The sequence below is a fragment of the Microcebus murinus genome, unplaced genomic scaffold, assembly GCF_040939455.1.
Source record: "Microcebus murinus isolate Inina unplaced genomic scaffold, M.murinus_Inina_mat1.0 scaf017_hap2_Mmur4.0, whole genome shotgun sequence".
In the NCBI taxonomy this organism is placed as follows: domain Eukaryota; kingdom Metazoa; phylum Chordata; class Mammalia; order Primates; family Cheirogaleidae; genus Microcebus; species Microcebus murinus.
Genome location: NW_027438963.1, coordinates 282,079 through 419,849, shown reverse-complemented (window position 1 = coordinate 419,849; position 137,771 = coordinate 282,079). Strand labels below are relative to the sequence as shown.

Sequence of the window (137,771 nt, the reverse complement as noted above, 5' to 3'; positions counted from 1 at the left end):
GAATCCGGCCGGGCGCTGTGGCTCACGCCTGTAATCCTAGCTCTTGGGAGGCCGAGGCGGGCGGATTGCTCAAGGTCAGGAGTTCAAAACCAGCCTGAGCAAGAGCGAGACCCCGTCTCTACTATAAATAGAAAGGAATTCATTGGCCAACTGATATATATATATAAAAAATTAGCGGGGCATGGTGGCGCATGCCTGCAGTCCCAGCTACCCGGGAGGCTGAGGCAGAAGGATCACTGGAGCCCAGGAGTTTGAAGTTGCTGTGAGCTAGGCTGACGCCACGGCACTCACTCTAGCCTGGGCAACAAACCGAGACTCTGTCTCAAAAAAAAAAAAAAAAAAATGAATCCGAAGAGAAAAGTAAAAGGAGGCCTGTGGAGCAGGTCTGGGTGTGACTCCGGATCCCCCAACATCAGGTGCCACCACCAAAGATTCCTACGTGTAGCCCATAGAACCCCAAAAGCAACGGGAGGAGTTCTGGTCACATACTCCCTCAAAATGACATCCTGGCCTTCTTCTGGAACTCCCTCCCCTCTCAGACTCTCAAGGTTTCCTCCAGCGTGTCGGCTCCCACAGAGCAGACCTTTGGTCTGAGACCTGACTGTCCAGAAGCCACGCATGCTGCCGCGTGGCGGCGGTGTCGCGGCTCGGGACAAGAGGAGGCCCCACGGTGCGGGCTGGGGCGCCAGGCACCGCGGCGGGCGCTGAGGGTGGGGGTCACCCCCACCCCGGGCCGCCCCCGCACTCCCAGAAACGCGACAGAACCAGAGGCAAAAAAAAAAAGAAGAAGCCTACGGCACCCGGTATTCCCGGGCGGTCTCCCATCCAAGTTCTAACCAGGCCCGAGCCTGCTTAGCTTCCGAGACCAGACGGGATCGGGCGCGTTCGGGGTGGTGTGGCCGTGGACGGCGGAGGGCGCCCCTGCCCCGCTCAAGAAGCCGAGCCTCTCTGCGCTTCCCCGCCGCCTCCTCCCCCCGCCCCAGGCCCCGCGCCGGGTCGGGCCTGTTGAGTTCGCCGGCCGGGTCCCGCGGGCTCCGAGGGACGGGGGTGACAGGCGGGGCGGGCTGGGGTTGGGGGCTGTCTCTGTATACACACACACTCACACTCACACTCACTCACTCACTCACACTCACACAAGATGCGCCTCCACGGCTGGACCCGCCAAGGTGGAGACCTTCAAGCCCCCTTCCTCTCCTTGCCTGGCCTCCTTCACCTCCCCGCCCCCCACCCCAAGCGCACGGGCGGGAGGGGCGGGGCGCTCGCCCTTTGACCCCAGCCAGGGGCGGCCCTCCCCCACAACCCCTTTCAGCTGCGCCCCCCACCCTGTGGCCCTGCGGCCGCCTATTCCCCCGGGCCAGGGCTGGGGCACAGCGCACGGGGGAGGGGAGCCAGTGTATGGGGCGTCTCTCTCTCTCTCTCTCTCTCTCTCTCTCTCTCTCTCTCTCTCTCTCTCTCTCTCTCTCTCTCTCTCGGGATGTGTCCCATGGGTGGGGTGGGGTGGCGTGGTTTGTGGGGCGCTGAAGAAATCAGTCCCCTCCATCTCCTCCCTCTGGAAAACACCCAAGCCCTTGGAGAACTGCCCGCACCTCTACCTACCGTGGGGGCCGGGACCCTCCTCTGTGTCCTCCTGTGGCCCAGTCCAAGGGGCCTGGGCCTGGCCGGGGCTGCACTGGACCCCAACCACCCTGGCGTGTGGACTCGCTAAAAATCGGCGATTAGATATTGGATTCCAGCGTCATTGAGGTCATTTCACTAATGAGTGCACCGCAAAGAGTTTCCTAATCCATCTGTGAGGGTGGCAACCGAAAGAGAATTTTAGAGCTGACAGAATAGGCGAGGAAAGGCATAGGAGATTTCCACACCCAGTAAGGAAGCCTTTCCCAAAGTGGAAGAAAGAAAGGAGCAAACAGAGACACCGGTAGCCCGCCCGGATCAGAGTCTGCCCCTGAGAGAAAGTACCCTGACCAGGTTCACCCGTGGGTGGGTCGCGAGCTAGCGGCATTCAGAAGAGCGAGGCCCCAGTCTGTGCAGAAGACACCTGCACTCGGGTGTGTGTGGCGGCACAATTCACAAGCAGCTCCAGATGTTAAACCAAGGAGAAGCCAGGGAGTTCCCAACGCCCCAGGTGTCCTCAGCCCACGACTGGCTGCTGTGGGAATGCGAAGCCCGGCTCCTTGTCTCAGAGCGGGGCAACCAGGAGGTGTGATGTCCACCCCGGGGTTCCCAGGAGGATCAGACTGAAGCTGGGACTTGGCCTGAAAGTGTCCCCTCGCATGGCCACCCCCTTCCCCTTCCTGCTCCTCTACTCCTGGTGCCCCTCCATCCAGGGGCCAGACCTTAAAGAGTCACCCGCAAGAGAATCCTGGTCCCAAAGGAGCCTTCTGGGGGACCCCTGCTGAGAGAGGTTGTGGGCATGGCCCGCTGGGGCTCTGCCCGACCCAGGGCTGAGAGATGCAACCTCCCAGCTCTGGGTCCCTGCAGGAAGTGTTGGCAAGCACAGGGCCAGTCCTCCAAAGGCCCAGGTGCAGGGAGCCCAGGCCAAGCAGCCTGTGGAAGAAGCCACATGCTGTGCCACCCCGGGGAACACGACTGCAGGCCCCGGCCCTTCCCACCTCCTCCTCCTCCTCCTCCTCCTCCTCCTCCTCCTCCTCCTCCCACCCCGCCCCCGCCCCCGCCCCCACATGGCACAGGGCCCAGAGACACCTCAGACACTTGCTACCCAAAGTGCAAAGGGCATCAGTTGCTCCTCCAAACCCCCCCCAGCCCAGCAGACCGCATTGTCCAGCCAGCGCCCGGGCCTCCCTGGGGTGCCCAGCACAAAAGTGCAGACACCCACCGGACCCTCCATCTCAGTTTTCGGATGTTTTTGCCACTCTAAGGACCCGCAGGCCAGCTGGGCCTTCTGGCAGGACAGAGAGCCCCGGAATCCGACGTGGAGAGCTGGGTGTACGTCCCCATGAGGAGGCGGTCCCCACCTCCGCGGCTATCCCCTTGCGGGGAGCGGCAGCCGCGGGGCCTCAGAGAAGACACCAGGCTGGGCCCCCACGGCACAGCGGGAGCACGTCCCCCGCAGGCCACTTAGCGATGGCGGCCAGCCGGCGGACGGTTGGGTTGCGCGAGACGCTGCGGCCGCCCTGCTACCGGGTTCCTGGGAGGGCGTCCTGGAACCAGCGTCCACACCAAGCCCTTGGAAGGCCCAGGCGACGGAGGAGCCCCGTCAGGCAGGGGCCGAGGACGGTGACAGGTGATAGGCCGGGCGGGAAGGAGTCAGTCAGGCAGGGGCCGTGGAGGAGACGGGCTGGGTAAGGGTTAGGGTTCGTGTCAGGGCACAAGTCACAATCGCAAAGACCTGGAAGCCACCCGAGTGCCCATCGACCCACGAGTGGGTAAATAAAATGTGGCGCGTGGACACCACGGAGTGCTATTCGGCTATGAGGAGCAGCGGTGAGGGGGCACCTCTCGTGGTTCTCCTGGCCAGAGCTGGAACCCGTTCCAGTAAGCCAAGTATCCCAAGAATGGACACACGAGCACCACGTGCTCGCGCTCACCAGCAAATGGGTACGAACCGATGGACACCTAAGTGGACACAGAGGAATCACCTTCTTCGGGTGGGTGTCGGGCGGGTGGGGGGAGGGGATGGGCATACACATCCATTAGGAATGGGGTGGGTACGCACCGACTGGGGGATGGGCGCACTTGAAGCTCTGACCCGAGGGGGGAGGCTGGGAGAGGGCAACGCACCCGACCTTAACATTGGTGCCCCCACAATATGCTGGAACAACATGAGAGGTAAATGAATAAGAACACGGGGGGGGGGGAGGGGGGCACGGGCAACACATGTCACCTTAATACTTGGACTCCCATCATCTGCTTGAAAAGAGAGAGAAAAGAAAATGCAATAATAGAGATAAGAGACACTTTTTAAAAATAATGAATCCGGCCGGGCGCTGTGGCTCACGCCTGTAATCCTAGCTCTTGGGAGGCCGAGGCGGGCGGATTGCTCAAGGTCAGGAGTTCAAAACCAGCCTGAGCAAGAGCGAGACCCCGTCTCTACTATAAATAGAAAGGAATTAATTGGCCAACTGATATATATATATAAAAAATTAGCGGGGCATGGTGGCGCATGCCTGCAGTCCCAGCTACCCGGGAGGCTGAGGCAGAAGGATCACTGGAGCCCAGGAGTTTGAAGTTGCTGTGAGCTAGGCTGACGCCACGGCACTCACTCTAGCCTGGGCAACAAACCGAGACTCTGTCTCAAAAAAAAAAAAAAAAATGAATCCGAAGAGAAAAGTAAAAGGAGGCCTGTGGAGCAGGTCTGGGTGTGACTCCGGATCCCCCAACATCAGGTGCCACCACCAAAGATTCCTACGTGTAGCCCATAGAACCCCAAAAGCAACGGGAGGAGTTCTGGTCACATACTCCCTCAAAATGACATCCTGGCCTTCTTCTGGAACTCCCTCCCCTCTCAGACTCTCAAGGTTTCCTCCAGCGTGTCGGCTCCCACAGAGCAGACCTTTGGTCTGAGACCTGACTGTCCAGAAGCCACGCATGCTGCCGCGTGGCGGCGGTGTCGCGGCTCGGGACAAGAGGAGGCCCCACGGTGCGGGCTGGGGCGCCAGGCACCGCGGCGGGCGCTGAGGGTGGGGGTCACCCCCACCCCGGGCCGCCCCCGCACTCCCAGAAACGCGACAGAACCAGAGGCAAAAAAAAAAAGAAGAAGCCTACGGCACCCGGTATTCCCGGGCGGTCTCCCATCCAAGTTCTAACCAGGCCCGAGCCTGCTTAGCTTCCGAGACCAGACGGGATCGGGCGCGTTCGGGGTGGTGTGGCCGTGGACGGCGGAGGGCGCCCCTGCCCCGCTCAAGAAGCCGAGCCTCTCTGCGCTTCCCCGCCGCCTCCTCCCCCCGCCCCAGGCCCCGCGCCGGGTCGGGCCTGTTGAGTTCGCCGGCCGGGTCCCGCGGGCTCCGAGGGACGGGGGTGACAGGCGGGGCGGGCTGGGGTTGGGGGCTGTCTCTGTATACACACACACTCACACTCACACTCACTCACTCACTCACACTCACACAAGATGCGCCTCCACGGCTGGACCCGCCAAGGTGGAGACCTTCAAGCCCCCTTCCTCTCCTTGCCTGGCCTCCTTCACCTCCCCGCCCCCCACCCCAAGCGCACGGGCGGGAGGGGCGGGGCGCTCGCCCTTTGACCCCAGCCAGGGGCGGCCCTCCCCCACAACCCCTTTCAGCTGCGCCCCCCACCCTGTGGCCCTGCGGCCGCCTATTCCCCCGGGCCAGGGCTGGGGCACAACAGCGCACGGGGGAGGGGAGCCAGTGTATGGGGCGTCTCTCTCTCTCTCTCTCTCTCTCTCTCTCTCTCTCTCTCTCTCTCTCTCTCTCTCTCTCTCTCTCGGGATGTGTCCCATGGGTGGGGTGGGGTGGCGTGGTTTGTGGGGCGCTGAAGAAATCAGTCCCCTCCATCTCCTCCCTCTGGAAAACACCCAAGCCCTTGGAGAACTGCCCGCACCTCTACCTACCGTGGGGGCCGGGACCCTCCTCTGTGTCCTCCTGTGGCCCAGTCCAAGGGGCCTGGGCCTGGCCGGGGCTGCACTGGACCCCAACCACCCTGGCGTGTGGACTCGCTAAAAATCGGCGATTAGATATTGGATTCCAGCGTCATTGAGGTCATTTCACTAATGAGTGCACCGCAAAGAGTTTCCTAATCCATCTGTGAGGGTGGCAACCGAAAGAGAATTTTAGAGCTGACAGAATAGGCGAGGAAAGGCATAGGAGATTTCCACACCCAGTAAGGAAGCCTTTCCCAAAGTGGAAGAAAGAAAGGAGCAAACAGAGACACCGGTAGCCCGCCCGGATCAGAGTCTGCCCCTGAGAGAAAGTACCCTGACCAGGTTCACCCGTGGGTGGGTCGCGAGCTAGCGGCATTCAGAAGAGCGAGGCCCCAGTCTGTGCAGAAGACACCTGCACTCGGGTGTGTGTGGCGGCACAATTCACAAGCAGCTCCAGATGTTAAACCAAGGAGAAGCCAGGGAGTTCCCAACGCCCCAGGTGTCCTCAGCCCACGACTGGCTGCTGTGGGAATGCGAAGCCCGGCTCCTTGTCTCAGAGCGGGGCAACCAGGAGGTGTGATGTCCACCCCGGGGTTCCCAGGAGGATCAGACTGAAGCTGGGACTTGGCCTGAAAGTGTCCCCTCGCATGGCCACCCCCTTCCCCTTCCTGCTCCTCTACTCCTGGTGCCCCTCCATCCAGGGGCCAGACCTTAAAGAGTCACCCGCAAGAGAATCCTGGTCCCAAAGGAGCCTTCTGGGGGACCCCTGCTGAGAGAGGTTGTGGGCATGGCCCGCTGGGGCTCTGCCCGACCCAGGGCTGAGAGATGCAACCTCCCAGCTCTGGGTCCCTGCAGGAAGTGTTGGCAAGCACAGGGCCAGTCCTCCAAAGGCCCAGGTGCAGGGAGCCCAGGCCAAGCAGCCTGTGGAAGAAGCCACATGCTGTGCCACCCCGGGGAACACGACTGCAGGCCCCGGCCCTTCCCACCTCCTCCTCCTCCTCCTCCTCCTCCTCCTCCTCCTCCTCCCACCCCGCCCCCGCCCCCGCCCCCACATGGCACAGGGCCCAGAGACACCTCAGACACTTGCTACCCAAAGTGCAAAGGGCATCAGTTGCTCCTCCAAACCCCCCCCAGCCCAGCAGACCGCATTGTCCAGCCAGCCCCCGGGCCTCCCTGGGGTGCCCAGCACAAAAGTGCAGACACCCACCGGACCCTCCATCTCAGTTTTCGGATGTTTTTGCCACTCTAAGGACCCGCAGGCCAGCTGGGCCTTCTGGCAGGACAGAGAGCCCCGGAATCCGACGTGGAGAGCTGGGTGTACGTCCCCATGAGGAGGCGGTCCCCACCTCCGCGGCTATCCCCTTGCGGGGAGCGGCAGCCGCGGGGCCTCAGAGAAGACACCAGGCTGGGCCCCCACGGCACAGCGGGAGCACGTCCCCCGCAGGCCACTTAGCGATGGCGGCCAGCCGGCGGACGGTTGGGTTGCGCGAGACGCTGCGGCCGCCCTGCTACCGGGTTCCTGGGAGGGCGTCCTGGAACCAGCGTCCACACCAAGCCCTTGGAAGGCCCAGGCGACGGAGGAGCCCCGTCAGGCAGGGGCCGAGGACGGTGACGGCCCGGGCGGGGAGGAGCGTGTCAGGCAGGGGCAGAGGACGGTGACAGGTGATAGGCCGGGCGGGAAGGAGTCAGTCAGGCAGGGGCCGTGGAGGAGACGGGCTGGGTAAGGGTTAGGGTTCGTGTCAGGGCACAAGTCACAATCGCAAAGACCTGGAAGCCACCCGAGTGCCCATCGACCCACGAGTGGGTAAATAAAATGTGGCGCGTGGACACCACGGAGTGCTATTCGGCTATGAGGAGCAGCGGTGAGGGGGCACCTCTCGTGGTTCTCCTGGCCAGAGCTGGAACCCGTTCCAGTAAGCCAAGTATCCCAAGAATGGACACACGAGCACCACGTGCTCGCGCTCACCAGCAAATGGGTACGAACCGATGGACACCTAAGTGGACACAGAGGAATCACCTTCTTCGGGTGGGTGTCGGGCGGGTGGGGGGAGGGGATGGGCATACACATCCATTAGGAATGGGGTGGGTACGCACCGACTGGGGGATGGGCGCACTTGAAGCTCTGACCCGAGGGGGGAGGCTGGGAGAGGGCAACGCACCCGACCTTAACATTGGTGCCCCCACAATATGCTGGAACAACATGAGAGGTAAATGAATAAGAACACGGGGGGGGGGGGAGGGGGGCACGGGCAACACATGTCACCTTAATACTTGGACTCCCATCATCTGCTTGAAAAGAGAGAGAAAAGAAAATGCAATAATAGAGATAAGAGACACTTTTTAAAAATAATGAATCCGGCCGGGCGCTGTGGCTCACGCCTGTAATCCTAGCTCTTGGGAGGCCGAGGCGGGCGGATTGCTCAAGGTCAGGAGTTCAAAACCAGCCTGAGCAAGAGCGAGACCCCGTCTCTACTATAAATAGAAAGGAATTAATTGGCCAACTGATATATATATATAAAAAATTAGCGGGGCATGGTGGCGCATGCCTGCAGTCCCAGCTACCCGGGAGGCTGAGGCAGAAGGATCACTGGAGCCCAGGAGTTTGAAGTTGCTGTGAGCTAGGCTGACGCCACGGCACTCACTCTAGCCTGGGCAACAAACCGAGACTCTGTCTCAAAAAAAAAAAAAAAAAATGAATCCGAAGAGAAAAGTAAAAGGAGGCCTGTGGAGCAGGTCTGGGTGTGACTCCGGATCCCCCAACATCAGGTGCCACCACCAAAGATTCCTACGTGTAGCCCATAGAACCCCAAAAGCAACGGGAGGAGTTCTGGTCACATACTCCCTCAAAATGACATCCTGGCCTTCTTCTGGAACTCCCTCCCCTCTCAGACTCTCAAGGTTTCCTCCAGCGTGTCGGCTCCCACAGAGCAGACCTTTGGTCTGAGACCTGACTGTCCAGAAGCCACGCATGCTGCCGCGTGGCGGCGGTGTCGCGGCTCGGGACAAGAGGAGGCCCCACGGTGCGGGCTGGGGCGCCAGGCACCGCGGCGGGCGCTGAGGGTGGGGGTCACCCCCACCCCGGGCCGCCCCCGCACTCCCAGAAACGCGACAGAACCAGAGGCAAAAAAAAAAAGAAGAAGCCTACGGCACCCGGTATTCCCGGGCGGTCTCCCATCCAAGTTCTAACCAGGCCCGAGCCTGCTTAGCTTCCGAGACCAGACGGGATCGGGCGCGTTCGGGGTGGTGTGGCCGTGGACGGCGGAGGGCGCCCCTGCCCCGCTCAAGAAGCCGAGCCTCTCTGCGCTTCCCCGCCGCCTCCTCCCCCCGCCCCAGGCCCCGCGCCGGGTCGGGCCTGTTGAGTTCGCCGGCCGGGTCCCGCGGGCTCCGAGGGACGGGGGTGACAGGCGGGGCGGGCTGGGGTTGGGGGCTGTCTCTGTATACACACACACTCACACTCACACTCACTCACTCACTCACTCACACTCACACAAGATGCGCCTCCACGGCTGGACCCGCCAAGGTGGAGACCTTCAAGCCCCCTTCCTCTCCTTGCCTGGCCTCCTTCACCTCCCCGCCCCCCACCCCCAGCGCACGGGCGGGAGGGGCGGGGCGCTCGCCCTTTGACCCCAGCCAGGGGCGGCCCTCCCCCACAACCCCTTTCAGCTGCGCCCCCCACCCTGTGGCCCTGCGGCCGCCTATTCCCCCGGGCCAGGGCTGGGGCACAGCGCACGGGGGAGGGGAGCCAGTGTATGGGGCGTCTCTCTCTCTCTCTCTCTCTCTCTCTCTCTCTCTCTCTCTCTCTCTCTCTCTCTCTCTCTCTCTCTCGGGATGTGTCCCATGGGTGGGGTGGGGTGGCGTGGTTTGTGGGGCGCTGAAGAAATCAGTCCCCTCCATCTCCTCCCTCTGGAAAACACCCAAGCCCTTGGAGAACTGCCCGCACCTCTACCTACCGTGGGGGCCGGGACCCTCCTCTGTGTCCTCCTGTGGCCCAGTCCAAGGGGCCTGGGCCTGGCCGGGGCTGCACTGGACCCCAACCACCCTGGCGTGTGGACTCGCTAAAAATCGGCGATTAGATATTGGATTCCAGCGTCATTGAGGTCATTTCACTAATGAGTGCACCGCAAAGAGTTTCCTAATCCATCTGTGAGGGTGGCAACCGAAAGAGAATTTTAGAGCTGACAGAATAGGCGAGGAAAGGCATAGGAGATTTCCACACCCAGTAAGGAAGCCTTTCCCAAAGTGGAAGAAAGAAAGGAGCAAACAGAGACACCGGTAGCCCGCCCGGATCAGAGTCTGCCCCTGAGAGAAAGTACCCTGACCAGGTTCACCCGTGGGTGGGTCGCGAGCTAGCGGCATTCAGAAGAGCGAGGCCCCAGTCTGTGCAGAAGACACCTGCACTCGGGTGTGTGTGGCGGCACAATTCACAAGCAGCTCCAGATGTTAAACCAAGGAGAAGCCAGGGAGTTCCCAACGCCCCAGGTGTCCTCAGCCCACGACTGGCTGCTGTGGGAATGCGAAGCCCGGCTCCTTGTCTCAGAGCGGGGCAACCAGGAGGTGTGATGTCCACCCCGGGGTTCCCAGGAGGATCAGACTGAAGCTGGGACTTGGCCTGAAAGTGTCCCCTCGCATGGCCACCCCCTTCCCCTTCCTGCTCCTCTACTCCTGGTGCCCCTCCATCCAGGGGCCAGACCTTAAAGAGTCACCCGCAAGAGAATCCTGGTCCCAAAGGAGCCTTCTGGGGGACCCCTGCTGAGAGAGGTTGTGGGCATGGCCCGCTGGGGCTCTGCCCGACCCAGGGCTGAGAGATGCAACCTCCCAGCTCTGGGTCCCTGCAGGAAGTGTTGGCAAGCACAGGGCCAGTCCTCCAAAGGCCCAGGTGCAGGGAGCCCAGGCCAAGCAGCCTGTGGAAGAAGCCACATGCTGTGCCACCCCGGGGAACACGACTGCAGGCCCCGGCCCTTCCCACCTCCTCCTCCTCCTCCTCCTCCTCCTCCTCCTCCTCCTCCTCCCACCCCGCCCCCGCCCCCGCCCCCACATGGCACAGGGCCCAGAGACACCTCAGACACTTGCTACCCAAAGTGCAAAGGGCATCAGTTGCTCCTCCAAACCCCCCCCAGCCCAGCAGACCGCATTGTCCAGCCAGCGCCCGGGCCTCCCTGGGGTGCCCAGCACAAAAGTGCAGACACCCACCGGACCCTCCATCTCAGTTTTCGGATGTTTTTGCCACTCTAAGGACCCGCAGGCCAGCTGGGCCTTCTGGCAGGACAGAGAGCCCCGGAATCCGACGTGGAGAGCTGGGTGTACGTCCCCATGAGGAGGCGGTCCCCACCTCCGCGGCTATCCCCTTGCGGGGAGCGGCAGCCGCGGGGCCTCAGAGAAGACACCAGGCTGGGCCCCCACGGCACAGCGGGAGCACGTCCCCCGCAGGCCACTTAGCGATGGCGGCCAGCCGGCGGACGGTTGGGTTGCGCGAGACGCTGCGGCCGCCCTGCTACCGGGTTCCTGGGAGGGCGTCCTGGAACCAGCGTCCACACCAAGCCCTTGGAAGGCCCAGGCGACGGAGGAGCCCCGTCAGGCAGGGGCCGAGGACGGTGACAGGTGATAGGCCGGGCGGGAAGGAGTCAGTCAGGCAGGGGCCGTGGAGGAGACGGGCTGGGTAAGGGTTAGGGTTCGTGTCAGGGCACAAGTCACAATCGCAAAGACCTGGAAGCCACCCGAGTGCCCATCGACCCACGAGTGGGTAAATAAAATGTGGCGCGTGGACACCACGGAGTGCTATTCGGCTATGAGGAGCAGCGGTGAGGGGGCACCTCTCGTGGTTCTCCTGGCCAGAGCTGGAACCCGTTCCAGTAAGCCAAGTATCCCAAGAATGGACACACGAGCACCACGTGCTCGCGCTCACCAGCAAATGGGTACGAACCGATGGACACCTAAGTGGACACAGAGGAATCACCTTCTTCGGGTGGGTGTCGGGCGGGTGGGGGGAGGGGATGGGCATACACATCCATTAGGAATGGGGTGGGTACGCACCGACTGGGGGATGGGCGCACTTGAAGCTCTGACCCGAGGGGGGAGGCTGGGAGAGGGCAACGCACCCGACCTTAACATTGGTGCCCCCACAATATGCTGGAACAACATGAGAGGTAAATGAATAAGAACACGGGGGGGGGAGGGGGGCACGGGCAACACATGTCACCTTAATACTTGGACTCCCATCATCTGCTTGAAAAGAGAGAGAAAAGAAAATGCAATAATAGAGATAAGAGACACTTTTTAAAAATAATGAATCCGGCCGGGCGCTGTGGCTCACGCCTGTAATCCTAGCTCTTGGGAGGCCGAGGCGGGCGGATTGCTCAAGGTCAGGAGTTCAAAACCAGCCTGAGCAAGAGCGAGACCCCGTCTCTACTATAAATAGAAAGGGGGGGGCGGAGCAAGATGGCGGACGAATAACACCGCCAGACAGAGGGTCTCTACAGAAAAGACCAATTCTAGCAGAAACTAGAGGAAAGAAGCAAGAAGACGAGCATACAGCGGACAAGGGCCGGAAGGAGGGGTACCTGAGACCCCGGGAGACTCCACGGGAGGAGGCTGCGGAGGAGAACTGGAGGCTGAGACCACCGGAGCAGCCCGGAGACCAGCTGCAAGGGTAGGTGGAATTGCTGTTTCCCCTCCCCTGCATTCGGGACTGCTGGCGGGCTCCCCAGTGGGTGGAGAGACCTGCGGACATCAGCCCAGAGACTGCCGCCGCTTGCCAACGGTGAGCCTGTAGCAGACGTGGCACCAGGTTCCCAACTTCCTCCGGGCACCTCCGTGTGCACGGACCCGAGCCGCGCGGCAGGCGCCATATTGCCTCCTCCTCCCCTCCGCCGACCCTACCCGCGGCTGCCCAGAGAGACAATACAGCCACCAGCCGGAGGCACCTCCAGGGAACGGGACCTTCCCGTTTGGGACCCCGCCCGCCCTCCCAGGTGCTGCTGGCACCGTGTTCCCAGGAAAACGGTGCCGACTCAGAGGCTGAGAGACATAGACCCAGCTTGGGCTCCCTGTGGGTGAATTAGGACCGGAAATCCTCTCCCTGGTGGGAATACAGTTTGAACTCTGGGACCCAGAGGTCGGACCTGCAGACCAAATCCCCTGCACCGAGGGCTAGCATTGCCCCGAGCACAGAAGGATTATACGCGAACAGCCTACTGAGGGCTGTGTGCCTCCAGGGGCGGATCGGCGTCCTAGAGGGCAACCCTCCTCCCAGGAGGAGGCCGTGCGCCCAACCCAGGTGGCGTTCCTGTGCAGGGAACCTCCCCGCCGGCACCACAGTCCGGGGAGGCCTGGTGGCTTGTGGTCTGGCCTGCTGGCAGAGGCCCAGGAGTAGCTGCAGAGTTGGGGAGGGTGGAAAGAAGCGAGGCCTGCTGCAGACTGCGGGTCTCAGACAGCCCCACCCCCACCTCCAGACTTTCTGGCTGAGCGGGACCATTCCAGCCCTGCCCTGACAGCTTTCCCTGTAAGCTGAGAACAGAACTTTGACCCCTGCTAACGGCCTGAGGGCAGGCTTACCCAACCCAGCTCCGCCCAGAACGAGAGCTGATAACAGGACTCAAAATCAACACCATAGCCTGTTCCTCCAAGCAAACGCCACCTACTGACAGGGGCGGCATCTTGCACAGCCTTTCCACGGCATCCACTGACTCAATATACAGGGAGTGGTCCAATTTCACCCACAGGCACCACCTAACGCCTCAGAAACTAAACAAGGTGTGTGAATACCCAAACAATAACCTAAGGAAAGAAACAACAACTGATCGACATGGGAAGAAATCAGCGAAAGAACTCAGGAAATATGAAGAACCAAACGGAAAACACACCCCCAAGGAGGAGCACCAGCCCCCTAGAAACGGACACCGACCAAAATCAGGCAACCAATATGACAGAAAAGGAATTTCGTAAGTGGATCATAAGAACACTCACCCAGCTGCAACAACAACTCAATAACCAACACCAAGAAAACACAAAAAACCTCCAAGAAATGGAACAAAGGTTCAACAAAGAGATTGACACAGTGAAGAAAACTTTAACCGAAGTCCTGGAGATGAAGAATCAACTCAGAGAACTACAAAATACTGTGGAAAGTCTCAAGAACAGGGTAGATCAAGCAGAAGAAAGAATCTCAGAGCTTGAAGATAACACCTTCCAATTAAATAAATCAGTCACAGAAATACAGCAGAGAAACAAGAGAAAAGACCAAAGCCTACAAGAGCTGTGGGATTATGTGAAAAAACCTAACGTGAGGGTCATAGGTTTAGCCGAAGGGGAGGAAGACAACACTCAAGGGCTGGACAAGCTTTTTGAAGATATAATAGAGGAAAATTTCCCAGGCCTTGCTCAAAATCTCGATATACAAGTTCAAGAAGCCCAGAGGACCCCTGGGAGATTCAATGCAAACAGGAAGACGTCACGTCATGCAGTCATCAGACTGACCAAAGTATCAACTAAAGAGGCCCTTCTAAGAGCTGTAAGACAAAAGAAGCAAGTGACATACAAGGGAAAGCCAATTCGAATAACATCAGACTTCTCTAATGAGACTTTACAAGCAAGGAGAGACTGGGGCCCCATTCTCACTCTTTTGAAACAAAACAATGCCCAGCCTAGAATATTATTCCCTGCAAAACTAAGCTTCATATATGAAGGAGAAATAAAAACATTCTCAGACAAGCAAAGGCTCAGAGAATTCACCAAGACAAGACCAGCCCTACAAGAAGTACTTAAAACAGCGTTACGCACGGAACATCATAATAATAATCCACGGATATAAAAACAACCAAAACCCAAAGATATTAAAGGCCAGATATTACAATGGCTCAAGACAGAAACCATAGCAACAACATCCAACCCAACAGAATGATCAGTAATCTACCTTACCTATCAGTTCTCTCAATAAATGTGAATGGCTTAAACTCTCCACTCAAGAGACATAGGCTGGCTGAATGGATAAGAAAATACAGGCCAAGTATATGCTGTCTTCAGGAAACACATTTAACCTGCAAGGATGCACATAGACTAAAAATAAAAGGGTGGAGATCAATATTCCAAGCAAATAGAAACCAAAAGAAGGCTGGTGTGGCAGTTCTAATTTCAGACGATTTAGTTTTTAAACCAACAAAAGTAGTAAAAGACAAAGAGGGTCATTATATAATGGTGAAGGGCACAGTCCAACAAGAGGAGATAACAATTTTAAATATATATGCACCCAACTTAGGTGCACCCAGATTCATAAAGCAAACCTTACTGGAGCTAAGCAAATGGATTAATAGCAACTCCATAATCGCCGGAGATTTCAACACCCCACTGACGGCACGAGACAGATCCTCCAAACAGAAAATTAATAAAGAAATAATGGACTTAAACAAAACTCTAGAACAATTGGGTCTGACAGACATCTACAGAACATTCTACCCAAAATCCACTGAATATACGTTCTTCTCATCAGCTCACGGGACATTCTCTAAGATTGACCATATCCTAGGACACAAAGAAAATCTCAAGAAATTTAAAAAAATAGAAATCATACCATGTACTTTCTCAGATCACAGTGGAATAAAACTAGAAATCAACCCTAACAGAAACTCACATTTCTACACAAAAACGTGGAAATTAAACAACCTCCTACTAAATGATTACTTCGTAAATGAAGAAATCAAGACGGAAATAAAAAACTTCTATGAAGAAAACGACAATGGAGAGACAAGTTATCAACTCCTCTGGGACACAGCTAAAGCAGTTCTGAGAGGAAAGTTTATCTCCATAAATGCCTATAACCAAAAGGCAAGAAGATCACAAATAGACAATCTAATGAAACGACTCAAAGAGCTGGAAAAAGAAGAACAGACCAACCCCAAACCCAGCAGAAGAAGTGAAATCAACAAGATCAAATCAGAACTAAACGAAATTGAAAACAGGAAAGCTATTCAGGAGATTAATAAAACAAAAAGTTGGTTCTTTGAAAAAATAAACAAAATTGACACGCCATTGGCTAAGCTAACGAAAAGCAGAAAAGAGAAATCTCTAATAAGCTCCATCAGGAATGAAAAAGGAGATATCACAACTGATCCCAAAGAGATACAAGATACAATTTATGAATACTACAAAAATCTTTATGCACACAAACTGGAAAATGTGGAGGAAATGGACAAATTTCTAGAAACACACAGCCTCCCTAGGCTCAACCAGGAAGAAATAGATTCCCTGAACAGACCAATCTCAACAGCTGAAATAGAAACAGCAATTAAAAATCTCCCTAAAAAGAAAAGTCCCGGTCCAGATGGCTTCACACCTGAATTTTACCATACTTACAAAGAAGAACTAGTACCTATCTTGCAGAAACTATTCCACAACATCGAGAAGAACGGAAACCTCCCCGACACCTTTTATGAAGCGAATATTACTCTGATACCAAAACCAGGAAAAGATGCAACAAAAAAAGAAAACTACAGACCAATATCCCTAATGAATATAGATGCAAAAATTTTCAACAAAATCTTAGCTAACCGAATCCAGACACTTATCAAAAAATTAATCCACCACGACCAAGTGGGCTTCATCCCAGGGATGCAGGGATGGTTCAACATACGTAAATCTATAAATGCAATTCACCACATCAACAGAAGCAAAAACAAAGACCACATGATTCTTTCAATAGATGCAGAAAAAGCTTTTGACAAAATTCAACACCCTTTCATGATACGAACACTTAAGAAAATAGGCATAGAAGGGACATACCTAAAAATGATACAAGCCATATATGACAGACCCGTAGCCAACATCATACTGAATGGGGAAAGACTGAAATCATTCCCACTTAGAACTGGAACCAGACAAGGCTGCCCACTATCTCCACTTCTATTCAACATAGTGCTGGAAGTCTTGGCTACAGCAATCAGACAGGAAAATGGAATCAAAGGTATCCAAATAGGGGCAGAAGAGATCAAACTTTCACTGTTTGCTGATGATATGATATTGTATCTAGAAAACCCCAAGGATTCAACCAAGAAACTCCTGGAACTGATCAATGAATTTAGTAAAGTCTCAGGATACAAAATTAATACACAGAAATCAGAGGCATTCATATACGCCAACAACAATCTAATTGAGAACCAAATCAAAGACTCAATTCCCTTCACAATAGCAACAAAGAAATTAAAGTACCTAGGAATATATTTAACCAAAGAGGTAAAAGACCTCTACAGGGAGAACTATGAAACACTGAGGAAGGAAATAGCAGAGGATGTAAACAGATGGAAATCCATACCATGCTCATGGATCGGCAGACTCAATATCGTCAAAATGTCTATACTACCCAAACTGATCTACAGATTCAATGCAATACCTATTAAAATCCCATCAGCATTCTTCACAGATATAGAAAAAATAATTTTACGCTTCGTATGGAACCAAAGAAGACCCCGAATATCAAGAGCAATTCTAGGCAACAAAAACAAAATGGGAGGCATTAATATGCCAGATATCAAACTATACTACAAAGCTGTAGTAATTAAAACAATATGGTATTGGCACAAAAACAGGAATATTGACCAGTGGAACAGATGTGAGAATCCTGATATAAAACCATCCTCATATAGCCGTCTCATCTTTGACAAAGCAGACAAAAACATACGCTGGGGAAAAGAATCCCTCTTCAATAAATGGTGCTGGGAAAACTGGATAGCCACCTGTAGAAGGCTAAAACAGGACCCACACCTTTCACCTCTCACAAAAACCAACTCACGCTGGATAACAGACTTAAACCTAAGATATGAAACTATTAGAACTCTAGAGGAAAAAGTTGGAAACACTCTCCTAGACATCGGCCTGGGCAAAGAGTTTATGAAGAAGTCCCCAAAGGCAATCACAGCAGCAACAAAAATAAATAAATGGGACATGATCAAACTACAAAGCTTCTGCACAGCCAAAGAAATAGTCATGAAAGTAAACAGACAACCTACAGAATGGGAGAAAATTTTTGCATCCTATGCATCCGATAAGGGACTGATAACTAGAATATACTTAGAACTCACGAAAATTAGGAAGAAAAAATCAAATAACCCCATTAAAAAGTGGGCAAAGGACTTGAACAGAAATTTTTCTAAAGAAGACAGAAGAATGGCCAACAAACATATGAAGAAATGCTCAACATCTCTAATCATCAGGGAAATGCAAATCAAAACCACAATGAGATATCACTTAACCCCAGTGAGAATGGCCTTTATCAAAAAATCTCCAAACAATAAATGCTGGCGTGGTTGCGGAGAGAGAGGAACACTCCTACACTGCTGGTGGGACTGCAAACTAGTTCAACCTCTGTGGAAAGCAATATGGAGATACCTTAAAGCGATACAAGTGAATCTACCATTTGATCCAGCAATCCCATTGCTGGGCATCTACCCAAATGATCCAGTGACACTCTACAAAAAAGACACCTGCACTCGAATGTTTATAGCAGCACAATTCATAATTGCAAGGCTGTGGAAACAGCCCAAGTGCCCATCAATCAAAGAATGGATTAATAAAATGTGGTATATGTACACCATGGAGTACTATTCAGCTCTAAGAAACAATGGTGATATAGCACACCTTATATTTTCCTGGTTAGAGCTGGAACCCATACTACTAAGTGAAGTATCCCAAGAATGGAAAAACAAGCACCAGATATATTCTCCAGCAAACTGGTATTAAGTGAGTAGCACCTAAGTGGACACATAGGTGCTACAGTAATAGGGTATTGGGCGGGTGGGAGGGGGGAGGGGGGCGGGTATATACATACATAGTGAGTGAGATGTGCACCATCTGGGGGATGGTCATGATGGAGACTCAGACTTTTGGGGGGAGGGGGGGAAATGGGCATTTATTGAAACCTTAAAATCTGTACCCCCATAATATGCCAAAATAAAAAAAAATAATTATAAAAAAAAAAAAAAAAAAAAAAATAAATAGAAAGGAATTAATTGGCCAACTGATATATATATATAAAAAATTAGCGGGGCATGGTGGCGCATGCCTGCAGTCCCAGCTACCCGGGAGGCTGAGGCAGAAGGATCACTGGAGCCCAGGAGTTTGAAGTTGCTGTGAGCTAGGCTGACGCCACGGCACTCACTCTAGCCTGGGCAACAAACCGAGAGTCTGTCTCAAAAAAAAAAAAAAAAAATGAATCCGAAGAGAAAAGTAAAAGGAGGCCTGTGGAGCAGGTCTGGGTGTGACTCCGGATCCCCCAACATCAGGTGCCACCACCAAAGATTCCTACGTGTAGCCCATAGAACCCCAAAAGCAACGGGAGGAGTTCTGGTCACATACTCCCTCAAAATGACATCCTGGCCTTCTTCTGGAACTCCCTCCCCTCTCAGACTCTCAAGGTTTCCTCCAGCGTGTCGGCTCCCACAGAGCAGACCTTTGGTCTGAGACCTGACTGTCCAGAAGCCACGCATGCTGCCGCGTGGCGGCGGTGTCGCGGCTCGGGACAAGAGGAGGCCCCACGGTGCGGGCTGGGGCGCCAGGCACCGCGGCGGGCGCTGAGGGTGGGGGTCACCCCCACCCCGGGCCGCCCCCACACTCCCAGAAACGCGACAGAACCAGAGGCAAAAAAAAAAAGAAGAAGCCTACGGCACCCGGTATTCCCGGGCGGTCTCCCATCCAAGTTCTAACCAGGCCCGAGCCTGCTTAGCTTCCGAGACCAGACGGGATCGGGCGCGTTCGGGGTGGTGTGGCCGTGGACGGCGGAGGGCGCCCCTGCCCCGCTCAAGAAGCCGAGCCTCTCTGCGCTTCCCCGCCGCCTCCTCCCCCCGCCCCAGGCCCCGCGCCGGGTCGGGCCTGTTGAGTTCGCCGGCCGGGTCCCGCGGGCTCCGAGGGACGGGGGTGACAGGCGGGGCGGGCCGGGGTTGGGGGCTGTCTCTGTATACACACACACTCACACTCACTCACTCACTCACACTCACACAAGATGCGCCTCCACGGCTGGACCCGCCAAGGTGGAGACCTTCAAGCCCCCTTCCTCTCCTTGCCTGGCCTCCTTCACCTCCCCGCCCCCCACCCCCAGCGCACGGGCGGGAGGGGCGGGGCGCTCGCCCTTTGACCCCAGCCAGGGGCGGCCCTCCCCCACAACGCCTTTCACCTGCGCCCCCCACCCTGTGGCCCTGCGGCCGCCTATTCCCCCGGGCCAGGGCTGGGGCACAGCGCACGGGGGAGGGGAGCCAGTGTATGGGGCGTCTCTCTCTCTCTCTCTCTCTCTCTCTCTCTCTCTCTCTCTCTCTCTCTCTCTCTCTCTCTCGATGTGTCCCATGGGTGGGGTGGGGTGGCGTGGTTTGTGGGGCGCTGAAGAAATCAGTCCCCTCCATCTCCTCCCTCTGGAAAACACCCAAGCCCTTGGAGAACTGCCCGCACCTCTACCTACCGTGGGGGCCGGGACCCTCCTCTGTGTCCTCCTGTGGCCCAGTCCAAGGGGCCTGGGCCTGGCCGGGGCTGCACTGGACCCCAACCACCCTGGCGTGTGGACTCGCTAAAAATCGGCGATTAGATATTGGATTCCAGCGTCATTGAGGTCATTTCACTAATGAGTGCACCGCAAAGAGTTTCCTAATCCATCTGTGAGGGTGGCAACCGAAAGAGAATTTTAGAGCTGACAGAATAGGCGAGGAAAGGCATAGGAGATTTCCACACCCAGTAAGGAAGCCTTTCCCAAAGTGGAAGAAAGAAAGGAGCAAACAGAGACACCGGTAGCCCGCCCGGATCAGAGTCTGCCCCTGAGAGAAAGTACCCTGACCAGGTTCACCCGTGGGTGGGTCGCGAGCTAGCGGCATTCAGAAGAGCGAGGCCCCAGTCTGTGCAGAAGACACCTGCACTCGGGTGTGTGTGGCGGCACAATTCACAAGCAGCTCCAGATGTTAAACCAAGGAGAAGCCAGGGAGTTCCCAACGCCCCAGGTGTCCTCAGCCCACGACTGGCTGCTGTGGGAATGCGAAGCCCGGCTCCTTGTCTCAGAGCGGGGCAACCAGGAGGTGTGATGTCCACCCCGGGGTTCCCAGGAGGATCAGACTGAAGCTGGGACTTGGCCTGAAAGTGTCCCCTCGCATGGCCACCCCCTTCCCCTTCCTGCTCCTCTACTCCTGGTGCCCCTCCATCCAGGGGCCAGACCTTAAAGAGTCACCCGCAAGAGAATCCTGGTCCCAAAGGAGCCTTCTGGGGGACCCCTGCTGAGAGAGGTTGTGGGCATGGCCCGCTGGGGCTCTGCCCGACCCAGGGCTGAGAGATGCAACCTCCCAGCTCTGGGTCCCTGCAGGAAGTGTTGGCAAGCACAGGGCCAGTCCTCCAAAGGCCCAGGTGCAGGGAGCCCAGGCCAAGCAGCCTGTGGAAGAAGCCACATGCTGTGCCACCCCGGGGAACACGACTGCAGGCCCCGGCCCTTCCCACCTCCTCCTCCTCCTCCTCCTCCTCCTCCTCCTCCTCCTCCTCCCACCCCGCCCCCGCCCCCGCCCCCACATGGCACAGGGCCCAGAGACACCTCAGACACTTGCTACCCAAAGTGCAAAGGGCATCAGTTGCTCCTCCAAACCCCCCCCAGCCCAGCAGACCGCATTGTCCAGCCAGCCCCCGGGCCTCCCTGGGGTGCCCAGCACAAAAGTGCAGACACCCACCGGACCCTCCATCTCAGTTTTCGGATGTTTTTGCCACTCTAAGGACCCGCAGGCCAGCTGGGCCTTCTGGCAGGACAGAGAGCCCCGGAATCCGACGTGGAGAGCTGGGTGTACGTCCCCATGAGGAGGCGGTCCCCACCTCCGCGGCTATCCCCTTGCGGGGAGCGGCAGCCGCGGGGCCTCAGAGAAGACACCAGGCTGGGCCCCCACGGCACAGCGGGAGCACGTCCCCCGCAGGCCACTTAGCGATGGCGGCCAGCCGGCGGACGGTTGGGTTGCGCGAGACGCTGCGGCCGCCCTGCTACCGGGTTCCTGGGAGGGCGTCCTGGAACCAGCGTCCACACCAAGCCCTTGGAAGGCCCAGGCGACGGAGGAGCCCCGTCAGGCAGGGGCCGAGGACGGTGACGGCCCGGGCGGGGAGGAGCGTGTCAGGCAGGGGCAGAGGACGGTGACAGGTGATAGGCCGGGCGGGAAGGAGTCAGTCAGGCAGGGGCCGTGGAGGAGACGGGCTGGGTAAGGGTTAGGGTTCGTGTCAGGGCACAAGTCACAATCGCAAAGACCTGGAAGCCACCCGAGTGCCCATCGACCCACGAGTGGGTAAATAAAATGTGGCGCGTGGACACCACGGAGTGCTATTCGGCTATGAGGAGCAGCGGTGAGGGGGCACCTCTCGTGGTTCTCCTGGCCAGAGCTGGAACCCGTTCCAGTAAGCCAAGTATCCCAAGAATGGACACACGAGCACCACGTGCTCGCGCTCACCAGCAAATGGGTACGAACCGATGGACACCTAAGTGGACACAGAGGAATCACCTTCTTCGGGTGGGTGTCGGGCGGGTGGGGGGAGGGGATGGGCATACACATCCATTAGGAATGGGGTGGGTACGCACCGACTGGGGGATGGGCGCACTTGAAGCTCTGACCCGAGGGGGGAGGCTGGGAGAGGGCAACGCACCCGACCTTAACATTGGTGCCCCCACAATATGCTGGAACAACATGAGAGGTAAATGAATAAGAACACGGGGGGGGGGGGGAGGGGGGCACGGGCAACACATGTCACCTTAATACTTGGACTCCCATCATCTGCTTGAAAAGAGAGAGAAAAGAAAATGCAATAATAGAGATAAGAGACACTTTTTAAAAATAATGAATCCGGCCGGGCGCTGTGGCTCACGCCTGTAATCCTAGCTCTTGGGAGGCCGAGGCGGGCGGATTGCTCAAGGTCAGGAGTTCAAAACCAGCCTGAGCAAGAGCGAGACCCCGTCTCTACTATAAATAGAAAGGAATTAATTGGCCAACTGATATATATATATAAAAAATTAGCGGGGCATGGTGGCGCATGCCTGCAGTCCCAGCTACCCGGGAGGCTGAGGCAGAAGGATCACTGGAGCCCAGGAGTTTGAAGTTGCTGTGAGCTAGGCTGACGCCACGGCACTCACTCTAGCCTGGGCAACAAACCGAGACTCTGTCTCAAAAAAAAAAAAAAAAAATGAATCCGAAGAGAAAAGTAAAAGGAGGCCTGTGGAGCAGGTCTGGGTGTGACTCCGGATCCCCCAACATCAGGTGCCACCACCAAAGATTCCTACGTGTAGCCCATAGAACCCCAAAAGCAACGGGAGGAGTTCTGGTCACATACTCCCTCAAAATGACATCCTGGCCTTCTTCTGGAACTCCCTCCCCTCTCAGACTCTCAAGGTTTCCTCCAGCGTGTCGGCTCCCACAGAGCAGACCTTTGGTCTGAGACCTGACTGTCCAGAAGCCACGCATGCTGCCGCGTGGCGGCGGTGTCGCGGCTCGGGACAAGAGGAGGCCCCACGGTGCGGGCTGGGGCGCCAGGCACCGCGGCGGGCGCTGAGGGTGGGGGTCACCCCCACCCCGGGCCGCCCCCGCACTCCCAGAAACGCGACAGAACCAGAGGCAAAAAAAAAAAGAAGAAGCCTACGGCACCCGGTATTCCCGGGCGGTCTCCCATCCAAGTTCTAACCAGGCCCGAGCCTGCTTAGCTTCCGAGACCAGACGGGATCGGGCGCGTTCGGGGTGGTGTGGCCGTGGACGGCGGAGGGCGCCCCTGCCCCGCTCAAGAAGCCGAGCCTCTCTGCGCTTCCCCGCCGCCTCCTCCCCCCGCCCCAGGCCCCGCGCCGGGTCGGGCCTGTTGAGTTCGCCGGCCGGGTCCCGCGGGCTCCGAGGGACGGGGGTGACAGGCGGGGCGGGCTGGGGTTGGGGGCTGTCTCTGTATACACACACACTCACACTCACACTCACTCACTCACTCACTCACACTCACACAAGATGCGCCTCCACGGCTGGACCCGCCAAGGTGGAGACCTTCAAGCCCCCTTCCTCTCCTTGCCTGGCCTCCTTCACCTCCCCGCCCCCCACCCCCAGCGCACGGGCGGGAGGGGCGGGGCGCTCGCCCTTTGACCCCAGCCAGGGGCGGCCCTCCCCCACAACCCCTTTCAGCTGCGCCCCCCACCCTGTGGCCCTGCGGCCGCCTATTCCCCCGGGCCAGGGCTGGGGCACAGCGCACGGGGGAGGGGAGCCAGTGTATGGGGCGTCTCTCTCTCTCTCTCTCTCTCTCTCTCTCTCTCTCTCTCTCTCTCTCTCTCTCTCTCTCTCTCTCTCTCTCTCTCTCTCTCGATGTGTCCCATGGGTGGGGTGGGGTGGCGTGGTTTGTGGGGCGCTGAAGAAATCAGTCCCCTCCATCTCCTCCCTCTGGAAAACACCCAAGCCCTTGGAGAACTGCCCGCACCTCTACCTACCGTGGGGGCCGGGACCCTCCTCTGTGTCCTCCTGTGGCCCAGTCCAAGGGGCCTGGGCCTGGCCGGGGCTGCACTGGACCCCAACCACCCTGGCGTGTGGACTCGCTAAAAATCGGCGATTAGATATTGGATTCCAGCGTCATTGAGGTCATTTCACTAATGAGTGCACCGCAAAGAGTTTCCTAATCCATCTGTGAGGGTGGCAACCGAAAGAGAATTTTAGAGCTGACAGAATAGGCGAGGAAAGGCATAGGAGATTTCCACACCCAGTAAGGAAGCCTTTCCCAAAGTGGAAGAAAGAAAGGAGCAAACAGAGACACCGGTAGCCCGCCCGGATCAGAGTCTGCCCCTGAGAGAAAGTACCCTGACCAGGTTCACCCGTGGGTGGGTCGCGAGCTAGCGGCATTCAGAAGAGCGAGGCCCCAGTCTGTGCAGAAGACACCTGCACTCGGGTGTGTGTGGCGGCACAATTCACAAGCAGCTCCAGATGTTAAACCAAGGAGAAGCCAGGGAGTTCCCAACGCCCCAGGTGTCCTCAGCCCACGACTGGCTGCTGTGGGAATGCGAAGCCCGGCTCCTTGTCTCAGAGCGGGGCAACCAGGAGGTGTGATGTCCACCCCGGGGTTCCCAGGAGGATCAGACTGAAGCTGGGACTTGGCCTGAAAGTGTCCCCTCGCATGGCCACCCCCTTCCCCTTCCTGCTCCTCTACTCCTGGTGCCCCTCCATCCAGGGGCCAGACCTTAAAGAGTCACCCGCAAGAGAATCCTGGTCCCAAAGGAGCCTTCTGGGGGACCCCTGCTGAGAGAGGTTGTGGGCATGGCCCGCTGGGGCTCTGCCCGACCCAGGGCTGAGAGATGCAACCTCCCAGCTCTGGGTCCCTGCAGGAAGTGTTGGCAAGCACAGGGCCAGTCCTCCAAAGGCCCAGGTGCAGGGAGCCCAGGCCAAGCAGCCTGTGGAAGAAGCCACATGCTGTGCCACCCCGGGGAACACGACTGCAGGCCCCGGCCCTTCCCACCTCCTCCTCCTCCTCCTCCTCCTCCTCCTCCTCCTCCTCCTCCTCCTCCCACCCCGCCCCCGCCCCCGCCCCCACATGGCACAGGGCCCAGAGACACCTCAGACACTTGCTACCCAAAGTGCAAAGGGCATCAGTTGCTCCTCCAAACCCCCCCCAGCCCAGCAGACCGCATTGTCCAGCCAGCCCCCGGGCCTCCCTGGGGTGCCCAGCACAAAAGTGCAGACACCCACCGGACCCTCCATCTCAGTTTTCGGATGTTTTTGCCACTCTAAGGACCCGCAGGCCAGCTGGGCCTTCTGGCAGGACAGAGAGCCCCGGAATCCGACGTGGAGAGCTGGGTGTACGTCCCCATGAGGAGGCGGTCCCCACCTCCGCGGCTATCCCCTTGCGGGGAGCGGCAGCCGCGGGGCCTCAGAGAAGACACCAGGCTGGGCCCCCACGGCACAGCGGGAGCACGTCCCCCGCAGGCCACTTAGCGATGGCGGCCAGCCGGCGGACGGTTGGGTTGCGCGAGACGCTGCGGCCGCCCTGCTACCGGGTTCCTGGGAGGGCGTCCTGGAACCAGCGTCCACACCAAGCCCTTGGAAGGCCCAGGCGACGGAGGAGCCCCGTCAGGCAGGGGCCGAGGACGGTGACGGCCCGGGCGGGGAGGAGCGTGTCAGGCAGGGGCAGAGGACGGTGACAGGTGATAGGCCGGGCGGGAAGGAGTCAGTCAGGCAGGGGCCGTGGAGGAGACGGGCTGGGTAAGGGTTAGGGTTCGTGTCAGGGCACAAGTCACAATCGCAAAGACCTGGAAGCCACCCGAGTGCCCATCGACCCACGAGTGGGTAAATAAAATGTGGCGCGTGGACACCACGGAGTGCTATTCGGCTATGAGGAGCAGCGGTGAGGGGGCACCTCTCGTGGTTCTCCTGGCCAGAGCTGGAACCCGTTCCAGTAAGCCAAGTATCCCAAGAATGGACACACGAGCACCACGTGCTCGCGCTCACCAGCAAATGGGTACGAACCGATGGACACCTAAGTGGACACAGAGGAATCACCTTCTTCGGGTGGGTGTCGGGCGGGTGGGGGGAGGGGATGGGCATACACATCCATTAGGAATGGGGTGGGTACGCACCGACTGGGGGATGGGCGCACTTGAAGCTCTGACCCGAGGGGGGAGGCTGGGAGAGGGCAACGCACCCGACCTTAACATTGGTGCCCCCACAATATGCTGGAACAACATGAGAGGTAAATGAATAAGAACACGGGGGGGGGGGGAGGGGGGCACGGGCAACACATGTCACCTTAATACTTGGACTCCCATCATCTGCTTGAAAAGAGAGAGAAAAGAAAATGCAATAATAGAGATAAGAGACACTTTTTAAAAATAATGAATCCGGCCGGGCGCTGTGGCTCACGCCTGTAATCCTAGCTCTTGGGAGGCCGAGGCGGGCGGATTGCTCAAGGTCAGGAGTTCAAAACCAGCCTGAGCAAGAGCGAGACCCCGTCTCTACTATAAATAGAAAGGAATTAATTGGCCAACTGATATATATATAAAAAATTAGCGGGGCATGGTGGCGCATGCCTGCAGTCCCAGCTACCCGGGAGGCTGAGGCAGAAGGATCACTGGAGCCCAGGAGTTTGAAGTTGCTGTGAGCTAGGCTGACGCCACGGCACTCACTCTAGCCTGGGCAACAAACCGAGACTCTGTCTCAAAAAAAAAAAAAAAAATGAATCCGAAGAGAAAAGTAAAAGGAGGCCTGTGGAGCAGGTCTGGGTGTGACTCCGGATCCCCCAACATCAGGTGCCACCACCAAAGATTCCTACGTGTAGCCCATAGAACCCCAAAAGCAACGGGAGGAGTTCTGGTCACATACTCCCTCAAAATGACATCCTGGCCTTCTTCTGGAACTCCCTCCCCTCTCAGACTCTCAAGGTTTCCTCCAGCGTGTCGGCTCCCACAGAGCAGACCTTTGGTCTGAGACCTGACTGTCCAGAAGCCACGCATGCTGCCGCGTGGCGGCGGTGTCGCGGCTCGGGACAAGAGGAGGCCCCACGGTGCGGGCTGGGGCGCCAGGCACCGCGGCGGGCGCTGAGGGTGGGGGTCACCCCCACCCCGGGCCGCCCCCGCACTCCCAGAAACGCGACAGAACCAGAGGCAAAAAAAAAAAGAAGAAGCCTACGGCACCCGGTATTCCCGGGCGGTCTCCCATCCAAGTTCTAACCAGGCCCGAGCCTGCTTAGCTTCCGAGACCAGACGGGATCGGGCGCGTTCGGGGTGGTGTGGCCGTGGACGGCGGAGGGCGCCCCTGCCCCGCTCAAGAAGCCGAGCCTCTCTGCGCTTCCCCGCCGCCTCCTCCCCCCGCCCCAGGCCCCGCGCCGGGTCGGGCCTGTTGAGTTCGCCGGCCGGGTCCCGCGGGCTCCGAGGGACGGGGGTGACAGGCGGGGCGGGCCGGGGTTGGGGGCTGTCTCTGTATACACACACACTCACACTCACTCACTCACTCACACTCACACAAGATGCGCCTCCACGGCTGGACCCGCCAAGGTGGAGACCTTCAAGCCCCCTTCCTCTCCTTGCCTGGCCTCCTTCACCTCCCCGCCCCCCACCCCAAGCGCACGGGCGGGAGGGGCGGGGCGCTCGCCCTTTGACCCCAGCCAGGGGCGGCCCACCCCCACAACGCCTTTCAGCTGCGCCCCCCACCCTGTGGCCCTGCGGCCGCCTATTCCCCCGGGCCAGGGCTGGGGCACAGCGCACGGGGGAGGGGAGCCAGTGTATGGGGCGTCTCTCTCTCTCTCTCTCTCTCTCTCTCTCTCTCTCTCTCTCTCTCTCTCTCTCTCTCGCTCTCTCTCTCTCTCTCTCTCTCTCTCTCTCTCGGGATGTGTCCCATGGGTGGGGTGGGGTGGCGTGGTTTGTGGGGCGCTGAAGAAATCAGTCCCCTCCATCTCCTCCCTCTGGAAAACACCCAAGCCCTTGGAGAACTGCCCGCACCTCTACCTACCGTGGGGGCCGGGACCCTCCTCTGTGTCCTCCTGTGGCCCAGTCCAAGGGGCCTGGGCCTGGCCGGGGCTGCACTGGACCCCAACCACCCTGGCGTGTGGACTCGCTAAAAATCGGCGATTAGATATTGGATTCCAGCGTCATTGAGGTCATTTCACTAATGAGTGCACCGCAAAGAGTTTCCTAATCCATCTGTGAGGGTGGCAACCGAAAGAGAATTTTAGAGCTGACAGAATAGGCGAGGAAAGGCATAGGAGATTTCCACACCCAGTAAGGAAGCCTTTCCCAAAGTGGAAGAAAGAAAGGAGCAAACAGAGACACCGGTAGCCCGCCCGGATCAGAGTCTGCCCCTGAGAGAAAGTACCCTGACCAGGTTCACCCGTGGGTGGGTCGCGAGCTAGCGGCATTCAGAAGAGCGAGGCCCCAGTCTGTGCAGAAGACACCTGCACTCGGGTGTGTGTGGCGGCACAATTCACAAGCAGCTCCAGATGTTAAACCAAGGAGAAGCCAGGGAGTTCCCAACGCCCCAGGTGTCCTCAGCCCACGACTGGCTGCTGTGGGAATGCGAAGCCCGGCTCCTTGTCTCAGAGCGGGGCAACCAGGAGGTGTGATGTCCACCCCGGGGTTCCCAGGAGGATCAGACTGAAGCTGGGACTTGGCCTGAAAGTGTCCCCTCGCATGGCCACCCCCTTCCCCTTCCTGCTCCTCTACTCCTGGTGCCCCTCCATCCAGGGGCCAGACCTTAAAGAGTCACCCGCAAGAGAATCCTGGTCCCAAAGGAGCCTTCTGGGGGACCCCTGCTGAGAGAGGTTGTGGGCATGGCCCGCTGGGGCTCTGCCCGACCCAGGGCTGAGAGATGCAACCTCCCAGCTCTGGGTCCCTGCAGGAAGTGTTGGCAAGCACAGGGCCAGTCCTCCAAAGGCCCAGGTGCAGGGAGCCCAGGCCAAGCAGCCTGTGGAAGAAGCCACATGCTGTGCCACCCCGGGGAACACGACTGCAGGCCCCGGCCCTTCCCACCTCCTCCTCCTCCTCCTCCTCCTCCTCCTCCTCCTCCTCCTCCTCCTCCCACCCCGCCCCCGCCCCCGCCCCCACATGGCACAGGGCCCAGAGACACCTCAGACACTTGCTACCCAAAGTGCAAAGGGCATCAGTTGCTCCTCCAAACCCCCCCCAGCCCAGCAGACCGCATTGTCCAGCCAGCGCCCGGGCCTCCCTGGGGTGCCCAGCACAAAAGTGCAGACACCCACCGGACCCTCCATCTCAGTTTTCGGATGTTTTTGCCACTCTAAGGACCCGCAGGCCAGCTGGGCCTTCTGGCAGGACAGAGAGCCCCGGAATCCGACGTGGAGAGCTGGGTGTACGTCCCCATGAGGAGGCGGTCCCCACCTCCGCGGCTATCCCCTTGCGGGGAGCGGCAGCCGCGGGGCCTCAGAGAAGACACCAGGCTGGGCCCCCACGGCACAGCGGGAGCACGTCCCCCGCAGGCCACTTAGCGATGGCGGCCAGCCGGCGGACGGTTGGGTTGCGCGAGACGCTGCGGCCGCCCTGCTACCGGGTTCCTGGGAGGGCGTCCTGGAACCAGCGTCCACACCAAGCCCTTGGAAGGCCCAGGCGACGGAGGAGCCCCGTCAGGCAGGGGCCGAGGACGGTGACGGCCCGGGCGGGGAGGAGCCTGTCAGGCAGGGGCAGAGGACGGTGACAGGTGATAGGCCGGGCGGGAAGGAGTCAGTCAGGCAGGGGCCGTGGAGGAGACGGGCTGGGTAAGGGTTAGGGTTCGTGTCAGGGCACAAGTCACAATCGCAAAGACCTGGAAGCCACCCGAGTGCCCATCGACCCACGAGTGGGTAAATAAAATGTGGCGCGTGGACACCACGGAGTGCTATTCGGCTATGAGGAGCAGCGGTGAGGGGGCACCTCTCGTGGTTCTCCTGGCCAGAGCTGGAACCCGTTCCAGTAAGCCAAGTATCCCAAGAATGGACACACGAGCACCACGTGCTCGCGCTCACCAGCAAATGGGTACGAACCGATGGACACCTAAGTGGACACAGAGGAATCACCTTCTTCGGGTGGGTGTCGGGCGGGTGGGGGGAGGGGATGGGCATACACATCCATTAGGAATGGGGTGGGTACGCACCGACTGGGGGATGGGCGCACTTGAAGCTCTGACCCGAGGGGGGAGGCTGGGAGAGGGCAACGCACCCGACCTTAACATTGGTGCCCCCACAATATGCTGGAACAACATGAGAGGTAAATGAATAAGAACACGGGGGGGGGGGAGGGGGGCACGGGCAACACATGTCACCTTAATACTTGGACTCCCATCATCTGCTTGAAAAGAGAGAGAAAAGAAAATGCAATAATAGAGATAAGAGACACTTTTTAAAAATAATGAATCCGGCCGGGCGCTGTGGCTCACGCCTGTAATCCTAGCTCTTGGGAGGCCGAGGCGGGCGGATTGCTCAAGGTCAGGAGTTCAAAACCAGCCTGAGCAAGAGCGAGACCCCGTCTCTACTATAAATAGAAAGGAATTAATTGGCCAACTGATATATATATATAAAAAATTAGCGGGGCATGGTGGCGCATGCCTGCAGTCCCAGCTACCCGGGAGGCTGAGGCAGAAGGATCACTGGAGCCCAGGAGTTTGAAGTTGCTGTGAGCTAGGCTGACGCCACGGCACTCACTCTAGCCTGGGCAACAAACCGAGACTCTGTCTCAAAAAAAAAAAAAAAAAATGAATCCGAAGAGAAAAGTAAAAGGAGGCCTGTGGAGCAGGTCTGGGTGTGACTCCGGATCCCCCAACATCAGGTGCCACCACCAAAGATTCCTACGTGTAGCCCATAGAACCCCAAAAGCAACGGGAGGAGTTCTGGTCACATACTCCCTCAAAATGACATCCTGGCCTTCTTCTGGAACTCCCTCCCCTCTCAGACTCTCAAGGTTTCCTCCAGCGTGTCGGCTCCCACAGAGCAGACCTTTGGTCTGAGACCTGACTGTCCAGAAGCCACGCATGCTGCCGCGTGGCGGCGGTGTCGCGGCTCGGGACAAGAGGAGGCCCCACGGTGCGGGCTGGGGCGCCAGGCACCGCGGCGGGCGCTGAGGGTGGGGGTCCCCCCACCCCGGGCCGCCCCCGCACTCCCAGAAACGCGACAGAACCAGAGGCAAAAAAAAAAAGAAGAAGCCTACGGCACCCGGTATTCCCGGGCGGTCTCCCATCCAAGTTCTAACCAGGCCCGAGCCTGCTTAGCTTCCGAGACCAGACGGGATCGGGCGCGTTCGGGGTGGTGTGGCCGTGGACGGCGGAGGGCGCCCCTGCCCCGCTCAAGAAGCCGAGCCTCTCTGCGCTTCCCCGCCGCCTCCTCCCCCCGCCCCAGGCCCCGCGCCGGGTCGGGCCTGTTGAGTTCGCCGGCCGGGTCCCGCGGGCTCCGAGGGACGGGGGTGACAGGCGGGGCGGGCTGGGGTTGGGGGCTGTCTCTGTATACACACACACTCACACTCACACTCACTCACTCACTCACACTCACACAAGATGCGCCTCCACGGCTGGACCCGCCAAGGTGGAGACCTTCAAGCCCCCTTCCTCTCCTTGCCTGGCCTCCTTCACCTCCCCGCCCCCCACCCCAAGCGCACGGGCGGGAGGGGCGGGGCGCTCGCCCTTTGACCCCAGCCAGGGGCGGCCCTCCCCCACAACCCCTTTCAGCTGCGCCCCCCACCCTGTGGCCCTGCGGCCGCCTATTCCCCCGGGCCAGGGCTGGGGCACAGCGCACGGGGGAGGGGAGCCAGTGTATGGGGCGTCTCTCTCTCTCTCTCTCTCTCTCTCTCTCTCTCTCTCTCTCTCTCTCTCTCTCTCTCTCGGGATGTGTCCCATGGGTGGGGTGGGGTGGCGTGGTTTGTGGGGCGCTGAAGAAATCAGTCCCCTCCATCTCCTCCCTCTGGAAAACACCCAAGCCCTTGGAGAACTGCCCGCACCTCTACCTACCGTGGGGGCCGGGACCCTCCTCTGTGTCCTCCTGTGGCCCAGTCCAAGGGGCCTGGGCCTGGCCGGGGCTGCACTGGACCCCAACCACCCTGGCGTGTGGACTCGCTAAAAATCGGCGATTAGATATTGGATTCCAGCGTCATTGAGGTCATTTCACTAATGAGTGCACCGCAAAGAGTTTCCTAATCCATCTGTGAGGGTGGCAACCGAAAGAGAATTTTAGAGCTGACAGAATAGGCGAGGAAAGGCATAGGAGATTTCCACACCCAGTAAGGAAGCCTTTCCCAAAGTGGAAGAAAGAAAGGAGCAAACAGAGACACCGGTAGCCCGCCCGGATCAGAGTCTGCCCCTGAGAGAAAGTACCCTGACCAGGTTCACCCGTGGGTGGGTCGCGAGCTAGCGGCATTCAGAAGAGCGAGGCCCCAGTCTGTGCAGAAGACACCTGCACTCGGGTGTGTGTGGCGGCACAATTCACAAGCAGCTCCAGATGTTAAACCAAGGAGAAGCCAGGGAGTTCCCAACGCCCCAGGTGTCCTCAGCCCACGACTGGCTGCTGTGGGAATGCGAAGCCCGGCTCCTTGTCTCAGAGCGGGGCAACCAGGAGGTGTGATGTCCACCCCGGGGTTCCCAGGAGGATCAGACTGAAGCTGGGACTTGGCCTGAAAGTGTCCCCTCGCATGGCCACCCCCTTCCCCTTCCTGCTCCTCTACTCCTGGTGCCCCTCCATCCAGGGGCCAGACCTTAAAGAGTCACCCGCAAGAGAATCCTGGTCCCAAAGGAGCCTTCTGGGGGACCCCTGCTGAGAGAGGTTGTGGGCATGGCCCGCTGGGGCTCTGCCCGACCCAGGGCTGAGAGATGCAACCTCCCAGCTCTGGGTCCCTGCAGGAAGTGTTGGCAAGCACAGGGCCAGTCCTCCAAAGGCCCAGGTGCAGGGAGCCCAGGCCAAGCAGCCTGTGGAAGAAGCCACATGCTGTGCCACCCCGGGGAACACGACTGCAGGCCCCGGCCCTTCCCACCTCCTCCTCCTCCTCCTCCTCCTCCTCCTCCTCCTCCTCCTCCTCCTCCCACCCCGCCCCCGCCCCCGCCCCCACATGGCACAGGGCCCAGAGACACCTCAGACACTTGCTACCCAAAGTGCAAAGGGCATCAGTTGCTCCTCCAAACCCCCCCCAGCCCAGCAGACCGCATTGTCCAGCCAGCGCCCGGGCCTCCCTGGGGTGCCCAGCACAAAAGTGCAGACACCCACCGGACCCTCCATCTCAGTTTTCGGATGTTTTTGCCACTCTAAGGACCCGCAGGCCAGCTGGGCCTTCTGGCAGGACAGAGAGCCCCGGAATCCGACGTGGAGAGCTGGGTGTACGTCCCCATGAGGAGGCGGTCCCCACCTCCGCGGCTATCCCCTTGCGGGGAGCGGCAGCCGCGGGGCCTCAGAGAAGACACCAGGCTGGGCCCCCACGGCACAGCGGGAGCACGTCCCCCGCAGGCCACTTAGCGATGGCGGCCAGCCGGCGGACGGTTGGGTTGCGCGAGACGCTGCGGCCGCCCTGCTACCGGGTTCCTGGGAGGGCGTCCTGGAACCAGCGTCCACACCAAGCCCTTGGAAGGCCCAGGCGACGGAGGAGCCCCGTCAGGCAGGGGCCGAGGACGGTGACAGGTGATAGGCCGGGCGGGAAGGAGTCAGTCAGGCAGGGGCCGTGGAGGAGACGGGCTGGGTAAGGGTTAGGGTTCGTGTCAGGGCACAAGTCACAATCGCAAAGACCTGGAAGCCACCCGAGTGCCCATCGACCCACGAGTGGGTAAATAAAATGTGGCGCGTGGACACCACGGAGTGCTATTCGGCTATGAGGAGCAGCGGTGAGGGGGCACCTCTCGTGGTTCTCCTGGCCAGAGCTGGAACCCGTTCCAGTAAGCCAAGTATCCCAAGAATGGACACACGAGCACCACGTGCTCGCGCTCACCAGCAAATGGGTACGAACCGATGGACACCTAAGTGGACACAGAGGAATCACCTTCTTCGGGTGGGTGTCGGGCGGGTGGGGGGAGGGGATGGGCATACACATCCATTAGGAATGGGGTGGGTACGCACCGACTGGGGGATGGGCGCACTTGAAGCTCTGACCCGAGGGGGGAGGCTGGGAGAGGGCAACGCACCCGACCTTAACATTGGTGCCCCCACAATATGCTGGAACAACATGAGAGGTAAATGAATAAGAACACGGGGGGGGGGAGGGGGGCACGGGCAACACATGTCACCTTAATACTTGGACTCCCATCATCTGCTTGAAAAGAGAGAGAAAAGAAAATGCAATAATAGAGATAAGAGACACTTTTTAAAAATAATGAATCCGGCCGGGCGCTGTGGCTCACGCCTGTAATCCTAGCTCTTGGGAGGCCGAGGCGGGCGGATTGCTCAAGGTCAGGAGTTCAAAACCAGCCTGAGCAAGAGCGAGACCCCGTCTCTACTATAAATAGAAAGGAATTAATTGGCCAACTGATATATATATATAAAAAATTAGCGGGGCATGGTGGCGCATGCCTGCAGTCCCAGCTACCCGGGAGGCTGAGGCAGAAGGATCACTGGAGCCCAGGAGTTTGAAGTTGCTGTGAGCTAGGCTGACGCCACGGCACTCACTCTAGCCTGGGCAACAAACCGAGACTCTGTCTCAAAAAAAAAAAAAAAAAAATGAATCCGAAGAGAAAAGTAAAAGGAGGCCTGTGGAGCAGGTCTGGGTGTGACTCCGGATCCCCCAACATCAGGTGCCACCACCAAAGATTCCTACGTGTAGCCCATAGAACCCCAAAAGCAACGGGAGGAGTTCTGGTCACATACTCCCTCAAAATGACATCCTGGCCTTCTTCTGGAACTCCCTCCCCTCTCAGACTCTCAAGGTTTCCTCCAGCGTGTCGGCTCCCACAGAGCAGACCTTTGGTCTGAGACCTGACTGTCCAGAAGCCACGCATGCTGCCGCGTGGCGGCGGTGTCGCGGCTCGGGACAAGAGGAGGCCCCACGGTGCGGGCTGGGGCGCCAGGCACCGCGGCGGGCGCTGAGGGTGGGGGTCACCCCCACCCCGGGCCGCCCCCACACTCCCAGAAACGCGACAGAACCAGAGGCAAAAAAAAAAAGAAGAAGCCTACGGCACCCGGTATTCCCGGGCGGTCTCCCATCCAAGTTCTAACCAGGCCCGAGCCTGCTTAGCTTCCGAGACCAGACGGGATCGGGCGCGTTCGGGGTGGTGTGGCCGTGGACGGCGGAGGGCGCCCCTGCCCCGCTCAAGAAGCCGAGCCTCTCTGCGCTTCCCCGCCGCCTCCTCCCCCCGCCCCAGGCCCCGCGCCGGGTCGGGCCTGTTGAGTTCGCCGGCCGGGTCCCGCGGGCTCCGAGGGACGGGGGTGACAGGCGGGGCGGGCTGGGGTTGGGGGCTGTCTCTGTATACACACACACTCACACTCACACTCACTCACTCACTCACACTCACACAAGATGCGCCTCCACGGCTGGACCCGCCAAGGTGGAGACCTTCAAGCCCCCTTCCTCTCCTTGCCTGGCCTCCTTCACCTCCCCGCCCCCCACCCCAAGCGCACGGGCGGGAGGGGCGGGGCGCTCGCCCTTTGACCCCAGCCAGGGGCGGCCCTCCCCCACAACCCCTTTCAGCTGCGCCCCCCACCCTGTGGCCCTGCGGCCGCCTATTCCCCCGGGCCAGGGCTGGGGCACAGCGCACGGGGGAGGGGAGCCAGTGTATGGGGCGTCTCTCTCTCTCTCTCTCTCTCTCTCTCTCTCTCTCTCTCTCTCTCTCTCTCTCTCTCTCTCTCAGGATGTGTCCCATGGGTGGGGTGGGGTGGCGTGGTTTGTGGGGCGCTGAAGAAATCAGTCCCCTCCATCTCCTCCCTCTGGAAAACACCCAAGCCCTTGGAGAACTGCCCGCACCTCTACCTACCGTGGGGGCCGGGACCCTCCTCTGTGTCCTCCTGTGGCCCAGTCCAAGGGGCCTGGGCCTGGCCGGGGCTGCACTGGACCCCAACCACCCTGGCGTGTGGACTCGCTAAAAATCGGCGATTAGATATTGGATTCCAGCGTCATTGAGGTCATTTCACTAATGAGTGCACCGCAAAGAGTTTCCTAATCCATCTGTGAGGGTGGCAACCGAAAGAGAATTTTAGAGCTGACAGAATAGGCGAGGAAAGGCATAGGAGATTTCCACACCCAGTAAGGAAGCCTTTCCCAAAGTGGAAGAAAGAAAGGAGCAAACAGAGACACCGGTAGCCCGCCCGGATCAGAGTCTGCCCCTGAGAGAAAGTACCCTGACCAGGTTCACCCGTGGGTGGGTCGCGAGCTAGCGGCATTCAGAAGAGCGAGGCCCCAGTCTGTGCAGAAGACACCTGCACTCGGGTGTGTGTGGCGGCACAATTCACAAGCAGCTCCAGATGTTAAACCAAGGAGAAGCCAGGGAGTTCCCAACGCCCCAGGTGTCCTCAGCCCACGACTGGCTGCTGTGGGAATGCGAAGCCCGGCTCCTTGTCTCAGAGCGGGGCAACCAGGAGGTGTGATGTCCACCCCGGGGTTCCCAGGAGGATCAGACTGAAGCTGGGACTTGGCCTGAAAGTGTCCCCTCGCATGGCCACCCCCTTCCCCTTCCTGCTCCTCTACTCCTGGTGCCCCTCCATCCAGGGGCCAGACCTTAAAGAGTCACCCGCAAGAGAATCCTGGTCCCAAAGGAGCCTTCTGGGGGACCCCTGCTGAGAGAGGTTGTGGGCATGGCCCGCTGGGGCTCTGCCCGACCCAGGGCTGAGAGATGCAACCTCCCAGCTCTGGGTCCCTGCAGGAAGTGTTGGCAAGCACAGGGCCAGTCCTCCAAAGGCCCAGGTGCAGGGAGCCCAGGCCAAGCAGCCTGTGGAAGAAGCCACATGCTGTGCCACCCCGGGGAACACGACTGCAGGCCCCGGCCCTTCCCACCTCCTCCTCCTCCTCCTCCTCCTCCTCCTCCTCCTCCTCCTCCTCCTCCCACCCCGCCCCCGCCCCCGCCCCCACATGGCACAGGGCCCAGAGACACCTCAGACACTTGCTACCCAAAGTGCAAAGGGCATCAGTTGCTCCTCCAAACCCCCCCCAGCCCAGCAGACCGCATTGTCCAGCCAGCGCCCGGGCCTCCCTGGGGTGCCCAGCACAAAAGTGCAGACACCCACCGGACCCTCCATCTCAGTTTTCGGATGTTTTTGCCACTCTAAGGACCCGCAGGCCAGCTGGGCCTTCTGGCAGGACAGAGAGCCCCGGAATCCGACGTGGAGAGCTGGGTGTACGTCCCCATGAGGAGGCGGTCCCCACCTCCGCGGCTATCCCCTTGCGGGGAGCGGCAGCCGCGGGGCCTCAGAGAAGACACCAGGCTGGGCCCCCACGGCACAGCGGGAGCACGTCCCCCGCAGGCCACTTAGCGATGGCGGCCAGCCGGCGGACGGTTGGGTTGCGCGAGACGCTGCGGCCGCCCTGCTACCGGGTTCCTGGGAGGGCGTCCTGGAACCAGCGTCCACACCAAGCCCTTGGAAGGCCCAGGCGACGGAGGAGCCCCGTCAGGCAGGGGCCGAGGACGGTGACAGGTGATAGGCCGGGCGGGAAGGAGTCAGTCAGGCAGGGGCCGTGGAGGAGACGGGCTGGGTAAGGGTTAGGGTTCGTGTCAGGGCACAAGTCACAATCGCAAAGACCTGGAAGCCACCCGAGTGCCCATCGACCCACGAGTGGGTAAATAAAATGTGGCGCGTGGACACCACGGAGTGCTATTCGGCTATGAGGAGCAGCGGTGAGGGGGCACCTCTCGTGGTTCTCCTGGCCAGAGCTGGAACCCGTTCCAGTAAGCCAAGTATCCCAAGAATGGACACACGAGCACCACGTGCTCGCGCTCACCAGCAAATGGGTACGAACCGATGGACACCTAAGTGGACACAGAGGAATCACCTTCTTCGGGTGGGTGTCGGGCGGGTGGGGGGAGGGGATGGGCATACACATCCATTAGGAATGGGGTGGGTACGCACCGACTGGGGGATGGGCGCACTTGAAGCTCTGACCCGAGGGGGGAGGCTGGGAGAGGGCAACGCACCCGACCTTAACATTGGTGCCCCCACAATATGCTGGAACAACATGAGAGGTAAATGAATAAGAACACGGGGGGGGGGAGGGGGGCACGGGCAACACATGTCACCTTAATACTTGGACTCCCATCATCTGCTTGAAAAGAGAGAGAAAAGAAAATGCAATAATAGAGATAAGAGACACTTTTTAAAAATAATGAATCCGGCCGGGCGCTGTGGCTCACGCCTGTAATCCTAGCTCTTGGGAGGCCGAGGCGGGCGGATTGCTCAAGGTCAGGAGTTCAAAACCAGCCTGAGCAAGAGCGAGACCCCGTCTCTACTATAAATAGAAAGGAATTAATTGGCCAACTGATATATATATATAAAAAATTAGCGGGGCATGGTGGCGCATGCCTGCAGTCCCAGCTACCCGGGAGGCTGAGGCAGAAGGATCACTGGAGCCCAGGAGTTTGAAGTTGCTGTGAGCTAGGCTGACGCCACGGCACTCACTCTAGCCTGGGCAACAAACCGAGACTCTGTCTCAAAAAAAAAAAAAAAAAATGAATCCGAAGAGAAAAGTAAAAGGAGGCCTGTGGAGCAGGTCTGGGTGTGACTCCGGATCCCCCAACATCAGGTGCCACCACCAAAGATTCCTACGTGTAGCCCATAGAACCCCAAAAGCAACGGGAGGAGTTCTGGTCACATACTCCCTCAAAATGACATCCTGGCCTTCTTCTGGAACTCCCTCCCCTCTCAGACTCTCAAGGTTTCCTCCAGCGTGTCGGCTCCCACAGAGCAGACCTTTGGTCTGAGACCTGACTGTCCAGAAGCCACGCATGCTGCCGCGTGGCGGCGGTGTCGCGGCTCGGGACAAGAGGAGGCCCCACGGTGCGGGCTGGGGCGCCAGGCACCGCGGCGGGCGCTGAGGGTGGGGGTCACCCCCACCCCGGGCCGCCCCCACACTCCCAGAAACGCGACAGAACCAGAGGCAAAAAAAAAAAGAAGAAGCCTACGGCACCCGGTATTCCCGGGCGGTCTCCCATCCAAGTTCTAACCAGGCCCGAGCCTGCTTAGCTTCCGAGACCAGACGGGATCGGGCGCGTTCGGGGTGGTGTGGCCGTGGACGGCGGAGGGCGCCCCTGCCCCGCTCAAGAAGCCGAGCCTCTCTGCGCTTCCCCGCCGCCTCCTCCCCCCGCCCCAGGCCCCGCGCCGGGTCGGGCCTGTTGAGTTCGCCGGCCGGGTCCCGCGGGCTCCGAGGGACGGGGGTGACAGGCGGGGCGGGCCGGGGTTGGGGGCTGTCTCTGTATACACACACACTCACACTCACTCACTCACTCACACTCACACAAGATGCGCCTCCACGGCTGGACCCGCCAAGGTGGAGACCTTCAAGCCCCCTTCCTCTCCTTGCCTGGCCTCCTTCACCTCCCCGCCCCCCACCCCCAGCGCACGGGCGGGAGGGGCGGGGCGCTCGCCCTTTGACCCCAGCCAGGGGCGGCCCTCCCCCACAACGCCTTTCACCTGCGCCCCCCACCCTGTGGCCCTGCGGCCGCCTATTCCCCCGGGCCAGGGCTGGGGCACAGCGCACGGGGGAGGGGAGCCAGTGTATGGGGCGTCTCTCTCTCTCTCTCTCTCTCTCTCTCTCTCTCTCTCTCTCTCTCTCTCTCTCTCTCTCTCGATGTGTCCCATGGGTGGGGTGGGGTGGCGTGGTTTGTGGGGCGCTGAAGAAATCAGTCCCCTCCATCTCCTCCCTCTGGAAAACACCCAAGCCCTTGGAGAACTGCCCGCACCTCTACCTACCGTGGGGGCCGGGACCCTCCTCTGTGTCCTCCTGTGGCCCAGTCCAAGGGGCCTGGGCCTGGCCGGGGCTGCACTGGACCCCAACCACCCTGGCGTGTGGACTCGCTAAAAATCGGCGATTAGATATTGGATTCCAGCGTCATTGAGGTCATTTCACTAATGAGTGCACCGCAAAGAGTTTCCTAATCCATCTGTGAGGGTGGCAACCGAAAGAGAATTTTAGAGCTGACAGAATAGGCGAGGAAAGGCATAGGAGATTTCCACACCCAGTAAGGAAGCCTTTCCCGAAGTGGAAGAAAGAAAGGAGCAAACAGAGACACCGGTAGCCCGCCCGGATCAGAGTCTGCCCCTGAGAGAAAGTACCCTGACCAGGTTCACCCGTGGGTGGGTCGCGAGCTAGCGGCATTCAGAAGAGCGAGGCCCCAGTCTGTGCAGAAGACACCTGCACTCGGGTGTGTGTGGCGGCACAATTCACAAGCAGCTCCAGATGTTAAACCAAGGAGAAGCCAGGGAGTTCCCAACGCCCCAGGTGTCCTCAGCCCACGACTGGCTGCTGTGGGAATGCGAAGCCCGGCTCCTTGTCTCAGAGCGGGGCAACCAGGAGGTGTGATGTCCACCCCGGGGTTCCCAGGAGGATCAGACTGAAGCTGGGACTTGGCCTGAAAGTGTCCCCTCGCATGGCCACCCCCTTCCCCTTCCTGCTCCTCTACTCCTGGTGCCCCTCCATCCAGGGGCCAGACCTTAAAGAGTCACCCGCAAGAGAATCCTGGTCCCAAAGGAGCCTTCTGGGGGACCCCTGCTGAGAGAGGTTGTGGGCATGGCCCGCTGGGGCTCTGCCCGACCCAGGGCTGAGAGATGCAACCTCCCAGCTCTGGGTCCCTGCAGGAAGTGTTGGCAAGCACAGGGCCAGTCCTCCAAAGGCCCAGGTGCAGGGAGCCCAGGCCAAGCAGCCTGTGGAAGAAGCCACATGCTGTGCCACCCCGGGGAACACGACTGCAGGCCCCGGCCCTTCCCACCTCCTCCTCCTCCTCCTCCTCCTCCTCCTCCTCCTCCTCCTCCTCCCACCCCGCCCCCGCCCCCGCCCCCACATGGCACAGGGCCCAGAGACACCTCAGACACTTGCTACCCAAAGTGCAAAGGGCATCAGTTGCTCCTCCAAACCCCCCCCAGCCCAGCAGACCGCATTGTCCAGCCAGCGCCCGGGCCTCCCTGGGGTGCCCAGCACAAAAGTGCAGACACCCACCGGACCCTCCATCTCAGTTTTCGGATGTTTTTGCCACTCTAAGGACCCGCAGGCCAGCTGGGCCTTCTGGCAGGACAGAGAGCCCCGGAATCCGACGTGGAGAGCTGGGTGTACGTCCCCATGAGGAGGCGGTCCCCACCTCCGCGGCTATCCCCTTGCGGGGAGCGGCAGCCGCGGGGCCTCAGAGAAGACACCAGGCTGGGCCCCCACGGCACAGCGGGAGCACGTCCCCCGCAGGCCACTTAGCGATGGCGGCCAGCCGGCGGACGGTTGGGTTGCGCGAGACGCTGCGGCCGCCCTGCTACCGGGTTCCTGGGAGGGCGTCCTGGAACCAGCGTCCACACCAAGCCCTTGGAAGGCCCAGGCGACGGAGGAGCCCCGTCAGGCAGGGGCCGAGGACGGTGACGGCCCGGGCGGGGAGGAGCCTGTCAGGCAGGGGCAGAGGACGGTGACAGGTGATAGGCCGGGCGGGAAGGAGTCAGTCAGGCAGGGGCCGTGGAGGAGACGGGCTGGGTAAGGGTTAGGGTTCGTGTCAGGGCACAAGTCACAATCGCAAAGACCTGGAAGCCACCCGAGTGCCCATCGACCCACGAGTGGGTAAATAAAATGTGGCGCGTGGACACCACGGAGTGCTATTCGGCTATGAGGAGCAGCGGTGAGGGGGCACCTCTCGTGGTTCTCCTGGCCAGAGCTGGAACCCGTTCCAGTAAGCCAAGTATCCCAAGAATGGACACACGAGCACCACGTGCTCGCGCTCACCAGCAAATGGGTACGAACCGATGGACACCTAAGTGGACACAGAGGAATCACCTTCTTCGGGTGGGTGTCGGGCGGGTGGGGGGAGGGGATGGGCATACACATCCATTAGGAATGGGGTGGGTACGCACCGACTGGGGGATGGGCGCACTTGAAGCTCTGACCCGAGGGGGGAGGCTGGGAGAGGGCAACGCACCCGACCTTAACATTGGTGCCCCCACAATATGCTGGAACAACATGAGAGGTAAATGAATAAGAACACGGGGGGGGGGAGGGGGGCACGGGCAACACATGTCACCTTAATACTTGGACTCCCATCATCTGCTTGAAAAGAGAGAGAAAAGAAAATGCAATAATAGAGATAAGAGACACTTTTTAAAAATAATGAATCCGGCCGGGCGCTGTGGCTCACGCCTGTAATCCTAGCTCTTGGGAGGCCGAGGCGGGCGGATTGCTCAAGGTCAGGAGTTCAAAACCAGCCTGAGCAAGAGCGAGACCCCGTCTCTACTATAAATAGAAAGGAATTAATTGGCCAACTGATATATATATATAAAAAATTAGCGGGGCATGGTGGCGCATGCCTGCAGTCCCAGCTACCCGGGAGGCTGAGGCAGAAGGATCACTGGAGCCCAGGAGTTTGAAGTTGCTGTGAGCTAGGCTGACGCCACGGCACTCACTCTAGCCTGGGCAACAAACCGAGACTCTGTCTCAAAAAAAAAAAAAAAAAAATGAATCCGAAGAGAAAAGTAAAAGGAGGCCTGTGGAGCAGGTCTGGGTGTGACTCCGGATCCCCCAACATCAGGTGCCACCACCAAAGATTCCTACGTGTAGCCCATAGAACCCCAAAAGCAACGGGAGGAGTTCTGGTCACATACTCCCTCAAAATGACATCCTGGCCTTCTTCTGGAACTCCCTCCCCTCTCAGACTCTCAAGGTTTCCTCCAGCGTGTCGGCTCCCACAGAGCAGACCTTTGGTCTGAGACCTGACTGTCCAGAAGCCACGCATGCTGCCGCGTGGCGGCGGTGTCGCGGCTCGGGACAAGAGGAGGCCCCACGGTGCGGGCTGGGGCGCCAGGCACCGCGGCGGGCGCTGAGGGTGGGGGTCCCCCCACCCCGGGCCGCCCCCGCACTCCCAGAAACGCGACAGAACCAGAGGCAAAAAAAAAAAGAAGAAGCCTACGGCACCCGGTATTCCCGGGCGGTCTCCCATCCAAGTTCTAACCAGGCCCGAGCCTGCTTAGCTTCCGAGACCAGACGGGATCGGGCGCGTTCGGGGTGGTGTGGCCGTGGACGGCGGAGGGCGCCCCTGCCCCGCTCAAGAAGCCGAGCCTCTCTGCGCTTCCCCGCCGCCTCCTCCCCCCGCCCCAGGCCCCGCGCCGGGTCGGGCCTGTTGAGTTCGCCGGCCGGGTCCCGCGGGCTCCGAGGGACGGGGGTGACAGGCGGGGCGGGCTGGGGTTGGGGGCTGTCTCTGTATACACACACACTCACACTCACACTCACTCACTCACTCACACTCACACAAGATGCGCCTCCACGGCTGGACCCGCCAAGGTGGAGACCTTCAAGCCCCCTTCCTCTCCTTGCCTGGCCTCCTTCACCTCCCCGCCCCCCACCCCAAGCGCACGGGCGGGAGGGGCGGGGCGCTCGCCCTTTGACCCCAGCCAGGGGCGGCCCTCCCCCACAACCCCTTTCAGCTGCGCCCCCCACCCTGTGGCCCTGCGGCCGCCTATTCCCCCGGGCCAGGGCTGGGGCACAGCGCACGGGGGAGGGGAGCCAGTGTATGGGGCGTCTCTCTCTCTCTCTCTCTCTCTCTCTCTCTCTCTCTCTCTCGATGTGTCCCATGGGTGGGGTGGGGTGGCGTGGTTTGTGGGGCGCTGAAGAAATCAGTCCCCTCCATCTCCTCCCTCTGGAAAACACCCAAGCCCTTGGAGAACTGCCCGCACCTCTACCTACCGTGGGGGCCGGGACCCTCCTCTGTGTCCTCCTGTGGCCCAGTCCAAGGGGCCTGGGCCTGGCCGGGGCTGCACTGGACCCCAACCACCCTGGCGTGTGGACTCGCTAAAAATCGGCGATTAGATATTGGATTCCAGCGTCATTGAGGTCATTTCACTAATGAGTGCACCGCAAAGAGTTTCCTAATCCATCTGTGAGGGTGGCAACCGAAAGAGAATTTTAGAGCTGACAGAATAGGCGAGGAAAGGCATAGGAGATTTCCACACCCAGTAAGGAAGCCTTTCCCAAAGTGGAAGAAAGAAAGGAGCAAACAGAGACACCGGTAGCCCGCCCGGATCAGAGTCTGCCCCTGAGAGAAAGTACCCTGACCAGGTTCACCCGTGGGTGGGTCGCGAGCTAGCGGCATTCAGAAGAGCGAGGCCCCAGTCTGTGCAGAAGACACCTGCACTCGGGTGTGTGTGGCGGCACAATTCACAAGCAGCTCCAGATGTTAAACCAAGGAGAAGCCAGGGAGTTCCCAACGCCCCAGGTGTCCTCAGCCCACGACTGGCTGCTGTGGGAATGCGAAGCCCGGCTCCTTGTCTCAGAGCGGGGCAACCAGGAGGTGTGATGTCCACCCCGGGGTTCCCAGGAGGATCAGACTGAAGCTGGGACTTGGCCTGAAAGTGTCCCCTCGCATGGCCACCCCCTTCCCCTTCCTGCTCCTCTACTCCTGGTGCCCCTCCATCCAGGGGCCAGACCTTAAAGAGTCACCCGCAAGAGAATCCTGGTCCCAAAGGAGCCTTCTGGGGGACCCCTGCTGAGAGAGGTTGTGGGCATGGCCCGCTGGGGCTCTGCCCGACCCAGGGCTGAGAGATGCAACCTCCCAGCTCTGGGTCCCTGCAGGAAGTGTTGGCAAGCACAGGGCCAGTCCTCCAAAGGCCCAGGTGCAGGGAGCCCAGGCCAAGCAGCCTGTGGAAGAAGCCACATGCTGTGCCACCCCGGGGAACACGACTGCAGGCCCCGGCCCTTCCCACCTCCTCCTCCTCCTCCTCCTCCTCCTCCTCCTCCTCCTCCTCCTCCTCCCACCCCGCCCCCGCCCCCGCCCCCACATGGCACAGGGCCCAGAGACACCTCAGACACTTGCTACCCAAAGTGCAAAGGGCATCAGTTTCTCCTCCAAACCCCCCCCAGCCCAGCAGACCGCATTGTCCAGCCAGCGCCCGGGCCTCCCTGGGGTGCCCAGCACAAAAGTGTAGACACCCACCGGACCCTCCATCTCAGTTTTCGGATGTTTTTGCCACTCTAAGGACCCGCAGGCCAGCTGGGCCTTCTGGCAGGACAGAGAGCCCCGGAATCCGACGTGGAGAGCTGGGTGTACGTCCCCATGAGGAGGCGGTCCCCACCTCCGCGGCTATCCCCTTGCGGGGAGCGGCAGCCGCGGGGCCTCAGAGAAGACACCAGGCTGGGCCCCCACGGCACAGCGGGAGCACGTCCCCCGCAGGCCACTTAGCGATGGCGGCCAGCCGGCGGACGGTTGGGTTGCGCGAGACGCTGCGGCCGCCCTGCTACCGGGTTCCTGGGAGGGCGTCCTGGAACCAGCGTCCACACCAAGCCCTTGGAAGGCCCAGGCGACGGAGGAGCCCCGTCAGGCAGGGGCCGAGGACGGTGACAGGTGATAGGCCGGGCGGGAAGGAGTCAGTCAGGCAGGGGCCGTGGAGGAGACGGGCTGGGTAAGGGTTAGGGTTCGTGTCAGGGCACAAGTCACAATCGCAAAGACCTGGAAGCCACCCGAGTGCCCATCGACCCACGAGTGGGTAAATAAAATGTGGCGCGTGGACACCACGGAGTGCTATTCGGCTATGAGGAGCAGCGGTGAGGGGGCACCTCTCGTGGTTCTCCTGGCCAGAGCTGGAACCCGTTCCAGTAAGCCAAGTATCCCAAGAATGGACACACGAGCACCACGTGCTCGCGCTCACCAGCAAATGGGTACGAACCGATGGACACCTAAGTGGACACAGAGGAATCACCTTCTTCGGGTGGGTGTCGGGCGGGTGGGGGGAGGGGATGGGCATACACATCCATTAGGAATGGGGTGGGTACGCACCGACTGGGGGATGGGCGCACTTGAAGCTCTGACCCGAGGGGGGAGGCTGGGAGAGGGCAACGCACCCGACCTTAACATTGGTGCCCCCACAATATGCTGGAACAACATGAGAGGTAAATGAATAAGAACACGGGGGGGGGGAGGGGGGCACGGGCAACACATGTCACCTTAATACTTGGACTCCCATCATCTGCTTGAAAAGAGAGAGAAAAGAAAATGCAATAATAGAGATAAGAGACACTTTTTAAAAATAATGAATCCGGCCGGGCGCTGTGGCTCACGCCTGTAATCCTAGCTCTTGGGAGGCCGAGGCGGGCGGATTGCTCAAGGTCAGGAGTTCAAAACCAGCCTGAGCAAGAGCGAGACCCCGTCTCTACTATAAATAGAAAGGAATTAATTGGCCAACTGATATATATATATAAAAAATTAGCGGGGCATGGTGGCGCATGCCTGCAGTCCCAGCTACCCGGGAGGCTGAGGCAGAAGGATCACTGGAGCCCAGGAGTTTGAAGTTGCTGTGAGCTAGGCTGACGCCACGGCACTCACTCTAGCCTGGGCAACAAACCGAGACTCTGTCTCAAAAAAAAAAAAAAAAAATGAATCCGAAGAGAAAAGTAAAAGGAGGCCTGTGGAGCAGGTCTGGGTGTGACTCCGGATCCCCCAACATCAGGTGCCACCACCAAAGATTCCTACGTGTAGCCCATAGAACCCCAAAAGCAACGGGAGGAGTTCTGGTCACATACTCCCTCAAAATGACATCCTGGCCTTCTTCTGGAACTCCCTCCCCTCTCAGACTCTCAAGGTTTCCTCCAGCGTGTCGGCTCCCACAGAGCAGACCTTTGGTCTGAGACCTGACTGTCCAGAAGCCACGCATGCTGCCGCGTGGCGGCGGTGTCGCGGCTCGGGACAAGAGGAGGCCCCACGGTGCGGGCTGGGGCGCCAGGCACCGCGGCGGGCGCTGAGGGTGGGGGTCACCCCCACCCCGGGCCGCCCCCACACTCCCAGAAACGCGACAGAACCAGAGGCAAAAAAAAAAAGAAGAAGCCTACGGCACCCGGTATTCCCGGGCGGTCTCCCATCCAAGTTCTAACCAGGCCCGAGCCTGCTTAGCTTCCGAGACCAGACGGGATCGGGCGCGTTCGGGGTGGTGTGGCCGTGGACGGCGGAGGGCGCCCCTGCCCCGCTCAAGAAGCCGAGCCTCTCTGCGCTTCCCCGCCGCCTCCTCCCCCCGCCCCAGGCCCCGCGCCGGGTCGGGCCTGTTGAGTTCGCCGGCCGGGTCCCGCGGGCTCCGAGGGACGGGGGTGACAGGCGGGGCGGGCTGGGGTTGGGGGCTGTCTCTGTATACACACACACTCACACTCACACTCACTCACTCACTCACACTCACACAAGATGCGCCTCCACGGCTGGACCCGCCAAGGTGGAGACCTTCAAGCCCCCTTCCTCTCCTTGCCTGGCCTCCTTCACCTCCCCGCCCCCCACCCCAAGCGCACGGGCGGGAGGGGCGGGGCGCTCGCCCTTTGACCCCAGCCAGGGGCGGCCCTCCCCCACAACCCCTTTCAGCTGCGCCCCCCACCCTGTGGCCCTGCGGCCGCCTATTCCCCCGGGCCAGGGCTGGGGCACAGCGCACGGGGGAGGGGAGCCAGTGTATGGGGCGTCTCTCTCTCTCTCTCTCTCTCTCTCTCTCTCTCTCTCTCTCTCTCTCTCTCTCTCTCTCTCTCTCTCTCGGGATGTGTCCCATGGGTGGGGTGGGGTGGCGTGGTTTGTGGGGCGCTGAAGAAATCAGTCCCCTCCATCTCCTCCCTCTGGAAAACACCCAAGCCCTTGGAGAACTGCCCGCACCTCTACCTACCGTGGGGGCCGGGACCCTCCTCTGTGTCCTCCTGTGGCCCAGTCCAAGGGGCCTGGGCCTGGCCGGGGCTGCACTGGACCCCAACCACCCTGGCGTGTGGACTCGCTAAAAATCGGCGATTAGATATTGGATTCCAGCGTCATTGAGGTCATTTCACTAATGAGTGCACCGCAAAGAGTTTCCTAATCCATCTGTGAGGGTGGCAACCGAAAGAGAATTTTAGAGCTGACAGAATAGGCGAGGAAAGGCATAGGAGATTTCCACACCCAGTAAGGAAGCCTTTCCCAAAGTGGAAGAAAGAAAGGAGCAAACAGAGACACCGGTAGCCCGCCCGGATCAGAGTCTGCCCCTGAGAGAAAGTACCCTGACCAGGTTCACCCGTGGGTGGGTCGCGAGCTAGCGGCATTCAGAAGAGCGAGGCCCCAGTCTGTGCAGAAGACACCTGCACTCGGGTGTGTGTGGCGGCACAATTCACAAGCAGCTCCAGATGTTAAACCAAGGAGAAGCCAGGGAGTTCCCAACGCCCCAGGTGTCCTCAGCCCACGACTGGCTGCTGTGGGAATGCGAAGCCCGGCTCCTTGTCTCAGAGCGGGGCAACCAGGAGGTGTGATGTCCACCCCGGGGTTCCCAGGAGGATCAGACTGAAGCTGGGACTTGGCCTGAAAGTGTCCCCTCGCATGGCCACCCCCTTCCCCTTCCTGCTCCTCTACTCCTGGTGCCCCTCCATCCAGGGGCCAGACCTTAAAGAGTCACCCGCAAGAGAATCCTGGTCCCAAAGGAGCCTTCTGGGGGACCCCTGCTGAGAGAGGTTGTGGGCATGGCCCGCTGGGGCTCTGCCCGACCCAGGGCTGAGAGATGCAACCTCCCAGCTCTGGGTCCCTGCAGGAAGTGTTGGCAAGCACAGGGCCAGTCCTCCAAAGGCCCAGGTGCAGGGAGCCCAGGCCAAGCAGCCTGTGGAAGAAGCCACATGCTGTGCCACCCCGGGGAACACGACTGCAGGCCCCGGCCCTTCCCACCTCCTCCTCCTCCTCCTCCTCCTCCTCCTCCTCCTCCTCCTCCTCCTCCCACCCCGCCCCCGCCCCCGCCCCCACATGGCACAGGGCCCAGAGACACCTCAGACACTTGCTACCCAAAGTGCAAAGGGCATCAGTTGCTCCTCCAAACCCCCCCCAGCCCAGCAGACCGCATTGTCCAGCCAGCGCCCGGGCCTCCCTGGGGTGCCCAGCACAAAAGTGCAGACACCCACCGGACCCTCCATCTCAGTTTTCGGATGTTTTTGCCACTCTAAGGACCCGCAGGCCAGCTGGGCCTTCTGGCAGGACAGAGAGCCCCGGAATCCGACGTGGAGAGCTGGGTGTACGTCCCCATGAGGAGGCGGTCCCCACCTCCGCGGCTATCCCCTTGCGGGGAGCGGCAGCCGCGGGGCCTCAGAGAAGACACCAGGCTGGGCCCCCACGGCACAGCGGGAGCACGTCCCCCGCAGGCCACTTAGCGATGGCGGCCAGCCGGCGGACGGTTGGGTTGCGCGAGACGCTGCGGCCGCCCTGCTACCGGGTTCCTGGGAGGGCGTCCTGGAACCAGCGTCCACACCAAGCCCTTGGAAGGCCCAGGCGACGGAGGAGCCCCGTCAGGCAGGGGCCGAGGACGGTGACAGGTGATAGGCCGGGCGGGAAGGAGTCAGTCAGGCAGGGGCCGTGGAGGAGACGGGCTGGGTAAGGGTTAGGGTTCGTGTCAGGGCACAAGTCACAATCGCAAAGACCTGGAAGCCACCCGAGTGCCCATCGACCCACGAGTGGGTAAATAAAATGTGGCGCGTGGACACCACGGAGTGCTATTCGGCTATGAGGAGCAGCGGTGAGGGGGCACCTCTCGTGGTTCTCCTGGCCAGAGCTGGAACCCGTTCCAGTAAGCCAAGTATCCCAAGAATGGACACACGAGCACCACGTGCTCGCGCTCACCAGCAAATGGGTACGAACCGATGGACACCTAAGTGGACACAGAGGAATCACCTTCTTCGGGTGGGTGTCGGGCGGGTGGGGGGAGGGGATGGGCATACACATCCATTAGGAATGGGGTGGGTACGCACCGACTGGGGGATGGGCGCACTTGAAGCTCTGACCCGAGGGGGGAGGCTGGGAGAGGGCAACGCACCCGACCTTAACATTGGTGCCCCCACAATATGCTGGAACAACATGAGAGGTAAATGAATAAGAACACGGGGGGGGGGAGGGGGGCACGGGCAACACATGTCACCTTAATACTTGGACTCCCATCATCTGCTTGAAAAGAGAGAGAAAAGAAAATGCAATAATAGAGATAAGAGACACTTTTTAAAAATAATGAATCCGGCCGGGCGCTGTGGCTCACGCCTGTAATCCTAGCTCTTGGGAGGCCGAGGCGGGCGGATTGCTCAAGGTCAGGAGTTCAAAACCAGCCTGAGCAAGAGCGAGACCCCGTCTCTACTATAAATAGAAAGGAATTAATTGGCCAACTGATATATATATATAAAAAATTAGCGGGGCATGGTGGCGCATGCCTGCAGTCCCAGCTACCCGGGAGGCTGAGGCAGAAGGATCACTGGAGCCCAGGAGTTTGAAGTTGCTGTGAGCTAGGCTGACGCCACGGCACTCACTCTAGCCTGGGCAACAAACCGAGACTCTGTCTCAAAAAAAAAAAAAAAAAATGAATCCGAAGAGAAAAGTAAAAGGAGGCCTGTGGAGCAGGTCTGGGTGTGACTCCGGATCCCCCAACATCAGGTGCCACCACCAAAGATTCCTACGTGTAGCCCATAGAACCCCAAAAGCAACGGGAGGAGTTCTGGTCACATACTCCCTCAAAATGACATCCTGGCCTTCTTCTGGAACTCCCTCCCCTCTCAGACTCTCAAGGTTTCCTCCAGCGTGTCGGCTCCCACAGAGCAGACCTTTGGTCTGAGACCTGACTGTCCAGAAGCCACGCATGCTGCCGCGTGGCGGCGGTGTCGCGGCTCGGGACAAGAGGAGGCCCCACGGTGCGGGCTGGGGCGCCAGGCACCGCGGCGGGCGCTGAGGGTGGGGGTCACCCCCACCCCGGGCCGCCCCCACACTCCCAGAAACGCGACAGAACCAGAGGCAAAAAAAAAAAGAAGAAGCCTACGGCACCCGGTATTCCCGGGCGGTCTCCCATCCAAGTTCTAACCAGGCCCGAGCCTGCTTAGCTTCCGAGACCAGACGGGATCGGGCGCGTTCGGGGTGGTGTGGCCGTGGACGGCGGAGGGCGCCCCTGCCCCGCTCAAGAAGCCGAGCCTCTCTGCGCTTCCCCGCCGCCTCCTCCCCCCGCCCCAGGCCCCGCGCCGGGTCGGGCCTGTTGAGTTCGCCGGCCGGGTCCCGCGGGCTCCGAGGGACGGGGGTGACAGGCGGGGCGGGCCGGGGTTGGGGGCTGTCTCTGTATACACACACACTCACACTCACTCACTCACTCACACTCACACAAGATGCGCCTCCACGGCTGGACCCGCCAAGGTGGAGACCTTCAAGCCCCCTTCCTCTCCTTGCCTGGCCTCCTTCACCTCCCCGCCCCCCACCCCCAGCGCACGGGCGGGAGGGGCGGGGCGCTCGCCCTTTGACCCCAGCCAGGGGCGGCCCTCCCCCACAACGCCTTTCACCTGCGCCCCCCACCCTGTGGCCCTGCGGCCGCCTATTCCCCCGGGCCAGGGCTGGGGCACAGCGCACGGGGGAGGGGAGCCAGTGTATGGGGCGTCTCTCTCTCTCTCTCTCTCTCTCTCTCTCTCTCTCTCTCTCTCTCTCTCTCTCTCTCTCGATGTGTCCCATGGGTGGGGTGGGGTGGCGTGGTTTGTGGGGCGCTGAAGAAATCAGTCCCCTCCATCTCCTCCCTCTGGAAAACACCCAAGCCCTTGGAGAACTGCCCGCACCTCTACCTACCGTGGGGGCCGGGACCCTCCTCTGTGTCCTCCTGTGGCCCAGTCCAAGGGGCCTGGGCCTGGCCGGGGCTGCACTGGACCCCAACCACCCTGGCGTGTGGACTCGCTAAAAATCGGCGATTAGATATTGGATTCCAGCGTCATTGAGGTCATTTCACTAATGAGTGCACCGCAAAGAGTTTCCTAATCCATCTGTGAGGGTGGCAACCGAAAGAGAATTTTAGAGCTGACAGAATAGGCGAGGAAAGGCATAGGAGATTTCCACACCCAGTAAGGAAGCCTTTCCCAAAGTGGAAGAAAGAAAGGAGCAAACAGAGACACCGGTAGCCCGCCCGGATCAGAGTCTGCCCCTGAGAGAAAGTACCCTGACCAGGTTCACCCGTGGGTGGGTCGCGAGCTAGCGGCATTCAGAAGAGCGAGGCCCCAGTCTGTGCAGAAGACACCTGCACTCGGGTGTGTGTGGCGGCACAATTCACAAGCAGCTCCAGATGTTAAACCAAGGAGAAGCCAGGGAGTTCCCAACGCCCCAGGTGTCCTCAGCCCACGACTGGCTGCTGTGGGAATGCGAAGCCCGGCTCCTTGTCTCAGAGCGGGGCAACCAGGAGGTGTGATGTCCACCCCGGGGTTCCCAGGAGGATCAGACTGAAGCTGGGACTTGGCCTGAAAGTGTCCCCTCGCATGGCCACCCCCTTCCCCTTCCTGCTCCTCTACTCCTGGTGCCCCTCCATCCAGGGGCCAGACCTTAAAGAGTCACCCGCAAGAGAATCCTGGTCCCAAAGGAGCCTTCTGGGGGACCCCTGCTGAGAGAGGTTGTGGGCATGGCCCGCTGGGGCTCTGCCCGACCCAGGGCTGAGAGATGCAACCTCCCAGCTCTGGGTCCCTGCAGGAAGTGTTGGCAAGCACAGGGCCAGTCCTCCAAAGGCCCAGGTGCAGGGAGCCCAGGCCAAGCAGCCTGTGGAAGAAGCCACATGCTGTGCCACCCCGGGGAACACGACTGCAGGCCCCGGCCCTTCCCACCTCCTCCTCCTCCTCCTCCTCCTCCTCCTCCTCCTCCTCCTCCTCCTCCCACCCCGCCCCCGCCCCCGCCCCCACATGGCACAGGGCCCAGAGACACCTCAGACACTTGCTACCCAAAGTGCAAAGGGCATCAGTTGCTCCTCCAAACCCCCCCCAGCCCAGCAGACCGCATTGTCCAGCCAGCGCCCGGGCCTCCCTGGGGTGCCCAGCACAAAAGTGCAGACACCCACCGGACCCTCCATCTCAGTTTTCGGATGTTTTTGCCACTCTAAGGACCCGCAGGCCAGCTGGGCCTTCTGGCAGGACAGAGAGCCCCGGAATCCGACGTGGAGAGCTGGGTGTACGTCCCCATGAGGAGGCGGTCCCCACCTCCGCGGCTATCCCCTTGCGGGGAGCGGCAGCCGCGGGGCCTCAGAGAAGACACCAGGCTGGGCCCCCACGGCACAGCGGGAGCACGTCCCCCGCAGGCCACTTAGCGATGGCGGCCAGCCGGCGGACGGTTGGGTTGCGCGAGACGCTGCGGCCGCCCTGCTACCGGGTTCCTGGGAGGGCGTCCTGGAACCAGCGTCCACACCAAGCCCTTGGAAGGCCCAGGCGACGGAGGAGCCCCGTCAGGCAGGGGCCGAGGACGGTGACAGGTGATAGGCCGGGCGGGAAGGAGTCAGTCAGGCAGGGGCCGTGGAGGAGACGGGCTGGGTAAGGGTTAGGGTTCGTGTCAGGGCACAAGTCACAATCGCAAAGACCTGGAAGCCACCCGAGTGCCCATCGACCCACGAGTGGGTAAATAAAATGTGGCGCGTGGACACCACGGAGTGCTATTCGGCTATGAGGAGCAGCGGTGAGGGGGCACCTCTCGTGGTTCTCCTGGCCAGAGCTGGAACCCGTTCCAGTAAGCCAAGTATCCCAAGAATGGACACACGAGCACCACGTGCTCGCGCTCACCAGCAAATGGGTACGAACCGATGGACACCTAAGTGGACACAGAGGAATCACCTTCTTCGGGTGGGTGTCGGGCGGGTGGGGGGAGGGGATGGGCATACACATCCATTAGGAATGGGGTGGGTACGCACCGACTGGGGGATGGGCGCACTTGAAGCTCTGACCCGAGGGGGGAGGCTGGGAGAGGGCAACGCACCCGACCTTAACATTGGTGCCCCCACAATATGCTGGAACAACATGAGAGGTAAATGAATAAGAACACGGGGGGGGGGGAGGGGGGCACGGGCAACACATGTCACCTTAATACTTGGACTCCCATCATCTGCTTGAAAAGAGAGAGAAAAGAAAATGCAATAATAGAGATAAGAGACACTTTTTAAAAATAATGAATCCGGCCGGGCGCTGTGGCTCACGCCTGTAATCCTAGCTCTTGGGAGGCCGAGGCGGGCGGATTGCTCAAGGTCAGGAGTTCAAAACCAGCCTGAGCAAGAGCGAGACCCCGTCTCTACTATAAATAGAAAGGAATTAATTGGCCAACTGATATATATATATAAAAAATTAGCGGGGCATGGTGGCGCATGCCTGCAGTCCCAGCTACCCGGGAGGCTGAGGCAGAAGGATCACTGGAGCCCAGGAGTTTGAAGTTGCTGTGAGCTAGGCTGACGCCACGGCACTCACTCTAGCCTGGGCAACAAACCGAGACTCTGTCTCAAAAAAAAAAAAAAAAAAATGAATCCGAAGAGAAAAGTAAAAGGAGGCCTGTGGAGCAGGTCTGGGTGTGACTCCGGATCCCCCAACATCAGGTGCCACCACCAAAGATTCCTACGTGTAGCCCATAGAACCCCAAAAGCAACGGGAGGAGTTCTGGTCACATACTCCCTCAAAATGACATCCTGGCCTTCTTCTGGAACTCCCTCCCCTCTCAGACTCTCAAGGTTTCCTCCAGCGTGTCGGCTCCCACAGAGCAGACCTTTGGTCTGAGACCTGACTGTCCAGAAGCCACGCATGCTGCCGCGTGGCGGCGGTGTCGCGGCTCGGGACAAGAGGAGGCCCCACGGTGCGGGCTGGGGCGCCAGGCACCGCGGCGGGCGCTGAGGGTGGGGGTCCCCCCACCCCGGGCCGCCCCCGCACTCCCAGAAACGCGACAGAACCAGAGGCAAAAAAAAAAAGAAGAAGCCTACGGCACCCGGTATTCCCGGGCGGTCTCCCATCCAAGTTCTAACCAGGCCCGAGCCTGCTTAGCTTCCGAGACCAGACGGGATCGGGCGCGTTCGGGGTGGTGTGGCCGTGGACGGCGGAGGGCGCCCCTGCCCCGCTCAAGAAGCCGAGCCTCTCTGCGCTTCCCCGCCGCCTCCTCCCCCCGCCCCAGGCCCCGCGCCGGGTCGGGCCTGTTGAGTTCGCCGGCCGGGTCCCGCGGGCTCCGAGGGACGGGGGTGACAGGCGGGGCGGGCTGGGGTTGGGGGCTGTCTCTGTATACACACACACTCACACTCACACTCACTCACTCACTCACACTCACACAAGATGCGCCTCCACGGCTGGACCCGCCAAGGTGGAGACCTTCAAGCCCCCTTCCTCTCCTTGCCTGGCCTCCTTCACCTCCCCGCCCCCCACCCCAAGCGCACGGGCGGGAGGGGCGGGGCGCTCGCCCTTTGACCCCAGCCAGGGGCGGCCCTCCCCCACAACCCCTTTCAGCTGCGCCCCCCACCCTGTGGCCCTGCGGCCGCCTATTCCCCCGGGCCAGGGCTGGGGCACAGCGCACGGGGGAGGGGAGCCAGTGTATGGGGCGTCTCTCTCTCTCTCTCTCTCTCTCTCTCTCTCTCTCTCTCTCTCGATGTGTCCCATGGGTGGGGTGGGGTGGCGTGGTTTGTGGGGCGCTGAAGAAATCAGTCCCCTCCATCTCCTCCCTCTGGAAAACACCCAAGCCCTTGGAGAACTGCCCGCACCTCTACCTACCGTGGGGGCCGGGACCCTCCTCTGTGTCCTCCTGTGGCCCAGTCCAAGGGGCCTGGGCCTGGCCGGGGCTGCACTGGACGGCCGGGACCCTCCTCTGTGTCCTCCTGTGGCCCAGTCCAAGGGGCCTGGGCCTGGCCGGGGCTGCACTGGACCCCAACCACCCTGGCGTGTGGACTCGCTAAAAATCGGCGATTAGATATTGGATTCCAGCGTCATTGAGGTCATTTCACTAATGAGTGCACCGCAAAGAGTTTCCTAATCCATCTGTGAGGGTGGCAACCGAAAGAGAATTTTAGAGCTGACAGAATAGGCGAGGAAAGGCATAGGAGATTTCCACACCCAGTAAGGAAGCCTTTCCCAAAGTGGAAGAAAGAAAGGAGCAAACAGAGACACCGGTAGCCCGCCCGGATCAGAGTCTGCCCCTGAGAGAAAGTACCCTGACCAGGTTCACCCGTGGGTGGGTCGCGAGCTAGCGGCATTCAGAAGAGCGAGGCCCCAGTCTGTGCAGAAGACACCTGCACTCGGGTGTGTGTGGCGGCACAATTCACAAGCAGCTCCAGATGTTAAACCAAGGAGAAGCCAGGGAGTTCCCAACGCCCCAGGTGTCCTCAGCCCACGACTGGCTGCTGTGGGAATGCGAAGCCCGGCTCCTTGTCTCAGAGCGGGGCAACCAGGAGGTGTGATGTCCACCCCGGGGTTCCCAGGAGGATCAGACTGAAGCTGGGACTTGGCCTGAAAGTGTCCCCTCGCATGGCCACCCCCTTCCCCTTCCTGCTCCTCTACTCCTGGTGCCCCTCCATCCAGGGGCCAGACCTTAAAGAGTCACCCGCAAGAGAATCCTGGTCCCAAAGGAGCCTTCTGGGGGACCCCTGCTGAGAGAGGTTGTGGGCATGGCCCGCTGGGGCTCTGCCCGACCCAGGGCTGAGAGATGCAACCTCCCAGCTCTGGGTCCCTGCAGGAAGTGTTGGCAAGCACAGGGCCAGTCCTCCAAAGGCCCAGGTGCAGGGAGCCCAGGCCAAGCAGCCTGTGGAAGAAGCCACATGCTGTGCCACCCCGGGGAACACGACTGCAGGCCCCGGCCCTTCCCACCTCCTCCTCCTCCTCCTCCTCCTCCTCCTCCTCCTCCTCCTCCTCCTCCCACCCCGCCCCCGCCCCCGCCCCCACATGGCACAGGGCCCAGAGACACCTCAGACACTTGCTACCCAAAGTGCAAAGGGCATCAGTTGCTCCTCCAAACCCCCCCCAGCCCAGCAGACCGCATTGTCCAGCCAGCGCCCGGGCCTCCCTGGGGTGCCCAGCACAAAAGTGCAGACACCCACCGGACCCTCCATCTCAGTTTTCGGATGTTTTTGCCACTCTAAGGACCCGCAGGCCAGCTGGGCCTTCTGGCAGGACAGAGAGCCCCGGAATCCGACGTGGAGAGCTGGGTGTACGTCCCCATGAGGAGGCGGTCCCCACCTCCGCGGCTATCCCCTTGCGGGGAGCGGCAGCCGCGGGGCCTCAGAGAAGACACCAGGCTGGGCCCCCACGGCACAGCGGGAGCACGTCCCCCGCAGGCCACTTAGCGATGGCGGCCAGCCGGCGGACGGTTGGGTTGCGCGAGACGCTGCGGCCGCCCTGCTACCGGGTTCCTGGGAGGGCGTCCTGGAACCAGCGTCCACACCAAGCCCTTGGAAGGCCCAGGCGACGGAGGAGCCCCGTCAGGCAGGGGCCGAGGACGGTGACAGGTGATAGGCCGGGCGGGAAGGAGTCAGTCAGGCAGGGGCCGTGGAGGAGACGGGCTGGGTAAGGGTTAGGGTTCGTGTCAGGGCACAAGTCACAATCGCAAAGACCTGGAAGCCACCCGAGTGCCCATCGACCCACGAGTGGGTAAATAAAATGTGGCGCGTGGACACCACGGAGTGCTATTCGGCTATGAGGAGCAGCGGTGAGGGGGCACCTCTCGTGGTTCTCCTGGCCAGAGCTGGAACCCGTTCCAGTAAGCCAAGTATCCCAAGAATGGACACACGAGCACCACGTGCTCGCGCTCACCAGCAAATGGGTACGAACCGATGGACACCTAAGTGGACACAGAGGAATCACCTTCTTCGGGTGGGTGTCGGGCGGGTGGGGGGAGGGGATGGGCATACACATCCATTAGGAATGGGGTGGGTACGCACCGACTGGGGGATGGGCGCACTTGAAGCTCTGACCCGAGGGGGGAGGCTGGGAGAGGGCAACGCACCCGACCTTAACATTGGTGCCCCCACAATATGCTGGAACAACATGAGAGGTAAATGAATAAGAACACGGGGGGGGGGAGGGGGGCACGGGCAACACATGTCACCTTAATACTTGGACTCCCATCATCTGCTTGAAAAGAGAGAGAAAAGAAAATGCAATAATAGAGATAAGAGACACTTTTTAAAAATAATGAATCCGGCCGGGCGCTGTGGCTCACGCCTGTAATCCTAGCTCTTGGGAGGCCGAGGCGGGCGGATTGCTCAAGGTCAGGAGTTCAAAACCAGCCTGAGCAAGAGCGAGACCCCGTCTCTACTATAAATAGAAAGGAATTAATTGGCCAACTGATATATATATATAAAAAATTAGCGGGGCATGGTGGCGCATGCCTGCAGTCCCAGCTACCCGGGAGGCTGAGGCAGAAGGATCACTGGAGCCCAGGAGTTTGAAGTTGCTGTGAGCTAGGCTGACGCCACGGCACTCACTCTAGCCTGGGCAACAAACCGAGACTCTGTCTCAAAAAAAAAAAAAAAAAATGAATCCGAAGAGAAAAGTAAAAGGAGGCCTGTGGAGCAGGTCTGGGTGTGACTCCGGATCCCCCAACATCAGGTGCCACCACCAAAGATTCCTACGTGTAGCCCATAGAACCCCAAAAGCAACGGGAGGAGTTCTGGTCACATACTCCCTCAAAATGACATCCTGGCCTTCTTCTGGAACTCCCTCCCCTCTCAGACTCTCAAGGTTTCCTCCAGCGTGTCGGCTCCCACAGAGCAGACCTTTGGTCTGAGACCTGACTGTCCAGAAGCCACGCATGCTGCCGCGTGGCGGCGGTGTCGCGGCTCGGGACAAGAGGAGGCCCCACGGTGCGGGCTGGGGCGCCAGGCACCGCGGCGGGCGCTGAGGGTGGGGGTCACCCCCACCCCGGGCCGCCCCCACACTCCCAGAAACGCGACAGAACCAGAGGCAAAAAAAAAAAGAAGAAGCCTACGGCACCCGGTATTCCCGGGCGGTCTCCCATCCAAGTTCTAACCAGGCCCGAGCCTGCTTAGCTTCCGAGACCAGACGGGATCGGGCGCGTTCGGGGTGGTGTGGCCGTGGACGGCGGAGGGCGCCCCTGCCCCGCTCAAGAAGCCGAGCCTCTCTGCGCTTCCCCGCCGCCTCCTCCCCCCGCCCCAGGCCCCGCGCCGGGTCGGGCCTGTTGAGTTCGCCGGCCGGGTCCCGCGGGCTCCGAGGGACGGGGGTGACAGGCGGGGCGGGCCGGGGTTGGGGGCTGTCTCTGTATACACACACACTCACACTCACTCACTCACTCACACTCACACAAGATGCGCCTCCACGGCTGGACCCGCCAAGGTGGAGACCTTCAAGCCCCCTTCCTCTCCTTGCCTGGCCTCCTTCACCTCCCCGCCCCCCACCCCCAGCGCACGGGCGGGAGGGGCGGGGCGCTCGCCCTTTGACCCCAGCCAGGGGCGGCCCTCCCCCACAACGCCTTTCACCTGCGCCCCCCACCCTGTGGCCCTGCGGCCGCCTATTCCCCCGGGCCAGGGCTGGGGCACAGCGCACGGGGGAGGGGAGCCAGTGTATGGGGCGTCTCTCTCTCTCTCTCTCTCTCTCTCTCTCTCTCTCTCTCTCTCTCTCTCTCTCTCTCTCTCTCTCTCGATGTGTCCCATGGGTGGGGTGGGGTGGCGTGGTTTGTGGGGCGCTGAAGAAATCAGTCCCCTCCATCTCCTCCCTCTGGAAAACACCCAAGCCCTTGGAGAACTGCCCGCACCTCTACCTACCGTGGGGGCCGGGACCCTCCTCTGTGTCCTCCTGTGGCCCAGTCCAAGGGGCCTGGGCCTGGCCGGGGCTGCACTGGACCCCAACCACCCTGGCGTGTGGACTCGCTAAAAATCGGCGATTAGATATTGGATTCCAGCGTCATTGAGGTCATTTCACTAATGAGTGCACCGCAAAGAGTTTCCTAATCCATCTGTGAGGGTGGCAACCGAAAGAGAATTTTAGAGCTGACAGAATAGGCGAGGAAAGGCATAGGAGATTTCCACACCCAGTAAGGAAGCCTTTCCCAAAGTGGAAGAAAGAAAGGAGCAAACAGAGACACCGGTAGCCCGCCCGGATCAGAGTCTGCCCCTGAGAGAAAGTACCCTGACCAGGTTCACCCGTGGGTGGGTCGCGAGCTAGCGGCATTCAGAAGAGCGAGGCCCCAGTCTGTGCAGAAGACACCTGCACTCGGGTGTGTGTGGCGGCACAATTCACAAGCAGCTCCAGATGTTAAACCAAGGAGAAGCCAGGGAGTTCCCAACGCCCCAGGTGTCCTCAGCCCACGACTGGCTGCTGTGGGAATGCGAAGCCCGGCTCCTTGTCTCAGAGCGGGGCAACCAGGAGGTGTGATGTCCACCCCGGGGTTCCCAGGAGGATCAGACTGAAGCTGGGACTTGGCCTGAAAGTGTCCCCTCGCATGGCCACCCCCTTCCCCTTCCTGCTCCTCTACTCCTGGTGCCCCTCCATCCAGGGGCCAGACCTTAAAGAGTCACCCGCAAGAGAATCCTGGTCCCAAAGGAGCCTTCTGGGGGACCCCTGCTGAGAGAGGTTGTGGGCATGGCCCGCTGGGGCTCTGCCCGACCCAGGGCTGAGAGATGCAACCTCCCAGCTCTGGGTCCCTGCAGGAAGTGTTGGCAAGCACAGGGCCAGTCCTCCAAAGGCCCAGGTGCAGGGAGCCCAGGCCAAGCAGCCTGTGGAAGAAGCCACATGCTGTGCCACCCCGGGGAACACGACTGCAGGCCCCGGCCCTTCCCACCTCCTCCTCCTCCTCCTCCTCCTCCTCCTCCTCCTCCTCCTCCTCCTCCCACCCCGCCCCCGCCCCCGCCCCCACATGGCACAGGGCCCAGAGACACCTCAGACACTTGCTACCCAAAGTGCAAAGGGCATCAGTTGCTCCTCCAAACCCCCCCCAGCCCAGCAGACCGCATTGTCCAGCCAGCGCCCGGGCCTCCCTGGGGTGCCCAGCACAAAAGTGCAGACACCCACCGGACCCTCCATCTCAGTTTTCGGATGTTTTTGCCACTCTAAGGACCCGCAGGCCAGCTGGGCCTTCTGGCAGGACAGAGAGCCCCGGAATCCGACGTGGAGAGCTGGGTGTACGTCCCCATGAGGAGGCGGTCCCCACCTCCGCGGCTATCCCCTTGCGGGGAGCGGCAGCCGCGGGGCCTCAGAGAAGACACCAGGCTGGGCCCCCACGGCACAGCGGGAGCACGTCCCCCGCAGGCCACTTAGCGATGGCGGCCAGCCGGCGGACGGTTGGGTTGCGCGAGACGCTGCGGCCGCCCTGCTACCGGGTTCCTGGGAGGGCGTCCTGGAACCAGCGTCCACACCAAGCCCTTGGAAGGCCCAGGCGACGGAGGAGCCCCGTCAGGCAGGGGCCGAGGACGGTGACAGGTGATAGGCCGGGCGGGAAGGAGTCAGTCAGGCAGGGGCCGTGGAGGAGACGGGCTGGGTAAGGGTTAGGGTTCGTGTCAGGGCACAAGTCACAATCGCAAAGACCTGGAAGCCACCCGAGTGCCCATCGACCCACGAGTGGGTAAATAAAATGTGGCGCGTGGACACCACGGAGTGCTATTCGGCTATGAGGAGCAGCGGTGAGGGGGCACCTCTCGTGGTTCTCCTGGCCAGAGCTGGAACCCGTTCCAGTAAGCCAAGTATCCCAAGAATGGACACACGAGCACCACGTGCTCGCGCTCACCAGCAAATGGGTACGAACCGATGGACACCTAAGTGGACACAGAGGAATCACCTTCTTCGGGTGGGTGTCGGGCGGGTGGGGGGAGGGGATGGGCATACACATCCATTAGGAATGGGGTGGGTACGCACCGACTGGGGGATGGGCGCACTTGAAGCTCTGACCCGAGGGGGGAGGCTGGGAGAGGGCAACGCACCCGACCTTAACATTGGTGCCCCCACAATATGCTGGAACAACATGAGAGGTAAATGAATAAGAACACGGGGGGGGGGAGGGGGGCACGGGCAACACATGTCACCTTAATACTTGGACTCCCATCATCTGCTTGAAAAGAGAGAGAAAAGAAAATGCAATAATAGAGATAAGAGACACTTTTTAAAAATAATGAATCCGGCCGGGCGCTGTGGCTCACGCCTGTAATCCTAGCTCTTGGGAGGCCGAGGCGGGCGGATTGCTCAAGGTCAGGAGTTCAAAACCAGCCTGAGCAAGAGCGAGACCCCGTCTCTACTATAAATAGAAAGGAATTAATTGGCCAACTGATATATATATATAAAAAATTAGCGGGGCATGGTGGCGCATGCCTGCAGTCCCAGCTACCCGGGAGGCTGAGGCAGAAGGATCACTGGAGCCCAGGAGTTTGAAGTTGCTGTGAGCTAGGCTGACGCCACGGCACTCACTCTAGCCTGGGCAACAAACCGAGACTCTGTCTCAAAAAAAAAAAAAAAAAATGAATCCGAAGAGAAAAGTAAAAGGAGGCCTGTGGAGCAGGTCTGGGTGTGACTCCGGATCCCCCAACATCAGGTGCCACCACCAAAGATTCCTACGTGTAGCCCATAGAACCCCAAAAGCAACGGGAGGAGTTCTGGTCACATACTCCCTCAAAATGACATCCTGGCCTTCTTCTGGAACTCCCTCCCCTCTCAGACTCTCAAGGTTTCCTCCAGCGTGTCGGCTCCCACAGAGCAGACCTTTGGTCTGAGACCTGACTGTCCAGAAGCCACGCATGCTGCCGCGTGGCGGCGGTGTCGCGGCTCGGGACAAGAGGAGGCCCCACGGTGCGGGCTGGGGCGCCAGGCACCGCGGCGGGCGCTGAGGGTGGGGGTCACCCCCACCCCGGGCCGCCCCCACACTCCCAGAAACGCGACAGAACCAGAGGCAAAAAAAAAAAGAAGAAGCCTACGGCACCCGGTATTCCCGGGCGGTCTCCCATCCAAGTTCTAACCAGGCCCGAGCCTGCTTAGCTTCCGAGACCAGACGGGATCGGGCGCGTTCGGGGTGGTGTGGCCGTGGACGGCGGAGGGCGCCCCTGCCCCGCTCAAGAAGCCGAGCCTCTCTGCGCTTCCCCGCCGCCTCCTCCCCCCGCCCCAGGCCCCGCGCCGGGTCGGGCCTGTTGAGTTCGCCGGCCGGGTCCCGCGGGCTCCGAGGGACGGGGGTGACAGGCGGGGCGGGCCGGGGTTGGGGGCTGTCTCTGTATACACACACACTCACACTCACTCACTCACTCACACTCACACAAGATGCGCCTCCACGGCTGGACCCGCCAAGGTGGAGACCTTCAAGCCCCCTTCCTCTCCTTGCCTGGCCTCCTTCACCTCCCCGCCCCCCACCCCCAGCGCACGGGCGGGAGGGGCGGGGCGCTCGCCCTTTGACCCCAGCCAGGGGCGGCCCTCCCCCACAACGCCTTTCACCTGCGCCCCCCACCCTGTGGCCCTGCGGCCGCCTATTCCCCCGGGCCAGGGCTGGGGCACAGCGCACGGGGGAGGGGAGCCAGTGTATGGGGCGTCTCTCTCTCTCTCTCTCTCTCTCTCTCTCTCTCTCTCTCTCTCTCTCTCTCTCTCTCTCTCTCTCTCGATGTGTCCCATGGGTGGGGTGGGGTGGCGTGGTTTGTGGGGCGCTGAAGAAATCAGTCCCCTCCATCTCCTCCCTCTGGAAAACACCCAAGCCCTTGGAGAACTGCCCGCACCTCTACCTACCGTGGGGGCCGGGACCCTCCTCTGTGTCCTCCTGTGGCCCAGTCCAAGGGGCCTGGGCCTGGCCGGGGCTGCACTGGACCCCAACCACCCTGGCGTGTGGACTCGCTAAAAATCGGCGATTAGATATTGGATTCCAGCGTCATTGAGGTCATTTCACTAATGAGTGCACCGCAAAGAGTTTCCTAATCCATCTGTGAGGGTGGCAACCGAAAGAGAATTTTAGAGCTGACAGAATAGGCGAGGAAAGGCATAGGAGATTTCCACACCCAGTAAGGAAGCCTTTCCCAAAGTGGAAGAAAGAAAGGAGCAAACAGAGACACCGGTAGCCCGCCCGGATCAGAGTCTGCCCCTGAGAGAAAGTACCCTGACCAGGTTCACCCGTGGGTGGGTCGCGAGCTAGCGGCATTCAGAAGAGCGAGGCCCCAGTCTGTGCAGAAGACACCTGCACTCGGGTGTGTGTGGCGGCACAATTCACAAGCAGCTCCAGATGTTAAACCAAGGAGAAGCCAGGGAGTTCCCAACGCCCCAGGTGTCCTCAGCCCACGACTGGCTGCTGTGGGAATGCGAAGCCCGGCTCCTTGTCTCAGAGCGGGGCAACCAGGAGGTGTGATGTCCACCCCGGGGTTCCCAGGAGGATCAGACTGAAGCTGGGACTTGGCCTGAAAGTGTCCCCTCGCATGGCCACCCCCTTCCCCTTCCTGCTCCTCTACTCCTGGTGCCCCTCCATCCAGGGGCCAGACCTTAAAGAGTCACCCGCAAGAGAATCCTGGTCCCAAAGGAGCCTTCTGGGGGACCCCTGCTGAGAGAGGTTGTGGGCATGGCCCGCTGGGGCTCTGCCCGACCCAGGGCTGAGAGATGCAACCTCCCAGCTCTGGGTCCCTGCAGGAAGTGTTGGCAAGCACAGGGCCAGTCCTCCAAAGGCCCAGGTGCAGGGAGCCCAGGCCAAGCAGCCTGTGGAAGAAGCCACATGCTGTGCCACCCCGGGGAACACGACTGCAGGCCCCGGCCCTTCCCACCTCCTCCTCCTCCTCCTCCTCCTCCTCCTCCTCCTCCTCCTCCTCCTCCCACCCCGCCCCCGCCCCCGCCCCCACATGGCACAGGGCCCAGAGACACCTCAGACACTTGCTACCCAAAGTGCAAAGGGCATCAGTTGCTCCTCCAAACCCCCCCCAGCCCAGCAGACCGCATTGTCCAGCCAGCGCCCGGGCCTCCCTGGGGTGCCCAGCACAAAAGTGCAGACACCCACCGGACCCTCCATCTCAGTTTTCGGATGTTTTTGCCACTCTAAGGACCCGCAGGCCAGCTGGGCCTTCTGGCAGGACAGAGAGCCCCGGAATCCGACGTGGAGAGCTGGGTGTACGTCCCCATGAGGAGGCGGTCCCCACCTCCGCGGCTATCCCCTTGCGGGGAGCGGCAGCCGCGGGGCCTCAGAGAAGACACCAGGCTGGGCCCCCACGGCACAGCGGGAGCACGTCCCCCGCAGGCCACTTAGCGATGGCGGCCAGCCGGCGGACGGTTGGGTTGCGCGAGACGCTGCGGCCGCCCTGCTACCGGGTTCCTGGGAGGGCGTCCTGGAACCAGCGTCCACACCAAGCCCTTGGAAGGCCCAGGCGACGGAGGAGCCCCGTCAGGCAGGGGCCGAGGACGGTGACAGGTGATAGGCCGGGCGGGAAGGAGTCAGTCAGGCAGGGGCCGTGGAGGAGACGGGCTGGGTAAGGGTTAGGGTTCGTGTCAGGGCACAAGTCACAATCGCAAAGACCTGGAAGCCACCCGAGTGCCCATCGACCCACGAGTGGGTAAATAAAATGTGGCGCGTGGACACCACGGAGTGCTATTCGGCTATGAGGAGCAGCGGTGAGGGGGCACCTCTCGTGGTTCTCCTGGCCAGAGCTGGAACCCGTTCCAGTAAGCCAAGTATCCCAAGAATGGACACACGAGCACCACGTGCTCGCGCTCACCAGCAAATGGGTACGAACCGATGGACACCTAAGTGGACACAGAGGAATCACCTTCTTCGGGTGGGTGTCGGGCGGGTGGGGGGAGGGGATGGGCATACACATCCATTAGGAATGGGGTGGGTACGCACCGACTGGGGGATGGGCGCACTTGAAGCTCTGACCCGAGGGGGGAGGCTGGGAGAGGGCAACGCACCCGACCTTAACATTGGTGCCCCCACAATATGCTGGAACAACATGAGAGGTAAATGAATAAGAACACGGGGGGGGGGAGGGGGGCACGGGCAACACATGTCACCTTAATACTTGGACTCCCATCATCTGCTTGAAAAGAGAGAGAAAAGAAAATGCAATAATAGAGATAAGAGACACTTTTTAAAAATAATGAATCCGGCCGGGCGCTGTGGCTCACGCCTGTAATCCTAGCTCTTGGGAGGCCGAGGCGGGCGGATTGCTCAAGGTCAGGAGTTCAAAACCAGCCTGAGCAAGAGCGAGACCCCGTCTCTACTATAAATAGAAAGGAATTAATTGGCCAACTGATATATATATATAAAAAATTAGCGGGGCATGGTGGCGCATGCCTGCAGTCCCAGCTACCCGGGAGGCTGAGGCAGAAGGATCACTGGAGCCCAGGAGTTTGAAGTTGCTGTGAGCTAGGCTGACGCCACGGCACTCACTCTAGCCTGGGCAACAAACCGAGACTCTGTCTCAAAAAAAAAAAAAAAAAATGAATCCGAAGAGAAAAGTAAAAGGAGGCCTGTGGAGCAGGTCTGGGTGTGACTCCGGATCCCCCAACATCAGGTGCCACCACCAAAGATTCCTACGTGTAGCCCATAGAACCCCAAAAGCAACGGGAGGAGTTCTGGTCACATACTCCCTCAAAATGACATCCTGGCCTTCTTCTGGAACTCCCTCCCCTCTCAGACTCTCAAGGTTTCCTCCAGCGTGTCGGCTCCCACAGAGCAGACCTTTGGTCTGAGACCTGACTGTCCAGAAGCCACGCATGCTGCCGCGTGGCGGCGGTGTCGCGGCTCGGGACAAGAGGAGGCCCCACGGTGCGGGCTGGGGCGCCAGGCACCGCGGCGGGCGCTGAGGGTGGGGGTCACCCCCACCCCGGGCCGCCCCCACACTCCCAGAAACGCGACAGAACCAGAGGCAAAAAAAAAAAGAAGAAGCCTACGGCACCCGGTATTCCCGGGCGGTCTCCCATCCAAGTTCTAACCAGGCCCGAGCCTGCTTAGCTTCCGAGACCAGACGGGATCGGGCGCGTTCGGGGTGGTGTGGCCGTGGACGGCGGAGGGCGCCCCTGCCCCGCTCAAGAAGCCGAGCCTCTCTGCGCTTCCCCGCCGCCTCCTCCCCCCCGCCCCAGGCCCCGCGCCGGGTCGGGCCTGTTGAGTTCGCCGGCCGGGTCCCGCGGGCTCCGAGGGACGGGGGTGACAGGCGGGGCGGGCCGGGGTTGGGGGCTGTCTCTGTATACACACACACTCACACTCACTCACTCACTCACACTCACACAAGATGCGCCTCCACGGCTGGACCCGCCAAGGTGGAGACCTTCAAGCCCCCTTCCTCTCCTTGCCTGGCCTCCTTCACCTCCCCGCCCCCCACCCCCAGCGCACGGGCGGGAGGGGCGGGGCGCTCGCCCTTTGACCCCAGCCAGGGGCGGCCCTCCCCCACAACGCCTTTCACCTGCGCCCCCCACCCTGTGGCCCTGCGGCCGCCTATTCCCCCGGGCCAGGGCTGGGGCACAGCGCACGGGGGAGGGGAGCCAGTGTATGGGGCGTCTCTCTCTCTCTCTCTCTCTCTCTCTCTCTCTCTCTCTCTCTCTCTCTCTCTCTCTCTCTCTCGATGTGTCCCATGGGTGGGGTGGGGTGGCGTGGTTTGTGGGGCGCTGAAGAAATCAGTCCCCTCCATCTCCTCCCTCTGGAAAACACCCAAGCCCTTGGAGAACTGCCCGCACCTCTACCTACCGTGGGGGCCGGGACCCTCCTCTGTGTCCTCCTGTGGCCCAGTCCAAGGGGCCTGGGCCTGGCCGGGGCTGCACTGGACCCCAACCACCCTGGCGTGTGGACTCGCTAAAAATCGGCGATTAGATATTGGATTCCAGCGTCATTGAGGTCATTTCACTAATGAGTGCACCGCAAAGAGTTTCCTAATCCATCTGTGAGGGTGGCAACCGAAAGAGAATTTTAGAGCTGACAGAATAGGCGAGGAAAGGCATAGGAGATTTCCACACCCAGTAAGGAAGCCTTTCCCAAAGTGGAAGAAAGAAAGGAGCAAACAGAGACACCGGTAGCCCGCCCGGATCAGAGTCTGCCCCTGAGAGAAAGTACCCTGACCAGGTTCACCCGTGGGTGGGTCGCGAGCTAGCGGCATTCAGAAGAGCGAGGCCCCAGTCTGTGCAGAAGACACCTGCACTCGGGTGTGTGTGGCGGCACAATTCACAAGCAGCTCCAGATGTTAAACCAAGGAGAAGCCAGGGAGTTCCCAACGCCCCAGGTGTCCTCAGCCCACGACTGGCTGCTGTGGGAATGCGAAGCCCGGCTCCTTGTCTCAGAGCGGGGCAACCAGGAGGTGTGATGTCCACCCCGGGGTTCCCAGGAGGATCAGACTGAAGCTGGGACTTGGCCTGAAAGTGTCCCCTCGCATGGCCACCCCCTTCCCCTTCCTGCTCCTCTACTCCTGGTGCCCCTCCATCCAGGGGCCAGACCTTAAAGAGTCACCCGCAAGAGAATCCTGGTCCCAAAGGAGCCTTCTGGGGGACCCCTGCTGAGAGAGGTTGTGGGCATGGCCCGCTGGGGCTCTGCCCGACCCAGGGCTGAGAGATGCAACCTCCCAGCTCTGGGTCCCTGCAGGAAGTGTTGGCAAGCACAGGGCCAGTCCTCCAAAGGCCCAGGTGCAGGGAGCCCAGGCCAAGCAGCCTGTGGAAGAAGCCACATGCTGTGCCACCCCGGGGAACACGACTGCAGGCCCCGGCCCTTCCCACCTCCTCCTCCTCCTCCTCCTCCTCCTCCTCCTCCTCCTCCTCCTCCTCCCACCCCGCCCCCGCCCCCGCCCCCACATGGCACAGGGCCCAGAGACACCTCAGACACTTGCTACCCAAAGTGCAAAGGGCATCAGTTGCTCCTCCAAACCCCCCCCAGCCCAGCAGACCGCATTGTCCAGCCAGCGCCCGGGCCTCCCTGGGGTGCCCAGCACAAAAGTGCAGACACCCACCGGACCCTCCATCTCAGTTTTCGGATGTTTTTGCCACTCTAAGGACCCGCAGGCCAGCTGGGCCTTCTGGCAGGACAGAGAGCCCCGGAATCCGACGTGGAGAGCTGGGTGTACGTCCCCATGAGGAGGCGGTCCCCACCTCCGCGGCTATCCCCTTGCGGGGAGCGGCAGCCGCGGGGCCTCAGAGAAGACACCAGGCTGGGCCCCCACGGCACAGCGGGAGCACGTCCCCCGCAGGCCACTTAGCGATGGCGGCCAGCCGGCGGACGGTTGGGTTGCGCGAGACGCTGCGGCCGCCCTGCTACCGGGTTCCTGGGAGGGCGTCCTGGAACCAGCGTCCACACCAAGCCCTTGGAAGGCCCAGGCGACGGAGGAGCCCCGTCAGGCAGGGGCCGAGGACGGTGACAGGTGATAGGCCGGGCGGGAAGGAGTCAGTCAGGCAGGGGCCGTGGAGGAGACGGGCTGGGTAAGGGTTAGGGTTCGTGTCAGGGCACAAGTCACAATCGCAAAGACCTGGAAGCCACCCGAGTGCCCATCGACCCACGAGTGGGTAAATAAAATGTGGCGCGTGGACACCACGGAGTGCTATTCGGCTATGAGGAGCAGCGGTGAGGGGGCACCTCTCGTGGTTCTCCTGGCCAGAGCTGGAACCCGTTCCAGTAAGCCAAGTATCCCAAGAATGGACACACGAGCACCACGTGCTCGCGCTCACCAGCAAATGGGTACGAACCGATGGACACCTAAGTGGACACAGAGGAATCACCTTCTTCGGGTGGGTGTCGGGCGGGTGGGGGGAGGGGATGGGCATACACATCCATTAGGAATGGGGTGGGTACGCACCGACTGGGGGATGGGCGCACTTGAAGCTCTGACCCGAGGGGGGAGGCTGGGAGAGGGCAACGCACCCGACCTTAACATTGGTGCCCCCACAATATGCTGGAACAACATGAGAGGTAAATGAATAAGAACACGGGGGGGGGGAGGGGGGCACGGGCAACACATGTCACCTTAATACTTGGACTCCCATCATCTGCTTGAAAAGAGAGAGAAAAGAAAATGCAATAATAGAGATAAGAGACACTTTTTAAAAATAATGAATCCGGCCGGGCGCTGTGGCTCACGCCTGTAATCCTAGCTCTTGGGAGGCCGAGGCGGGCGGATTGCTCAAGGTCAGGAGTTCAAAACCAGCCTGAGCAAGAGCGAGACCCCGTCTCTACTATAAATAGAAAGGAATTAATTGGCCAACTGATATATATATATAAAAAATTAGCGGGGCATGGTGGCGCATGCCTGCAGTCCCAGCTACCCGGGAGGCTGAGGCAGAAGGATCACTGGAGCCCAGGAGTTTGAAGTTGCTGTGAGCTAGGCTGACGCCACGGCACTCACTCTAGCCTGGGCAACAAACCGAGACTCTGTCTCAAAAAAAAAAAAAAAAAATGAATCCGAAGAGAAAAGTAAAAGGAGGCCTGTGGAGCAGGTCTGGGTGTGACTCCGGATCCCCCAACATCAGGTGCCACCACCAAAGATTCCTACGTGTAGCCCATAGAACCCCAAAAGCAACGGGAGGAGTTCTGGTCACATACTCCCTCAAAATGACATCCTGGCCTTCTTCTGGAACTCCCTCCCCTCTCAGACTCTCAAGGTTTCCTCCAGCGTGTCGGCTCCCACAGAGCAGACCTTTGGTCTGAGACCTGACTGTCCAGAAGCCACGCATGCTGCCGCGTGGCGGCGGTGTCGCGGCTCGGGACAAGAGGAGGCCCCACGGTGCGGGCTGGGGCGCCAGGCACCGCGGCGGGCGCTGAGGGTGGGGGTCACCCCCACCCCGGGCCGCCCCCACACTCCCAGAAACGCGACAGAACCAGAGGCAAAAAAAAAAAGAAGAAGCCTACGGCACCCGGTATTCCCGGGCGGTCTCCCATCCAAGTTCTAACCAGGCCCGAGCCTGCTTAGCTTCCGAGACCAGACGGGATCGGGCGCGTTCGGGGTGGTGTGGCCGTGGACGGCGGAGGGCGCCCCTGCCCCGCTCAAGAAGCCGAGCCTCTCTGCGCTTCCCCGCCGCCTCCTCCCCCCGCCCCAGGCCCCGCGCCGGGTCGGGCCTGTTGAGTTTGCCGGCCGGGTCCCGCGGGCTCCGAGGGACGGGGGTGACAGGCGGGGCGGGCCGGGGTTGGGGGCTGTCTCTGTATACACACACACTCACACTCACTCACTCACTCACACTCACACAAGATGCGCCTCCACGGCTGGACCCGCCAAGGTGGAGACCTTCAAGCCCCCTTCCTCTCCTTGCCTGGCCTCCTTCACCTCCCCGCCCCCCACCCCCAGCGCACGGGCGGGAGGGGCGGGGCGCTCGCCCTTTGACCCCAGCCAGGGGCGGCCCTCCCCCACAACGCCTTTCACCTGCGCCCCCCACCCTGTGGCCCTGCGGCCGCCTATTCCCCCGGGCCAGGGCTGGGGCACAGCGCACGGGGGAGGGGAGCCAGTGTATGGGGCGTCTCTCTCTCTCTCTCTCTCTCTCTCTCTCTCTCTCTCTCTCTCTCTCTCTCTCTCTCTCTCTCTCTCTCTCTCTCGATGTGTCCCATGGGTGGGGTGGGGTGGCGTGGTTTGTGGGGCGCTGAAGAAATCAGTCCCCTCCATCTCCTCCCTCTGGAAAACACCCAAGCCCTTGGAGAACTGCCCGCACCTCTACCTACCGTGGGGGCCGGGACCCTCCTCTGTGTCCTCCTGTGGCCCAGTCCAAGGGGCCTGGGCCTGGCCGGGGCTGCACTGGACCCCAACCACCCTGGCGTGTGGACTCGCTAAAAATCGGCGATTAGATATTGGATTCCAGCGTCATTGAGGTCATTTCACTAATGAGTGCACCGCAAAGAGTTTCCTAATCCATCTGTGAGGGTGGCAACCGAAAGAGAATTTTAGAGCTGACAGAATAGGCGAGGAAAGGCATAGGAGATTTCCACACCCAGTAAGGAAGCCTTTCCCAAAGTGGAAGAAAGAAAGGAGCAAACAGAGACACCGGTAGCCCGCCCGGATCAGAGTCTGCCCCTGAGAGAAAGTACCCTGACCAGGTTCACCCGTGGGTGGGTCGCGAGCTAGCGGCATTCAGAAGAGCGAGGCCCCAGTCTGTGCAGAAGACACCTGCACTCGGGTGTGTGTGGCGGCACAATTCACAAGCAGCTCCAGATGTTAAACCAAGGAGAAGCCAGGGAGTTCCCAACGCCCCAGGTGTCCTCAGCCCACGACTGGCTGCTGTGGGAATGCGAAGCCCGGCTCCTTGTCTCAGAGCGGGGCAACCAGGAGGTGTGATGTCCACCCCGGGGTTCCCAGGAGGATCAGACTGAAGCTGGGACTTGGCCTGAAAGTGTCCCCTCGCATGGCCACCCCCTTCCCCTTCCTGCTCCTCTACTCCTGGTGCCCCTCCATCCAGGGGCCAGACCTTAAAGAGTCACCCGCAAGAGAATCCTGGTCCCAAAGGAGCCTTCTGGGGGACCCCTGCTGAGAGAGGTTGTGGGCATGGCCCGCTGGGGCTCTGCCCGACCCAGGGCTGAGAGATGCAACCTCCCAGCTCTGGGTCCCTGCAGGAAGTGTTGGCAAGCACAGGGCCAGTCCTCCAAAGGCCCAGGTGCAGGGAGCCCAGGCCAAGCAGCCTGTGGAAGAAGCCACATGCTGTGCCACCCCGGGGAACACGACTGCAGGCCCCGGCCCTTCCCACCTCCTCCTCCTCCTCCTCCTCCTCCTCCTCCTCCTCCTCCTCCTCCTCCCACCCCGCCCCCGCCCCCGCCCCCACATGGCACAGGGCCCAGAGACACCTCAGACACTTGCTACCCAAAGTGCAAAGGGCATCAGTTGCTCCTCCAAACCCCCCCCAGCCCAGCAGACCGCATTGTCCAGCCAGCGCCCGGGCCTCCCTGGGGTGCCCAGCACAAAAGTGCAGACACCCACCGGACCCTCCATCTCAGTTTTCGGATGTTTTTGCCACTCTAAGGACCCGCAGGCCAGCTGGGCCTTCTGGCAGGACAGAGAGCCCCGGAATCCGACGTGGAGAGCTGGGTGTACGTCCCCATGAGGAGGCGGTCCCCACCTCCGCGGCTATCCCCTTGCGGGGAGCGGCAGCCGCGGGGCCTCAGAGAAGACACCAGGCTGGGCCCCCACGGCACAGCGGGAGCACGTCCCCCGCAGGCCACTTAGCGATGGCGGCCAGCCGGCGGACGGTTGGGTTGCGCGAGACGCTGCGGCCGCCCTGCTACCGGGTTCCTGGGAGGGCGTCCTGGAACCAGCGTCCACACCAAGCCCTTGGAAGGCCCAGGCGACGGAGGAGCCCCGTCAGGCAGGGGCCGAGGACGGTGACAGGTGATAGGCCGGGCGGGAAGGAGTCAGTCAGGCAGGGGCCGTGGAGGAGACGGGCTGGGTAAGGGTTAGGGTTCGTGTCAGGGCACAAGTCACAATCGCAAAGACCTGGAAGCCACCCGAGTGCCCATCGACCCACGAGTGGGTAAATAAAATGTGGCGCGTGGACACCACGGAGTGCTATTCGGCTATGAGGAGCAGCGGTGAGGGGGCACCTCTCGTGGTTCTCCTGGCCAGAGCTGGAACCCGTTCCAGTAAGCCAAGTATCCCAAGAATGGACACACGAGCACCACGTGCTCGCGCTCACCAGCAAATGGGTACGAACCGATGGACACCTAAGTGGACACAGAGGAATCACCTTCTTCGGGTGGGTGTCGGGCGGGTGGGGGGAGGGGATGGGCATACACATCCATTAGGAATGGGGTGGGTACGCACCGACTGGGGGATGGGCGCACTTGAAGCTCTGACCCGAGGGGGGAGGCTGGGAGAGGGCAACGCACCCGACCTTAACATTGGTGCCCCCACAATATGCTGGAACAACATGAGAGGTAAATGAATAAGAACACGGGGGGGGGGAGGGGGGCACGGGCAACACATGTCACCTTAATACTTGGACTCCCATCATCTGCTTGAAAAGAGAGAGAAAAGAAAATGCAATAATAGAGATAAGAGACACTTTTTAAAAATAATGAATCCGGCCGGGCGCTGTGGCTCACGCCTGTAATCCTAGCTCTTGGGAGGCCGAGGCGGGCGGATTGCTCAAGGTCAGGAGTTCAAAACCAGCCTGAGCAAGAGCGAGACCCCGTCTCTACTATAAATAGAAAGGAATTAATTGGCCAACTGATATATATATATAAAAAATTAGCGGGGCATGGTGGCGCATGCCTGCAGTCCCAGCTACCCGGGAGGCTGAGGCAGAAGGATCACTGGAGCCCAGGAGTTTGAAGTTGCTGTGAGCTAGGCTGACGCCACGGCACTCACTCTAGCCTGGGCAACAAACCGAGACTCTGTCTCAAAAAAAAAAAAAAAAAATGAATCCGAAGAGAAAAGTAAAAGGAGGCCTGTGGAGCAGGTCTGGGTGTGACTCCGGATCCCCCAACATCAGGTGCCACCACCAAAGATTCCTACGTGTAGCCCATAGAACCCCAAAAGCAACGGGAGGAGTTCTGGTCACATACTCCCTCAAAATGACATCCTGGCCTTCTTCTGGAACTCCCTCCCCTCTCAGACTCTCAAGGTTTCCTCCAGCGTGTCGGCTCCCACAGAGCAGACCTTTGGTCTGAGACCTGACTGTCCAGAAGCCACGCATGCTGCCGCGTGGCGGCGGTGTCGCGGCTCGGGACAAGAGGAGGCCCCACGGTGCGGGCTGGGGCGCCAGGCACCGCGGCGGGCGCTGAGGGTGGGGGTCACCCCCACCCCGGGCCGCCCCCACACTCCCAGAAACGCGACAGAACCAGAGGCAAAAAAAAAAAGAAGAAGCCTACGGCACCCGGTATTCCCGGGCGGTCTCCCATCCAAGTTCTAACCAGGCCCGAGCCTGCTTAGCTTCCGAGACCAGACGGGATCGGGCGCGTTCGGGGTGGTGTGGCCGTGGACGGCGGAGGGCGCCCCTGCCCCGCTCAAGAAGCCGAGCCTCTCTGCGCTTCCCCGCCGCCTCCTCCCCCCGCCCCAGGCCCCGCGCCGGGTCGGGCCTGTTGAGTTTGCCGGCCGGGTCCCGCGGGCTCCGAGGGACGGGGGTGACAGGCGGGGCGGGCCGGGGTTGGGGGCTGTCTCTGTATACACACACACTCACACTCACTCACTCACTCACACTCACACAAGATGCGCCTCCACGGCTGGACCCGCCAAGGTGGAGACCTTCAAGCCCCCTTCCTCTCCTTGCCTGGCCTCCTTCACCTCCCCGCCCCCCACCCCAAGCGCACGGGCGGGAGGGGCGGGGCGCTCGCCCTTTGACCCCAGCCAGGGGCGGCCCTCCCCCACAACGCCTTTCACCTGCGCCCCCCACCCTGTGGCCCTGCGGCCGCCTATTCCCCCGGGCCAGGGCTGGGGCACAGCGCACGGGGGAGGGGAGCCAGTGTATGGGGCGTCTCTCTCTCTCTCTCTCTCTCTCTCTCTCTCTCTCTCTCTCTCTCTCTCTCTCTCTCTCTCTCTCTCTCTCTCGATGTGTCCCATGGGTGGGGTGGGGTGGCGTGGTTTGTGGGGCGCTGAAGAAATCAGTCCCCTCCATCTCCTCCCTCTGGAAAACACCCAAGCCCTTGGAGAACTGCCCGCACCTCTACCTACCGTGGGGGCCGGGACCCTCCTCTGTGTCCTCCTGTGGCCCAGTCCAAGGGGCCTGGGCCTGGCCGGGGCTGCACTGGACCCCAACCACCCTGGCGTGTGGACTCGCTAAAAATCGGCGATTAGATATTGGATTCCAGCGTCATTGAGGTCATTTCACTAATGAGTGCACCGCAAAGAGTTTCCTAATCCATCTGTGAGGGTGGCAACCGAAAGAGAATTTTAGAGCTGACAGAATAGGCGAGGAAAGGCATAGGAGATTTCCACACCCAGTAAGGAAGCCTTTCCCAAAGTGGAAGAAAGAAAGGAGCAAACAGAGACACCGGTAGCCCGCCCGGATCAGAGTCTGCCCCTGAGAGAAAGTACCCTGACCAGGTTCACCCGTGGGTGGGTCGCGAGCTAGCGGCATTCAGAAGAGCGAGGCCCCAGTCTGTGCAGAAGACACCTGCACTCGGGTGTGTGTGGCGGCACAATTCACAAGCAGCTCCAGATGTTAAACCAAGGAGAAGCCAGGGAGTTCCCAACGCCCCAGGTGTCCTCAGCCCACGACTGGCTGCTGTGGGAATGCGAAGCCCGGCTCCTTGTCTCAGAGCGGGGCAACCAGGAGGTGTGATGTCCACCCCGGGGTTCCCAGGAGGATCAGACTGAAGCTGGGACTTGGCCTGAAAGTGTCCCCTCGCATGGCCACCCCCTTCCCCTTCCTGCTCCTCTACTCCTGGTGCCCCTCCATCCAGGGGCCAGACCTTAAAGAGTCACCCGCAAGAGAATCCTGGTCCCAAAGGAGCCTTCTGGGGGACCCCTGCTGAGAGAGGTTGTGGGCATGGCCCGCTGGGGCTCTGCCCGACCCAGGGCTGAGAGATGCAACCTCCCAGCTCTGGGTCCCTGCAGGAAGTGTTGGCAAGCACAGGGCCAGTCCTCCAAAGGCCCAGGTGCAGGGAGCCCAGGCCAAGCAGCCTGTGGAAGAAGCCACATGCTGTGCCACCCCGGGGAACACGACTGCAGGCCCCGGCCCTTCCCACCTCCTCCTCCTCCTCCTCCTCCTCCTCCTCCTCCTCCTCCTCCTCCCACCCCGCCCCCGCCCCCGCCCCCACATGGCACAGGGCCCAGAGACACCTCAGACACTTGCTACCCAAAGTGCAAAGGGCATCAGTTGCTCCTCCAAACCCCCCCCAGCCCAGCAGACCGCATTGTCCAGCCAGCCCCCGGGCCTCCCTGGGGTGCCCAGCACAAAAGTGCAGACACCCACCGGACCCTCCATCTCAGTTTTCGGATGTTTTTGCCACTCTAAGGACCCGCAGGCCAGCTGGGCCTTCTGGCAGGACAGAGAGCCCCGGAATCCGACGTGGAGAGCTGGGTGTACGTCCCCATGAGGAGGCGGTCCCCACCTCCGCGGCTATCCCCTTGCGGGGAGCGGCAGCCGCGGGGCCTCAGAGAAGACACCAGGCTGGGCCCCCACGGCACAGCGGGAGCACGTCCCCCGCAGGCCACTTAGCGATGGCGGCCAGCCGGCGGACGGTTGGGTTGCGCGAGACGCTGCGGCCGCCCTGCTACCGGGTTCCTGGGAGGGCGTCCTGGAACCAGCGTCCACACCAAGCCCTTGGAAGGCCCAGGCGACGGAGGAGCCCCGTCAGGCAGGGGCCGAGGACGGTGACGGCCCGGGCGGGGAGGAGCGTGTCAGGCAGGGGCAGAGGACGGTGACAGGTGATAGGCCGGGCGGGAAGGAGTCAGTCAGGCAGGGGCCGTGGAGGAGACGGGCTGGGTAAGGGTTAGGGTTCGTGTCAGGGCACAAGTCACAATCGCAAAGACCTGGAAGCCACCCGAGTGCCCATCGACCCACGAGTGGGTAAATAAAATGTGGCGCGTGGACACCACGGAGTGCTATTCGGCTATGAGGAGCAGCGGTGAGGGGGCACCTCTCGTGGTTCTCCTGGCCAGAGCTGGAACCCGTTCCAGTAAGCCAAGTATCCCAAGAATGGACACACGAGCACCACGTGCTCGCGCTCACCAGCAAATGGGTACGAACCGATGGACACCTAAGTGGACACAGAGGAATCACCTTCTTCGGGTGGGTGTCGGGCGGGTGGGGGGAGGGGATGGGCATACACATCCATTAGGAATGGGGTGGGTACGCACCGACTGGGGGATGGGCACACTTGAAGCTCTGACCCGAGGGGGGAGGCTGGGAGAGGGCAACGCACCCGACCTTAACATTGGTGCCCCCACAATATGCTGGAACAACATGAGAGGTAAATGAATAAGAACACGGGGGGGGGAGGGGGGCACGGGCAACACATGTCACCTTAATACTTGGACTCCCATCATCTGCTTGAAAAGAGAGAGAAAAGAAAATGCAATAATAGAGATAAGAGACACTTTTTAAAAATAATGAATCCGGCCGGGCGCTGTGGCTCACGCCTGTAATCCTAGCTCTTGGGAGGCCGAGGCGGGCGGATTGCTCAAGGTCAGGAGTTCAAAACCAGCCTGAGCAAGAGCGAGACCCCGTCTCTACTATAAATAGTAAGAAATTAATTGGCCAACTGATATATATATAAAAAATTAGCGGGGCATGGTGGCGCATGCCTGCAGTCCCAGCTACCCGGGAGGCTGAGGCAGAAGGATCACTGGAGCCCAGGAGTTTGAAGTTGCTGTGAGCTAGGCTGACGCCACGGCACTCACTCTAGCCTGGGCAACAAACCGAGACTCTGTCTCAAAAAAAAAAAAAAAAATGAATCCGAAGAGAAAAGTAAAAGGAGGCCTGTGGAGCAGGTCTGGGTGTGACTCCGGATCCCCCAACATCAGGTGCCACCACCAAAGATTCCTACGTGTAGCCCATAGAACCCCAAAAGCAACGGGAGGAGTTCTGGTCACATACTCCCTCAAAATGACATCCTGGCCTTCTTCTGGAACTCCCTCCCCTCTCAGACTCTCAAGGTTTCCTCCAGCGTGTCGGCTCCCACAGAGCAGACCTTTGGTCTGAGACCTGACTGTCCAGAAGCCACGCATGCTGCCGCGTGGCGGCGGTGTCGCGGCTCGGGACAAGAGGAGGCCCCACGGTGCGGGCTGGGGCGCCAGGCACCGCGGCGGGCGCTGAGGGTGGGGGTCACCCCCACCCCGGGCCGCCCCCGCACTCCCAGAAACGCGACAGAACCAGAGGCAAAAAAAAAAAAAGAAGAAGCCTACGGCACCCGGTATTCCCGGGCGGTCTCCCATCCAAGTTCTAACCAGGCCCGAGCCTGCTTAGCTTCCGAGACCAGACGGGATCGGGCGCGTTCGGGGTGGTGTGGCCGTGGACGGCGGAGGGCGCCCCTGCCCCGCTCAAGAAGCCGAGCCTCTCTGCGCTTCCCCGCCGCCTCCTCCCCCCGCCCCAGGCCCCGCGCCGGGTCGGGCCTGTTGAGTTCGCCGGCCGGGTCCCGCGGGCTCCGAGGGACGGGGGTGACAGGCGGGGCGGGCCGGGGTTGGGGGCTGTCTCTGTATACACACACACTCACACTCACTCACTCACTCACTCACACTCACACAAGATGCGCCTCCACGGCTGGACCCGCCAAGGTGGAGACCTTCAAGCCCCCTTCCTCTCCTTGCCTGGCCTCCTTCACCTCCCCGCCCCCCACCCCCAGCGCACGGGCGGGAGGGGCGGGGCGCTCGCCCTTTGACCCCAGCCAGGGGCGGCCCTCCCCCACAACCCCTTTCAGCTGCGCCCCCCACCCTGTGGCCCTGCGGCCGCCTATTCCCCCGGGCCAGGGCTGGGGCACAGCGCACGGGGGAGGGGAGCCAGTGTATGGGGCGTGTCTCTCTCTCTCTCTCTCTCTCTCTCTCTCTCTCTCTCTCTCTCTCTCTCTCTCTCTCTCTCGGGATGTGTCCCATGGGTGGGGTGGGGTGGCGTGGTTTGTGGGGCGCTGAAGAAATCAGTCCCCTCCATCTCCTCCCTCTGGAAAACACCCAAGCCCTTGGAGAACTGCCCGCACCTCTACCTACCGTGGGGGCCGGGACCCTCCTCTGTGTCCTCCTGTGGCCCAGTCCAAGGGGCCTGGGCCTGGCCGGGGCTGCACTGGACCCCAACCACCCTGGCGTGTGGACTCGCTAAAAATCGGCGATTAGATATTGGATTCCAGCGTCATTGAGGTCATTTCACTAATGAGTGCACCGCAAAGAGTTTCCTAATCCATCTGTGAGGGTGGCAACCGAAAGAGAATTTTAGAGCTGACAGAATAGGCGAGGAAAGGCATAGGAGATTTCCACACCCAGTAAGGAAGCCTTTCCCAAAGTGGAAGAAAGAAAGGAGCAAACAGAGACACCGGTAGCCCGCCCGGATCAGAGTCTGCCCCTGAGAGAAAGTACCCTGACCAGGTTCACCCGTGGGTGGGTCGCGAGCTAGCGGCATTCAGAAGAGCGAGGCCCCAGTCTGTGCAGAAGACACCTGCACTCGGGTGTGTGTGGCGGCACAATTCACAAGCAGCTCCAGATGTTAAACCAAGGAGAAGCCAGGGAGTTCCCAACGCCCCAGGTGTCCTCAGCCCACGACTGGCTGCTGTGGGAATGCGAAGCCCGGCTCCTTGTCTCAGAGCGGGGCAACCAGGAGGTGTGATGTCCACCCCGGGGTTCCCAGGAGGATCAGACTGAAGCTGGGACTTGGCCTGAAAGTGTCCCCTCGCATGGCCACCCCCTTCCCCTTCCTGCTCCTCTACTCCTGGTGCCCCTCCATCCAGGGGCCAGACCTTAAAGAGTCACCCGCAAGAGAATCCTGGTCCCAAAGGAGCCTTCTGGGGGACCCCTGCTGAGAGAGGTTGTGGGCATGGCCCGCTGGGGCTCTGCCCGACCCAGGGCTGAGAGATGCAACCTCCCAGCTCTGGGTCCCTGCAGGAAGTGTTGGCAAGCACAGGGCCAGTCCTCCAAAGGCCCAGGTGCAGGGAGCCCAGGCCAAGCAGCCTGTGGAAGAAGCCACATGCTGTGCCACCCCGGGGAACACGACTGCAGGCCCCGGCCCTTCCCACCTCCTCCTCCTCCTCCTCCTCCTCCTCCTCCTCCTCCTCCCACCCCGCCCCCGCCCCCGCCCCCACATGGCACAGGGCCCAGAGACACCTCAGACACTTGCTACCCAAAGTGCAAAGGGCATCAGTTGCTCCTCGAAACCCCCCCCAGCCCAGCAGACCGCATTGTCCAGCCAGCCCCCGGGCCTCCCTGGGGTGCCCAGCACAAAAGTGCAGACACCCACCGGACCCTCCATCTCAGTTTTCGGATGTTTTTGCCACTCTAAGGACCCGCAGGCCAGCTGGGCCTTCTGGCAGGACAGAGAGCCCCGGAATCCGACGTGGAGAGCTGGGTGTACGTCCCCATGAGGAGGCGGTCCCCACCTCCGCGGCTATCCCCTTGCGGGGAGCGGCAGCCGCGGGGCCTCAGAGAAGACACCAGGCTGGGCCCCCACGGCACAGCGGGAGCACGTCCCCCGCAGGCCACTTAGCGATGGCGGCCAGCCGGCGGACGGTTGGGTTGCGCGAGACGCTGCGGCCGCCCTGCTACCGGGTTCCTGGGAGGGCGTCCTGGAACCAGCGTCCACACCAAGCCCTTGGAAGGCCCAGGCGACGGAGGAGCCCCGTCAGGCAGGGGCCGAGGACGGTGACGGCCCGGGCGGGGAGGAGCGTGTCAGGCAGGGGCAGAGGACGGTGACAGGTGATAGGCCGGGCGGGAAGGAGTCAGTCAGGCAGGGGCCGTGGAGGAGACGGGCTGGGTAAGGGTTAGGGTTCGTGTCAGGGCACAAGTCACAATCGCAAAGACCTGGAAGCCACCCGAGTGCCCATCGACCCACGAGTGGGTAAATAAAATGTGGCGCGTGGACACCACGGAGTGCTATTCGGCTATGAGGAGCAGCGGTGAGGGGGCACCTCTCGTGGTTCTCCTGGCCAGAGCTGGAACCCGTTCCAGTAAGCCAAGTATCCCAAGAATGGACACACGAGCACCACGTGCTCGCGCTCACCAGCAAATGGGTACGAACCGATGGACACCTAAGTGGACACAGAGGAATCACCTTCTTCGGGTGGGTGTCGGGCGGGTGGGGGGAGGGGATGGGCATACACATCCATTAGGAATGGGGTGGGTACGCACCGACTGGGGGATGGGCGCACTTGAAGCTCTGACCCGAGGGGGGAGGCTGGGAGAGGGCAACGCACCCGACCTTAACATTGGTGCCCCCACAATATGCTGGAACAACATGAGAGGTAAATGAATAAGAACACGGGGGGGGGGGGGAGGGGGGCACGGGCAACACATGTCACCTTAATACTTGGACTCCCATCATCTGCTTGAAAAGAGAGAGAAAAGAAAATGCAATAATAGAGATAAGAGACACTTTTTAAAAATAATGAATCCGGCCGGGCGCTGTGGCTCACGCCTGTAATCCTAGCTCTTGGGAGGCCGAGGCGGGCGGATTGCTCAAGGTCAGGAGTTCAAAACCAGCCTGAGCAAGAGCGAGACCCCGTCTCTACTATAAATAGAAAGGAATTAATTGGCCAACTGATATATATATATAAAAAATTAGCGGGGCATGGTGGCGCATGCCTGCAGTCCCAGCTACCCGGGAGGCTGAGGCAGAAGGATCACTGGAGCCCAGGAGTTTGAAGTTGCTGTGAGCTAGGCTGACGCCACGGCACTCACTCTAGCCTGGGCAACAAACCGAGACTCTGTCTCAAAAAAAAAAAAAAAAAATGAATCCGAAGAGAAAAGTAAAAGGAGGCCTGTGGAGCAGGTCTGGGTGTGACTCCGGATCCCCCAACATCAGGTGCCACCACCAAAGATTCCTACGTGTAGCCCATAGAACCCCAAAAGCAACGGGAGGAGTTCTGGTCACATACTCCCTCAAAATGACATCCTGGCCTTCTTCTGGAACTCCCTCCCCTCTCAGACTCTCAAGGTTTCCTCCAGCGTGTCGGCTCCCACAGAGCAGACCTTTGGTCTGAGACCTGACTGTCCAGAAGCCACGCATGCTGCCGCGTGGCGGCGGTGTCGCGGCTCGGGACAAGAGGAGGCCCCACGGTGCGGGCTGGGGCGCCAGGCACCGCGGCGGGCGCTGAGGGTGGGGGTCACCCCCACCCCGGGCCGCCCCCGCACTCCCAGAAACGCGACAGAACCAGAGGCAAAAAAAAAAAGAAGAAGCCTACGGCACCCGGTATTCCCGGGCGGTCTCCCATCCAAGTTCTAACCAGGCCCGAGCCTGCTTAGCTTCCGAGACCAGACGGGATCGGGCGCGTTCGGGGTGGTGTGGCCGTGGACGGCGGAGGGCGCCCCTGCCCCGCTCAAGAAGCCGAGCCTCTCTGCGCTTCCCCGCCGCCTCCTCCCCCCGCCCCAGGCCCCGCGCCGGGTCGGGCCTGTTGAGTTCGCCGGCCGGGTCCCGCGGGCTCCGAGGGACGGGGGTGACAGGCGGGGCGGGCTGGGGTTGGGGGCTGTCTCTGTATACACACACACTCACACTCACACTCACTCACTCACTCACACTCACACAAGATGCGCCTCCACGGCTGGACCCGCCAAGGTGGAGACCTTCAAGCCCCCTTCCTCTCCTTGCCTGGCCTCCTTCACCTCCCCGCCCCCCACCCCAAGCGCACGGGCGGGAGGGGCGGGGCGCTCGCCCTTTGACCCCAGCCAGGGGCGGCCCTCCCCCACAACCCCTTTCAGCTGCGCCCCCCACCCTGTGGCCCTGCGGCCGCCTATTCCCCCGGGCCAGGGCTGGGGCACAGCGCACGGGGGAGGGGAGCCAGTGTATGGGGCGTCTCTCTCTCTCTCTCTCTCTCTCTCTCTCTCTCTCTCTCTCTCTCTCTCTCTCTCTCTCTCTCTCGGGATGTGTCCCATGGGTGGGGTGGGGTGGCGTGGTTTGTGGGGCGCTGAAGAAATCAGTCCCCTCCATCTCCTCCCTCTGGAAAACACCCAAGCCCTTGGAGAACTGCCCGCACCTCTACCTACCGTGGGGGCCGGGACCCTCCTCTGTGTCCTCCTGTGGCCCAGTCCAAGGGGCCTGGGCCTGGCCGGGGCTGCACTGGACCCCAACCACCCTGGCGTGTGGACTCGCTAAAAATCGGCGATTAGATATTGGATTCCAGCGTCATTGAGGTCATTTCACTAATGAGTGCACCGCAAAGAGTTTCCTAATCCATCTGTGAGGGTGGCAACCGAAAGAGAATTTTAGAGCTGACAGAATAGGCGAGGAAAGGCATAGGAGATTTCCACACCCAGTAAGGAAGCCTTTCCCAAAGTGGAAGAAAGAAAGGAGCAAACAGAGACACCGGTAGCCCGCCCGGATCAGAGTCTGCCCCTGAGAGAAAGTACCCTGACCAGGTTCACCCGTGGGTGGGTCGCGAGCTAGCGGCATTCAGAAGAGCGAGGCCCGCAGTCTGTGCAGAAGACACCTGCACTCGGGTGTGTGTGGCGGCACAATTCACAAGCAGCTCCAGATGTTAAACCAAGGAGAAGCCAGGGAGTTCCCAACGCCCCAGGTGTCCTCAGCCCACGACTGGCTGCTGTGGGAATGCGAAGCCCGGCTCCTTGTCTCAGAGCGGGGCAACCAGGAGGTGTGATGTCCACCCCGGGGTTCCCAGGAGGATCAGACTGAAGCTGGGACTTGGCCTGAAAGTGTCCCCTCGCATGGCCACCCCCTTCCCCTTCCTGCTCCTCTACTCCTGGTGCCCCTCCATCCAGGGGCCAGACCTTAAAGAGTCACCCGCAAGAGAATCCTGGTCCCAAAGGAGCCTTCTGGGGGACCCCTGCTGAGAGAGGTTGTGGGCATGGCCCGCTGGGGCTCTGCCCGACCCAGGGCTGAGAGATGCAACCTCCCAGCTCTGGGTCCCTGCAGGAAGTGTTGGCAAGCACAGGGCCAGTCCTCCAAAGGCCCAGGTGCAGGGAGCCCAGGCCAAGCAGCCTGTGGAAGAAGCCACATGCTGTGCCACCCCGGGGAACACGACTGCAGGCCACGGCCCTTCCCACCTCCTCCTCCTCCTCCTCCTCCTCCTCCTCCTCCTCCTCCTCCTCCTCCCACCCCGCCCCCGCCCCCGCCCCCACATGGCACAGGGCCCAGAGACACCTCAGACACTTGCTACCCAAAGTGCAAAGGGCATCAGTTGCTCCTCCAAACCCCCCCCCCAGCCCAGCAGACCGCGTTGTCCAGCCAGCCCCCGGGCCTCCCTGGGGTGCCCAGCACAAAAGTGCAGACACCCACCGGACCCTCCATCTCAGTTTTCGGATGTTTTTGCCACTCTAAGGACCCGCAGGCCAGCTGGGCCTTCTGGCAGGACAGAGAGCCCCGGAATCCGACGTGGAGAGCTGGGTGTACGTCCCCATGAGGAGGCGGTCCCCACCTCCGCGGCTATCCCCTTGCGGGGAGCGGCAGCCGCGGGGCCTCAGAGAAGACACCAGGCTGGGCCCCCACGGCACAGCGGGAGCACGTCCCCCGCAGGCCACTTAGCCACGGCGGCCAGCCGGCGGACGGTTGGGTTGCGCGAGACGCTGCGGCCGCCCTGCTACCGGGTTCCTGGGAGGGCGTCCTGGAACCAGCGTCCACACCAAGCCCTTGGAAGGCCCAGGCGACGGAGGAGCCCCGTCAGGCAGGGGCCGAGGACGGTGACGGCCCGGGCGGGGAGGAGCGTGTCAGGCAGGGGCAGAGGACGGTGACAGGTGATAGGCCGGGCGGGAAGGAGTCAGTCAGGCAGGGGCCGTGGAGGAGACGGGCTGGGTAAGGGTTAGGGTTCGTGTCAGGGCACAAGTCACAATCGCAAAGACCTGGAAGCCACCCGAGTGCCCATCGACCCACGAGTGGGTAAATAAAATGTGGCGCGTGGACACCACGGAGTGCTATTCGGCTATGAGGAGCAGCGGTGAGGGGGCACCTCTCGTGGTTCTCCTGGCCAGAGCTGGAACCCGTTCCAGTAAGCCAAGTATCCCAAGAATGGACACACGAGCACCACGTGCTCGCGCTCACCAGCAAATGGGTACGAACCGATGGACACCTAAGTGGACACAGAGGAATCACCTTCTTCGGGTGGGTGTCGGGCGGGTGGGGGGAGGGGATGGGCATACACATCCATTAGGAATGGGGTGGGTACGCACCGACTGGGGGATGGGCGCACTTGAAGCTCTGACCCGAGGGGGGAGGCTGGGAGAGGGCAACGCACCCGACCTTAACATTGGTGCCCCCACAATATGCTGGAACAACATGAGAGGTAAATGAATAAGAACACGGGGGGGGGGGAGGGGGGCACGGGCAACACATGTCACCTTAATACTTGGACTCCCATCATCTGCTTGAAAAGAGAGAGAAAAGAAAATGCAATAATAGAGATAAGAGACACTTTTTAAAAATAATGAATCCGGCCGGGCGCTGTGGCTCACGCCTGTAATCCTAGCTCTTGGGAGGCCGAGGCGGGCGGATTGCTCAAGGTCAGGAGTTCAAAACCAGCCTGAGCAAGAGCGAGACCCCGTCTCTACTATAAATAGAAAGGAATTAATTGGCCAACTGATATATATATATAAAAAATTAGCGGGGCATGGTGGCGCATGCCTGCAGTCCCAGCTACCCGGGAGGCTGAGGCAGAAGGATCACTGGAGCCCAGGAGTTTGAAGTTGCTGTGAGCTAGGCTGACGCCACGGCACTCACTCTAGCCTGGGCAACAAACCGAGACTCTGTCTCAAAAAAAAAAAAAAAAAATGAATCCGAAGAGAAAAGTAAAAGGAGGCCTGTGGAGCAGGTCTGGGTGTGACTCCGGATCCCCCAACATCAGGTGCCACCACCAAAGATTCCTACGTGTAGCCCATAGAACCCCAAAAGCAACGGGAGGAGTTCTGGTCACATACTCCCTCAAAATGACATCCTGGCCTTCTTCTGGAACTCCCTCCCCTCTCAGACTCTCAAGGTTTCCTCCAGCGTGTCGGCTCCCACAGAGCAGACCTTTGGTCTGAGACCTGACTGTCCAGAAGCCACGCATGCTGCCGCGTGGCGGCGGTGTCGCGGCTCGGGACAAGAGGAGGCCCCACGGTGCGGGCTGGGGCGCCAGGCACCGCGGCGGGCGCTGAGGGTGGGGGTCACCCCCACCCCGGGCCGCCCCCGCACTCCCAGAAACGCGACAGAACCAGAGGCAAAAAAAAAAAGAAGAAGCCTACGGCACCCGGTATTCCCGGGCGGTCTCCCATCCAAGTTCTAACCAGGCCCGAGCCTGCTTAGCTTCCGAGACCAGACGGGATCGGGCGCGTTCGGGGTGGTGTGGCCGTGGACGGCGGAGGGCGCCCCTGCCCCGCTCAAGAAGCCGAGCCTCTCTGCGCTTCCCCGCCGCCTCCTCCCCCCGCCCCAGGCCCCGCGCCGGGTCGGGCCTGTTGAGTTCGCCGGCCGGGTCCCGCGGGCTCCGAGGGACGGGGGTGACAGGCGGGGCGGGCCGGGGTTGGGGGCTGTCTCTGTATACACACACACTCACACTCACACTCACTCACTCACTCACACTCACACAAGATGCGCCTCCACGGCTGGACCCGCCAAGGTGGAGACCTTCAAGCCCCCCTCCTCTCCTTGCCTGGCCTCCTTCACCTCCCCGCCCCCCACCCCCAGCGCACGGGCGGGAGGGGCGGGGCGCTCGCCCTTTGACCCCAGCCCGGGGCGGCCCTCCCCCACAACCCCTTTCAGCTGCGCCCCCCACCCTGTGGCCCTGCGGCCGCCTATTCCCCCGGGCCAGGGCTGGGGCACAGCGCACGGGGGAGGGGAGCCAGTGTATGGGGCGTCTCTCTCTCTCTCTCTCTCTCTCTCTCTCTCTCTCTCTCTCTCTCTCTCTCTCTCTCTCTCTCGGGATGTGTCCCATGGGTGGGGTGGGGTGGCGTGGTTTGTGGGGCGCTGAAGAAATCAGTCCCCTCCATCTCCTCCCTCTGGAAAACACCCAAGCCCTTGGAGAACTGCCCGCACCTCTACCTACCGTGGGGGCCGGGACCCTCCTCTGTGTCCTCCTGTGGCCCAGTCCAAGGGGCCTGGGCCTGGCCGGGGCTGCACTGGACCCCAACCACCCTGGCGTGTGGACTCGCTAAAAATCGGCGATTAGATATTGGATTCCAGCGTCATTGAGGTCATTTCACTAATGAGTGCACCGCAAAGAGTTTCCTAATCCATCTGTGAGGGTGGCAACCGAAAGAGAATTTTAGAGCTGACAGAATAGGCGAGGAAAGGCATAGGAGATTTCCACACCCAGTAAGGAAGCCTTTCCCAAAGTGGAAGAAAGAAAGGAGCAAACAGAGACACCGGTAGCCCGCCCGGATCAGAGTCTGCCCCTGAGAGAAAGTACCCTGACCAGGTTCACCCGTGGGTGGGTCGCGAGCTAGCGGCATTCAGAAGAGCGAGGCCCGCAGTCTGTGCAGAAGACACCTGCACTCGGGTGTGTGTGGCGGCACAATTCACAAGCAGCTCCAGATGTTAAACCAAGGAGAAGCCAGGGAGTTCCCAACGCCCCAGGTGTCCTCAGCCCACGACTGGCTGCTGTGGGAATGCGAAGCCCGGCTCCTTGTCTCAGAGCGGGGCAACCAGGAGGTGTGATGTCCACCCCGGGGTTCCCAGGAGGATCAGACTGAAGCTGGGACTTGGCCTGAAAGTGTCCCCTCGCATGGCCACCCCCTTCCCCTTCCTGCTCCTCTACTCCTGGTGCCCCTCCATCCAGGGGCCAGACCTTAAAGAGTCACCCGCAAGAGAATCCTGGTCCCAAAGGAGCCTTCTGGGGGACCCCTGCTGAGAGAGGTTGTGGGCATGGCCCGCTGGGGCTCTGCCCGACCCAGGGCTGAGAGATGCAACCTCCCAGCTCTGGGTCCCTGCAGGAAGTGTTGGCAAGCACAGGGCCAGTCCTCCAAAGGCCCAGGTGCAGGGAGCCCAGGCCAAGCAGCCTGTGGAAGAAGCCACATGCTGTGCCACCCCGGGGAACACGACTGCAGGCCACGGCCCTTCCCACCTCCTCCTCCTCCTCCTCCTCCTCCTCCTCCTCCTCCTCCTCCTCCTCCCACCCCGCCCCCGCCCCCGCCCCCACATGGCACAGGGCCCAGAGACACCTCAGACACTTGCTACCCAAAGTGCAAAGGGCATCAGTTGCTCCTCCAAACCCCCCCCCCAGCCCAGCAGACCGCGTTGTCCAGCCAGCCCCCGGGCCTCCCTGGGGTGCCCAGCACAAAAGTGCAGACACCCACCGGACCCTCCATCTCAGTTTTCGGATGTTTTTGCCACTCTAAGGACCCGCAGGCCAGCTGGGCCTTCTGGCAGGACAGAGAGCCCCGGAATCCGACGTGGAGAGCTGGGTGTACGTCCCCATGAGGAGGCGGTCCCCACCTCCGCGGCTATCCCCTTGCGGGGAGCGGCAGCCGCGGGGCCTCAGAGAAGACACCAGGCTGGGCCCCCACGGCACAGCGGGAGCACGTCCCCCGCAGGCCACTTAGCCACGGCGGCCAGCCGGCGGACGGTTGGGTTGCGCGAGACGCTGCGGCCGCCCTGCTACCGGGTTCCTGGGAGGGCGTCCTGGAACCAGCGTCCACACCAAGCCCTTGGAAGGCCCAGGCGACGGAGGAGCCCCGTCAGGCAGGGGCCGAGGACGGTGACGGCCCGGGCGGGGAGGAGCGTGTCAGGCAGGGGCAGAGGACGGTGACAGGTGATAGGCCGGGCGGGAAGGAGTCAGTCAGGCAGGGGCCGTGGAGGAGACGGGCTGGGTAAGGGTTAGGGTTCGTGTCAGGGCACAAGTCACAATCGCAAAGACCTGGAAGCCACCCGAGTGCCCATCGACCCACGAGTGGGTAAATAAAATGTGGCGCGTGGACACCACGGAGTGCTATTCGGCTATGAGGAGCAGCGGTGAGGGGGCACCTCTCGTGGTTCTCCTGGCCAGAGCTGGAACCCGTTCCAGTAAGCCAAGTATCCCAAGAATGGACACACGAGCACCACGTGCTCGCGCTCACCAGCAAATGGGTACGAACCGATGGACACCTAAGTGGACACAGAGGAATCACCTTCTTCGGGTGGGTGTCGGGCGGGTGGGGGGAGGGGATGGGCATACACATCCATTAGGAATGGGGTGGGTACGCACCGACTGGGGGATGGGCGCACTTGAAGCTCTGACCCGAGGGGGGAGGCTGGGAGAGGGCAACGCACCCGACCTTAACATTGGTGCCCCCACAATATGCTGGAACAACATGAGAGGTAAATGAATAAGAACACGGGGGGGGGGAGGGGGGCACGGGCAACACATGTCACCTTAATACTTGGACTCCCATCATCTGCTTGAAAAGAGAGAGAAAAGAAAATGCAATAATAGAGATAAGAGACACTTTTTAAAAATAATGAATCCGGCCGGGCGCTGTGGCTCACGCCTGTAATCCTAGCTCTTGGGAGGCCGAGGCGGGCGGATTGCTCAAGGTCAGGAGTTCAAAACCAGCCTGAGCAAGAGCGAGACCCCGTCTCTACTATAAATAGAAAGGAATTAATTGGCCAACTGATATATATATATAAAAAATTAGCGGGGCATGGTGGCGCATGCCTGCAGTCCCAGCTACCCGGGAGGCTGAGGCAGAAGGATCACTGGAGCCCAGGAGTTTGAAGTTGCTGTGAGCTAGGCTGACGCCACGGCACTCACTCTAGCCTGGGCAACAAACCGAGACTCTGTCTCAAAAAAAAAAAAAAAAAATGAATCCGAAGAGAAAAGTAAAAGGAGGCCTGTGGAGCAGGTCTGGGTGTGACTCCGGATCCCCCAACATCAGGTGCCACCACCAAAGATTCCTACGTGTAGCCCATAGAACCCCAAAAGCAACGGGAGGAGTTCTGGTCACATACTCCCTCAAAATGACATCCTGGCCTTCTTCTGGAACTCCCTCCCCTCTCAGACTCTCAAGGTTTCCTCCAGCGTGTCGGCTCCCACAGAGCAGACCTTTGGTCTGAGACCTGACTGTCCAGAAGCCACGCATGCTGCCGCGTGGCGGCGGTGTCGCGGCTCGGGACAAGAGGAGGCCCCACGGTGCGGGCTGGGGCGCCAGGCACCGCGGCGGGCGCTGAGGGTGGGGGTCACCCCCACCCCGGGCCGCCCCCGCACTCCCAGAAACGCGACAGAACCAGAGGCAAAAAAAAAAAGAAGAAGCCTACGGCACCCGGTATTCCCGGGCGGTCTCCCATCCAAGTTCTAACCAGGCCCGAGCCTGCTTAGCTTCCGAGACCAGACGGGATCGGGCGCGTTCGGGGTGGTGTGGCCGTGGACGGCGGAGGGCGCCCCTGCCCCGCTCAAGAAGCCGAGCCTCTCTGCGCTTCCCCGCCGCCTCCTCCCCCCGCCCCAGGCCCCGCGCCGGGTCGGGCCTGTTGAGTTCGCCGGCCGGGTCCCGCGGGCTCCGAGGGACGGGGGTGACAGGCGGGGCGGGCCGGGGTTGGGGGCTGTCTCTGTATACACACACACTCACACTCACACTCACTCACTCACTCACACTCACACAAGATGCGCCTCCACGGCTGGACCCGCCAAGGTGGAGACCTTCAAGCCCCCCTCCTCTCCTTGCCTGGCCTCCTTCACCTCCCCGCCCCCCACCCCCAGCGCACGGGCGGGAGGGGCGGGGCGCTCGCCCTTTGACCCCAGCCCGGGGCGGCCCTCCCCCACAACCCCTTTCAGCTGCGCCCCCCACCCTGTGGCCCTGCGGCCGCCTATTCCCCCGGGCCAGGGCTGGGGCACAGCGCACGGGGGAGGGGAGCCAGTGTATGGGGCGTCTCTCTCTCTCTCTCTCTCTCTCTCTCTCTCTCTCTCTCTCTCTCTCTCTCTCTCTCTCTCTCTCGGGATGTGTCCCATGGGTGGGGTGGGGTGGCGTGGTTTGTGGGGCGCTGAAGAAATCAGTCCCCTCCATCTCCTCCCTCTGGAAAACACCCAAGCCCTTGGAGAACTGCCCGCACCTCTACCTACCGTGGGGGCCGGGACCCTCCTCTGTGTCCTCCTGTGGCCCAGTCCAAGGGGCCTGGGCCTGGCCGGGGCTGCACTGGACCCCAACCACCCTGGCGTGTGGACTCGCTAAAAATCGGCGATTAGATATTGGATTCCAGCGTCATTGAGGTCATTTCACTAATGAGTGCACCGCAAAGAGTTTCCTAATCCATCTGTGAGGGTGGCAACCGAAAGAGAATTTTAGAGCTGACAGAATAGGCGAGGAAAGGCATAGGAGATTTCCACACCCAGTAAGGAAGCCTTTCCCAAAGTGGAAGAAAGAAAGGAGCAAACAGAGACACCGGTAGCCCGCCCGGATCAGAGTCTGCCCCTGAGAGAAAGTACCCTGACCAGGTTCACCCGTGGGTGGGTCGCGAGCTAGCGGCATTCAGAAGAGCGAGGCCCGCAGTCTGTGCAGAAGACACCTGCACTCGGGTGTGTGTGGCGGCACAATTCACAAGCAGCTCCAGATGTTAAACCAAGGAGAAGCCAGGGAGTTCCCAACGCCCCAGGTGTCCTCAGCCCACGACTGGCTGCTGTGGGAATGCGAAGCCCGGCTCCTTGTCTCAGAGCGGGGCAACCAGGAGGTGTGATGTCCACCCCGGGGTTCCCAGGAGGATCAGACTGAAGCTGGGACTTGGCCTGAAAGTGTCCCCTCGCATGGCCACCCCCTTCCCCTTCCTGCTCCTCTACTCCTGGTGCCCCTCCATCCAGGGGCCAGACCTTAAAGAGTCACCCGCAAGAGAATCCTGGTCCCAAAGGAGCCTTCTGGGGGACCCCTGCTGAGAGAGGTTGTGGGCATGGCCCGCTGGGGCTCTGCCCGACCCAGGGCTGAGAGATGCAACCTCCCAGCTCTGGGTCCCTGCAGGAAGTGTTGGCAAGCACAGGGCCAGTCCTCCAAAGGCCCAGGTGCAGGGAGCCCAGGCCAAGCAGCCTGTGGAAGAAGCCACATGCTGTGCCACCCCGGGGAACACGACTGCAGGCCACGGCCCTTCCCACCTCCTCCTCCTCCTCCTCCTCCTCCTCCTCCTCCTCCTCCTCCTCCTCCCACCCCGCCCCCGCCCCCGCCCCCACATGGCACAGGGCCCAGAGACACCTCAGACACTTGCTACCCAAAGTGCAAAGGGCATCAGTTGCTCCTCCAAACCCCCCCCCCAGCCCAGCAGACCGCGTTGTCCAGCCAGCCCCCGGGCCTCCCTGGGGTGCCCAGCACAAAAGTGCAGACACCCACCGGACCCTCCATCTCAGTTTTCGGATGTTTTTGCCACTCTAAGGACCCGCAGGCCAGCTGGGCCTTCTGGCAGGACAGAGAGCCCCGGAATCCGACGTGGAGAGCTGGGTGTACGTCCCCATGAGGAGGCGGTCCCCACCTCCGCGGCTATCCCCTTGCGGGGAGCGGCAGCCGCGGGGCCTCAGAGAAGACACCAGGCTGGGCCCCCACGGCACAGCGGGAGCACGTCCCCCGCAGGCCACTTAGCCACGGCGGCCAGCCGGCGGACGGTTGGGTTGCGCGAGACGCTGCGGCCGCCCTGCTACCGGGTTCCTGGGAGGGCGTCCTGGAACCAGCGTCCACACCAAGCCCTTGGAAGGCCCAGGCGACGGAGGAGCCCCGTCAGGCAGGGGCCGAGGACGGTGACGGCCCGGGCGGGGAGGAGCGTGTCAGGCAGGGGCAGAGGACGGTGACAGGTGATAGGCCGGGCGGGAAGGAGTCAGTCAGGCAGGGGCCGTGGAGGAGACGGGCTGGGTAAGGGTTAGGGTTCGTGTCAGGGCACAAGTCACAATCGCAAAGACCTGGAAGCCACCCGAGTGCCCATCGACCCACGAGTGGGTAAATAAAATGTGGCGCGTGGACACCACGGAGTGCTATTCGGCTATGAGGAGCAGCGGTGAGGGGGCACCTCTCGTGGTTCTCCTGGCCAGAGCTGGAACCCGTTCCAGTAAGCCAAGTATCCCAAGAATGGACACACGAGCACCACGTGCTCGCGCTCACCAGCAAATGGGTACGAACCGATGGACACCTAAGTGGACACAGAGGAATCACCTTCTTCGGGTGGGTGTCGGGCGGGTGGGGGGAGGGGATGGGCATACACATCCATTAGGAATGGGGTGGGTACGCACCGACTGGGGGATGGGCGCACTTGAAGCTCTGACCCGAGGGGGGAGGCTGGGAGAGGGCAACGCACCCGACCTTAACATTGGTGCCCCCACAATATGCTGGAACAACATGAGAGGTAAATGAATAAGAACACGGGGGGGGGGAGGGGGGCACGGGCAACACATGTCACCTTAATACTTGGACTCCCATCATCTGCTTGAAAAGAGAGAGAAAAGAAAATGCAATAATAGAGATAAGAGACACTTTTTAAAAATAATGAATCCGGCCGGGCGCTGTGGCTCACGCCTGTAATCCTAGCTCTTGGGAGGCCGAGGCGGGCGGATTGCTCAAGGTCAGGAGTTCAAAACCAGCCTGAGCAAGAGCGAGACCCCGTCTCTACTATAAATAGAAAGGAATTAATTGGCCAACTGATATATATATATAAAAAATTAGCGGGGCATGGTGGCGCATGCCTGCAGTCCCAGCTACCCGGGAGGCTGAGGCAGAAGGATCACTGGAGCCCAGGAGTTTGAAGTTGCTGTGAGCTAGGCTGACGCCACGGCACTCACTCTAGCCTGGGCAACAAACCGAGACTCTGTCTCAAAAAAAAAAAAAAAAAATGAATCCGAAGAGAAAAGTAAAAGGAGGCCTGTGGAGCAGGTCTGGGTGTGACTCCGGATCCCCCAACATCAGGTGCCACCACCAAAGATTCCTACGTGTAGCCCATAGAACCCCAAAAGCAACGGGAGGAGTTCTGGTCACATACTCCCTCAAAATGACATCCTGGCCTTCTTCTGGAACTCCCTCCCCTCTCAGACTCTCAAGGTTTCCTCCAGCGTGTCGGCTCCCACAGAGCAGACCTTTGGTCTGAGACCTGACTGTCCAGAAGCCACGCATGCTGCCGCGTGGCGGCGGTGTCGCGGCTCGGGACAAGAGGAGGCCCCACGGTGCGGGCTGGGGCGCCAGGCACCGCGGCGGGCGCTGAGGGTGGGGGTCACCCCCACCCCGGGCCGCCCCCGCACTCCCAGAAACGCGACAGAACCAGAGGCAAAAAAAAAAAGAAGAAGCCTACGGCACCCGGTATTCCCGGGCGGTCTCCCATCCAAGTTCTAACCAGGCCCGAGCCTGCTTAGCTTCCGAGACCAGACGGGATCGGGCGCGTTCGGGGTGGTGTGGCCGTGGACGGCGGAGGGCGCCCCTGCCCCGCTCAAGAAGCCGAGCCTCTCTGCGCTTCCCCGCCGCCTCCTCCCCCCGCCCCAGGCCCCGCGCCGGGTCGGGCCTGTTGAGTTCGCCGGCCGGGTCCCGCGGGCTCCGAGGGACGGGGGTGACAGGCGGGGCGGGCCGGGGTTGGGGGCTGTCTCTGTATACACACACACTCACACTCACACTCACTCACTCACTCACACTCACACAAGATGCGCCTCCACGGCTGGACCCGCCAAGGTGGAGACCTTCAAGCCCCCCTCCTCTCCTTGCCTGGCCTCCTTCACCTCCCCGCCCCCCACCCCCAGCGCACGGGCGGGAGGGGCGGGGCGCTCGCCCTTTGACCCCAGCCCGGGGCGGCCCTCCCCCACAACCCCTTTCAGCTGCGCCCCCCACCCTGTGGCCCTGCGGCCGCCTATTCCCCCGGGCCAGGGCTGGGGCACAGCGCACGGGGGAGGGGAGCCAGTGTATGGGGCGTCTCTCTCTCTCTCTCTCTCTCTCTCTCTCTCTCTCTCTCTCTCTCTCTCTCTCTCTCTCTCTCTCGGGATGTGTCCCATGGGTGGGGTGGGGTGGCGTGGTTTGTGGGGCGCTGAAGAAATCAGTCCCCTCCATCTCCTCCCTCTGGAAAACACCCAAGCCCTTGGAGAACTGCCCGCACCTCTACCTACCGTGGGGGCCGGGACCCTCCTCTGTGTCCTCCTGTGGCCCAGTCCAAGGGGCCTGGGCCTGGCCGGGGCTGCACTGGACCCCAACCACCCTGGCGTGTGGACTCGCTAAAAATCGGCGATTAGATATTGGATTCCAGCGTCATTGAGGTCATTTCACTAATGAGTGCACCGCAAAGAGTTTCCTAATCCATCTGTGAGGGTGGCAACCGAAAGAGAATTTTAGAGCTGACAGAATAGGCGAGGAAAGGCATAGGAGATTTCCACACCCAGTAAGGAAGCCTTTCCCAAAGTGGAAGAAAGAAAGGAGCAAACAGAGACACCGGTAGCCCGCCCGGATCAGAGTCTGCCCCTGAGAGAAAGTACCCTGACCAGGTTCACCCGTGGGTGGGTCGCGAGCTAGCGGCATTCAGAAGAGCGAGGCCCGCAGTCTGTGCGGAAGACACCTGCACTCGGGTGTGTGTGGCGGCACAATTCACAAGCAGCTCCAGATGTTAAACCAAGGAGAAGCCAGGGAGTTCCCAACGCCCCAGGTGTCCTCAGCCCACGACTGGCTGCTGTGGGAATGCGAAGCCCGGCTCCTTGTCTCAGAGCGGGGCAACCAGGAGGTGTGATGTCCACCCCGGGGTTCCCAGGAGGATCAGACTGAAGCTGGGACTTGGCCTGAAAGTGTCCCCTCGCATGGCCACCCCCTTCCCCTTCCTGCTCCTCTACTCCTGGTGCCCCTCCATCCAGGGGCCAGACCTTAAAGAGTCACCCGCAAGAGAATCCTGGTCCCAAAGGAGCCTTCTGGGGGACCCCTGCTGAGAGAGGTTGTGGGCATGGCCCGCTGGGGCTCTGCCCGACCCAGGGCTGAGAGATGCAACCTCCCAGCTCTGGGTCCCTGCAGGAAGTGTTGGCAAGCACAGGGCCAGTCCTCCAAAGGCCCAGGTGCAGGGAGCCCAGGCCAAGCAGCCTGTGGAAGAAGCCACATGCTGTGCCACCCCGGGGAACACGACTGCAGGCCACGGCCCTTCCCACCTCCTCCTCCTCCTCCTCCTCCTCCTCCTCCTCCTCCTCCTCCTCCTCCCACCCCGCCCCCGCCCCCGCCCCCACATGGCACAGGGCCCAGAGACACCTCAGACACTTGCTACCCAAAGTGCAAAGGGCATCAGTTGCTCCTCCAAACCCCCCCCCCAGCCCAGCAGACCGCGTTGTCCAGCCAGCCCCCGGGCCTCCCTGGGGTGCCCAGCACAAAAGTGCAGACACCCACCGGACCCTCCATCTCAGTTTTCGGATGTTTTTGCCACTCTAAGGACCCGCAGGCCAGCTGGGCCTTCTGGCAGGACAGAGAGCCCCGGAATCCGACGTGGAGAGCTGGGTGTACGTCCCCATGAGGAGGCGGTCCCCACCTCCGCGGCTATCCCCTTGCGGGGAGCGGCAGCCGCGGGGCCTCAGAGAAGACACCAGGCTGGGCCCCCACGGCACAGCGGGAGCACGTCCCCCGCAGGCCACTTAGCCACGGCGGCCAGCCGGCGGACGGTTGGGTTGCGCGAGACGCTGCGGCCGCCCTGCTACCGGGTTCCTGGGAGGGCGTCCTGGAACCAGCGTCCACACCAAGCCCTTGGAAGGCCCAGGCGACGGAGGAGCCCCGTCAGGCAGGGGCCGAGGACGGTGACGGCCCGGGCGGGGAGGAGCGTGTCAGGCAGGGGCAGAGGACGGTGACAGGTGATAGGCCGGGCGGGAAGGAGTCAGTCAGGCAGGGGCCGTGGAGGAGACGGGCTGGGTAAGGGTTAGGGTTCGTGTCAGGGCACAAGTCACAATCGCAAAGACCTGGAAGCCACCCGAGTGCCCATCGACCCACGAGTGGGTAAATAAAATGTGGCGCGTGGACACCACGGAGTGCTATTCGGCTATGAGGAGCAGCGGTGAGAGGGCACCTCTCGTGGTTCTCCTGGCCAGAGCTGGAACCCGTTCCAGTAAGCCAAGTATCCCAAGAATGGACACACGAGCACCACGTGCTCGCGCTCACCAGCAAATGGGTACGAACCGATGGACACCTAAGTGGACACAGAGGAATCACCTTCTTCGGGTGGGTGTCGGGCGGGTGGGGGGAGGGGATGGGCATACACATCCATTAGGAATGGGGTGGGTACGCACCGACTGGGGGATGGGCGCACTTGAAGCTCTGACCCGAGGGGGGAGGCTGGGAGAGGGCAACGCACCCGACCTTAACATTGGTGCCCCCACAATATGCTGGAACAACATGAGAGGTAAATGAATAAGAACACGGGGGGGGGGAGGGGGGCACGGGCAACACATGTCACCTTAATACTTGGACTCCCATCATCTGCTTGAAAAGAGAGAGAAAAGAAAATGCAATAATAGAGATAAGAGACACTTTTTAAAAATAATGAATCCGGCCGGGCGCTGTGGCTCACGCCTGTAATCCTAGCTCTTGGGAGGCCGAGGCGGGCGGATTGCTCAAGGTCAGGAGTTCAAAACCAGCCTGAGCAAGAGCGAGACCCCGTCTCTACTATAAATAGAAAGGAATTAATTGGCCAACTGATATATATATATAAAAAATTAGCGGGGCATGGTGGCGCATGCCTGCAGTCCCAGCTACCCGGGAGGCTGAGGCAGAAGGATCACTGGAGCCCAGGAGTTTGAAGTTGCTGTGAGCTAGGCTGACGCCACGGCACTCACTCTAGCCTGGGCAACAAACCGAGACTCTGTCTCAAAAAAAAAAAAAAAAAAATGAATCCGAAGAGAAAAGTAAAAGGAGGCCTGTGGAGCAGGTCTGGGTGTGACTCCGGATCCCCCAACATCAGGTGCCACCACCAAAGATTCCTACGTGTAGCCCATAGAACCCCAAAAGCAACGGGAGGAGTTCTGGTCACATACTCCCTCAAAATGACATCCTGGCCTTCTTCTGGAACTCCCTCCCCTCTCAGACTCTCAAGGTTTCCTCCAGCGTGTCGGCTCCCACAGAGCAGACCTTTGGTCTGAGACCTGACTGTCCAGAAGCCACGCATGCTGCCGCGTGGCGGCGGTGTCGCGGCTCGGGACAAGAGGAGGCCCCACGGTGCGGGCTGGGGCGCCAGGCACCGCGGCGGGCGCTGAGGGTGGGGGTCACCCCCACCCCGGGCCGCCCCCGCACTCCCAGAAACGCGACAGAACCAGAGGCAAAAAAAAAAAGAAGAAGCCTACGGCACCCGGTATTCCCGGGCGGTCTCCCATCCAAGTTCTAACCAGGCCCGAGCCTGCTTAGCTTCCGAGACCAGACGGGATCGGGCGCGTTCGGGGTGGTGTGGCCGTGGACGGCGGAGGGCGCCCCTGCCCCGCTCAAGAAGCCGAGCCTCTCTGCGCTTCCCCGCCGCCTCCTCCCCCCGCCCCAGGCCCCGCGCCGGGTCGGGCCTGTTGAGTTCGCCGGCCGGGTCCCGCGGGCTCCGAGGGACGGGGGTGACAGGCGGGGCGGGCCGGGGTTGGGGGCTGTCTCTGTATACACACACACTCACACTCACACTCACTCACTCACTCACACTCACACAAGATGCGCCTCCACGGCTGGACCCGCCAAGGTGGAGACCTTCAAGCCCCCCTCCTCTCCTTGCCTGGCCTCCTTCACCTCCCCGCCCCCCACCCCCAGCGCACGGGCGGGAGGGGCGGGGCGCTCGCCCTTTGACCCCAGCCAGGGGCGGCCCTCCCCCACAACCCCTTTCAGCTGCGCCCCCCACCCTGTGGCCCTGCGGCCGCCTATTCCCCCGGGCCAGGGCTGGGGCACAGCGCACGGGGGAGGGGAGCCAGTGTATGGGGCGTCTCTCTCTCTCTCTCTCTCTCTCTCTCTCTCTCTCTCTCTCTCTCTCTCTCTCTCTCTCTCGGGATGTGTCCCATGGGTGGGGTGGCGTGGCGTGGTTTGTGGGGCGCTGAAGAAATCAGTCCCCTCCATCTCCTCCCTCTGGAAAACACCCAAGCCCTTGGAGAACTGCCCGCACCTCTACCTACCGTGGGGGCCGGGACCCTCCTCTGTGTCCTCCTGTGGCCCAGTCCAAGGGGCCTGGGCCTGGCCGGGGCTGCACTGGACCCCAACCACCCTGGCGTGTGGACTCGCTAAAAATCGGCGATTAGATATTGGATTCCAGCGTCATTGAGGTCATTTCACTAATGAGTGCACCGCAAAGAGTTTCCTAATCCATCTGTGAGGGTGGCAACCGAAAGAGAATTTTAGAGCTGACAGAATAGGCGAGGAAAGGCATAGGAGATTTCCACACCCAGTAAGGAAGCCTTTCCCAAAGTGGAAGAAAGAAAGGAGCAAACAGAGACACCGGTAGCCCGCCCGGATCAGAGTCTGCCCCTGAGAGAAAGTACCCTGACCAGGTTCACCCGTGGGTGGGTGGCGAGCTAGCGGCATTCAGAAGAGCGAGGCCCGCAGTCTGTGCAGAAGACACCTGCACTCGGGTGTGTGTGGCGGCACAATTCACAAGCAGCTCCAGATGTTAAACCAAGGAGAAGCCAGGGAGTTCCCAACGCCCCAGGTGTCCTCAGCCCACGACTGGCTGCTGTGGGAATGCGAAGCCCGGCTCCTTGTCTCAGAGCGGGGCAACCAGGAGGTGTGATGTCCACCCTGGGGTTCCCAGGAGGATCAGACTGAAGCTGGGACTTGGCCTGAAAGTGTCCCCTCGCATGGCCACCCCCTTCCCCTTCCTGCTCCTCTACTCCTGGTGCCCCTCCATCCAGGGGCCAGACCTTAAAGAGTCACCCGCAAGAGAATCCTGGTCCCAAAGGAGCCTTCTGGGGGACCCCTGCTGAGAGAGGTTGTGGGCCTGGCCCGCTGGGGCTCTGCCCGACCCAGGGCTGAGAGATGCAACCTCCCAGCTCTGGGTCCCTGCAGGAAGTGTTGGCAAGCACAGGGCCAGTCCTCCAAAGGCCCAGGTGCTGGGGGGCCCAGGCCAAGCAGCCTGTGGAAGAAGCCACATGCTGTGCCACCCCGGGGAACACGACTGCAGGCCACGGCCCTTCCCACCTCCTCCTCCTCCTCCTCCTCCTCCTCCTCCTCCTCCTCCTCCTCCTCCTCCTCCTCCTCCCACCCCGCCCCCGCCCCCGCCCCCACATGGCACAGGGCCCAGAGACACCTCAGACACTTGCTACCCAAAGTGCAAAGGGCATCAGTTGCTCCTCCAAACCCCCCCCCCAGCCCAGCAGACCGCGTTGTCCAGCCAGCCCCCGGGCCTCCCTGGGGAGCCCAGCACAAAAGTGCAGACACCCACCGGACCCTCAATCTCAGTTTTCGGATGTTTTTGCCACTCTAAGGACCCGCAGGCCAGCTGGGCCTTCTGGCAGGACAGAGAGCCCCGGAATCCGACGTGGAGAGCTGGGTGTACGTCCCCATGAGGAGGCGGTCCCCACCTCCGCGGCTATCCCCTTGCGGGGAGCGGCAGCCGCGGGGCCTCAGAGAAGACACCAGGCTGGGCCCCCACGGCACAGCGGGAGCACGTCCCCCGCAGGCCACTTAGCGACGGCGGCCAGCCGGCGGACGGTTGGGTTGCGCGAGACGCTGCGGCCGCCCTGCTACCGGGTTCCTGGGAGGGCGTCCTGGAAGCAGCGTCCACACCAAGCCCTTGGAAGGCCCAGGCGACGGAGGAGCCCCGTCAGGCAGGGGCCGAGGACGGTGACGGCCCGGGCGGGGAGGAGCGTGTCAGGCAGGGGCAGAGGACGGTGACAGGTGACAGGCCGGGCGGGAAGGAGTCAGTCAGGCAGGGGCCGTGGAGGAGACGGGCTGGGTAAGGGTTAGGGTTAGTGTCAGGGCACAAGTCACAATCGCAAAGACCTGGAAGCCACCCGAGTGCCCATCGACCCACGAGTGGGTAAGTAAAATGTGGCCCGTGGACACCACGGAGTGCTATTCGGCTATGAGGAGCAGCGGTGAGGGGGCACCTCTCGTGGTTCTCCTGGCCAGAGCTGGAACCCGTTCCAGTAAGCCAAGTATCCCAAGAATGGACACACGAGCACCACGTGCTCGCGCTCACCAGCAAATGGGTACGAACCGATGGACACCTAAGTGGACACAGAGGAATCACCTTCTTCGGGTGGGTGTCGGGCGGGTGGGGGGAGGGGATGGGCATACACATCCATTAGGAATGGGGTGGGTACGCACCGACTGGGGGATGGGCGCACTTGAAGCTCTGACCCGAGGGGGGAGGCTGGGAGAGGGCAACGCACCCGACCTTAACATTGGTGCCCCCACAATATGCTGGAACAACATGAGAGGTAAATGAATAAGAACACGGGGGGGGGGAGGGGGGCACGGGCAACACATGTCACCTTAACACTTGGACTCCCATCATCTGCTTGAAAAGAGAGAGAAAAGAAAATGCAATAATAGAGATAAGAGACACTTTTTAAAAATAATGAATCCGGCCGGGCGCTGTGGCTCACGCCTGTAATCCTAGCTCTTGGGAGGCCGAGGCGGGCGGATTGCTCAAGGTCAGGAGTTCAAAACCAGCCTGAGCAAGAGCGAGACCCCGTCTCTACTATAAATAGAAAGAAATTAATTGGCCAACTGATATATATATAAAAAATTAGCGGGGCATGGTGGCGCATGCCTGCAGTCCCAGCTACCCGGGAGGCTGAGGCAGAAGGATCACTCGAGCCCAGGAGTTTGAAGTTGCTGTGAGCTAGGCTGACGCCACGGCACTCACTCTAGCCTGGGCAACAAACGGAGACTCTGTCTCAAAAAAAAAAAAAAAATGAATCCGAAGAGAAAAGTAAAAGGAGGCCTGTGGAGCAGGTCTGGGTGTGACTCCGGATCCCCGAACATCAGGTGCCACCACCAAAGATTCCTACGTGTAGCCCATAGAACCCCAAAAGCAACGGGAGGAGTTCTGGTCACATACTCCCTCAAAATGACATCCTGGCCTTCTTCTGGAACTCCCTCCCCTCTCAGACTCTCAAGGTTTCCTCCAGCGTGTCGGCTCCCACAGAGCAGACCTTTGGTCTGAGACCTGACTGTCCAGAAGCCAGGCATGCTGCCGCGTGGCGGCGGTGTCACGGCTCGGGACAAGAGGAGGCCCCACGGTGCGGGCTGGGGCGCCAGGCACCGCGGCGGGCGCCGAGGGTGGGGGTCCCCCCCACCCCGGGCCGCCCCCGCACTCCCAGAAACGCGACAGAACCAGAGGCAAAAAAAAAGAGAAGAAGCCTACGGCACCCGGTATTCCCGGGCGGTCTCCCATCCAAGTTCTAACCAGGCCCGAGCCTGCTTAGCTTCCGAGACCAGACGGGATCGGGCGCGTTCGGGGTGGTGTGGCCGTGGACGGCGGAGGGCGCCCCTGCCCCGCTCAAGAAGCCGAGCCTCTCCGCGCTTCCCCGCCGCCTCCTCCCGCCCCAGGCCCCGCGCCGGGTCGGGCCTGTTGAGTTCGCCGGCCGGGTCCCGCGGGCTCCGAGGGACGAGGGTGACAGGCGGGGCGGGCAGGGAGCGGCGGGCCGGGGTTGGGGGCTGTCTCTGTATACACACACACTCACACTCACACTCACTCACTCACTCACACTCACACTCACACAAGATGCGCCTCCACGGCTGGACCCGCCAAGGTGGAGACCTTCAAGCCCCCCTCCTCTCCTTGCCTGGCCTCCTTCACCTCCCCGCCCCCCACCCCCAGCGCGCCGGGGCCGCTGACTGCGCACGGGCGGGAGGGGCGGGGCGCTCGCCCTTTGACCCCAGCCAGGGGCGGCCCTCCCCCACAACCCCTTTCAGCTGCGCCCCCCACCCTGTGGCCTGGCGGCCGCCTATTCCCCCGGGCCAGGGCTGGGGCACAGCGCACGGGGGAGGGGAGCCAGTGTATGGGGCGTCTCTCTCTCTCGGGATGTGTCCCATGGGTGGGGTGGGGTGGCGTGGTTTGTGGGGCGCTGAAGAAATCAGTCCCCTCCATCTCCTCCCTCTGGAAAACACCCAAGCCCTTGGAGAACTGCCCGCACCTCTACCTACCGTGGGGGCCGGGACCCTCCTCTGTGTCCTCCTGTGGCCCAGTCCAAGGGGCCTGGGCCTGGCCGGGGCTGCATTGGACCCCAACCACCCTGGCGTGTGGACTCGCCAAAAATCGGCGATTAGATATTGGATTCCAGCGTCATTGAGGTCATTTCACTAATGAGTGCACCGCAAAGAGTTTCCTAATCCATCTGTGAGGGTGGCAACCGAAAGAGAATTTTAGAGCTGACAGAATAGGCGAGGAAAGGCATAGGAGATTTCCACACCCAGTAAGGAAGCCTTTCCCGAAGTGGAAGAAAGAAAGGAGCAAACAGAGACACCGGTAGCCCGCCCGGATCAGAGTCTGCCCCTGAGAGAAAGTACCCTGACCAGGTTCACCCGTGGGTGGGTCGCGAGCTAGCGGCATTCAGAAGAGCGAGGCCCGCAGTCTGTGCAGAAGACACCTGCACTCGGGTGTGTGTGGCGGCACAATTCACAAGCAGCTCCAGATGTTAAACCAAGGAGAAGCCAGGGAGTTCCCAACGCCCCAGGTGTCCTCAGCCCACGACTGGCTGCTGTGGGAATGCGAAGCCCGGCTCCTGGTCTCAGAGCGGGGCAACCAGGAGGTGTGATGTCCACCCCGGCGTTCCCAGGAGGATCAGACTGAAGCTGGGACTTGGCCTGAAAGTGTCCCCTCGCATGGCCACCCCCTTCCCCTTCCTGCTCCTCTACTCCTGGTGCCCCTCCATCCAGGGGCCAGACCTTAAAGAGTCACCCGCAAGAGAATCCTGGTCCCAAAGGAGCCTTCTGGGGGACCCCTGCTGAGAGAGGTTGTGGGCCTGGCCCGCTGGGGCTCTGCCCGACCCAGGGCTGAGAGATGCAACCTCCCAGCTCTGGGTCCCTGCAGGAAGTGTTGGCAAGCACAGGGCCAGTCCTCCAAAGGCCCAGGTGCAGGGAGCCCAGGCCAAGCAGCCTGTGGAAGAAGCCACATGCTGTGCCACCCCGGGGAACACGACTGCAGGCCACGGCCCTTCCCACCTCCTCCTCCTCCTCCTCCTCCTCCTCCTCCTCCTCCTCCTCCTCCTCCTCCTCCTCCTCCCACCCCGCCCCCGCCCCCGCCCCCACATGGCACAGGGCCCAGAGACACCTCAGACACTTGCTACCCAAAGTGCAAAGGGCATCAGTTGCTCCTCCAAACCCCCCCCCCAGCCCAGCAGACCGCGTTGTCCAGCCAGCCCCCGGGCCTCCCTGGGGAGCCCAGCACAAAAGTGCAGACACCCACCGGACCCTCAATCTCAGTTTTCGGATGTTTTTGCCACTCTAAGGACCCGCAGGCCAGCTGGGCCTTCTGGCAGGACAGAGAGCCCCGGAATCCGACGTGGAGAGCTGGGTGTACGTCCCCATGAGGAGGCGGTCCCCACCTCCGCGGCTATCCCCTTGCGGGGAGCGGCAGCCGCGGGGCCTCAGAGAAGACACCAGGCTGGGCCCCCACGGCACAGCGGGAGCACGTCCCCCGCAGGCCACTTAGCGACGGCGGCCAGCCGGCGGACGGTTGGGTTGCGCGAGACGCTGCGGCCGCCCTGCTACCGGGTTCCTGGGAGGGCGTCCTGGAACCAGCGTCCACACCAAGTCCTTGGAAGGCCCAGGCGACGGAGGAGCCCCGTCAGGCAGGGGCCGAGGACGGTGACGGCCCGGGCGGGGAGGAGCGTGTCAGGCAGGGGCAGAGGACGGTGACAGGTGACAGGCCGGGCGGGAAGGAGTCAGTCAGGCAGGGGCCGTGGAGGAGACGGGCTGGGTAAGGGTTAGGGTTAGTGTCAGGGCACAAGTCACAATCGCAAAGACCTGGAAGCCACCCGAGTGCCCATCGACCCACGAGTGGGTAAGTAAAATGTGGCCCGTGGACACCACGGAGTGCTATTCGGCTATGAGGAGCAGCGGTGAGGGGGCACCTCTCGTGGTTCTCCTGGCCAGAGCTGGAACCCGTTCCAGTAAGCCAAGTATCCCAAGAATGGACACACGAGCACCACGTGCTCGCGCTCACCAGCAAATGGGTACGAACCGATGGACACCTAAGTGGACACAGAGGAATCACCTTCTTCGGGTGGGTGTCGGGCGGGTGGGGGGAGGGGATGGGCATACACATCCATTAGGAATGGGGTGGGTACGCACCGACTGGGGGATGGGCGCACTTGAAGCTCTGACCCGAGGGGGGAGGCTGGGAGAGGGCAACGCACCCGACCTTAACATTGGTGCCCCCACAATATGCTGGAACAACATGAGAGGTAAATGAATAAGAACACGGGGGGGGGGAGGGGGGCACGGGCAACACATGTCACCTTAACACTTGGACTCCCATCATCTGCTTGAAAAGAGAGAGAAAAGAAAATGCAATAATAGAGATAAGAGACACTTTTTAAAAATAATGAATCCGGCCGGGCGCTGTGGCTCACGCCTGTAATCCTAGCTCTTGGGAGGCCGAGGCGGGCGGATTGCTCAAGGTCAGGAGTTCAAAACCAGCCTGAGCAAGAGCGAGACCCCGTCTCTACTATAAATAGAAAGAAATTAATTGGCCAACTGATATATATATAAAAAATTAGCGGGGCATGGTGGCGCATGCCTGCAGTCCCAGCTACCCGGGAGGCTGAGGCAGAAGGATCACTCGAGCCCAGGAGTTTGAAGTTGCTGTGAGCTAGGCTGACGCCACGGCACTCACTCTAGCCTGGGCAACAAACGGAGACTCTGTCTCAAAAAAAAAAAAAAAATGAATCCGAAGAGAAAAGTAAAAGGAGGCCTGTGGAGCAGGTCTGGGTGTGACTCCGGATCCCCGAACATCAGGTGCCACCACCAAAGATTCCTACGTGTAGCCCATAGAACCCCAAAAGCAACGGGAGGAGTTCTGGTCACATACTCCCTCAAAATGACATCCTGGCCTTCTTCTGGAACTCCCTCCCCTCTCAGACTCTCAAGGTTTCCTCCAGCGTGTCGGCTCCCACAGAGCAGACCTTTGGTCTGAGACCTGACTGTCCAGAAGCCAGGCATGCTGCCGCGTGGCGGCGGTGTCACGGCTCGGGACAAGAGGAGGCCCCACGGTGCGGGCTGGGGCGCCAGGCACCGCGGCGGGCGCCGAGGGTGGGGGTCCCCCCCACCCCGGGCCGCCCCCGCACTCCCAGAAACGCGACAGAACCAGAGGCAAAAAAAAAGAGAAGAAGCCTACGGCACCCGGTATTCCCGGGCGGTCTCCCATCCAAGTTCTAACCAGGCCCGAGCCTGCTTAGCTTCCGAGACCAGACGGGATCGGGCGCGTTCGGGGTGGTGTGGCCGTGGACGGCGGAGGGCGCCCCTGCCCCGCTCAAGAAGCCGAGCCTCTCCGCGCTTCCCCGCCGCCTCCTCCCGCCCCAGGCCCCGCGCCGGGTCGGGCCTGTTGAGTTCGCCGGCCGGGTCCCGCGGGCTCCGAGGGACGAGGGTGACAGGCGGGGCGGGCAGGGAGCGGCGGGCCGGGGTTGGGGGCTGTCTCTGTATACACACACACTCACACTCACACTCACTCACTCACTCACACTCACACTCACACAAGATGCGCCTCCACGGCTGGACCCGCCAAGGTGGAGACCTTCAAGCCCCCCTCCTCTCCTTGCCTGGCCTCCTTCACCTCCCCGCCCCCCACCCCCAGCGCGCCGGGGCCGCTGACTGCGCACGGGCGGGAGGGGCGGGGCGCTCGCCCTTTGACCCCAGCCAGGGGCGGCCCTCCCCCACAACCCCTTTCAGCTGCGCCCCCCACCCTGTGGCCTGGCGGCCGCCTATTCCCCCGGGCCAGGGCTGGGGCACAGCGCACGGGGGAGGGGAGCCAGTGTATGGGGCGTCTCTCTCTCTCGGGATGTGTCCCATGGGTGGGGTGGGGTGGCGTGGTTTGTGGGGCGCTGAAGAAATCAGTCCCCTCCATCTCCTCCCTCTGGAAAACACCCAAGCCCTTGGAGAACTGCCCGCACCTCTACCTACCGTGGGGGCCGGGACCCTCCTCTGTGTCCTCCTGTGGCCCAGTCCAAGGGGCCTGGGCCTGGCCGGGGCTGCATTGGACCCCAACCACCCTGGCGTGTGGACTCGCCAAAAATCGGCGATTAGATATTGGATTCCAGCGTCATTGAGGTCATTTCACTAATGAGTGCACCGCAAAGAGTTTCCTAATCCATCTGTGAGGGTGGCAACCGAAAGAGAATTTTAGAGCTGACAGAATAGGCGAGGAAAGGCATAGGAGATTTCCACACCCAGTAAGGAAGCCTTTCCCGAAGTGGAAGAAAGAAAGGAGCAAACAGAGACACCGGTAGCCCGCCCGGATCAGAGTCTGCCCCTGAGAGAAAGTACCCTGACCAGGTTCACCCGTGGGTGGGTCGCGAGCTAGCGGCATTCAGAAGAGCGAGGCCCGCAGTCTGTGCAGAAGACACCTGCACTCGGGTGTGTGTGGCGGCACAATTCACAAGCAGCTCCAGATGTTAAACCAAGGAGAAGCCAGGGAGTTCCCAACGCCCCAGGTGTCCTCAGCCCACGACTGGCTGCTGTGGGAATGCGAAGCCCGGCTCCTGGTCTCAGAGCGGGGCAACCAGGAGGTGTGATGTCCACCCCGGCGTTCCCAGGAGGATCAGACTGAAGCTGGGACTTGGCCTGAAAGTGTCCCCTCGCATGGCCACCCCCTTCCCCTTCCTGCTCCTCTACTCCTGGTGCCCCTCCATCCAGGGGCCAGACCTTAAAGAGTCACCCGCAAGAGAATCCTGGTCCCAAAGGAGCCTTCTGGGGGACCCCTGCTGAGAGAGGTTGTGGGCCTGGCCCGCTGGGGCTCTGCCCGACCCAGGGCTGAGAGATGCAACCTCCCAGCTCTGGGTCCCTGCAGGAAGTGTTGGCAAGCACAGGGCCAGTCCTCCAAAGGCCCAGGTGCAGGGAGCCCAGGCCAAGCAGCCTGTGGAAGAAGCCACATGCTGTGCCACCCCGGGGAACACGACTGCAGGCCACGGCCCTTCCCACCTCCTCCTCCTCCTCCTCCTCCTCCTCCTCCTCCTCCTCCTCCTCCTCCTCCTCCCACCCCGCCCCCGCCCCCGCCCCCACATGGCACAGGGCCCAGAGACACCTCAGACACTTGCTACCCAAAGTGCAAAGGGCATCAGTTGCTCCTCCAAACCCCCCCCCCAGCCCAGCAGACCGCGTTGTCCAGCCAGCCCCCGGGCCTCCCTGGGGAGCCCAGCACAAAAGTGCAGACACCCACCGGACCCTCAATCTCAGTTTTCGGATGTTTTTGCCACTCTAAGGACCCGCAGGCCAGCTGGGCCTTCTGGCAGGACAGAGAGCCCCGGAATCCGACGTGGAGAGCTGGGTGTACGTCCCCATGAGGAGGCGGTCCCCACCTCCGCGGCTATCCCCTTGCGGGGAGCGGCAGCCGCGGGGCCTCAGAGAAGACACCAGGCTGGGCCCCCACGGCACAGCGGGAGCACGTCCCCCGCAGGCCACTTAGCGACGGCGGCCAGCCGGCGGACGGTTGGGTTGCGCGAGACGCTGCGGCCGCCCTGCTACCGGGTTCCTGGGAGGGCGTCCTGGAAGCAGCGTCCACACCAAGCCCTTGGAAGGCCCAGGCGACGGAGGAGCCCCGTCAGGCAGGGGCCGAGGACGGTGACGGCCCGGGCGGGGAGGAGCGTGTCAGGCAGGGGCAGAGGACGGTGACAGGTGACAGGCCGGGCGGGAAGGAGTCAGTCAGGCAGGGGCCGTGGAGGAGACGGGCTGGGTAAGGGTTAGGGTTAGTGTCAGGGCACAAGTCACAATCGCAAAGACCTGGAAGCCACCCGAGTGCCCATCGACCCACGAGTGGGTAAGTAAAATGTGGCCCGTGGACACCACGGAGTGCTATTCGGCTATGAGGAGCAGCGGTGAGGGGGCACCTCTCGTGGTTCTCCTGGCCAGAGCTGGAACCCGTTCCAGTAAGCCAAGTATCCCAAGAATGGACACACGAGCACCACGTGCTCGCGCTCACCAGCAAATGGGTACGAACCGATGGACACCTAAGTGGACACAGAGGAATCACCTTCTTCGGGTGGGTGTCGGGCGGGTGGGGGGAGGGGATGGGCATACACATCCATTAGGAATGGGGTGGGTACGCACCGACTGGGGGATGGGCGCACTTGAAGCTCTGACCCGAGGGGGGAGGCTGGGAGAGGGCAACGCACCCGACCTTAACATTGGTGCCCCCACAATATGCTGGAACAACATGAGAGGTAAATGAATAAGAACACGGGGGGGGGAGGGGGGCACGGGCAACACATGTCACCTTAACACTTGGACTCCCATCATCTGCTTGAAAAGAGAGAGAAAAGAAAATGCAATAATAGAGATAAGAGACACTTTTTAAAAATAATGAATCCGGCCGGGCGCTGTGGCTCACGCCTGTAATCCTAGCTCTTGGGAGGCCGAGGCGGGCGGATTGCTCAAGGTCAGGAGTTCAAAACCAGCCTGAGCAAGAGCGAGACCCCGTCTCTACTATAAATAGAAAGAAATTAATTGGCCAACTGATATATATATAAAAAATTAGCGGGGCATGGTGGCGCATGCCTGCAGTCCCAGCTACCCGGGAGGCTGAGGCAGAAGGATCACTCGAGCCCAGGAGTTTGAAGTTGCTGTGAGCTAGGCTGACGCCACGGCACTCACTCTAGCCTGGGCAACAAACGGAGACTCTGTCTCAAAAAAAAAAAAAAAAATGAATCCGAAGAGAAAAGTAAAAGGAGGCCTGTGGAGCAGGTCTGGGTGTGACTCCGGATCCCCGAACATCAGGTGCCACCACCAAAGATTCCTACGTGTAGCCCATAGAACCCCAAAAGCAACGGGAGGAGTTCTGGTCACATACTCCCTCAAAATGACATCCTGGCCTTCTTCTGGAACTCCCTCCCCTCTCAGACTCTCAAGGTTTCCTCCAGCGTGTCGGCTCCCACAGAGCAGACCTTTGGTCTGAGACCTGACTGTCCAGAAGCCAGGCATGCTGCCGCGTGGCGGCGGTGTCACGGCTCGGGACAAGAGGAGGCCCCACGGTGCGGGCTGGGGCGCCAGGCACCGCGGCGGGCGCCGAGGGTGGGGGTCCCCCCCACCCCGGGCCGCCCCCGCACTCCCAGAAACGCGACAGAACCAGAGGCAAAAAAAAAGAGAAGAAGCCTACGGCACCCGGTATTCCCGGGCGGTCTCCCATCCAAGTTCTAACCAGGCCCGAGCCTGCTTAGCTTCCGAGACCAGACGGGATCGGGCGCGTTCGGGGTGGTGTGGCCGTGGACGGCGGAGGGCGCCCCTGCCCCGCTCAAGAAGCCGAGCCTCTCCGCGCTTCCCCGCCGCCTCCTCCCGCCCCAGGCCCCGCGCCGGGTCGGGCCTGTTGAGTTCGCCGGCCGGGTCCCGCGGGCTCCGAGGGACGAGGGTGACAGGCGGGGCGGGCAGGGAGCGGCGGGCCGGGGTTGGGGGCTGTCTCTGTATACACACACACTCACACTCACACTCACTCACTCACTCACACTCACACTCACACAAGATGCGCCTCCACGGCTGGACCCGCCAAGGTGGAGACCTTCAAGCCCCCCTCCTCTCCTTGCCTGGCCTCCTTCACCTCCCCGCCCCCCACCCCCAGCGCGCCGGGGCCGCTGACTGCGCACGGGCGGGAGGGGCGGGGCGCTCGCCCTTTGACCCCAGCCAGGGGCGGCCCTCCCCCACAACCCCTTTCAGCTGCGCCCCCCACCCTGTGGCCTGGCGGCCGCCTATTCCCCCGGGCCAGGGCTGGGGCACAGCGCACGGGGGAGGGGAGCCAGTGTATGGGGCGTCTCTCTCTCTCGGGATGTGTCCCATGGGTGGGGTGGGGTGGCGTGGTTTGTGGGGCGCTGAAGAAATCAGTCCCCTCCATCTCCTCCCTCTGGAAAACACCCAAGCCCTTGGAGAACTGCCCGCACCTCTACCTACCGTGGGGGCCGGGACCCTCCTCTGTGTCCTCCTGTGGCCCAGTCCAAGGGGCCTGGGCCTGGCCGGGGCTGCATTGGACCCCAACCACCCTGGCGTGTGGACTCGCCAAAAATCGGCGATTAGATATTGGATTCCAGCGTCATTGAGGTCATTTCACTAATGAGTGCACCGCAAAGAGTTTCCTAATCCATCTGTGAGGGTGGCAACCGAAAGAGAATTTTAGAGCTGACAGAATAGGCGAGGAAAGGCATAGGAGATTTCCACACCCAGTAAGGAAGCCTTTCCCGAAGTGGAAGAAAGAAAGGAGCAAACAGAGACACCGGTAGCCCGCCCGGATCAGAGTCTGCCCCTGAGAGAAAGTACCCTGACCAGGTTCACCCGTGGGTGGGTCGCGAGCTAGCGGCATTCAGAAGAGCGAGGCCCGCAGTCTGTGCAGAAGACACCTGCACTCGGGTGTGTGTGGCGGCACAATTCACAAGCAGCTCCAGATGTTAAACCAAGGAGAAGCCAGGGAGTTCCCAACGCCCCAGGTGTCCTCAGCCCACGACTGGCTGCTGTGGGAATGCGAAGCCCGGCTCCTGGTCTCAGAGCGGGGCAACCAGGAGGTGTGATGTCCACCCCGGCGTTCCCAGGAGGATCAGACTGAAGCTGGGACTTGGCCTGAAAGTGTCCCCTCGCATGGCCACCCCCTTCCCCTTCCTGCTCCTCTACTCCTGGTGCCCCTCCATCCAGGGGCCAGACCTTAAAGAGTCACCCGCAAGAGAATCCTGGTCCCAAAGGAGCCTTCTGGGGGACCCCTGCTGAGAGAGGTTGTGGGCCTGGCCCGCTGGGGCTCTGCCCGACCCAGGGCTGAGAGATGCAACCTCCCAGCTCTGGGTCCCTGCAGGAAGTGTTGGCAAGCACAGGGCCAGTCCTCCAAAGGCCCAGGTGCAGGGAGCCCAGGCCAAGCAGCCTGTGGAAGAAGCCACATGCTGTGCCACCCCGGGGAACACGACTGCAGGCCACGGCCCTTCCCACCTCCTCCTCCTCCTCCTCCTCCTCCTCCTCCTCCTCCTCCTCCTCCTCCTCCTCCTCCCACCCCGCCCCCGCCCCCGCCCCCACATGGCACAGGGCCCAGAGACACCTCAGACACTTGCTACCCAAAGTGCAAAGGGCATCAGTTGCTCCTCCAAACCCCCCCCCCAGCCCAGCAGACCGCGTTGTCCAGCCAGCCCCCGGGCCTCCCTGGGGAGCCCAGCACAAAAGTGCAGACACCCACCGGACCCTCAATCTCAGTTTTCGGATGTTTTTGCCACTCTAAGGACCCGCAGGCCAGCTGGGCCTTCTGGCAGGACAGAGAGCCCCGGAATCCGACGTGGAGAGCTGGGTGTACGTCCCCATGAGGAGGCGGTCCCCACCTCCGCGGCTATCCCCTTGCGGGGAGCGGCAGCCGCGGGGCCTCAGAGAAGACACCAGGCTGGGCCCCCACGGCACAGCGGGAGCACGTCCCCCGCAGGCCACTTAGCGACGGCGGCCAGCCGGCGGACGGTTGGGTTGCGCGAGACGCTGCGGCCGCCCTGCTACCGGGTTCCTGGGAGGGCGTCCTGGAAGCAGCGTCCACACCAAGCCCTTGGAAGGCCCAGGCGACGGAGGAGCCCCGTCAGGCAGGGGCCGAGGACGGTGACGGCCCGGGCGGGGAGGAGCGTGTCAGGCAGGGGCAGAGGACGGTGACAGGTGACAGGCCGGGCGGGAAGGAGTCAGTCAGGCAGGGGCCGTGGAGGAGACGGGCTGGGTAAGGGTTAGGGTTCGTGTCAGGGCACAAGTCACAATCGCAAAGACCTGGAAGCCACCCGAGTGCCCATCGACCCACGAGTGGGTAAGTAAAATGTGGCCCGTGGACACCACGGAGTGCTATTCGGCTATGAGGAGCAGCGGTGAGGGGGCACCTCTCGTGGTTCTCCTGGCCAGAGCTGGAACCCGTTCCAGTAAGCCAAGTATCCCAAGAATGGACACACGAGCACCACGTGCTCGCGCTCACCAGCAAATGGGTACGAACCGATGGACACCTAAGTGGACACAGAGGAATCACCTTCTTCGGGTGGGTGTCGGGCGGGTGGGGGGAGGGGATGGGCATACACATCCATTAGGAATGGGGTGGGTACGCACCGACTGGGGGATGGGCGCACTTGAAGCTCTGACCCGAGGGGGGAGGCTGGGAGAGGGCAACGCACCCGACCTTAACATTGGTGCCCCCACAATATGCTGGAACAACATGAGAGGTAAATGAATAAGAACACGGGGGGGGGGAGGGGGGCACGGGCAACACATGTCACCTTAACACTTGGACTCCCATCATCTGCTTGAAAAGAGAGAGAAAAGAAAATGCAATAATAGAGATAAGAGACACTTTTTAAAAATAATGAATCCGGCCGGGCGCTGTGGCTCACGCCTGTAATCCTAGCTCTTGGGAGGCCGAGGCGGGCGGATTGCTCAAGGTCAGGAGTTCAAAACCAGCCTGAGCAAGAGCGAGACCCCGTCTCTACTATAAATAGAAAGAAATTAATTGGCCAACTGATATATATATAAAAAATTAGCGGGGCATGGTGGCGCATGCCTGCAGTCCCAGCTACCCGGGAGGCTGAGGCAGAAGGATCACTCGAGCCCAGGAGTTTGAAGTTGCTGTGAGCTAGGCTGACGCCACGGCACTCACTCTAGCCTGGGCAACAAACCGAGACTCTGTCTCAAAAAAAAAAAAAAAATGAATCCGAAGAGAAAAGTAAAAGGAGGCCTGTGGAGCAGGTCTGGGTGTGACTCCGGATCCCCGAACATCAGGTGCCACCACCAAAGATTCCTACGTGTAGCCCATAGAACCCCAAAAGCAACGGGAGGAGTTCTGGTCACATACTCCCTCAAAATGACATCCTGGCCTTCTTCTGGAACTCCCTCCCCTCTCAGACTCTCAAGGTTTCCTCCAGCGTGTCGGCTCCCACAGAGCAGACCTTTGGTCTGAGACCTGACTGTCCAGAAGCCAGGCATGCTGCCGCGTGGCGGCGGTGTCACGGCTCGGGACAAGAGGAGGCCCCACGGTGCGGGCTGGGGCGCCAGGCACCGCGGCGGGCGCCGAGGGTGGGGGTCCCCCCACCCCGGGCCGCCCCCGCACTCCCAGAAACGCGACAGAACCAGAGGCAAAAAAAAAAAGAAGAAGCCTACGGCACCCGGTATTCCCGGGCGGTCTCCCATCCAAGTTCTAACCAGGCCCGACCCTGCTTAGCTTCCGAGACCAGACGGGATCGGGCGCGTTCGGGGTGGTGTGGCCGTGGACGGCGGAGGGCGCCCCTGCCCCGCTCAAGAAGCCGAGCCTCTCCGCGCTTCCCCGCCGCCTCCTCCCGCCCCAGGCCCCGCGCCGGGTCGGGCCTGTTGAGTTCGCCGGCCGGGTCCCGCGGGCTCCGAGGGACGAGGGTGACAGGCGGGGCGGGCAGGGAGCGGCGGGCCGGGGTTGGGGGCTGTCTCTGTATACACACACACTCACACTCACACTCACTCACTCACTCACACTCACACTCACACAAGATGCGCCTCCACGGCTGGACCCGCCAAGGTGGAGACCTTCAAGCCCCCCTCCTCTCCTTGCCTGGCCTCCTTCACCTCCCCGCCCCCCACCCCCAGCGCGCCGGGGCCGCTGACTGCGCACGGGCGGGAGGGGCGGGGCGCTCGCCCTTTGACCCCAGCCAGGGGCGGCCCTCCCCCACAACCCCTTTCAGCTGCGCCCCCCACCCTGTGGCCTGGCGGCCGCCTATTCCCCCGGGCCAGGGCTGGGGCACAGCGCACGGGGGAGGGGAGCCAGTGTATGGGGCGTCTCTCTCTCTCGGGATGTGTCCCATGGGTGGGGTGGGGTGGCGTGGTTTGTGGGGCGCTGAAGAAATCAGTCCCCTCCATCTCCTCCCTCTGGAAAACACCCAAGCCCTTGGAGAACTGCCCGCACCTCTACCTACCGTGGGGGCCGGGACCCTCCTCTGTGTCCTCCTGTGGCCCAGTCCAAGGGGCCTGGGCCTGGCCGGGGCTGCATTGGACCCCAACCACCCTGGCGTGTGGACTCGCCAAAAATCGGCGATTAGATATTGGATTCCAGCGTCATTGAGGTCATTTCACTAATGAGTGCACCGCAAAGAGTTTCCTAATCCATCTGTGAGGGTGGCAACCGAAAGAGAATTTTAGAGCTGACAGAATAGGCGAGGAAAGGCATAGGAGATTTCCACACCCAGTAAGGAAGCCTTTCCCGAAGTGGAAGAAAGAAAGGAGCAAACAGAGACACCGGTAGCCCGCCCGGATCAGAGTCTGCCCCTGAGAGAAAGTACCCTGACCAGGTTCACCCGTGGGTGGGTCGCGAGCTAGCGGCATTCAGAAGAGCGAGGCCCGCAGTCTGTGCAGAAGACACCTGCACTCGGGTGTGTGTGGCGGCACAATTCACAAGCAGCTCCAGATGTTAAACCAAGGAGAAGCCAGGGAGTTCCCAACGCCCCAGGTGTCCTCAGCCCACGACTGGCTGCTGTGGGAATGCGAAGCCCGGCTCCTGGTCTCAGAGCGGGGCAACCAGGAGGTGTGATGTCCACCCCGGCGTTCCCAGGAGGATCAGACTGAAGCTGGGACTTGGCCTGAAAGTGTCCCCTCGCATGGCCACCCCCTTCCCCTTCCTGCTCCTCTACTCCTGGTGCCCCTCCATCCAGGGGCCAGACCTTAAAGAGTCACCCGCAAGAGAATCCTGGTCCCAAAGGAGCCTTCTGGGGGACCCCTGCTGAGAGAGGTTGTGGGCCTGGCCCGCTGGGGCTCTGCCCGACCCAGGGCTGAGAGATGCAACCTCCCAGCTCTGGGTCCCTGCAGGAAGTGTTGGCAAGCACAGGGCCAGTCCTCCAAAGGCCCAGGTGCAGGGAGCCCAGGCCAAGCAGCCTGTGGAAGAAGCCACATGCTGTGCCACCCCGGGGAACACGACTGCAGGCCACGGCCCTTCCCACCTCCTCCTCCTCCTCCTCCTCCTCCTCCTCCTCCTCCTCCTCCTCCTCCTCCTCCTCCCACCCCGCCCCCGCCCCCGCCCCCACATGGCACAGGGCCCAGAGACACCTCAGACACTTGCTACCCAAAGTGCAAAGGGCATCAGTTGCTCCTCCAAACCCCCCCCCCAGCCCAGCAGACCGCGTTGTCCAGCCAGCCCCCGGGCCTCCCTGGGGAGCCCAGCACAAAAGTGCAGACACCCACCGGACCCTCAATCTCAGTTTTCGGATGTTTTTGCCACTCTAAGGACCCGCAGGCCAGCTGGGCCTTCTGGCAGGACAGAGAGCCCCGGAATCCGACGTGGAGAGCTGGGTGTACGTCCCCATGAGGAGGCGGTCCCCACCTCCGCGGCTATCCCCTTGCGGGGAGCGGCAGCCGCGGGGCCTCAGAGAAGACACCAGGCTGGGCCCCCACGGCACAGCGGGAGCACGTCCCCCGCAGGCCACTTAGCGACGGCGGCCAGCCGGCGGACGGTTGGGTTGCGCGAGACGCTGCGGCCGCCCTGCTACCGGGTTCCTGGGAGGGCGTCCTGGAAGCAGCGTCCACACCAAGCCCTTGGAAGGCCCAGGCGACGGAGGAGCCCCGTCAGGCAGGGGCCGAGGACGGTGACGGCCCGGGCGGGGAGGAGCGTGTCAGGCAGGGGCAGAGGACGGTGACAGGTGACAGGCCGGGCGGGAAGGAGTCAGTCAGGCAGGGGCCGTGGAGGAGACGGGCTGGGTAAGGGTTAGGGTTCGTGTCAGGGCACAAGTCACAATCGCAAAGACCTGGAAGCCACCCGAGTGCCCATCGACCCACGAGTGGGTAAGTAAAATGTGGCCCGTGGACACCACGGAGTGCTATTCGGCTATGAGGAGCAGCGGTGAGGGGGCACCTCTCGTGGTTCTCCTGGCCAGAGCTGGAACCCGTTCCAGTAAGCCAAGTATCCCAAGAATGGACACACGAGCACCACGTGCTCGCGCTCACCAGCAAATGGGTACGAACCGATGGACACCTAAGTGGACACAGAGGAATCACCTTCTTCGGGTGGGTGTCGGGCGGGTGGGGGGAGGGGATGGGCATACACATCCATTAGGAATGGGGTGGGTACGCACCGACTGGGGGATGGGCGCACTTGAAGCTCTGACCCGAGGGGGGAGGCTGGGAGAGGGCAACGCACCCGACCTTAACATTGGTGCCCCCACAATATGCTGGAACAACATGAGAGGTAAATGAATAAGAACACGGGGGGGGGGAGGGGGGCACGGGCAACACATGTCACCTTAACACTTGGACTCCCATCATCTGCTTGAAAAGAGAGAGAAAAGAAAATGCAATAATAGAGATAAGAGACACTTTTTAAAAATAATGAATCCGGCCGGGCGCTGTGGCTCACGCCTGTAATCCTAGCTCTTGGGAGGCCGAGGCGGGCGGATTGCTCAAGGTCAGGAGTTCAAAACCAGCCTGAGCAAGAGCGAGACCCCGTCTCTACTATAAATAGAAAGAAATTAATTGGCCAACTGATATATATATAAAAAATTAGCGGGGCATGGTGGCGCATGCCTGCAGTCCCAGCTACCCGGGAGGCTGAGGCAGAAGGATCACTCGAGCCCAGGAGTTTGAAGTTGCTGTGAGCTAGGCTGACGCCACGGCACTCACTCTAGCCTGGGCAACAAACCGAGACTCTGTCTCAAAAAAAAAAAAAAAAATGAATCCGAAGAGAAAAGTAAAAGGAGGCCTGTGGAGCAGGTCTGGGTGTGACTCCGGATCCCCGAACATCAGGTGCCACCACCAAAGATTCCTACGTGTAGCCCATAGAACCCCAAAAGCAACGGGAGGAGTTCTGGTCACATACTCCCTCAAAATGACATCCTGGCCTTCTTCTGGAACTCCCTCCCCTCTCAGACTCTCAAGGTTTCCTCCAGCGTGTCGGCTCCCACAGAGCAGACCTTTGGTCTGAGACCTGACTGTCCAGAAGCCAGGCATGCTGCCGCGTGGCGGCGGTGTCACGGCTCGGGACAAGAGGAGGCCCCACGGTGCGGGCTGGGGCGCCAGGCACCGCGGCGGGCGCCGAGGGTGGGGGTCCCCCCCACCCCGGGCCGCCCCCGCACTCCCAGAAACGCGACAGAACCAGAGGCAAAAAAAAAAAGAAGAAGCCTACGGCACCCGGTATTCCCGGGCGGTCTCCCATCCAAGTTCTAACCAGGCCCGAGCCTGCTTAGCTTCCGAGACCAGACGGGATCGGGCGCGTTCGGGGTGGTGTGGCCGTGGACGGCGGAGGGCGCCCCTGCCCCGCTCAAGAAGCCGAGCCTCTCCGCGCTTCCCCGCCGCCTCCTCCCGCCCCAGGCCCCGCGCCGGGTCGGGCCTGTTGAGTTCGCCGGCCGGGTCCCGCGGGCTCCGAGGGACGAGGGTGACAGGCGGGGCGGGCAGGGAGCGGCGGGCCGGGGTTGGGGGCTGTCTCTGTATACACACACACTCACACTCACACTCACTCACTCACTCACACTCACACTCACACAAGATGCGCCTCCACGGCTGGACCCGCCAAGGTGGAGACCTTCAAGCCCCCCTCCTCTCCTTGCCTGGCCTCCTTCACCTCCCCGCCCCCCACCCCCAGCGCGCCGGGGCCGCTGACTGCGCACGGGCGGGAGGGGCGGGGCGCTCGCCCTTTGACCCCAGCCAGGGGCGGCCCTCCCCCACAACCCCTTTCAGCTGCGCCCCCCACCCTGTGGCCTGGCGGCCGCCTATTCCCCCGGGCCAGGGCTGGGGCACAGCGCACGGGGGAGGGGAGCCAGTGTATGGGGCGTCTCTCTCTCTCGGGATGTGTCCCATGGGTGGGGTGGGGTGGCGTGGTTTGTGGGGCGCTGAAGAAATCAGTCCCCTCCATCTCCTCCCTCTGGAAAACACCCAAGCCCTTGGAGAACTGCCCGCACCTCTACCTACCGTGGGGGCCGGGACCCTCCTCTGTGTCCTCCTGTGGCCCAGTCCAAGGGGCCTGGGCCTGGCCGGGGCTGCATTGGACCCCAACCACCCTGGCGTGTGGACTCGCCAAAAATCGGCGATTAGATATTGGATTCCAGCGTCATTGAGGTCATTTCACTAATGAGTGCACCGCAAAGAGTTTCCTAATCCATCTGTGAGGGTGGCAACCGAAAGAGAATTTTAGAGCTGACAGAATAGGCGAGGAAAGGCATAGGAGATTTCCACACCCAGTAAGGAAGCCTTTCCCGAAGTGGAAGAAAGAAAGGAGCAAACAGAGACACCGGTAGCCCGCCCGGATCAGAGTCTGCCCCTGAGAGAAAGTACCCTGACCAGGTTCACCCGTGGGTGGGTCGCGAGCTAGCGGCATTCAGAAGAGCGAGGCCCGCAGTCTGTGCAGAAGACACCTGCACTCGGGTGTGTGTGGCGGCACAATTCACAAGCAGCTCCAGATGTTAAACCAAGGAGAAGCCAGGGAGTTCCCAACGCCCCAGGTGTCCTCAGCCCACGACTGGCTGCTGTGGGAATGCGAAGCCCGGCTCCTGGTCTCAGAGCGGGGCAACCAGGAGGTGTGATGTCCACCCCGGCGTTCCCAGGAGGATCAGACTGAAGCTGGGACTTGGCCTGAAAGTGTCCCCTCGCATGGCCACCCCCTTCCCCTTCCTGCTCCTCTACTCCTGGTGCCCCTCCATCCAGGGGCCAGACCTTAAAGAGTCACCCGCAAGAGAATCCTGGTCCCAAAGGAGCCTTCTGGGGGACCCCTGCTGAGAGAGGTTGTGGGCCTGGCCCGCTGGGGCTCTGCCCGACCCAGGGCTGAGAGATGCAACCTCCCAGCTCTGGGTCCCTGCAGGAAGTGTTGGCAAGCACAGGGCCAGTCCTCCAAAGGCCCAGGTGCAGGGAGCCCAGGCCAAGCAGCCTGTGGAAGAAGCCACATGCTGTGCCACCCCGGGGAACACGACTGCAGGCCACGGCCCTTCCCACCTCCTCCTCCTCCTCCTCCTCCTCCTCCTCCTCCTCCTCCTCCCACCCCGCCCCCGCCCCCGCCCCCACATGGCACAGGGCCCAGAGACACCTCAGACACTTGCTACCCAAAGTGCAAAGGGCATCAGTTGCTCCTCCAAACCCCCCCCCCAGCCCAGCAGACCGCGTTGTCCAGCCAGCCCCCGGGCCTCCCTGGGGAGCCCAGCACAAAAGTGCAGACACCCACCGGACCCTCAATCTCAGTTTTCGGATGTTTTTGCCACTCTAAGGACCCGCAGGCCAGCTGGGCCTTCTGGCAGGACAGAGAGCCCCGGAATCCGACGTGGAGAGCTGGGTGTACGTCCCCATGAGGAGGCGGTCCCCACCTCCGCGGCTATCCCCTTGCGGGGAGCGGCAGCCGCGGGGCCTCAGAGAAGACACCAGGCTGGGCCCCCACGGCACAGCGGGAGCACGTCCCCCGCAGGCCACTTAGCGACGGCGGCCAGCCGGCGGACGGTTGGGTTGCGCGAGACGCTGCGGCCGCCCTGCTACCGGGTTCCTGGGAGGGCGTCCTGGAACCAGCGTCCACACCAAGCCCTTGGAAGGCCCAGGCGACGGAGGAGCCCCGTCAGGCAGGGGCCGAGGACGGTGACGGCCCGGGCGGGGAGGAGCGTGTCAGGCAGGGGCAGAGGACGGTGACAGGTGACAGGCCGGGCGGGAAGGAGTCAGTCAGGCAGGGGCCGTGGAGGAGACGGGCTGGGTAAGGGTTAGGGTTAGTGTCAGGGCACAAGTCACAATCGCAAAGACCTGGAAGCCACCCGAGTGCCCATCGACCCACGAGTGGGTAAGTAAAATGTGGCCCGTGGACACCACGGAGTGCTATTCGGCTATGAGGAGCAGCGGTGAGGGGGCACCTCTCGTGGTTCTCCTGGCCAGAGCTGGAACCCGTTCCAGTAAGCCAAGTATCCCAAGAATGGACACACGAGCACCACGTGCTCGCGCTCACCAGCAAATGGGTACGAACCGATGGACACCTAAGTGGACACAGAGGAATCACCTTCTTCGGGTGGGTGTCGGGCGGGTGGGGGGAGGGGATGGGCATACACATCCATTAGGAATGGGGTGGGTACGCACCGACTGGGGGATGGGCGCACTTGAAGCTCTGACCCGAGGGGGGAGGCTGGGAGAGGGCAACGCACCCGACCTTAACATTGGTGCCCCCACAATATGCTGGAACAACATGAGAGGTAAATGAATAAGAACACGGGGGGGGGAGGGGGGCACGGGCAACACATGTCACCTTAACACTTGGACTCCCATCATCTGCTTGAAAAGAGAGAGAAAAGAAAATGCAATAATAGAGATAAGAGACACTTTTTAAAAATAATGAATCCGGCCGGGCGCTGTGGCTCACGCCTGTAATCCTAGCTCTTGGGAGGCCGAGGCGGGCGGATTGCTCAAGGTCAGGAGTTCAAAACCAGCCTGAGCAAGAGCGAGACCCCGTCTCTACTATAAATAGAAAGAAATTAATTGGCCAACTGATATATATATAAAAAATTAGCGGGGCATGGTGGCGCATGCCTGCAGTCCCAGCTACCCGGGAGGCTGAGGCAGAAGGATCACTCGAGCCCAGGAGTTTGAAGTTGCTGTGAGCTAGGCTGACGCCACGGCACTCACTCTAGCCTGGGCAACAAACCGAGACTCTGTCTCAAAAAAAAAAAAAAAAATGAATCCGAAGAGAAAAGTAAAAGGAGGCCTGTGGAGCAGGTCTGGGTGTGACTCCGGATCCCCGAACATCAGGTGCCACCACCAAAGATTCCTACGTGTAGCCCATAGAACCCCAAAAGCAACGGGAGGAGTTCTGGTCACATACTCCCTCAAAATGACATCCTGGCCTTCTTCTGGAACTCCCTCCCCTCTCAGACTCTCAAGGTTTCCTCCAGCGTGTCGGCTCCCACAGAGCAGACCTTTGGTCTGAGACCTGACAGTCCAGAAGCCAGGCATGCTGCCGCGTGGCGGCGGTGTCACGGCTCGGGACAAGAGGAGGCCCCACGGTGCGGGCTGGGGCGCCAGGCACCGCGGCGGGCGCCGAGGGTGGGGGTCCCCCCCACCCCGGGCCGCCCCCGCACTCCCAGAAACGCGACAGAACCAGAGGCAAAAAAAAAAAGAAGAAGCCTACGGCACCCGGTATTCCCGGGCGGTCTCCCATCCAAGTTCTAACCAGGCCCGAGCCTGCTTAGCTTCCGAGACCAGACGGGATCGGGCGCGTTCGGGGTGGTGTGGCCGTGGACGGCGGAGGGCGCCCCTGCCCCGCTCAAGAAGCCGAGCCTCTCCGCGCTTCCCCGCCGCCTCCTCCCGCCCCAGGCCCCGCGCCGGGTCGGGCCTGTTGAGTTCGCCGGCCGGGTCCCGCGGGCTCCGAGGGACGAGGGTGACAGGCGGGGCGGGCAGGGAGCGGCGGGCCGGGGTTGGGGGCTGTCTCTGTATACACACACACTCACACTCACACTCACTCACTCACTCACACTCACACTCACACAAGATGCGCCTCCACGGCTGGACCCGCCAAGGTGGAGACCTTCAAGCCCCCCTCCTCTCCTTGCCTGGCCTCCTTCACCTCCCCGCCCCCCACCCCCAGCGCGCCGGGGCCGCTGACTGTGCACGGGCGGGAGGGGCGGGGCGCTCGCCCTTTGACCCCAGCCAGGGGCGGCCCTCCCCCACAACCCCTTTCAGCTGCGCCCCCCACCCTGTGGCCTGGCGGCCGCCTATTCCCCCGGGCCAGGGCTGGGGCACAGCGCACGGGGGAGGGGAGCCAGTGTATGGGGCGTCTCTCTCTCTCGGGATGTGTCCCATGGGTGGGGTGGGGTGGCGTGGTTTGTGGGGCGCTGAAGAAATCAGTCCCCTCCATCTCCTCCCTCTGGAAAACACCCAAGCCCTTGGAGAACTGCCCGCACCTCTACCTACCGTGGGGGCCGGGACCCTCCTCTGTGTCCTCCTGTGGCCCAGTCCAAGGGGCCTGGGCCTGGCCGGGGCTGCATTGGACCCCAACCACCCTGGCGTGTGGACTCGCCAAAAATCGGCGATTAGATATTGGATTCCAGCGTCATTGAGGTCATTTCACTAATGAGTGCACCGCAAAGAGTTTCCTAATCCATCTGTGAGGGTGGCAACCGAAAGAGAATTTTAGAGCTGACAGAATAGGCGAGGAAAGGCATAGGAGATTTCCACACCCAGTAAGGAAGCCTTTCCCGAAGTGGAAGAAAGAAAGGAGCAAACAGAGACACCGGTAGCCCGCCCGGATCAGAGTCTGCCCCTGAGAGAAAGTACCCTGACCAGGTTCACCCGTGGGTGGGTCGCGAGCTAGCGGCATTCAGAAGAGCGAGGCCCGCAGTCTGTGCAGAAGACACCTGCACTCGGGTGTGTGTGGCGGCACAATTCACAAGCAGCTCCAGATGTTAAACCAAGGAGAAGCCAGGGAGTTCCCAACGCCCCAGGTGTCCTCAGCCCACGACTGGCTGCTGTGGGAATGCGAAGCCCGGCTCCTGGTCTCAGAGCGGGGCAACCAGGAGGTGTGATGTCCACCCCGGCGTTCCCAGGAGGATCAGACTGAAGCTGGGACTTGGCCTGAAAGTGTCCCCTCGCATGGCCACCCCCTTCCCCTTCCTGCTCCTCTACTCCTGGTGCCCCTCCATCCAGGGGCCAGACCTTAAAGAGTCACCCGCAAGAGAATCCTGGTCCCAAAGGAGCCTTCTGGGGGACCCCTGCTGAGAGAGGTTGTGGGCCTGGCCCGCTGGGGCTCTGCCCGACCCAGGGCTGAGAGATGCAACCTCCCAGCTCTGGGTCCCTGCAGGAAGTGTTGGCAAGCACAGGGCCAGTCCTCCAAAGGCCCAGGTGCAGGGAGCCCAGGCCAAGCAGCCTGTGGAAGAAGCCACATGCTGTGCCACCCCGGGGAACACGACTGCAGGCCACGGCCCTTCCCACCTCCTCCTCCTCCTCCTCCTCCTCCTCCTCCTCCTCCTCCTCCTCCTCCTCCTCCTCCCACCCCGCCCCCGCCCCCGCCCCCACATGGCACAGGGCCCAGAGACACCTCAGACACTTGCTACCCAAAGTGCAAAGGGCATCAGTTGCTCCTCCAAACCCCCCCCCCAGCCCAGCAGACCGCGTTGTCCAGCCAGCCCCCGGGCCTCCCTGGGGAGCCCAGCACAAAAGTGCAGACACCCACCGGACCCTCAATCTCAGTTTTCGGATGTTTTTGCCACTCTAAGGACCCGCAGGCCAGCTGGGCCTTCTGGCAGGACAGAGAGCCCCGGAATCCGACGTGGAGAGCTGGGTGTACGTCCCCATGAGGAGGCGGTCCCCACCTCCGCGGCTATCCCCTTGCGGGGAGCGGCAGCCGCGGGGCCTCAGAGAAGACACCAGGCTGGGCCCCCACGGCACAGCGGGAGCACGTCCCCCGCAGGCCACTTAGCGACGGCGGCCAGCCGGCGGACGGTTGGGTTGCGCGAGACGCTGCGGCCGCCCTGCTACCGGGTTCCTGGGAGGGCGTCCTGGAAGCAGCGTCCACACCAAGCCCTTGGAAGGCCCAGGCGACGGAGGAGCCCCGTCAGGCAGGGGCCGAGGACGGTGACGGCCCGGGCGGGGAGGAGCGTGTCAGGCAGGGGCAGAGGACGGTGACAGGTGACAGGCCGGGCGGGAAGGAGTCAGTCAGGCAGGGGCCGTGGAGGAGACGGGCTGGGTAAGGGTTAGGGTTAGTGTCAGGGCACAAGTCACAATCGCAAAGACCTGGAAGCCACCCGAGTGCCCATCGACCCACGAGTGGGTAAGTAAAATGTGGCCCGTGGACACCACGGAGTGCTATTCGGCTATGAGGAGCAGCGGTGAGGGGGCACCTCTCGTGGTTCTCCTGGCCAGAGCTGGAACCCGTTCCAGTAAGCCAAGTATCCCAAGAATGGACACACGAGCACCACGTGCTCGCGCTCACCAGCAAATGGGTACGAACCGATGGACACCTAAGTGGACACAGAGGAATCACCTTCTTCGGGTGGGTGTCGGGCGGGTGGGGGGAGGGGATGGGCATACACATCCATTAGGAATGGGGTGGGTACGCACCGACTGGGGGATGGGCGCACTTGAAGCTCTGACCCGAGGGGGGAGGCTGGGAGAGGGCAACGCACCCGACCTTAACATTGGTGCCCCCACAATATGCTGGAACAACATGAGAGGTAAATGAATAAGAACACGGGGGGGGGAGGGGGGCACGGGCAACACATGTCACCTTAACACTTGGACTCCCATCATCTGCTTGAAAAGAGAGAGAAAAGAAAATGCAATAATAGAGATAAGAGACACTTTTTAAAAATAATGAATCCGGCCGGGCGCTGTGGCTCACGCCTGTAATCCTAGCTCTTGGGAGGCCGAGGCGGGCGGATTGCTCAAGGTCAGGAGTTCAAAACCAGCCTGAGCAAGAGCGAGACCCCGTCTCTACTATAAATAGAAAGAAATTAATTGGCCAACTGATATATATATAAAAAATTAGCGGGGCATGGTGGCGCATGCCTGCAGTCCCAGCTACCCGGGAGGCTGAGGCAGAAGGATCACTCGAGCCCAGGAGTTTGAAGTTGCTGTGAGCTAGGCTGACGCCACGGCACTCACTCTAGCCTGGGCAACAAACCGAGACTCTGTCTCAAAAAAAAAAAAAAAAATGAATCCGAAGAGAAAAGTAAAAGGAGGCCTGTGGAGCAGGTCTGGGTGTGACTCCGGATCCCCGAACATCAGGTGCCACCACCAAAGATTCCTACGTGTAGCCCATAGAACCCCAAAAGCAACGGGAGGAGTTCTGGTCACATACTCCCTCAAAATGACATCCTGGCCTTCTTCTGGAACTCCCTCCCCTCTCAGACTCTCAAGGTTTCCTCCAGCGTGTCGGCTCCCACAGAGCAGACCTTTGGTCTGAGACCTGACAGTCCAGAAGCCAGGCATGCTGCCGCGTGGCGGCGGTGTCACGGCTCGGGACAAGAGGAGGCCCCACGGTGCGGGCTGGGGCGCCAGGCACCGCGGCGGGCGCCGAGGGTGGGGGTCCCCCCCACCCCGGGCCGCCCCCGCACTCCCAGAAACGCGACAGAACCAGAGGCAAAAAAAAAAAGAAGAAGCCTACGGCACCCGGTATTCCCGGGCGGTCTCCCATCCAAGTTCTAACCAGGCCCGAGCCTGCTTAGCTTCCGAGACCAGACGGGATCGGGCGCGTTCGGGGTGGTGTGGCCGTGGACGGCGGAGGGCGCCCCTGCCCCGCTCAAGAAGCCGAGCCTCTCCGCGCTTCCCCGCCGCCTCCTCCCGCCCCAGGCCCCGCGCCGGGTCGGGCCTGTTGAGTTCGCCGGCCGGGTCCCGCGGGCTCCGAGGGACGAGGGTGACAGGCGGGGCGGGCAGGGAGCGGCGGGCCGGGGTTGGGGGCTGTCTCTGTATACACACACACTCACACTCACACTCACTCACTCACTCACACTCACACTCACACAAGATGCGCCTCCACGGCTGGACCCGCCAAGGTGGAGACCTTCAAGCCCCCCTCCTCTCCTTGCCTGGCCTCCTTCACCTCCCCGCCCCCCACCCCCAGCGCGCCGGGGCCGCTGACTGCGCACGGGCGGGAGGGGCGGGGCGCTCGCCCTTTGACCCCAGCCAGGGGCGGCCCTCCCCCACAACCCCTTTCAGCTGCGCCCCCCACCCTGTGGCCTGGCGGCCGCCTATTCCCCCGGGCCAGGGCTGGGGCACAGCGCACGGGGGAGGGGAGCCAGTGTATGGGGCGTCTCTCTCTCTCGGGATGTGTCCCATGGGTGGGGTGGGGTGGCGTGGTTTGTGGGGCGCTGAAGAAATCAGTCCCCTCCATCTCCTCCCTCTGGAAAACACCCAAGCCCTTGGAGAACTGCCCGCACCTCTACCTACCGTGGGGGCCGGGACCCTCCTCTGTGTCCTCCTGTGGCCCAGTCCAAGGGGCCTGGGCCTGGCCGGGGCTGCATTGGACCCCAACCACCCTGGCGTGTGGACTCGCCAAAAATCGGCGATTAGATATTGGATTCCAGCGTCATTGAGGTCATTTCACTAATGAGTGCACCGCAAAGAGTTTCCTAATCCATCTGTGAGGGTGGCAACCGAAAGAGAATTTTAGAGCTGACAGAATAGGCGAGGAAAGGCATAGGAGATTTCCACACCCAGTAAGGAAGCCTTTCCCGAAGTGGAAGAAAGAAAGGAGCAAACAGAGACACCGGTAGCCCGCCCGGATCAGAGTCTGCCCCTGAGAGAAAGTACCCTGACCAGGTTCACCCGTGGGTGGGTCGCGAGCTAGCGGCATTCAGAAGAGCGAGGCCCGCAGTCTGTGCAGAAGACACCTGCACTCGGGTGTGTGTGGCGGCACAATTCACAAGCAGCTCCAGATGTTAAACCAAGGAGAAGCCAGGGAGTTCCCAACGCCCCAGGTGTCCTCAGCCCACGACTGGCTGCTGTGGGAATGCGAAGCCCGGCTCCTGGTCTCAGAGCGGGGCAACCAGGAGGTGTGATGTCCACCCCGGCGTTCCCAGGAGGATCAGACTGAAGCTGGGACTTGGCCTGAAAGTGTCCCCTCGCATGGCCACCCCCTTCCCCTTCCTGCTCCTCTACTCCTGGTGCCCCTCCATCCAGGGGCCAGACCTTAAAGAGTCACCCGCAAGAGAATCCTGGTCCCAAAGGAGCCTTCTGGGGGACCCCTGCTGAGAGAGGTTGTGGGCCTGGCCCGCTGGGGCTCTGCCCGACCCAGGGCTGAGAGATGCAACCTCCCAGCTCTGGGTCCCTGCAGGAAGTGTTGGCAAGCACAGGGCCAGTCCTCCAAAGGCCCAGGTGCAGGGAGCCCAGGCCAAGCAGCCTGTGGAAGAAGCCACATGCTGTGCCACCCCGGGGAACACGACTGCAGGCCACGGCCCTTCCCACCTCCTCCTCCTCCTCCTCCTCCTCCTCCTCCTCCTCCTCCTCCCACCCCGCCCCCGCCCCCGCCCCCACATGGCACAGGGCCCAGAGACACCTCAGACACTTGCTACCCAAAGTGCAAAGGGCATCAGTTGCTCCTCCAAACCCCCCCCCCAGCCCAGCAGACCGCGTTGTCCAGCCAGCCCCCGGGCCTCCCTGGGGAGCCCAGCACAAAAGTGCAGACACCCACCGGACCCTCAATCTCAGTTTTCGGATGTTTTTGCCACTCTAAGGACCCGCAGGCCAGCTGGGCCTTCTGGCAGGACAGAGAGCCCCGGAATCCGACGTGGAGAGCTGGGTGTACGTCCCCATGAGGAGGCGGTCCCCACCTCCGCGGCTATCCCCTTGCGGGGAGCGGCAGCCGCGGGGCCTCAGAGAAGACACCAGGCTGGGCCCCCACGGCACAGCGGGAGCACGTCCCCCGCAGGCCACTTAGCGACGGCGGCCAGCCGGCGGACGGTTGGGTTGCGCGAGACGCTGCGGCCGCCCTGCTACCGGGTTCCTGGGAGGGCGTCCTGGAACCAGCGTCCACACCAAGCCCTTGGAAGGCCCAGGCGACGGAGGAGCCCCGTCAGGCAGGGGCCGAGGACGGTGACGGCCCGGGCGGGGAGGAGCGTGTCAGGCAGGGGCAGAGGACGGTGACAGGTGACAGGCCGGGCGGGAAGGAGTCAGTCAGGCAGGGGCCGTGGAGGAGACGGGCTGGGTAAGGGTTAGGGTTAGTGTCAGGGCACAAGTCACAATCGCAAAGACCTGGAAGCCACCCGAGTGCCCATCGACCCACGAGTGGGTAAGTAAAATGTGGCCCGTGGACACCACGGAGTGCTATTCGGCTATGAGGAGCAGCGGTGAGGGGGCACCTCTCGTGGTTCTCCTGGCCAGAGCTGGAACCCGTTCCAGTAAGCCAAGTATCCCAAGAATGGACACACGAGCACCACGTGCTCGCGCTCACCAGCAAATGGGTACGAACCGATGGACACCTAAGTGGACACAGAGGAATCACCTTCTTCGGGTGGGTGTCGGGCGGGTGGGGGGAGGGGATGGGCATACACATCCATTAGGAATGGGGTGGGTACGCACCGACTGGGGGATGGGCGCACTTGAAGCTCTGACCCGAGGGGGGAGGCTGGGAGAGGGCAACGCACCCGACCTTAACATTGGTGCCCCCACAATATGCTGGAACAACATGAGAGGTAAATGAATAAGAACACGGGGGGGGGAGGGGGGCACGGGCAACACATGTCACCTTAACACTTGGACTCCCATCATCTGCTTGAAAAGAGAGAGAAAAGAAAATGCAATAATAGAGATAAGAGACACTTTTTAAAAATAATGAATCCGGCCGGGCGCTGTGGCTCACGCCTGTAATCCTAGCTCTTGGGAGGCCGAGGCGGGCGGATTGCTCAAGGTCAGGAGTTCAAAACCAGCCTGAGCAAGAGCGAGACCCCGTCTCTACTATAAATAGAAAGAAATTAATTGGCCAACTGATATATATATAAAAAATTAGCGGGGCATGGTGGCGCATGCCTGCAGTCCCAGCTACCCGGGAGGCTGAGGCAGAAGGATCACTCGAGCCCAGGAGTTTGAAGTTGCTGTGAGCTAGGCTGACGCCACGGCACTCACTCTAGCCTGGGCAACAAACCGAGACTCTGTCTCAAAAAAAAAAAAAAAAATGAATCCGAAGAGAAAAGTAAAAGGAGGCCTGTGGAGCAGGTCTGGGTGTGACTCCGGATCCCCGAACATCAGGTGCCACCACCAAAGATTCCTACGTGTAGCCCATAGAACCCCAAAAGCAACGGGAGGAGTTCTGGTCACATACTCCCTCAAAATGACATCCTGGCCTTCTTCTGGAACTCCCTCCCCTCTCAGACTCTCAAGGTTTCCTCCAGCGTGTCGGCTCCCACAGAGCAGACCTTTGGTCTGAGACCTGACTGTCCAGAAGCCAGGCATGCTGCCGCGTGGCGGCGGTGTCACGGCTCGGGACAAGAGGAGGCCCCACGGTGCGGGCTGGGGCGCCAGGCACCGCGGCGGGCGCCGAGGGTGGGGGTCCCCCCACCCCGGGCCGCCCCCGCACTCCCAGAAACGCGACAGAACCAGAGGCAAAAAAAAAAAGAAGAAGCCTACGGCACCCGGTATTCCCGGGCGGTCTCCCATCCAAGTTCTAACCAGGCCCGACCCTGCTTAGCTTCCGAGACCAGACGGGATCGGGCGCGTTCGGGGTGGTGTGGCCGTGGACGGCGGAGGGCGCCCCTGCCCCGCTCAAGAAGCCGAGCCTCTCCGCGCTTCCCCGCCGCCTCCTCCCGCCCCAGGCCCCGCGCCGGGTCGGGCCTGTTGAGTTCGCCGGCCGGGTCCCGCGGGCTCCGAGGGACGAGGGTGACAGGCGGGGCGGGCAGGGAGCGGCGGGCCGGGGTTGGGGGCTGTCTCTGTATACACACACACTCACACTCACACTCACTCACTCACTCACACTCACACTCACACAAGATGCGCCTCCACGGCTGGACCCGCCAAGGTGGAGACCTTCAAGCCCCCCTCCTCTCCTTGCCTGGCCTCCTTCACCTCCCCGCCCCCCACCCCCAGCGCGCCGGGGCCGCTGACTGCGCACGGGCGGGAGGGGCGGGGCGCTCGCCCTTTGACCCCAGCCAGGGGCGGCCCTCCCCCACAACCCCTTTCAGCTGCGCCCCCCACCCTGTGGCCTGGCGGCCGCCTATTCCCCCGGGCCAGGGCTGGGGCACAGCGCACGGGGGAGGGGAGCCAGTGTATGGGGCGTCTCTCTCTCTCGGGATGTGTCCCATGGGTGGGGTGGGGTGGCGTGGTTTGTGGGGCGCTGAAGAAATCAGTCCCCTCCATCTCCTCCCTCTGGAAAACACCCAAGCCCTTGGAGAACTGCCCGCACCTCTACCTACCGTGGGGGCCGGGACCCTCCTCTGTGTCCTCCTGTGGCCCAGTCCAAGGGGCCTGGGCCTGGCCGGGGCTGCATTGGACCCCAACCACCCTGGCGTGTGGACTCGCCAAAAATCGGCGATTAGATATTGGATTCCAGCGTCATTGAGGTCATTTCACTAATGAGTGCACCGCAAAGAGTTTCCTAATCCATCTGTGAGGGTGGCAACCGAAAGAGAATTTTAGAGCTGACAGAATAGGCGAGGAAAGGCATAGGAGATTTCCACACCCAGTAAGGAAGCCTTTCCCGAAGTGGAAGAAAGAAAGGAGCAAACAGAGACACCGGTAGCCCGCCCGGATCAGAGTCTGCCCCTGAGAGAAAGTACCCTGACCAGGTTCACCCGTGGGTGGGTCGCGAGCTAGCGGCATTCAGAAGAGCGAGGCCCGCAGTCTGTGCAGAAGACACCTGCACTCGGGTGTGTGTGGCGGCACAATTCACAAGCAGCTCCAGATGTTAAACCAAGGAGAAGCCAGGGAGTTCCCAACGCCCCAGGTGTCCTCAGCCCACGACTGGCTGCTGTGGGAATGCGAAGCCCGGCTCCTGGTCTCAGAGCGGGGCAACCAGGAGGTGTGATGTCCACCCCGGCGTTCCCAGGAGGATCAGACTGAAGCTGGGACTTGGCCTGAAAGTGTCCCCTCGCATGGCCACCCCCTTCCCCTTCCTGCTCCTCTACTCCTGGTGCCCCTCCATCCAGGGGCCAGACCTTAAAGAGTCACCCGCAAGAGAATCCTGGTCCCAAAGGAGCCTTCTGGGGGACCCCTGCTGAGAGAGGTTGTGGGCCTGGCCCGCTGGGGCTCTGCCCGACCCAGGGCTGAGAGATGCAACCTCCCAGCTCTGGGTCCCTGCAGGAAGTGTTGGCAAGCACAGGGCCAGTCCTCCAAAGGCCCAGGTGCAGGGAGCCCAGGCCAAGCAGCCTGTGGAAGAAGCCACATGCTGTGCCACCCCGGGGAACACGACTGCAGGCCACGGCCCTTCCCACCTCCTCCTCCTCCTCCTCCTCCTCCTCCTCCTCCTCCTCCTCCTCCTCCCACCCCGCCCCCGCCCCCGCCCCCACATGGCACAGGGCCCAGAGACACCTCAGACACTTGCTACCCAAAGTGCAAAGGGCATCAGTTGCTCCTCCAAACCCCCCCCCCAGCCCAGCAGACCGCGTTGTCCAGCCAGCCCCCGGGCCTCCCTGGGGAGCCCAGCACAAAAGTGCAGACACCCACCGGACCCTCAATCTCAGTTTTCGGATGTTTTTGCCACTCTAAGGACCCGCAGGCCAGCTGGGCCTTCTGGCAGGACAGAGAGCCCCGGAATCCGACGTGGAGAGCTGGGTGTACGTCCCCATGAGGAGGCGGTCCCCACCTCCGCGGCTATCCCCTTGCGGGGAGCGGCAGCCGCGGGGCCTCAGAGAAGACACCAGGCTGGGCCCCCACGGCACAGCGGGAGCACGTCCCCCGCAGGCCACTTAGCGACGGCGGCCAGCCGGCGGACGGTTGGGTTGCGCGAGACGCTGCGGCCGCCCTGCTACCGGGTTCCTGGGAGGGCGTCCTGGAACCAGCGTCCACACCAAGCCCTTGGAAGGCCCAGGCGACGGAGGAGCCCCGTCAGGCAGGGGCCGAGGACGGTGACGGCCCGGGCGGGGAGGAGCGTGTCAGGCAGGGGCAGAGGACGGTGACAGGTGACAGGCCGGGCGGGAAGGAGTCAGTCAGGCAGGGGCCGTGGAGGAGACGGGCTGGGTAAGGGTTAGGGTTAGTGTCAGGGCACAAGTCACAATCGCAAAGACCTGGAAGCCACCCGAGTGCCCATCGACCCACGAGTGGGTAAGTAAAATGTGGCCCGTGGACACCACGGAGTGCTATTCGGCTATGAGGAGCAGCGGTGAGGGGGCACCTCTCGTGGTTCTCCTGGCCAGAGCTGGAACCCGTTCCAGTAAGCCAAGTATCCCAAGAATGGACACACGAGCACCACGTGCTCGCGCTCACCAGCAAATGGGTACGAACCGATGGACACCTAAGTGGACACAGAGGAATCACCTTCTTCGGGTGGGTGTCGGGCGGGTGGGGGGAGGGGATGGGCATACACATCCATTAGGAATGGGGTGGGTACGCACCGACTGGGGGATGGGCGCACTTGAAGCTCTGACCCGAGGGGGGAGGCTGGGAGAGGGCAACGCACCCGACCTTAACATTGGTGCCCCCACAATATGCTGGAACAACATGAGAGGTAAATGAATAAGAACACGGGGGGGGGAGGGGGGCACGGGCAACACATGTCACCTTAACACTTGGACTCCCATCATCTGCTTGAAAAGAGAGAGAAAAGAAAATGCAATAATAGAGATAAGAGACACTTTTTAAAAATAATGAATCCGGCCGGGCGCTGTGGCTCACGCCTGTAATCCTAGCTCTTGGGAGGCCGAGGCGGGCGGATTGCTCAAGGTCAGGAGTTCAAAACCAGCCTGAGCAAGAGCGAGACCCCGTCTCTACTATAAATAGAAAGAAATTAATTGGCCAACTGATATATATATAAAAAATTAGCGGGGCATGGTGGCGCATGCCTGCAGTCCCAGCTACCCGGGAGGCTGAGGCAGAAGGATCACTGGAGCCCAGGAGTTTGAAGTTGCTGTGAGCTAGGCTGACGCCACGGCACTCACTCTAGCCTGGGCAACAAACCGAGACTCTGTCTCAAAAAAAAAAAAAAAAATGAATCCGAAGAGAAAAGTAAAAGGAGGCCTGTGGAGCAGGTCTGGGTGTGACTCCGGATCCCCGAACATCAGGTGCCACCACCAAAGATTCCTACGTGTAGCCCATAGAACCCCAAAAGCAACGGGAGGAGTTCTGGTCACATACTCCCTCAAAATGACATCCTGGCCTTCTTCTGGAACTCCCTCCCCTCTCAGACTCTCAAGGTTTCCTCCAGCGTGTCGGCTCCCACAGAGCAGACCTTTGGTCTGAGACCTGACAGTCCAGAAGCCAGGCATGCTGCCGCGTGGCGGCGGTGTCACGGCTCGGGACAAGAGGAGGCCCCACGGTGCGGGCTGGGGCGCCAGGCACCGCGGCGGGCGCCGAGGGTGGGGGTCCCCCCACCCCGGGCCGCCCCCGCACTCCCAGAAACGCGACAGAACCAGAGGCAAAAAAAAAAAGAAGAAGCCTACGGCACCCGGTATTCCCGGGCGGTCTCCCATCCAAGTTCTAACCAGGCCCGAGCCTGCTTAGCTTCCGAGACCAGACGGGATCGGGCGCGTTCGGGGTGGTGTGGCCGTGGACGGCGGAGGGCGCCCCTGCCCCGCTCAAGAAGCCGAGCCTCTCCGCGCTTCCCCGCCGCCTCCTCCCGCCCCAGGCCCCGCGCCGGGTCGGGCCTGTTGAGTTCGCCGGCCGGGTCCCGCGGGCTCCGAGGGACGAGGGTGACAGGCGGGGCGGGCAGGGAGCGGCGGGCCGGGGTTGGGGGCTGTCTCTGTATACACACACACTCACACGCACTCACTCACTCACTCACACTCACACAAGATGCGCCTCCACGGCTGGACCCGCCAAGGTGGAGACCTTCAAGCCCCCCTCCTCTCCTTGCCTGGCCTCCTTCACCTCCCCGCCCCCCACCCCCAGCGCGCCGGGGCCGCTGACTGCGCACGGGCGGGAGGGGCGGGGCGCTCGCCCTTTGACCCCAGCCAGGGGCGGCCCTCCCCCACAACCCCTTTCAGCTGCGCCCCCCACCCTGTGGCCTGGCGGCCGCCTATTCCCCCGGGCCAGGGCTGGGGCACAGCGCACGGGGGAGGGGAGCCAGTGTATGGGGCGTCTCTCTCTCTCGGGATGTGTCCCATGGGTGGGGTGGGGTGGCGTGGTTTGTGGGGCGCTGAAGAAATCAGTCCCCTCCATCTCCTCCCTCTGGAAAACACCCAAGCCCTTGGAGAACTGCCCGCACCTCTACCTACCGTGGGGGCCGGGACCCTCCTCTGTGTCCTCCTGTGGCCCAGTCCAAGGGGCCTGGGCCTGGCCGGGGCTGCATTGGACCCCAACCACCCTGGCGTGTGGACTCGCCAAAAATCGGCGATTAGATATTGGATTCCAGCGTCATTGAGGTCATTTCACTAATGAGTGCACCGCAAAGAGTTTCCTAATCCATCTGTGAGGGTGGCAACCGAAAGAGAATTTTAGAGCTGACAGAATAGGCGAGGAAAGGCATAGGAGATTTCCACACCCAGTAAGGAAGCCTTTCCCGAAGTGGAAGAAAGAAAGGAGCAAACAGAGACACCGGTAGCCCGCCCGGATCAGAGTCTGCCCCTGAGAGAAAGTACCCTGACCAGGTTCACCCGTGGGTGGGTCGCGAGCTAGCGGCATTCAGAAGAGCGAGGCCCGCAGTCTGTGCAGAAGACACCTGCACTCGGGTGTGTGTGGCGGCACAATTCACAAGCAGCTCCAGATGTTAAACCAAGGAGAAGCCAGGGAGTTCCCAACGCCCCAGGTGTCCTCAGCCCACGACTGGCTGCTGTGGGAATGCGAAGCCCGGCTCCTGGTCTCAGAGCGGGGCAACCAGGAGGTGTGATGTCCACCCCGGCGTTCCCAGGAGGATCAGACTGAAGCTGGGACTTGGCCTGAAAGTGTCCCCTCGCATGGCCACCCCCTTCCCCTTCCTGCTCCTCTACTCCTGGTGCCCCTCCATCCAGGGGCCAGACCTTAAAGAGTCACCCGCAAGAGAATCCTGGTCCCAAAGGAGCCTTCTGGGGGACCCCTGCTGAGAGAGGTTGTGGGCCTGGCCCGCTGGGGCTCTGCCCGACCCAGGGCTGAGAGATGCAACCTCCCAGCTCTGGGTCCCTGCAGGAAGTGTTGGCAAGCACAGGGCCAGTCCTCCAAAGGCCCAGGTGCAGGGAGCCCAGGCCAAGCAGCCTGTGGAAGAAGCCACATGCTGTGCCACCCCGGGGAACACGACTGCAGGCCACGGCCCTTCCCACCTCCTCCTCCTCCTCCTCCTCCTCCTCCTCCTCCTCCTCCTCCTCCTCCCACCCCGCCCCCGCCCCCGCCCCCACATGGCACAGGGCCCAGAGACACCTCAGACACTTGCTACCCAAAGTGCAAAGGGCATCAGTTGCTCCTCCAAACCCCCCCCCCAGCCCAGCAGACCGCGTTGTCCAGCCAGCCCCCGGGCCTCCCTGGGGAGCCCAGCACAAAAGTGCAGACACCCACCGGACCCTCAATCTCAGTTTTCGGATGTTTTTGCCACTCTAAGGACCCGCAGGCCAGCTGGGCCTTCTGGCAGGACAGAGAGCCCCGGAATCCGACGTGGAGAGCTGGGTGTACGTCCCCATGAGGAGGCGGTCCCCACCTCCGCGGCTATCCCCTTGCGGGGAGCGGCAGCCGCGGGGCCTCAGAGAAGACACCAGGCTGGGCCCCCACGGCACAGCGGGAGCACGTCCCCCGCAGGCCACTTAGCGACGGCGGCCAGCCGGCGGACGGTTGGGTTGCGCGAGACGCTGCGGCCGCCCTGCTACCGGGTTCCTGGGAGGGCGTCCTGGAAGCAGCGTCCACACCAAGCCCTTGGAAGGCCCAGGCGACGGAGGAGCCCCGTCAGGCAGGGGCCGAGGACGGTGACGGCCCGGGCGGGGAGGAGCGTGTCAGGCAGGGGCAGAGGACGGTGACAGGTGACAGGCCGGGCGGGAAGGAGTCAGTCAGGCAGGGGCCGTGGAGGAGACGGGCTGGGTAAGGGTTAGGGTTAGTGTCAGGGCACAAGTCACAATCGCAAAGACCTGGAAGCCACCCGAGTGCCCATCGACCCACGAGTGGGTAAGTAAAATGTGGCCCGTGGACACCACGGAGTGCTATTCGGCTATGAGGAGCAGCGGTGAGGGGGCACCTCTCGTGGTTCTCCTGGCCAGAGCTGGAACCCGTTCCAGTAAGCCAAGTATCCCAAGAATGGACACACGAGCACCACGTGCTCGCGCTCACCAGCAAATGGGTACGAACCGATGGACACCTAAGTGGACACAGAGGAATCACCTTCTTCGGGTGGGTGTCGGGCGGGTGGGGGGAGGGGATGGGCATACACATCCATTAGGAATGGGGTGGGTACGCACCGACTGGGGGATGGGCGCACTTGAAGCTCTGACCCGAGGGGGGAGGCTGGGAGAGGGCAACGCACCCGACCTTAACATTGGTGCCCCCACAATATGCTGGAACAACATGAGAGGTAAATGAATAAGAACACGGGGGGGGGAGGGGGGCACGGGCAACACATGTCACCTTAACACTTGGACTCCCATCATCTGCTTGAAAAGAGAGAGAAAAGAAAATGCAATAATAGAGATAAGAGACACTTTTTAAAAATAATGAATCCGGCCGGGCGCTGTGGCTCACGCCTGTAATCCTAGCTCTTGGGAGGCCGAGGCGGGCGGATTGCTCAAGGTCAGGAGTTCAAAACCAGCCTGAGCAAGAGCGAGACCCCGTCTCTACTATAAATAGAAAGAAATTAATTGGCCAACTGATATATATATAAAAAATTAGCGGGGCATGGTGGCGCATGCCTGCAGTCCCAGCTACCCGGGAGGCTGAGGCAGAAGGATCACTGGAGCCCAGGAGTTTGAAGTTGCTGTGAGCTAGGCTGACGCCACGGCACTCACTCTAGCCTGGGCAACAAACCGAGACTCTGTCTCAAAAAAAAAAAAAAAAATGAATCCGAAGAGAAAAGTAAAAGGAGGCCTGTGGAGCAGGTCTGGGTGTGACTCCGGATCCCCGAACATCAGGTGCCACCACCAAAGATTCCTACGTGTAGCCCATAGAACCCCAAAAGCAACGGGAGGAGTTCTGGTCACATACTCCCTCAAAATGACATCCTGGCCTTCTTCTGGAACTCCCTCCCCTCTCAGACTCT

The 137,771-nt window shown here is 61.4% G+C and overlaps 33 pseudogenes; all 33 read right to left on the bottom strand.

The window, feature by feature from the left end:
• Positions 1–788: 788 nt before the first annotated feature.
• On the bottom strand, positions 789–907 carry LOC142867511 (uncharacterized; annotated as a pseudogene).
• A 3,811-nt stretch (positions 908–4,718) lies between these two features.
• Positions 4,719–4,837, bottom strand: LOC142867510 (uncharacterized; annotated as a pseudogene).
• Positions 4,838–8,695: 3,858 nt separating this feature from the next.
• Positions 8,696–8,814, bottom strand: LOC142867509 (uncharacterized; annotated as a pseudogene).
• Positions 8,815–19,194: 10,380 nt separating this feature from the next.
• Positions 19,195–19,313, bottom strand: LOC142867508 (uncharacterized; annotated as a pseudogene).
• A 3,847-nt stretch (positions 19,314–23,160) lies between these two features.
• On the bottom strand, positions 23,161–23,279 carry LOC142867507 (uncharacterized; annotated as a pseudogene).
• A 3,879-nt stretch (positions 23,280–27,158) lies between these two features.
• Positions 27,159–27,277, bottom strand: LOC142867506 (uncharacterized; annotated as a pseudogene).
• A 3,882-nt stretch (positions 27,278–31,159) lies between these two features.
• LOC142867505 (uncharacterized) lies at positions 31,160–31,278 on the bottom strand (annotated as a pseudogene).
• Positions 31,279–35,088: 3,810 nt separating this feature from the next.
• Positions 35,089–35,207, bottom strand: LOC142867504 (uncharacterized; annotated as a pseudogene).
• Positions 35,208–39,020: 3,813 nt separating this feature from the next.
• LOC142867503 (uncharacterized) lies at positions 39,021–39,139 on the bottom strand (annotated as a pseudogene).
• A 3,847-nt stretch (positions 39,140–42,986) lies between these two features.
• Positions 42,987–43,105, bottom strand: LOC142867502 (uncharacterized; annotated as a pseudogene).
• Positions 43,106–46,894: 3,789 nt separating this feature from the next.
• LOC142867500 (uncharacterized) lies at positions 46,895–47,013 on the bottom strand (annotated as a pseudogene).
• A 3,819-nt stretch (positions 47,014–50,832) lies between these two features.
• Positions 50,833–50,951, bottom strand: LOC142867499 (uncharacterized; annotated as a pseudogene).
• A 3,802-nt stretch (positions 50,952–54,753) lies between these two features.
• Positions 54,754–54,872, bottom strand: LOC142867498 (uncharacterized; annotated as a pseudogene).
• A 3,864-nt stretch (positions 54,873–58,736) lies between these two features.
• Positions 58,737–58,855, bottom strand: LOC142867497 (uncharacterized; annotated as a pseudogene).
• A 3,809-nt stretch (positions 58,856–62,664) lies between these two features.
• On the bottom strand, positions 62,665–62,783 carry LOC142867496 (uncharacterized; annotated as a pseudogene).
• Positions 62,784–66,592: 3,809 nt separating this feature from the next.
• On the bottom strand, positions 66,593–66,711 carry LOC142867495 (uncharacterized; annotated as a pseudogene).
• Positions 66,712–70,517: 3,806 nt separating this feature from the next.
• LOC142867494 (uncharacterized) lies at positions 70,518–70,636 on the bottom strand (annotated as a pseudogene).
• A 3,817-nt stretch (positions 70,637–74,453) lies between these two features.
• Positions 74,454–74,572, bottom strand: LOC142867493 (uncharacterized; annotated as a pseudogene).
• A 3,857-nt stretch (positions 74,573–78,429) lies between these two features.
• LOC142867492 (uncharacterized) lies at positions 78,430–78,548 on the bottom strand (annotated as a pseudogene).
• Positions 78,549–82,400: 3,852 nt separating this feature from the next.
• On the bottom strand, positions 82,401–82,519 carry LOC142867491 (uncharacterized; annotated as a pseudogene).
• Positions 82,520–86,385: 3,866 nt separating this feature from the next.
• On the bottom strand, positions 86,386–86,504 carry LOC142867489 (uncharacterized; annotated as a pseudogene).
• Positions 86,505–90,367: 3,863 nt separating this feature from the next.
• On the bottom strand, positions 90,368–90,486 carry LOC142867488 (uncharacterized; annotated as a pseudogene).
• Positions 90,487–94,351: 3,865 nt separating this feature from the next.
• On the bottom strand, positions 94,352–94,470 carry LOC142867487 (uncharacterized; annotated as a pseudogene).
• A 3,866-nt stretch (positions 94,471–98,336) lies between these two features.
• On the bottom strand, positions 98,337–98,455 carry LOC142867486 (uncharacterized; annotated as a pseudogene).
• Positions 98,456–102,325: 3,870 nt separating this feature from the next.
• Positions 102,326–102,444, bottom strand: LOC142867485 (uncharacterized; annotated as a pseudogene).
• Positions 102,445–106,300: 3,856 nt separating this feature from the next.
• Positions 106,301–106,419, bottom strand: LOC142867484 (uncharacterized; annotated as a pseudogene).
• A 3,850-nt stretch (positions 106,420–110,269) lies between these two features.
• Positions 110,270–110,388, bottom strand: LOC142867483 (uncharacterized; annotated as a pseudogene).
• A 3,852-nt stretch (positions 110,389–114,240) lies between these two features.
• LOC142867546 (uncharacterized) lies at positions 114,241–114,359 on the bottom strand (annotated as a pseudogene).
• A 3,854-nt stretch (positions 114,360–118,213) lies between these two features.
• Positions 118,214–118,332, bottom strand: LOC142867482 (uncharacterized; annotated as a pseudogene).
• A 3,838-nt stretch (positions 118,333–122,170) lies between these two features.
• Positions 122,171–122,289, bottom strand: LOC142867481 (uncharacterized; annotated as a pseudogene).
• A 3,853-nt stretch (positions 122,290–126,142) lies between these two features.
• LOC142867480 (uncharacterized) lies at positions 126,143–126,261 on the bottom strand (annotated as a pseudogene).
• Positions 126,262–130,098: 3,837 nt separating this feature from the next.
• LOC142867544 (uncharacterized) lies at positions 130,099–130,217 on the bottom strand (annotated as a pseudogene).
• Positions 130,218–134,060: 3,843 nt separating this feature from the next.
• LOC142867478 (uncharacterized) lies at positions 134,061–134,179 on the bottom strand (annotated as a pseudogene).
• Positions 134,180–137,771: the final 3,592 nt, after the last annotated feature.